This window comes from Uloborus diversus, chromosome 3 (genome assembly GCF_026930045.1).
Source record: "Uloborus diversus isolate 005 chromosome 3, Udiv.v.3.1, whole genome shotgun sequence".
Lineage (NCBI taxonomy): Eukaryota > Metazoa > Arthropoda > Arachnida > Araneae > Uloboridae > Uloborus > Uloborus diversus.
The window spans coordinates 183,211,163-183,355,341 of NC_072733.1; the positions used below are offsets into that span (position 1 = coordinate 183,211,163).

Here is a 144,179-nt window from a genome sequence, read left to right on the forward strand (position 1 = left end):
TTGTGTGTGTAAGTGTGTAGGCTTGTGTGTGTAAGTGTGTAGGCTTGTGTGTGCGTGCGTAGACCTGTGTGTATGCACGTAGGCATGTGTGAGTGTATGTGTGTGATGTGTGTGTGCATGTGTGTGAGCGTGCGTGTGTGTAGGACATGGACGCTTCCGACTAGGAGAAGTGGATTGCTCAGGACTGGAACAGCCGCGCCGCCTGCAGAGGACGGTGGAATGGTGCTGCAGAGGCCCTGGTCCAAGCTGAAAAAGGAACCGGACGCCAAAGACAGTCAAGTGAGAACAATAAGCAATCGTGATTGCTCAAAAAAGATATAGTTAGTCTGTTTGCGTATAATTTTTTTTTCTATTCTAATTTACCGTAGAAAACTACGATTTTTTAGGCATATGCGTTTCAATCAGTTTTAATGCACTTTAGTTATTAAGTTTTCGTGGATACTAAATGTTTCAGCAGTTTAATGGTTTAATGTTACAAAGAAAAACTTCCTTATGTATCTAAAAGGATTTTTCTTAAAGGTTTCATGAAATTCGCTTCCAAGATGGTATCCATAACAATTCTTTTGCTTAGGGGAAGGTTACTGTCAATGGGACCGGTTCCATGACTGAACCTTTAAGATATTTCCCTTCACCAGAGTTTTATTAGGCACGAAATCATTTTAGTGCCTTTATTTTTGTTAAAACAGTCTTATGCAAAGTCGTCAAAGGTCTTGAACTAATACATCGTATTGTTAAACGTCAAAGTAAGACTTCTGCAGTTCCCTTACTAAAGATTGACATTTTCATTTTGTTATAATATGCTTTGAATATCACTGAACAATTAAATCGGAACATTGACTTGAAAAAGTGCATTTTCAAGTACAATTCTCTACATTCGATGTTTCGTCATACATCATCACAGCAGTGACAAGTATGATAATATTCAAAATGACGCAGTTGCTATCATTGAACCACTAGCTGTTTTCATGAGTGAACTGCCTAAGAAAGTGGTTCATTCATGGAATATTACAAATATTTTTAATGTTTCAGCTTAATTATCTTTAATATTTAATCATTTTTTTAAATAAGTGTGATAATGATAAAAAAAATATTTTATAAATAATTTTTGGGAAGTCGCATTAGTTATTATAAGTTTAACTTAAGGACTTTTATAATCGAGTCAATGTTTTTTAAAATGAATTTTAATACAGTTTCAAGTACGTTTGTTATTCGAGGGAAACACCAAAGGAAGCGAAATATAGCCAGTGGATAACTGAGAGCATAGAACGTACTATAGTAGCCTATAGGAACAATGACATGGGGCTTATTGAAGTAAGCCGACAATATGGAATCCCGTAGGCAACTTTAAAGAGACACATGTAAGATAAAAAAAAGACATAAGTAAAATTTGCTGTTGATAGGAAGCAACTTATTAGAAGTTTGAGAGATGTACCCCCCCCCTCCTTCTTCCGAAACAGAGAAAGAATTGTCGAATAATATTTTTAAACGGAAAGAGGTGCCTTTTGGAATCGCTTTCAAAGATATGCGGGAATTGGCCATTCAATTGTCTGAGAGAAATAATATGTCCCACAGACTTAACAGATGACACCCTGAATTAAGTCTATGACACCCAAAGCATACTGAAATAGCTCGTACTTCTTGTTTGAGTAAGGAAATGGGAATAAGTTCTTTGCAGTTTTAGTGATCCTTGTCGTCCAATGCAATCTTGATGGATCAAAATTTTTGAGCACGGATAAAACAGAAGTGTCAACACTGTTCAAAAGAGGTCCCGAAAAATTTTAGCTAAGAAGAGTAAGTCACATGTTGGAAAATATCAAGTGGTGAACTAAGTGTGGGGAAAAGAGCTGTGGTGTGTGTGTGTGCTGGTTTTTTTTAAATATATATTTCTCCTGTACTAAAAACTATTTTAAAATCTAATTTTCTATTTTTTGAATAACTTTCTATTATTCGACGTGTTTATTTATCTCCCATAATATATATTTTTTTTTTGTAATTTACGGTTTCATTTTCTAATTTGAGAATGTGGTCCATCGATCGAAACTCAATGGTCTACCCAAAGCAACTGGTTCCCATCAATTGACCCCATGCTAAGACATTTATTTTCAATTTTTATTCTTTATCGAATAGTTAACATAAAAGTGTATGTTCTTATTAAAGGAAAAATATACCGAGTAACTATTCCTGTATTCAATATAAAGTTTGAGTCTGAGCTACTTTGTAAAAAACGTCAAAACTGTTTTGTGGTCCATTGACGGCAAGCTTTCCCTATTACATTTCTCTTTGATGAACGATTGTTCGTAGCATAATGACTGGTATATGGAATGTAAATACTAATGTTAATTATTGTACTAATGTTAATTGTGAGTACTAACACTAATGAAGCAAATTAAGTAACAATACTAAGATTAATTATTTTAGATAAGGCCCTACGTAAACATTTTGAAGTAATTCACAATTAGAAAATTTCATTCCAAATAACTAATTACGGATATGAATATATATATATATAAAACAGAATTGACATAATTTATCAAAACCCACATTAAATTCCAATTATTTACAATACAGCTGCATATGCTTTGATTTCTAGAGAATATAAAATAATAAATATGATTAGTAGTCTCTTTTAGATATTATTCCTCATCTTCGTACTGTTTACTTTTTCGGATTTGAACGTGGGGTAATTTGAATTATTGGTTAAGTCGAACTAATGCAAAAATCCTCAAGTTCCTTTGCGCCATTTGATAAAATTGGGTGTGTTCTATTTTTAACTTTGTTTAATACGAAACCTGAGCAGAGGAAGGCTGCTAATACTGACAAAGCATGACTGAAGTGGAGAAATAACTCAAAATATTGTTTAAGATGTCCCCGAAAAATGATTTTTTTAGTAACTTGAAACATGAAAACTTCAATACTCCAAAACGTTCATTTTCTGAAGCCTCAAAATGCATAAAAGTCTAAGAAGGTTCTTTGAATCACAATGTAGCAAAAAACTGTTATAACCCAATTACTCACATGATTCAGTTTTGAAATTATTGCTGCAATGATGTTAGTGCAAATCACTTGGTTACGCAGATAGAGGTGATTTATCTCTTTATTTTTAAATTTTTATTGGCGTTTGTAAATAAATAAACAAATAAACAATTTGTTAGTAGTAATAAAGCATATATCAAAGTTAAGTTCTTTTATTTCGTTCTTTCCTTTAATTGAATGCTATTCAGTTTTATTGCTTTTTACTTTTTCTATTATAACAACGCATTTTTTTTTTCAAATCGAGTATTGGAAATATTAAACTGTTCTGCGTTCCCCTTCGGTGTCAAATTATTAATCGTTGATTATATTTAGACTCGTTTAAGACTACTATTTTTTTCTGTTACGTGCCAAAAAAGAAAGAGTTACGTTATTTATAAGTGAAAGAGTAATTTAATGCAATACGTGAAGTTAGATTTATCTTCTAGAAAAAACGCTGTTTCTCTATAAATTTTATATTGACTGTAGAAATATTTCGAAAGTCTTATTTTACGAAATTAAATGAAACCAATTCATGAACCATATTAACAGAATGACTTTTGAGTCATTCCGTTATAGCTTCTCACGCAATTAGCAATTAAAAAAAAAAAAAGATAAAATATTTTTAAATCGTCAACCGTAATAAAAATTCACCCAGTGAGATACGTTAGAAAATTTATTCCAAACACCATAAGGCTATCATAAGTAGTTTCCTATTTATTGCGTTTTCCATAAATAAGTTGATTTTAAATTTAAAGTGGGTGGGAAATTTCTTTGAGAGGAAATGAAAAATTTATGAGCATGTCTTTTTGTACCGTAGTACTTTCAAGCACATTTAAAGAGCTTTTGAAAGCATTAATATTTTTATGACTAAAAAGTTTCAAGCTTGTACAGCTCTTTAAAAAATCACATGACCTTAATTAAGAGTCTAAGATATATCATGATTAATTTAATAATTCGACGTTTTGAAACATTAAGTATTTTTACGGAGTTACTTCGAGAAGATCAACTTGTTTTAATTAGAAAATTTTCTTGTAAGCATGTACTGACATCGTTTTCACATTTTTTTTTTTGATGTTTCCATTTTTTCTCTTAAAGTAACGTACGTACTGCATACTTTTGGTGCATCTACCTAATTAGTAGCTAAAATTTTGAAACATTTTCATTTTTTTCCAGAAAATTTAGTTAGAATAGCTGATACCTTCGTTCATATTTTCCCTTTATTGAATAAATTAGCGACACCATGCATTTTTAGTTAAGCACATAATTTTTTAAGCACATATTACTAATTGAAATAAAAGTAACGCAAAATAAAACGTTTTCTTCATTTTGAAATTCTTCTAATTTTTTTCCCTTCAATGAAATTTGAAAATACGCCATTCCTACTTTTTATACATTAAAAAAATGTGTCTAATGTTAAATTTCAAGTTGTATATTACATCAAATTGGTGAATAAAAAGGATAGCGCTTATTTCTGCAATAATTTCGTGCTTGTCTGAATTAAACTGATTTGAATTACGGTTTATTAACCATATTGAATATTAACTTGATTTTAATTTGTAGCCCTTGTACTATTCTAAAAAGGTCATACTTGTAACAAAGTAGGCAGTGATAGATCTATAGGAGTATTTGAGGTATTAGAAATTATCTTAAAAACTATTTGAGAACTTAAATACTTTTCTTAGACGTGCAGAATTGCAATGCATATACTGTACACATACCGCGACGAAAATTGAAGTTAAATTCCTTCCAAATGGAGATGCTATTCTTGAAATTATCAGCATTTCGCATACATTTAGAACATAACGAATTTTCTTAATGTGATTTGTAGAGGTCCGATAGGACTTGAACGTAGCTGTAAATTGCAACATTCACCTCTAGTTCGTTCATGTTGAAGGCGGTGAAATCAATTAATGGCTTTTTGAAATTTACATGCTATAATTAACTTAAATATGTGAACGAAATCGATGTAAGCAACGTGATGCTTTATGGAAATGACGCAATCGTGTTTTTTATGGTTTAAAATTTATAGTTAAATGCTTAAATCTTTTAAAATAGTATACAAGACGTGAGGATCTTCGAATTATTATCACAAGGTCTCCTAGTGGTATTTCGATTACTTTTAAATGTTACGAAGTTCATACTTGTGTCAAACCACGTTCTTTAATAGGTAGATTTGATAAGAGGCTAGTTGAGACACTGTTTGCGATTTTGCTGACATTCTTATGTTGATTTTGTCTGATGATTTTAGAAAGCACGTATTTTTTTTTTCTCCAAAAACGTTTTTGCGAACGACAAAAGTTCCTAAAGTTGGAGCTGGCTTAGTATAAATTTCTAAATGAGATTCTTTACACTTCGACAAAGAAACTCCGTCCCCTTCTCGCTTGTGCAGAATCTTGCTAAATTATACACCTTAGATCATTAGCACAGAGATACGGCAAGTGGGTGTGGTTGTTGACGCAGGAATCTTTGCGGGGGGAAATGAGAGAAGACCACGTGACTCTGTCCTTCCACGGGAGCACTTTTCCATGTGTGTGCTAAATCTCGTAGGGATTTGAATAGTTGTCGACCTTATGCCTTAAATGTTTTGGCACTTAATTTTTTTCTGTCACCCGCAAGCGCATAGTTTACTGATTCATGGATAAGTGTTTCTTCTTCAATTTCTACAGTAAGTTGTTGAGTTACGCCGATTTAAAAATGATTCTAAAAGTTGTGGTCTTGTAGAATAGAGACAGAGGAAGAAAACGCTAAAATCCAAAGGTCTGAACCACGTGGTACAAGGCGGCGAAATTATTTGATCTTTTCCCCGGGTAATAAAACTTGTCGCCTTTACTCCTGCTTCAGCGCATACAATAGTAACTGAATGCGATAGCTTGTCTATCTCTCAGCCTACCAACAGGAGTAACAACCCCGTCTACTGAACGCTTTGTACGCCAGCAACTATTTTTCGTCTGTGAAGGCTCACTCGCCGTATACCGCCTTCGGCAGTTTACTTTGGATGATTTGCCCTTTCCTCGCCGTCCGCATCCTTGGCGATATCTCAAATGTTAATTGTAGATTTAAACGGAACTAGGGGCTATCGCCTCCTGCTCGCTTAAGCTCGCCAACCCCCGGAACTGCTTACGCAGTTCCTTCGGATCGCTTCGCGATCCGAGCTCGCTACTCTCGCTCACCGGTCACCAAAATATTAGTCTAGCTGTATTTGCATTAAAAAATATGTTGCATTTTTTTAAAAAAATATGAATCCCGTAACACTTATGATTTTCATACTTTTAAAGGGGACAATTACTTTGACATGTAACTTGTGCATTAGATTATTATCAAGCATAAGTTTGTAATTCCATTATCTTGTGAGAGAAGTATGAAAGGGAACATTTTTGAAAAGGGAACATTCATACATCCGGTGGAACATACCACCGGATGCCTGGAAGGAGGTAAGTCGCTTTGAATCGATGCTAGCGACGTTGTCGGTGCCGACGTGGCCGCTGATTACGCGATCCTCGCGTTCGTTTGTGTTCCTGGGGCGCCCTGATCCTCCGCGACGGTAGACTCTCCCTTCCGTGATCCACTGTTGCCAACACCGAGCACTTACCATATCACTCCTACCGAGGTGGCGGCCGATACTCCTGTTTGACCAACCTGCTTCTCTGAGGCCTATTATACGGTCCCTATCAAACTCCGTCATCTGTTCGTACTAGACATGAGTCGGGCTCGGCATGCCCGAGCCCGAAAATTTGTAACCGAGCCCGAGTAATATTGTCTCGGACCAAAATCCGAGCCCGCCCGAGCCCGAAGGAAACTTTCTTGTATCGAAAACTGAGCCTTCTACAGTCTGACATGATCTCTCTGTTAATGAAAAATGTTACGTCAAATGTTCTTCATTAACAGAAGTTTCTAAATTTTCTTAAAATTCTCCACTTCAAATGCATTACTGTATGACATATTGCAATAGTAATCGCAAAAAAAAAAAAAAAAAAAAAAAAAAAAAAAAAAAAACACTATAAGTAAGTTTTAATGTATTCATTTATTTATTTTTGGGAGGGGGTGGGGGTAGATTTGACATTTATTGAACTGATTTAAATGTTCCTTTCATTTTCTTACAGTAGGAAAATGTTTATTTGCTTTGAATTTGTATGGAGATTGGCAATTGAATATCTGTGCTTGAACCCGAGCTCGCCCGAGCCCGAAACCTATTTTCGGTTCTAGAGCCCGAGCCCGTGTCATCTCTAGTTCGTACTGCCGCCGGTTACGTCTTAGAGGCATCTTACCGAAACAACAGATTCGATTGAATAGCCCTACGGCACAAGTACTCATGCTTTGAAAGTCTCCCACCTGCGCAGCTCACATGCTCATAGCGCGCTTAGCCTTGTTTCATTGGCACTGAAATTTTAATCATTTGCATATCGGCTACCGAACTGCATTTGTGCCGAGTTTCATGATTGTGGCTCTAATTTTTTTAGGTGCATATATTGTTTTTGCGACAGAGTATATTTTCTTCCTCCAAAACACATTATTAGCATATCAAAGGAGCAGCTGAGCTGGGAATAATTTCGAGATATGAAGTAAATACGTACACCATATTGCGAAATTAAATATTTACACATTTATTTTGTATAAACTAAATGCCATTTTTTTTCTTTTTATATTTGTCTACAGAACCTCCCTCCAGGTGTTAACTATATTTTCCTAGAACGCCAGAGCATAAAGGCGCTCAAAAGACATTTGCACGACGGCGCCGATCAGGCTTGGCGCTGCCCTGCCGCTACGTAACCTATAACAACCTATTAGTTGGAACGATTTTGTATCTCTGTATTTATCGGAAGCGTTTATTTTCGAAACCAATGATAAAAATACGATGGATTTTGCTGCCGTGAGAAGGTCAAGAGCAGTAACTGAATTTACTTTTCTTTTTTTTTCTTTTTTCCCATTATTGTCATCTATTGCACTGTATCAATATTATACAAGCTTCCTCATTTGGTTTCCGCTAAAAATAAAGCACAAAAAGCGTCTAGTTCGAATATTTCTCAATTGTTAGTATGTGGAAGTCAAAACGCGTTTCTTAAAATATCTCAAAACTTCATTTCCGCAGTTACTGCGCTTTACCTTCCATTGTCAGTATGTGCTAATTATGTATGGAAATAGACAATAAAAACTCTCAAAATCGAACAGAAGAAAAACATTGAATTTGCGAATTACACGATCGCAAATAAACCTTCCCAAATCAGTTTTACCAAATGCAGTAAATTGAATAACGTACATTTTTACCGAAAAACATGTCCATAATCGGTAAGTTTAAGAAAATTACAATTGATCTAATGTAAATCGCAACTATAACTTAAGTGATACAGCTTATGAAACTACAATATTCCGTCAAAAGTGCCAGTTAAGTAGCAAACTACCGCCCATTTAACTGCAACTAGCGCTATGAAGATTTAATGATGGTTGCAATCCTTCTCACGTGGTTGTGGAGATAATAGTGCTGACAGCTGCTTGTGAACTGATCCTCGGATCAACGCACACCCATATTCCCCTCAATTAGAGAATTCGCTTTTGGAAGGCGGACTCAAGGCTAAAATTACAGTTGGCTTTCATAAAATTGCCTCTCAGCTATGTCGCTGCGCTATTTCTCGTCAAATTATAGGAGTTTATTAAAACTAATTAATGTCCGTAGAAAGTATATTGTTGGATTAGTTTCTCTTTGACCAAAAAGATTGAATTTGGTAGCTGTTTAAATTGCGTTGTAACTGCTTATAATGAATTGGGTATGTAATTTGTTTTAGACTGTTCGTCAGTTTTATAGGGAAAAAAAATCACAGTTGAGATATTATTTTTGAAGTGATACATTCAATAAAGCATTTCGGTAGATTTTGTGTGCAGAAGTGTGTAGGTGAATTTTTTTTCCCCACATAACTCTGACTGTGTGCTTCAGTTTGTTTGGAATTTGAAATGAGTAAAATGTTTGCCAATTTTTTAAAAACATCACTGAAATTTGCTTAAAGTATAATAATAGTTGTAGTAGTGTATGTTATAGTTATATAGCGATAGGAGGTATTAGAAGTAAGTATTTATGTAACCATAATCCGACCAAATTTGAGAAATCTTAGGAGCAAAGAATTTTTTTCGTGATTGTTTTTTAAAATTAAAAACAACAACAACAAACAGAAAACAAATTACATAAATTAAAAATATATATACTTCTTGGAAATAGTCTACAGTACATTTATTTTGAACTAAAAAAGTAATTTTAAACTTCAAAGAAATGTTTAGATTGCTTTGAAGATTATTAGATATACTGCAGTTTAATTTAGAAATGCACCATTATCCTTTTTTGTAAATCAACAATGGTCTGGACTGGCTAAAACTGGAAGCTAAAAGATTAAATTCTTCAGTTCTAAGCTACATTTAAAAATACTATTACATTAAACTATTTTTTTTTTAAATAAAAAACATGTTTTCCTGGTGCCAAGAAGTATTTTTGAGAATGCCACCAAGGGCACATTTTTCAACTACTCATCACTGAAAATAGAAAATACCCCTTTCTTTTTACTAATTTTACTAAAATCACCAGAAAATAGCATTTGGTTCAATGCAAACTGCGGCAAATCAGGAAATTTTCCAAAAAATTTCTATGTGCACTTTGTTCCACCAAAGGCACCTTTTCCATACTATCCATCATTGAAATTAGTAAAAGCACGTTTTTACTAATTTTAATGATGGATTTTCGGCGCACCCTATTGTATATGATACTTAGACCAAAAAAAAAAAAAAGCATTCGCGCAAGCTGTAAAGGGAAAAAAAACGGTATTTAATAAGACATAAACTAGAAAAATAAAGGAACCACCATGCTTTTGTTCATGCAGTTTATTTATCCAGTGAAGTACAAAATTTCCATACTACTCAATTTGACACAGGCAAGTTTCACAAGTGTACAACAGATGAGAAGCTGTTCTTACAAATGATTAAATAAATTAATGATGATCTTTGAAATGCCATTATAATTGCGAAAATTCCAAAACTATACCACTTTTTCCATAAACGAAAATTAAGGCACGATACATTGTTTCACAGTTATAAAATATATAAAACCTGAATGCTAAGAATATATTGGACTAGAACTTTTTTTAAGTTGTGGTGATGAACACTATTCATATTACTGAAGTTGAAAATATTTTTAAACATGTAGCCAAAAGTTTAGTGCCTTATGCTTCAAAATTAGGGAACACGAAACATAAATAGATGCAATAATAAAAAATAGTAACAAGGAATTACTTGCAATGGGCATCAATATATGTGGTTTGAGACAAAGGATGATTATGTTACTCAACCAGATGCTAAAATTAATCATCTTCAGAAGAAGTAAAAAGTATATTTGTTTCACTGATTCTTTGGACTACGTAAGCAAACATAAAAATGAGCGTATGTGTGTGACGTTTATTATGCTACGTATGTTGATTACGTAAAATGATTATGCATCAGTAACAAAATGACGAAATGGTTACGCATTTTTATTCATTTGTGAAGAAAATAAATCATTTCTATAAATAGAAATTTTTTTTTTGTATCATTATTTAACATTTTAAGGCGTTTTTCTTTTTTCTTGGGAAGGGAGGGGGTGGAAGAGGGAGAGGGATTTTTTTCAGAACAAATTGTTTAAATGTCTCACTTTAACTTTCTGAAATATTGTTTTTATTATCCTGACATTCGAACTTTTGAATGGGATAAACAACATACAAGACTGATCTTTGAAAAATAGATGCTTGTCTCCGAATATGCGCTTAGTATTAATTTTTTTTTCCGAAAGATATTATATCATTGAATTTATGAACCTGTGGTATACATAATACTTTTTTGTCTCCAAAGACTAATATGATTTTAAATATCCATTTATTAAATTTAGAGCACGAAGATTTAAATTTAGACTCGTCGAAAAAAAGAAAATGTTTCATTTTTTTCTTTTGCTTATGCTGAAGTAATGAATATATTATACTGATTTATAAATCATTCATAGTATTTAAAAGATTGCCTCATTAACCATAGATATTTTAGAATATTTTCTAATTATAAGAAATTTAAAAATGTCAAGCGTATAGAGCTGTTAATACGTTCCTTACAGAATTCTTTATTATTTGATAAAAGATGATCATACTTACTATTGGAGAAGTAAAATTTAAGCTAATGGAATCCAAATTTATACATTTATTCGAAACGGCAAACAGCTTGAGCATATTTGGTGTTTTTATTTCGGTAAACATATTAATTGAGATATTTCACGGTGACTTAAACAAAGTCGTGTCTAATATTTTTTCCAACATCGAGGAATGTGGGGCAAAGTGAAAAACAAACCATTCTTCTAACGAAATATTTTCTATTTGATTATTAAAAATATTTTTCATCAACTGAATGAATAAATAAGCAAAGGAATCAATAAATGAATAAATAAAAAAATAAAATAAACGACTAAAAAGTAAATAAATTAGTGATGTATCAGAAAAAAAGGATGACAATTGGGAATAAATAAGTGAAGGAATTTAAATGAATTACTTAATAAATGAATATGTAATTGATAACACAAATAAATGAATAAGTACATGAAATGAATTATTTTACTATGCCCTAATCCTATTGCCCGCACAATTGTATTGAACACTTTAAATTAAAACATGCGTAATACTAACTTAATAAGTACTGCACTGGACATCCGTAGAACTCGATGAAATTTTAAGAAGTTTCTTCCAAAGACTTCATTATTTTGTACACTTTTTTTTAAAATTAATCATACCATATTTCAGTGTGGGTAGCAAATTTTGAAAATGAATTATATAATGAAAAATATCTCTTGAACTTTTAAAAATTGTACTGTTTGATTTGAAGCAAATATGTGTTTAAGAACACAGTTAAAATATTGAGAAATAGGTGACGCTGCAAACTGTTAAAATATTTAGCATTTCACTTGCTCCGCTATTTCACTTTGCCACATATTCCCCTACAACATTTGACTTAAAATACTAGCTGTTACTTACACAAATAAAAATGTATCATTTAAAAATAAGTATCACTACAAAATTATAACATTTAGTTTTTCCTAAATTACGAAAACAAAAAATAGAAAGTCTTTAAATGTCTGTAAAAATATCACTTTTAGTATTAAGTCTCCTCATGCGATGAGTGTAGGAACACAAAAAGATGGTATCACTGATAAACTTCACTTGATTAGGAATGAGTAATGAATCATGCAATGAAATTGGCTCCGCGCAAACACATCACCAGTTAAGGATTGCTGTTGCATTGATCATTTCAAATCGCCAAATTTGAGTCTTTTTATTACGATCACAAGGGTTCATAAAAATTTCTCTTTTCTTTAAATCACAGTCAAGGCAGGTTCCTGTCAACATATGCACCAGATGTTGGCTTTCCTAAAACATATATACATATAGTTGATTTATGAATTAAAAAACAGCGGAAATTCTTTTGCAACATAAAAATTATATCTCTTATTTTACTTCATTGTGATTAATCTTTCTAAAAATAAATTTCGATATTTTACTGTTTGTGCAATGCTTTGACAAGGTATTTTCCTTATAATTTTAAGAGCATATTTTTGTGTTTGAGTTGGTTCTAGTTTATAAATTAAAAAATTAATCATATCACATTTTTTTCAATCATTCAGAACTTTTTTCTTGGAGCTTTTTTTTGTTTCTTATTAATTTACCATATCATTCATAAAATGCACTTCCTTATGAGTCAAAGCTAATTGCACTATTAAAATGACGGGCATTTTGATAATTTTTAACAGAGCATTTTTAAAGATAAGTTACTTAAATATACAAATATCATTCGACGATTGCGAAATCCTTCTATTGTGTGTACAATCAGCCAAAAATTGAGTAACAGTATGATGCTTATTTGTAATTGGTGAAGTAAATACTTTTCAACTCATAGATTTATCCCATCTTTGCAAAATATGTTACGTAACACATTTGTGCGATTGCCAACAGAGTGGTGTAATGGTTTGCTGTATACTTCTTACGCCGAAAGGCACAGGTTCGAACCTGGCTTCAGTAAGTGTGTTTTGAAAATGCAGAAAATTGACAGCGTCCTTTTCATATGATTATGCGGAATGCAGAAGATTAATATAATATTCATTTGACTTGGAATACTCTCGGCAAAAATTTAATTTCTATATGCAATTGGCCCAGGTGCCTCCATCTAGGTGGGAAACTACGTGTCAAAATTCTTGTGACAACGACATTCGCCGATAGTGGTTCCCCATGAAAGAATGGTTGTCGATCTCTGGGGAGTGCACTAATTCTTCGAACGGCCCCATCAGAAACAACCTTTTGTTTCCTAAACTATTGGTATAAAAATAAACTTAACTATCTGTAAATTAAGACTTATTTTTCTAAGACGCATTTTGGATAATACCACTTTTTTCATGTAGGATAACATATTTATCTCGCATTCATGATGATCTTATGTTGGAGCATTGGTTTAGTTCTGCCGTTAAAAGCGCATTTCCTAAACTGGTGCTCGAAGAAACGCAAATACCAAATCATTTCGAAAAATTATTTGCACGCAACCGCTTAGCTGTGACATAATTAGCTACCTGTAATTGTTTTCATACATAGTTTAGTTATTGTTGTGTTTTTGTTAGATTTTTAGTTGAAACTTTTAGATTTCTTCTGATTAAAATGTTTGCTCTGGAAAAATACTCGATGTTATTAAACCATATTTTAACTCAAAAAAAGATTAAAATGCCCACACATTTTTAAACAAATTATTTTTTTCCATTATTTTTCTTTGTAGATGGTTTCACGTTCTAAGTTATACTATTTTTTATTTCATGGGAGAAAATTAAATTGAAAGGATTGAAATAGGAGAATGTTTAGCGAAGAGTTCTAACTTAAATAAAGACACATTCCCTTTGCATTTTCTCATTATATATAAGTTCGATTTTTCGATATTTTATGATAGCAGATATGGAATGAATCAGACATCGAATCGTAGTAGAAGATTGAATGCTATTTTAGTCTATCTATTCGAGCGCCTTTATCGAAGATCGATTAATGTTTCACCGTTTATTGATTTTTCTCAGTTATTGTAGTAAGAAAGTTTGTCACTAGCGTTTATTTCGGTCTTCGATTCTTTAGTTTAAATAGCTCTGGAAGGTTTCCGATAAAACCGAAATTTAAGAAATATTCTTAAATATGCTTACCATATCGTACTTCCATAATTGATTACCCTGCATGCCATGGCAGTTCCATAAAACAATAGGAACGTGTTTTTCTGAACTTGAAACGTCAAAACATACACTGCGTTTGACAGGACGGATATCTTTATGCCAAGATAAAACAAATTGCTAAAAAGAAAAGTAAACATTCATATTAAAAACTAGTGATCTTTCAGTCGAGATATTTGATCATGATCAAAAAAAAAAAAAAAAAGAATATATTATGACATTTGGAAGTAATAGGTAACCCTAAAAGATATGATAAAAATATATTGAGCATACATTTTTATTGGAGTTTACAATAGAACAGGGGTGTCCGGCTAGGGAAAGAGGGTGAATTCATGGCGCAAACTGCAGTATTGAAATTCTTTGGGAGTGTTTATGAAGATTTTTTCAGATTTTTTTCAATGGGCTCTCTCTACAAGGGTCTGCGTGATATTTTAGGAACGGGTAAACCATTGCTCTTGAGAAGGGTGAGCAACCCTGCTGCATACTGAGAAAAATGAAGTTTTCAAAAACGAGTACATTCATGCTTTCAAATTTTCTTGAAACCTTTTGTTTCACATATGAGTACCCATGTTTTCAAAAGTGTGCTGAATTATTTCATGCTCAAAAATGAATACATAATACTAAGTTTGGAATCATTACATATTAAAAAATGAGCAAATACCTCAAAAATGAGCACACATGTTGATTTGAGTATTTGCTGAGTGTTTGAATGTTTCAAATTTGAATACCACGTAGTCGGGGCCATTTTGACTCGTGATATGTTCAAATTTGAGTAGCTACTTTTTCGTCATTTTTGAAATTGTTGTTTTTAGAATACAGAGCATGGTTTTTTCGAACAACAATCAATCAAAACGTCAGTTAACCGAAACTGGATTTTTAAAACACTGTTATGTAAAAAATATTTCTTTCTCCTTAATTATTACTCTGTTTTAATGGCCATTTTAAAACTAGGATTGTCATTCACTAGGATAGTTCTAAAATAGTCATTTTTTTTTGTCATTTAAGGGGTCTAAGGACCTTTAAACTTCAAGATTTTCGATTTTCTGGAAAAAATATATGTTATGCACAGTTTAATTCTGAACAATTTGATACCTTATTTGTTACTATACGCCAAAAACTTTTCGAGTTATTGTAAAAATGCGTAAACTTTCCCCATAGAGATTTATGTTAACAGTAGCTGTTTAAGCCTCTTTTTCTCAGGTGCCGGTTTCTTGGGTTTTCTCGTTTTGCGCGCATGATATCTCAGAAAGTTTCTTATATATGTCCGTAAAGCTTTTAATGTATGTTTATCTGGTTTATATTTATGACCTGAACCTAAATTTATTTATTTTTTTCAAATTATTTATTTATTTTTTTGAAATTTGGTAAATTAATATCGAAAATTTACAAACTTTTGGGTAAAAAAATATTTATTTTTAAATATTAACTTTAATTTTTTAGTTGAAATTCAGGTTCAGATCGTTAAGATGCATCAGACAAATATGCATGAAAAGTTTTACGGAAATTTATAAGAAACTTTCTGCAATATCATGCGCGCAAAACGAGAAAACCGAAGAAATCGGCACCTGAGAAAAAGAGGCTTAAACAGCTGCTGTTAACATAAATCTCTACGGGGAAAGTTTACGCATTTTTACAATAACTCGAAAAGTTTTTGGTGTATGGTAATAAATAAGGTATCAAATTGTTCAGAATAAAATTATGCATAACATATATTTTTTCAAGAAAATCGAAAATTCTGAAGATTAAAGGTCGTTAGACCCCTTAAAATGTTTGTAATCAGGAAACATACCATAAATGAAACTATCATCACTATTTTTGTTTCATATTTCGTTTATGACCTATGATGCATGTGTTTATTCAAAAAAAAAAAAAAAAAAAACAGCTGACCCGATGACTCCCAATCCCGAATTCTTTTACATCATCGATTTTGTTTCATCAGTTTAAAGTGATGGTAAAATGGATGTTGGAATATGTTTTTACTTAGTCTTGTACAAAATTAAGTAACGTATTTTGTATAAATAATGCTGCCAGTAAATATTGCCAGCTGGATATGGACATATATATGTTCCGTAGCGGATAGTAGTGCAGAACTCCAACATGTGATTTATTTGGTGATTGTAAAAGAGTGCAAATGGTGGATTAACAACTTTTGTGACTGTGATAAGTTTCATAGTTAAATATTTTTAAACAAACATTTTTTTAAAATGTACTGGTGATAAGTTGGCACCTTTTAACGTACTTAAATCCATCGATATTCAAATCCTAGAAGCAATTTTCTCATATCCTTTCCCGAAAAGGAACACATTTTAAAAAGAGCAAATGAATTCATTTTGTTTAATTAATCAAAACTCGATGTGTTTTAATGTACAAATGCCTAAACAATGGCCACTCATGATGAATTGAGGCAGTGTAATCCATTGCTTTAAAAATTCTTTAGCAATAATTAGTAAATTTTACTGAATAAAAATTTAAATGATGTTGATCTGGTTATTCGGAGAAGTTTATATTCGAAGAAGAACATAAAATTTCTAGAACTGCTTCTAAGAGCAATTTATAATTATTTGTTTTCTTTAAAAAAAATAATTACACACTCTAAGTAGATTAAGGACTATTCCTTAAAATTAAGAACAGTCTTTAAATGTTAATATTTAATTCTTCTAATTGCTGACATTAGCTTACGGCAAAATCACGAGAACATCTTTTCTGACAGTAATACATGTAACGTGATTCTCATTCTATACATAATGTACATTTGGTTAGTATGTTTGAATTTGAAGGTTTTGATCCACTTCTAAAGTTTGTAACTACCTTTGTACTATAAGGGCCATTCAAATGAAATCAGGTCACTAGTGTGAAGTAACGGCAACGATTTTATTAACTCAAAAATAGTCGCCAAAACTGTTCTCACAATTATCCTATTGGGACACAAGGCGGTCAATTCCATCTGTGAAGAAACTAGTAGGTTGCTATCGGATCCAGGACTGAACCCATTCACACAACTTCGTCGCCAATTGTGATATCCGCGATATCCAGTGTGTCGTCTGCCAATAGCTCGTTTTAGAAGTCCAAAAATATAAAAGGTCTGCACGGTGGATGTTCCAGCTCCTGCGTTTCCCACCGAAACTACTGCAATGTCATCTTCACCGCATTGGCCGTATGTGGACGCCTTTGGACAACATGCCTGGCAGTTTCGATTTAATAGCTCGTCTTAAGGCTCTGTAAAGTGACTTGATAACGCTGGGCATTGATGGTGGTTTCCCGTTTCAGGAACTCGACAAGCAGTGGACCCAGGGAGTGGGCCTCCTCCCCCTAAGTGGGTCCTTGTGTCAAAAAAGAACATGTTTCGTAGTGGACGATAACTTGTGTGATCACTTTCTCTTCAGGGTTAAACCCCGCTGTCACTGTGCAATATGAAACGTTGCGCATGCGTCAGTCTCTCTACCATTAGATGGTGTCTCCATACATGCAGTTACGTGGCATCGTCTAACGTCTAATGTGAAGTTAGACGCACCTGATCTGGTTTCATTTGAATGAACCATATATAACTAAATTTTACTAGAATATTCTTCATGAGAGTATTTTTTAATAAATTCGAGAAGACCACAGAGAAGATTACTACGATAAATTTTAAATGTCTATGATATATTGTGAAAACAGACTGTCATTTTAATTTTACATTTCTGTTTTACGATAAGTAACCTAAACATCTTAAAACAACATTTTATACTCGTAAGGTACAACTGTCAACTATTCAATAAAATATTTTGTATTTTTCTTTTCAGCTCTTGTTAGGAAATTGACTCTTTTAAAAGGGAATAAATTAAGGCTGTAAAAACGACAATCGAAACCTTAAATTTAACCAAACTGTATTTTGGGAAAATATTGGCACTGAGTATTTGTTTATAACGACTTTCAAAGTGTAGGAAAAGTGATGGAAATAGCATGTTGCATTGCGTTACGGTTCAAGGCCGTATCTACCAATACACATGATTTATCAGCTGAGATGGGACTCTAAAGACGATTCGGTTTTTCCAACCAAACCAGGAGTCAAGGAAGTCCTGTTTCAGCACCTCCGCAGGTTTTGATTTGGAATGGGAATCGCCTTCACTCACGAGTCCAACGCCTTACCGATCAGATCGTTACGGTCCATTTTACTTCGTAACATGTTTACATCACATGGTCAAACTTTTCGCCAACGGCATGGAAATACCTTTGACGCACAGAGAATATAGAGCAGTATGTGCTGTCATATATATCATATATCTGATGTATATAGTTCCGTTTTATGTAAATTCCATGCAACTTGACTTTTATTGTGCATCATCTTAATATTATATACAAAGCCAAAAATTTCACGGTACTTGTGAAAGATATTAATCGCGTAAGATATGTTTACAAACTTTCAATTTCACATGACTTTTAGTTTAAACGATGCCTCTTTTGATAAATGTGGAACTTATCCGTCGAAATTTAAGTAAAATTTACCCTTTTAAAATATTTTTATTTTGCTTGACATGTTATAAATAGTTAATAACTATTTGAATGCAAATTCATTTTACTTTTGTTTTCCAGTTTGAGAAGCTTAAGAATCATTCTTCAAAAAGTGTAACTTTTCCGTCACACACCTTTTACAGTAAAAACTTTAAGGGACAATTCATTTAACAATGCTTTCTAATTTCATCGAGATCATATCTATTTAAACCTGCCAATAAGTTTTTAATTATAATTTTATTTTAATAGATGGTTCACAACATGTGAGTTATCACCTCCGTGGCATATCCCACACCTGGCGTGACTGTTTATGTTGCTTAATAGCTTGTTTAGTTAAAAGGTAAGCAACTATTAAATAATTATTTTTTTCACAAGTGTCTCAAATACGAAATGTTTAAGTATTATTAATTTTTTAATATTGTGTTTTAGTTCGTTTTAGTAGGATAAGGAATTGTGTCACACAATAAATTCTCACCTCCGTTACCTAAACACAAAATGCCGTTTCTCATTAACAGATGGCAATAATGACATCACATTTTATTTTCCAAAATACAAGGGAAATCCATTGTTTATTTTCAGCCATAAAGAAGTAGTGAGAGTTTTGTTAAAAAGCAAGAATTTATATAGATTTTGATTTAAAAACAAAGTGTGGTTATTGTGAATTCTTACCTCCGTGAACTTGAATTTCAATGATGTTAATTAATGTAAAAAAATAAGTGAACATGTTTTCATATGCTTAACACGTGCAGATTGTAGCAACAAAGAAAAAAAAATCCCTTTAAAAATGTATCCATTAGGCCTATATTACTGGAAAATTCCACACCTCCATGACAGACCCTATCAATGTCATTATTTCTGGGGTGAAAATAAATGATGGAGGGGAAGTACATCAATTTTAGGCATTCTACCAAAATTGTAAATTACCAGTATAATCTCAAATTTACTAATTTGGAAATATATTAATATTATACTATTTTTAACACACATTTTAACTAAACAGAGAACTAAAAATTAAGCCTTACTTAAGAGAGCTTAATATTAAATTCACACTAATCATTAAACTATCCAATTGTTTGCACAATTGACAAAATTACTACTTTGATATTAAACTGACCTCGATTTTCAAACAATAAATGTTTTTTTATCCGTGAACAAGGCATTTTTTTTTTAATTTATGAGTTAAGTAATTGGAATTGAGTTGAGGCATTGTTTATGGTTACTTTTAGTAGGTCATACTTTCATTTAAGAATGAATAGTAAAGAAATCACAATTTTCGAATTTGAAAAATATTTTATTCAAAGGTTACTTTCTGGAGAATGACCCTTAACAGCACTCATTTGCTACACAACAAGTCAATTTAAATCATGTCTATTTCTATAACCCCTTCACAAAAAATGTTTCTAACTATATTAAATCAACGTAAACTATATATAATGCTAAATACCACATATCTGTTGAAAATGTATTTCAAACTATGCATTTGAAAAAATACACATATATATTCAGATAAGAATGTTTTCATCTTTCCAAAGAATGAATATTTCCTATTCACATGAGATCACAAGAAAATAAAAGAAGCATTTTACGCATTCGATCGACAGTCACGCAATTTTTACGCATGCAATCGCATAGTTGTCTAGCTTATTCTTTTGGGAGCTCTATCATTTGGTTATATTTTGTTATATAACTTTGCCAATCTTATTACATACATTTCTAGTTTAGTTAAAGAAACAACTATTTATGTTCTCGTATTTGAAAAGTATTCACATTTTCCCTTTGCTTTCAGTGTATTTCAAATTGCAACATTTTATTTTAAGTCGATCCCTTAATGACCTCAACTAAATTTTATGTTACAATGCAAAAGTAGTTTTCTGAGATACTTTTTTGTTAACATTTTTTTTTGTTTTATCTTTGTTATTTTTGGTAATTTATTCATTTTGAATGCAAAGGAAGTACAGTTATGTGTTATACCGTTTTTCCATTGCGCTTCTGTTTTATACCTGCTATTGTCGAAAAAATGGTCCTTTTTTCGCATATAGACTAAAAAATGAAGTAATGAACAAAAGACAAAAACAAAAAGTTTTTCTCGCATACTTGTTTTGTCAAAATACATTAATCTTCTTTTATAAAGAAGTATTTTAAAGGAAGATAATTACAACTTGTTTTAATGCTTTTGTTCATAATTAGTTATTTTTCATCTAGTTCCTCTTTTACACATTACGTGGGATAATAATGCCAGAGTAGAGTCATTACTAGATGCTTTATTTATTTATTTATTTATTTTTTTGATTTTAGGAGAGCAGTGAGAAAAGAAATAACTAAAAACTTACGGTTCCCCAATTGAAATTCAGTTGAAGTGTCTAGTCCGGATGAATAAAGAAATTTAATACTTACCCTCTTGAGAAACTTGTCCACGTTCAATGCATACACTTCTTAAACAATTAAAACAATTAAAATTGCTCTCGCCACTTACAAATGGGCACCATAACTCGTCAAGTTGCTTAATTTGCTGTGAGGATCACATTCAGAGAGAAATTCATTGAAAAGTTTAACCGTAGTTGATTGCTACCTGGAGATAAGTTTACAGAACATTATGCAATCTACCAGACATCCCAGTAATCACATCCAGACACTGCAGTTTCGTTCTTATTAGAACTCCTCAGTCTGGAATAGTGAATAACCGAGCTGGAGGCAGATGTCATTTCACTGAAGCTGAGAGTGCCAAAAAACTGGTCGATAAAGTAGGTCACAACTCCAGGCTGAGAAGTTCTAATAGAAACGAAACTGCAGTCTCTGGGTGTGATAACCGGGCTGTCCGGTATATTGCATAATGTTCTGCCTTAACTCTGGTTTAAAGGCGGTAACTTATTGCTAAATTAACGAAACATTGTAAATAGGAATAGAAGAGTTGTCAATTCGACTCACTTCTTATTCTATTAAATTAAAAAAAAAAATATTTGATAATGGTATATCTTTTTCTGAATCGTAGCGAAATGGAAACTGTACACATATTAATATTTATGTTACAAAATCAGGGGGAGTTAACGAAAAAAAAGTAAGAAATCTGTTAGATGTGTTTATAAGTTACAGTCAAATATCTCGATAGCGGAACTTCATTTTTTTAAATATGTATAAAGTGAGTTTATTTTCTTTGACACTCAAATTAACAAGTTTGATCGTGAGTTTGGTTAGCATTAAAACTAAGGAGATTTATAGCACAATTAAATGTTACTTTATTCTGTTAGTAAGCTTTTAATGCATTATTTGTTTTTAAGCGCAAGCAGGAAACTTTTGCAAATACATTTGAGGCAGTGAGAAGCAAAGGGATGTAAGTGGACAGTTTAAAGTTTTGAGTAAAACGCGTTTAAAGGTAACATCCTAGGTAGGCTTTCATCGAAATTGTTTTCTAAATCATGCTGTATAGCAACTACCAGGGCTACTAGTACCATCTCTTGCCCCAAGACAAAGGAGAGGTTCACCTACCATGTGTACCGTTTATCTCCAAATTTTTAATTTTGCCACTTACATCGCTTTGCTTCTCACTGCCTGATTTGGTCTTTTGTTTGTAAAAATTGAATTCCGAGGGTAAAAAAAAAATAGTGCCGTAAACGCTTTTCGTTTCATATCGAGAATGTGTTTAGTTTCAAAAACTGTTTTAAACATATAATACCCATTACTAATAAAAATAATACCTGTTCTCCTCCTTGATTTGGATTGTCTTTAATGCAAGTATCTAAACCAAATCTCTCATTTTGTCTTCGAAACTTGGTATCTATGCATAAATCTCCAGCACCACTGCGAAGCTGTAAAAAAATGTTGAAGATATATAAAAGAACTTAGTTAAATAAAAATAAAATGGGATTTTTTAAAGAATTGTGCTATAGTCGAAGATGTACTAAAGTACGGTACCTCTGAATGTAAAATAAGAGGAACACTTTAGTACTAAAATCCCTACGTATACCTTTTCAAGTTCGATGCGACCTACTTCGCAAATGAAATAAAAACGTGACATTATTACTTCGACAAGTAATTCTTTGAACTCAACCAGAGGTGCACACCTACTGGGGGGGGGGGGTCGTGGCGCTGACTGTGTCATTGAAATATTTAGGGGAAGTTCTTTGAAGGGGTATTATTCCTTTGGGGGGGGGGCTCTTGCTGGGGAGGGGGTCTCAATATTTAGGGGGATGCCCTTGATGGGGGTAGGCACTCCTGAGCTCAACACCTAAATGCTATCTTGTAATAATAATACTAGCTGCTTGCCAGGCGTTGCACGGTCGACCTCGAAAATGAAAATTGTGTCAAGTAATGAATGTTCAACAATCAGGCTTAAATAAGAGCAAGAAATAGTGTAAAACATTCCAGTCGACGTGTAACAAACAGCAATTTTGTGACACAAAATTAAATTTAGACCTCTTTGGCTTTAACTAAAAGTCTAAAAATTCTATCATTGTTATTAAAATACGTAAACATTTCGTCTTACGGATTTTCTGGTGAAATCTCCCCGGGGGATGGAAAGCATACCCCCATCCTATGTGAGCTCCCAAACCACCCTGGGCAGGTAAAGGACAGTAACTGCAAATTTTTCTTTTTTTTTTGCATTTTTGTCATCTATTTTACGTTAGCTTTATGGTATAAGCTTGCTAATCTGGATTCCTCTTTAAAAAAAGCACGAAAAAACGTCTAATTCCCACATTTCCCTATTGTTAGTATTGAATCCAACACACATTTCTTCAAATATTTCGGAAAATAATTTCTGCAGATACTGCCGTTTACCTGCTCACGGCAGTAAACATCAATGAACCTCTCTGCCGAATTTGGAAAACATCCGACGTAAACCATGTATTGGGAACATACACACACGTACCCCGACATACAGCCATTTTTCTGTATACAGATAGGAAGTTATAATGGTAGGATCTAAGCACATCATTTCCAACCATCATTCGGTAAATATAGAAGCAGAAATGGCGAATGCTTACGAGCTACAGCGCCTGAAAATGGATTTCGACCTTGCATCGCATTCATTAAGTGAAAATTCTGTCTAGCATTAAGAAAACGACGGTCTATTCAAGATATTTGAGACGGAAGAAACTTCCCCGTCAACTAGACCGAAAGTCATCATAAGCTGGTATTGGTCTCAGCATATTCGCTTCCGGGAGCTTGTCTTCTGCCTTGTCATTTCCTAACTAATCTCTACAATTTCCCGGTTGAGATTGCAGCGACATAAAAGTTTCTTAGCGTATTTCTCTTATGGCCAGAGTGAATGGGAATTCCGAGGAAAAGGGGTCGATTTGTGTTTATTCAGACTGGGGCACTAGTGTGAATTTGGAACTTGGAATGACTTCCTAGACGCAAAGTTTAATAAAGTCTTACAGAAGGTAAAACTGAGCTTCATTTCAAAATTTTATTCAATTTATTGAAGAAAACTTGCGTTTGACAGTATATTAAGAAGCAGTGTATTTTAATAGAAGCTAGGGCTCGGATAATAAAAATGAGGTTTTAGGGATAAATTTTATTGTTCTTGAAAAGGGCAATATTTTTAGGAAACGGAAATATACGAAAATAACTATTAGAACAGTTATTTAGCAGCACTTTAGAATGAAGTACTTAAACATAGGTCATTTCCCTTTTTTTATTTATATTTTTTTATTTACATTTATTTATTTTATTTTTGTAAATAAGTTGCTAGCGAAATGAAAAAAAAAATAGTATTTCAATTAGAAGTTCCATATTTGAACATTTATGTAATCATTCTGCTAATGAAAAAAATCCAAATTGATGGATACATACAATGCCCACATAATGAATATACATAATTCCTTTTTTTCAGCTATGATATAAAACATATCCTGATCTCCATGTAAGGAAGTTTGTTGACTTTTTAAATATATTTGGAAAGGTAAATTTAGGTTTCTTAACCATTCATAATATAATAAGTTTCATATAATATCTCGGTTGAATGGATTCAGCAAAGTGGTTACACGAAATATAGATTCTGTCAACCACACTTTTGCATAAAGTAGAAGTCAACTAAATGTTTCGAAAGGTTTTTCCGTTTTTTTTCTTTTCTTTTTTCTTTTTCTTTCTTTATGTTTTCGTTTACAGCCTTAATTGAAAAATTTATTTCTCAAAATAGTCGAGCCGAATTTCAAAAGAGACTGGTTCAATGGCATAACATATTTTATAAATATAAAATTTGAAAAATAAAATAGTGTGAGAAATTTAAATATATCATTAAATTACTTTAAACTAAATCCTTTTATTATTCCATTTTTAATAGAACTCATAATCTATTACAACACATTACTATTTCAAGAGGATAATTGATTGAAGTTTCTAAGTTTTACGGTTGAGTTCAAATTCTGGGAACTCATTAAAAACGCATACTCAGAACTAACAAAAGTGAAACTTCTGAGTAGCTCGGATTATTAAAACGAATTGTAATTGCAAAGTATTTGCCACTTATCATCTGAAGTGATTCAAATTAAAAAAATATATATTAAACGTATGCGTATTTCTGAATAAGTATTGCATACCGAACGTATGACTGCAAAACCCCATTAAAGATGTGCAAATTTCATAAACATTTTCCACCCGTTCTGACATTGAAAGAGAATTATCACATCATTAGCTTAATTATGGTGTTAGAAAAATGAATCGGGACTAGTGGTGCCTGCGTTATTTCACCGGTTGCATTTTGCACTGGAACCACTAACTGTGATCTAATTATTCATCATAAAAATGTGGTGGTAATATGATAAATAATTACCCAGAAAATGTGGAAAGAGTTTAGTGTGCCTGAACTCTTTTAAAAGAAATGCGGGTAATAGCTATTAATTTAATTGCTTTGTTTTCACGTGTCGTGGGTTGTGTTTCTGGTAAAAATTACTGCATCTGGAAGAGCACTGAAATGGAAACAAAGCTTAATTAGTTGTTGATGCCGAAAATGAAATTAAGATAAAAGCAAAAAATAACAGAATGGGATGATATTGTGCTGAAAAGTTGGTGTTATCTAAAGTAGAATGATTTTCTCGACGAATGGGGTGTGTAGATCAATGGTGATTTAGAAAACTCAATGATCTTGTTAGTGTATCGTTGTTTTCTGGATTTTGTAATCACCGGTGTTTTTTGAAATCATGACTTACAAGTTTGATATCACATAAGTAAAGCATTAGATTAAAAATAAAATCTACTGATAATAGTAGTTCTATTTAAGATCTACACAGCCATAATTTTAAACTTATTAAAAACATTTTAAACATACAAAAAGATATTATTATTGCTATTATCATTTGCTTTTATGTTCCTTTATTTTTTCTTTCCGTTTTTTTCATCATAAAATACCTGGAGTTTATCAAGCCTTGCACTGTTAAAGAATATTTATTTAAATTTTTGTAGTTAAGATTATGCATCCATGGATACCACGAGAGGTTTTTTGAGGGTCAACCTCCCTTGCGTTTAACACATATGAGCAACGTAATATCAGTTTTTTTTTTATCCATATCAGTAGGTCAAGCGTCTGGTATCAAGTTAAAAGTTGTAAAAAAAAACTTTCTGAGAAAAGATTCAAAGTAAAAACAATGTTATATATATTTTAAATCGGAAGCAGTTTTTTTTCAAAGACTTTAAAAACATTCTGTAAAGTTGATTTATTTTTAAATATTTGCATGGTTCATATAGAAAAGTTTTAATTTTCAGTTTTTCGTAGATTTTTTTAGTCTAATTTGTGTTTATATTTTCTGTATTCTTTCTGACGCATGGAAAACGATGTAACACGCTCTATACATGCTTAAAACGCAGACACAAGCAGTAAGAAAAAAAGCCGATTTAGAAGCATAACTTTTCAAGTGGATAAACGTTAAGACACAGAATTAACTAATTGCGAAATAATATTTAGAATTGATTGGGAGCTTAGCCCACTGAAGAGCTATTAAATTAAGGTCATATATTACATTCAAAAATGTTTATGGAAAGCGAAGTGTGTCATTCTGTTTAATATTTTTCTTTTTAATCCCCGATTGGGCGGATGTAAATAAATAGTTATTTTTTTTAAATATATTTTTTCATTTTTAATGAGTTTTCTGACTTATAGCTCTCCAGGATAATGATATATTTATGTATTTTTCATGAAAGCATATCATTTCTGTCTTCGTTCTTTTACGATTGAAAAAGCTCAGGCATGTCGGAATTTTGGGTTACATACTAACGACCTCTGAAACATTTTTCATGAATATAATATTTTCTTCCAATAGTCAACTTGCTGCTAAAAGTAATTTAGTTACAGTAGCTTGAGCACATTAAGCCCATTAAAGTCTTTAATAAACAGGGTGCTTTTGATATCCTGAGGTGTAGGGGTTAAGCAGTTTCAAGATGGCATCCGTCATTAAGGTTCTTGAATGTTTTGTAAATTTAACTTTCGATTGCACAATTTCCGTAGAGTGGTTACCGGCAAAACCAAATTAACCTTAGCTCCCATCAGGATCCATTTGTATATTAAGTTTTGTGGGAATCCTTGTATTATTTTTTGGTACTGCAGTTTTAGTTAGAGATATAAAATTTCAATTGCACTACCCCATGAAGCAACTGGCGCCAAAAATGGATCATCGGCCGTTCCTACAGTGTCAATTAATATACCGACTTACGTTTTTTTTTTCTGGTATTAATCACTGTGTTTTGTATAAGAGCACCAACGAAAAAGTTTTAACGCAGAAATACACGAACTAACTGGATGAACTTCCATTTTATTTCAAAGAAGCTTTGTTTCCAAACTGCTTTTATCACTGCAAATGTTAATGTTGAATGGAAAGCAATTCTTTTAACGAATAAGTTTCATAGTTTATCTTTTATTTAACGGTGAAATAAAACTAAAGGAAAAAATAACGAGATGAAATTGATTTACGACAAGTAGTTTTCTTTTTAAAGAACAAATATCGTCGAACAAAGATACGAGACCTAAGTAAATCATCCTCTATCTGTTAAAAAGAAAAAAAAAATAGAGAGCATCAAAATCTGGTCATCCGGTGCAAAGTTATTGATGAAGAGAAAAAGGATATACTTTATTAATTGATAAGTCTCCTCTAAATTTTGTAAAAAAGGGAGAAACAAGACCGTTTCTTATCGATTGCTACACAAAGTGAATAATACAACTACAAATATCAGCCGTAGTTCTTACCTCTCCTTTGGCATAGTCCGGTGGCTCGATCGGAGGATACTTTTTTGGTTGATCAAAGGCAACATTTTCCATGAACCACCGAAAAGATTTACACTCTAGTTTTTTTCTCAGGGCCTTTTGTTCCGTCAGATTTCCAACTTCGATGACTCTATAATGAGGTCTTCGCATGTATAGAAACTCTTTGTACTCATCCATCCAAACTTCGGCCACTCTCTTGTAGTTCTGCCAATATGATATCATAGATAACAAAAATAACACTATTTATAATTATAACATCTGTACCTAATTATGTACGTTAGGTTTTGAGATAGTATTTGAGTAAATTGCACGATTTAATATATGGGGCTTCCAGAGTAACTTTCCTGCATATGGTTACATTTCGTCTATACAAGATTGCACGAAACAAATACTGAAGTCGAAATTCACCTCTCTCTTAACATTGTTGTCATCTACAAAATTGCTGCTTTAGAGAAATTTCTTAATTTTATTTCCTGTTGCCACTTTCTTTATGATATAAATGAAGAAGTATTTATTCCCTTCATTTATTTCTCGTCTTTAAAGTTAATCATTTTTTAATATTTTATCTATCATTTTGCTTTATCATTTCCTTGGAATCATTTAAAACGCGGGTGTAGGTAGTGTAGTTTTGACCTGTATTTAAGCCTTTAAGGTTGACATAAAATTTGATCCATATTTTATAATATGACTACACGATAATGCTTCAATTTTATGAAGAATTGATTAAGGTTGTACGTTCAATATTAGACTTATAAATAATAAATAAAACTGACGAGTTTGCTATGTAGAAATACAGCTGTGGAACCTTGACTAAATTTTAATAATGCGATTCAGAAAATACTCATGCGAACATTTAAGAATATTTTATATCCATTTGCACTTATTTGACAGAAGCAAAAATTTTCAAAACGTACAACCCAAATTCAAAATAATAGAATACTTCCCACTTTTTGGGAAAAAGTTTATTCTAACCAAATATAAGTGCAAATTAGGTATTTAAATGAATGTACCACCTTTCTTAGACTTTAAAGTGTGTATTTCATTTCAAATATACACAATTAAAATTAATCTTAGATAGAATAATCCAAAAGTTTATAGTGATGAAGATTTACATTGAGTAAAAAATTAGAATAATTATATTAAAGTGGGGAAAAACACTTTCAAAAGAACAATATCTGGAACAATGTAACTATTTTGTTCAAACAGTTCTGATATTCTATTATTTTGGATTTGAGTTGTATAACCATTATCCTTTTTAGTCCGACAATGCCCTGTTGTAAACTGGGTGAAAACTGCTTTCGTCAGTTGAAGATATTAACTCGCACTCGTTTTATTGATATCTTTGTCAATTATGTTCTAATTTGGTTAAAATTTTCATATATCGCAAAAAAAAAAAAAAAAAAAAAAAAAAGAAACCTCTCACTGATATATAAAAAAAAAGAAACTGCATCAAAACAGATTTGGCTTCATTTAGTATTCTCTCAAAATAATAGGTATAACAATAATAGAAATGTCTATTACTTACTCTGCCAACAAAGTCCCCTAAGCCAGGGTTTGGAAATGGAGCAAATTTTCTGTAAATGTGCCCTACTCGGGAACAAGGCACGTCTAGCATTTGACCTCCACATTGCCATATCTTAAAAGAGAGCTCATATTGTTCACCACCCCAGACATCTAAGCCACTGTCGTAGCCACCAAGCTCCCAAAAGAAACTACGATCTATAGCAAAAAGGCCTCCAGCCATGACAGGACTCCTGAAGATACACAAACACGATCAATCACTTTAATGACTAAAGGCACAGGAATATTAATAGTTTCTCAGACAGAAATTCGTTTACACATGCTTTTATCAATTCGAGTTTACAATCATCATTTATTACCAATTTGACTACAAAAACACATTTTGCTTTTAGAAAGGACGTATGTTTTTAACGGAAAAGTTACATTAAGAATATTAATCTTACATTATTTTTAGAAACGGACAAAATTGAATACAAGAAATAAAAATTTTCTTGAGCTTCTTAGTAAACGATGATTGGAAAGCACAAATTATTCGTTTTTCAGAATTTAAGTAAATAGAAAAGGAAGACAAAAGCTGTAGTATATGTCGGTGAACATTGACACATTTTGAACCTGATAATAGGGTCTATATAAAAGAAATCCCGAACTAAAAATGTGAGTGTTTCAAGACAATACAGGAAATGCAGTGATAGTTTATTATTACGAATGATTATGTTGAATTAACCCTTAAAGGGCAAACAATTTCGAAAAAAAAATTTTCGAATTAAAAAAAATAAACATTGTCAAAACTGAATATTCATACAATTATTTGCAACAACAAAATTTAGCTTATTAGTTAATTTAAAAAGTTTTAACTTGAAGAAGAGTGATAAAGTTATATACAACAGCTGTGCTAAAACAAAGAAATTGTCACCACAGAAACACATGATAGTTCCTTTTTCTAAAAGTTTTGGCAAGAACTAGGACTAGTACTGGCATCACTGGAGATATTTTAAAGACTTTTGTTTCAAGTTATCATACTACAACATGCAAAGTTCACATGGACCCCCTTTTCCCCAAATAACAACAAGTTACAATCATTACAAATTAATAAATACAAAGAGATAAATAAATGCACGCTTACTTAAAAGGATTTGCCGGATGTTTGAGGTCGTCTGGCAACAAAGGCAAACGTTTGTAGTAAAGCTCCCAATCAAAGGCCCCTCGAGCACCCTCATCTTGAGCACGGTAACCCAAAGTTTCATAGTCGATTACGTCTATGAATGGGCAGGTTACTGTCCTCCGATTTAGTGCGATAGGTTCTGAAATGAAATGGAATGCAGTATTATTAGCAACTCATGCATCAGTGTCCCACACTTGCCTAGAAATGTTGGCGTCATTTATCTGCATATCGCACCCTGACAGCAGAAGCAACATAGCTGCAGGATAATTGTAGACGTGTTAGCGCAACTGTTGAGTTTGGCGCAATAGTACTTAAACTCATTTATTCTCTAACACTACAGTATGTGTAAAACATTTGTGATTACTGGTTGGCTTTAGAATTCTGCATTAATAGTGCGAACAACGGATGTTAGAAAGCTTTCCGACCTAATTGTTATAATTTTTTTGTAAAAACCTAATGAATATGTTTCAAGCACGCTTGCATGAGCTGAACTCTAACCTTTTTGAGCATGCTTGTATTTTTTACCATCTGTTAATAGTCACTGGCAAACAAAGTTTGATTGAGTTAGTGTATAGGACTACCGTTGATTTTTTCTTAATTAAAAAAAAATGACGAAATGGCTGGAGCAGCGTACTGTATCAAATTTTGCCAAAAAGTAAAAGACATACAAATCTAAACTATTCAAAAGATAAAGGTGATATTTGGTGACGATTTCTCAGTACATTTATTGCACTTGATTTCGACGTTTTTTTTTTTCTTTTTCTTTTTTTGCAAAAGACTAGACTTCAGTAGTTCAATAAATTCTTTACTCACCTGATATGACCCCCTTGAGATTTCTGGCTGTTACCCATGCTCAAGAGGCAATTGAAGAGCTAGTGCTGCTCCAGTTGCTTTGTCATTTTGCTTGAAATTAAATAATCCGACTACGGCTCTACTTTTTACGTCAAACAAACTATGTTTGCCAGCAACTAAAACTTTTGTCAGCCGACGAGAAAAAAAAAAAAAAAAACCACACACACATGCGCAAAAAGATTTATAGTTTGCTTATGCAAGCGCGCTTGATTCATATCCATCAGATTTTTAGGATCATTTCACGTCAAATCGCCTAATGCCATGTGCCGTCATGTCTCAGATTTTGTCCATTATGTTTTTACGAACAGGATATCTATGAGAAAAGCCCAAATTAATTTTTTTGGATTTTTTGAATAAAAATTACGTTTTGGGAAAATTTTTCAAAAATTCGATTATTGATCATTTTTCAGAATTACCGTTTTGGCATGAATTCAGAAAATCTCTATTTTCTTGATTTTTTAACCAATTAAGCTGAATTTGGTATCAATTTCAAGCTGATATTTTTCGCTTTAGTGTGAACGACAGAAAGTACTCTGCGAACAGTTGGGTGTTGCCACTCTTTATCTGAAGTCAGTTTTTATGTTTTTTCAATTGGAAGATTAAATAAGTTATATCTCCGGAGTACCTACTACGATCTGCGTCAAATTTTTTGTAGCATATTTAAATCATTTTCTTGCTATATAGAAAAAAGCAGAAGGGTGTTTTTTATTGTTTTGAAATAAAAAAATAAAATTTGTTTTGCAAAAAATACAAGTTTTCTATTACTTTAAATCCCTTTTAAGCTTAAAAAAGACCAAAAACTTTTCAGAATAATTAATACTGGGATCTCAAAGGATTTCTATTAATAGTTAATCGCTAAAAAAGTTGTTTACTTTTGAAAAGAATTGTGCAAAAACCTACTTTTCAGACTTCGCAAAAATAAATAAATTAATTTAAAAAAAACCACTTTTGATTGAAAGTACACTAAATATTAAGAAGAATAATTTGAAGAATAGTATAAAAAGTATTTCTAATGGCGTTATTTAGCTTTTTCTTTTCTTTTTTTGAAAATAAAAGAGGGGGGGGGAAATAATTACTATTGAAAAGTTTTCATAACCTACATTTGTTTGGATTACGTAACACCTGACAATGATCTTCCGCTCTTACAATACTCATGCAATATGCATCATTCTTCTTTCGCTTTGAAAGTTAATCGACGCATAGCTTTCGTCGATTATAAAATGTGAAATGTAAGGCATGCTTGTGCGGACGGCATTTTTTAAAAAAAAGTAACTATTTCCTTTGTATCAGAAGATAAAAAAGTCAGAATTTCTATCTCTAAGTTTCAAAGAGGCTTGAAAATATACTTCAATCAGCAAAAATAATCTTCTTCAGGGAAATCTAGAGTTGTGGAGTACTTACTGTAAGTGTGGAAGTTCATTGTCAGGTGTAACGTAATTCAAACAAGATTATGCTAAGAAAAGTTTTCAACAGTATTTTTTTTTCCCATCCTTTAATGTCAAAAAAAAAAAAAAAAAAGCAAAATAATTCCATAAAAATCTTTTTATACTGTTCCTCAAACTACTATTCTTAATATTTAGTACACTTTCAATCAAAAGTGGTTTTTTTTATTTACATATTTATTTTTGCGAATTCTGAAACGGAGGTTTTTGCACAATTCTTTTCAAAAGTAAACAACTTTTTAGCGATTAACTATTGATACAAATCCTTTGAGAGTCCAGTATTAATTGTTCTGAAAAGTTTTTGGTCTTTTTTAAGCTTAAAAGGGAGTTAAAGTAATAGCAAACTTATATTTTCTGCAAAAAAAAAAAAAAAAAAACCTTTTTTTCAAAACAACAAAAAACACCCTTCTACCTTTTTTACATAGCAAGAGAATGATTTAAATATGCTAAAAAAAATTGATTCAGATCGTAGTAGGTATTCCGGAGATATAACTTATTTAATCTCCCAAATAAAAAAACATGAAAAATGACTTTAGATAAAGAGTGGCAACACCCAACTGTTCGTAGAATACTTTCTGTCGTTCACACTGAAAGAGAAAAATATCAGCTTGATATTGATACCAAATTCAGCTTAATTGGTTGAAAAATCAAGAAATTAGAGAGATTTTCTGAATTCATGCCAAAACGGTGACTCCAAAAAATGATCAAAAATCGAATTTTTGAAAAAATTCTCCAAAGCGTAATTTTTATTCAAAAAATCTTTAAAAAAAAATAATTTGAGCTTTTCTCATAGATATCTATTTGTAAAAAATAATGGAAAAAATCGGAGACATGACGGCACTGCCGACTATTTAATTTAGGCGATTTGACGTAGAATAATCCTTTACAAAAAAAAAAAAAAAAAAAAAGCAGATACTTTTCTAGCAGCCCTCGTACTTACATCTCTTCCAAATTATAAAATTGTATTGATATCTTGAGGTAAGTACTGCAAACTAGTAGCCACAAATTTGGGAAAATAGACGTTTTTACATTTGCTGAAAATGCTTTTTCTAAAATGTATTTAAAAAAAAAAAAAAAAAAAAAAAAAAAAAAAACAGTTTCCACTTGAATAAAATTTAGAAATGGTATTTTAAGATTGTAAAGATCAATTATTCAAGTCTTCACATGCTCCAAAAATCGTAGAAGCACAAATTAGCTAAGTTTTCCATAAAATTTCTTTAAATAGTACCTATCCACCCAACTAACACACCTTATTAAACGCTGCAGAATGGGTGTTACCATTCTGACAACCATTTTAAAACATTTATGAAACCTTTAAAAGGAGTTTATTTGTAATAATTGTAGTACTCATCTAACGATGTGTCGCAATTGTAAAAATATTTTTTACGCCACCAATTATCTGTTGTATACACTAACGTTGTACGAAATTTGTAACAAGGTAATTAGTACTTTTTCCCAAATTTCTAAATTGTGTTATTTCTGTAACTGAAGCAGCTTCTACAAATTTTGTAAATTCAATTATAATTTCACGAAACAATGTTAGGGGTGATAAGAAAAAACTTCAAAAACGGGTTTTAAAACAAATATTCCTTAAAATTTTGAACACTGTTTTATTTATATTTAGCATTTATTACGCCTAGCTTTTGTATTTATTTCTGCACCTTTAACTAATCGAACCGTTCATAAGAAAAATATTCAACACGTTTGAAACTGTAAAACAAGAACTATTAAAACATTTTTTTACTTCCTTTTACAAAAAAGGAAGTATTGAATTCGTGAAAAAATTTTCACTCAAAAATCGGCCTTAATTTCCATTTTGCTCGCCCCCGAATGAATATTGTTTTTTTTTTCAACCCAACCACACGTGGATACATGCCTAAGAACGTATAGACACCTGAAGAATCCATTTTAACGATCCCCGAGTTAATTACAACGAGTTTTCTCGTGACGTCCGTGTGTATGTATGTATGTGTGTATGTATCACGCATAACTCAAGAACGGTATGTCCTAGAAAGCTGAAATTTGGTACATAGACTCCAAGTGTGGTCTAGTTGTGCACCTTCTCTTTTAGTTGCGTTCGGATGTTCCAAAGAGGGTCTTTTACACCTTTTTGGGGTAAAATCATTGTTAATTTCAGTCTAAACTCAAGCGGTGCTATAATTTGGCAAACACTTGGCAATATATCGCCAAGCTTTTGGTCGTCAAGTTTTGTCGCCAGCTTAGCGACGAATTTGGCGTTCTTTTTTTTAAAATCTGGTTTCAATTTGGCTATATTTAGAGAATTAACCATTGAATCACATTAAAACTGCGAATATTGCGAAAAGTTATCTGTATAAAACGTTTTCTTTGCTTCGGTTCGCAACAAACTTGAGGTGAAAATATTTAAAGTGTTTCTTTGCGCACTCCGAGGCAATTATCTTTAAATTGGAGTAAAAGGAAGTCATGTGATGCACACATCAGCTCGTTTTGTTTTAAATATATTGATTTGGATTTTTTTTTTGTTACTTGTTCTGTTTCATTTATATTAACTCGTACTTTCTTTGAGTGAAAAATACATAAAAGAAGAAATAAATAAAACTTCCGTAGATCTTTCAAAATTTTCTAAAAAATATTTCGCTAAATGAGAGAGCAAAAAACTACATCGCGTAAGCGTTTCAACGCAGAACCAATGTCTCTGATTAATCAATTAAGCTAGTAAACAGCACATGTAGTCCTATATTTCTTAAGGAAAATAAATAAAATATGTTAATTCAGCGCATCTGAATCACCATAAAAGGATTAATTCAGTAATTGAACTGCATCCGATCGATAGAAAACCGCAATACATCAAAATTAGATGTCGGCATTGAATTTCCTCCTGCTACCCAACAAATGCGAATTCCTTTCGATTCTAAAATGCATGAAAGGAATAAAGAAAACGTTGGAATTCGGTAGACGAAAAGAAGCACTAAACCATTCAACTTCTGTCTGAAATAACCGAACACATGGTATGCAGCTTGGAAAGAAAATCAGAAACCGAATTTACGCGGTGAAAAGGAAGTCTTACGACTTGAAAAGTTTAGCAGCATTTTTTCCGGTAAATTTGTTTCACTTGTACGGCGCTTAGTAAACTGGAGGCTGCAGTCACCATAGCAACGATGAAATACTGGTGACAGATGTTGGGAAATTTTGTTCGCCTTTGAAATGCAGCTTTAAAGAAAATGAATCAAAATCTTCTGGTGTGAAGAAAATCAGCTTCTTGAAATGACCAACTGTCGAAACTGAGACGGCTTTAGAGTAAATCATGTGTTACAAGTGAAAAAGAAAGCATAATGTATCAGATAGCCACATGTCCTTCTGAATGAAAAGAAAGCTTTCTTTATGTGGCACATATGGCGGCAACGTTTTCTTGATTTATTTCGATTGCGCGTTATTTGACAAATAAAACTTCGCTTGATATTTTGTTAGGACATCGAAGAAGCACTTATTATACATATATATATATATATATATATATATATATATATATATATATATATATATATATATATATATATATATATATATACATTTCAGTTGACTTCGTAATTTTTTCTGTACCGTAAGGCAAAACAGCAATAATTAAATCCTGAGAAGGTAAAAGAGAATAATATTTCTAGAAAACGAAATAATATTTCTAGGAACGAAATGGCGTTCCTTAACCAAATATCCTTTGATATATATATATATTTCTTATTTAACATCTATACAAACTCCGCGCATTCAAACTTGAGGCAATGAAAAGTAAAGGGATGCAAGTGGCAAAATTAAGAATTTAGAGATAACCCATACAATTGGTAGTTGATTCTCTCCTCGGTCTTGGGGCAAGAGATAGTACCATTAGCCCTGTTGTGTGCTGTTTAGGATTATAATCCCGCGCCAATCTCAGTCCCACGGGATTTACTTTATTCATCTAAAAGATAATTTTTTACGTCAAATAGAAAAACTGGTGCTTTTTTAGGAAGGACTGCTTTTGTTACATTGATTAGTAATCTCGAACGCCGTACACCAATTGTAGAGTACTACAAAGTCACATATCAATTAACAACTACCGTTTGGTACGTAAAAAGTGTGCGTTAAAAAAATCCAATGCGTCTTAACAAAGCATCGTTCGTATGGGTTGGGAAAAGATTTTTGCGAAAAAAAAAGGCTTGATGAAAACGTGTGATGTGGTTTCATTGTAAATGTTGGCTTTATTGAGATTAAATCATTTTGAATATTTTGGAAAAGAATCCCATAAACTTTACCATTTTCTAATAAAGATTTTTTTTTTCTTATGAGGGTCATGTTAGGGGTTTTTCTCAACAACTTCAAACTTCGAACAAAAACGATGTTTGATTTATGTATTACTCCATCCAATTCGCCTTGTTGCGTCATCAACATTGGTCATTGCATCAGTACATTTGATTCATTACAGAAGGTGGTGAACGTTAATTGGATCGCAGTCTCAGTAAAAGTCTTTAAATAACTATGTTTCTGAATTTTACCTCTCACTTTTAAGAGACAATAAAAAACTTGCGCAGCTTAGTGTACTGCACTGTCATGTAAGTGAGTCACTAAGTGTTTCATCCAAGTTTCTATCAGCTCTTATACAGTCGTGCCGAATATTGAAGATTGATACTCAGCTAATTCATCAACATAATTTTCAAGATACCACCCATATTTATAATATTTGTTTAGGGTGACAAAGATTTCGAAACGCGCTTTCTACAGGTTAGAAAGCATAAATTAAAAATGACAGTTTTTTCGTTCCTTTCTTTTTCGGAAAACAAATGTTGTGCGCTTTTAGTAAGTAAAAGGTTTTGAGCGTATTCCTTAAGTTTACAGAAACGTTCAAACATTGCATTCAGGCTCTTCCATCAGATTTTGCACTATGTAATATAGTTTCTCAATTTCTTCTAAAGCCCAATTTTTGGAGTTTCAATATTTAATGATGGTTTTCGAATTATGTATTTTACGCATTTTCGCAATTGCTGAACGTATGATCACTGAAACCTCAAATCAGAATACCAATTTATTTTCAGAAAAATATACTCTATTTTATTGTTTTCTTGAATGGTAAATCCACCATTATGGTAAATCCATATGAGACACATTTTTTCTCACACTTCTTGAAATATACAGGAAGGTGATTAAAACTTCAGATGACACTCGTACAAATATTCGTTTTATAGACGGCAAAAGTTGGAAAACGTTTGCAGGGAAAAGCTTTGCGGAATGCGGGATTTTGCTCTCGGAATCGGGATTGCGGGATTGGAAACCCTAGCTCTGTTACACAGCATGATTTAGAAAAACTTCTCAATCAAAGTCTGCCTAGGACCTTAACTTTTAACTCGTTTTACTCAAAACTTGAAAATATCAACTTATATCTCTGCTTTTCACTGCTTCAATTTGAAATAGGCCTGAAACACTTTGTCAAGTGTACTATCAAACTAAACATTTAGCACTAGGGGGAAAAATATGATTAAAAAATTTAAAAAGATTTCTCCCAAACATCATAATCCAATGTGTTTTCTGTTTCACTACTTAAATCTTATTATCTTACTTTTATTTTACCTCATATTTTTTTGTCTGCAGTAAATTTCCAAATTGCAATAATTTTCTTTCGTCTCACGAATACACTGCGAAGAACTAGACTTGAGGTTTTGACATTTTTACTCGACTGCGCGTACGCGACGCAAAGGAGGGTAATGTGTTTATTAGTCTATGTATGTACGTATGTTTGTTCCTATGTGGCGTTGTAGAGGGTAAACGCCTTGACCAATTTCGATGATTCTTACGTCAATCGATTTGTCTTAACCTTGGGAGTGTCAATAAACGCATGACAGTAATCAAAATTCACCATATGAACTACCAGCCGCCATATCATCAATTCGGATGCGTGTTGCACGCTGCCTGCATGCGACACAGCGTGCGACGAATGTAGAGAGAGTTTTTGCTGCTTCAATTTTGTTTACTAAGTCTACTAATTCGATTTTAATCTCTTACATGTTGCATTTGTTTTTTTTTTATCGTGATTCAAGGGACTTAGTTTCACAACGTGTACTTTCTTGACGGGCTTTTTACTTTTGTGAGAAAGATAGGACTGACGACGTCATCACGATATATAAAGGCTGTTTATACAGCTGTGGTTGACTTAAGTTCTCGCATTTTTGCTAAAGGTCAAGCATATGCAGTTTTTAACCGAGTTAGGTCCCTAGAGGGACTAATAATCAGTAGTTTAGACCACCGCAAGTTACTTAATAATCCTCACGATATAAACTCTCTCAATAAAATGACAAGATAGCGAAATTTAAAATCTTATAATCACAGTAACTAAGTCAATGAAAATTAACAAAAAAGTGTAAAATAAAAAACTATTTAAAAAAAAACAGACTGCGTAAACATCGAAAAGTCTAAAAGGAAAAAAAATAAGCCCTGTAGTTTAGAATGTTATTAAGTACTACTGAATAACTACACCATTGAAATAGGTTTATAATCGATACGCACACAAGACACGTCATAAATTCAAAAGGATCAACAATCGGGGCCCGTTCAAATTTTACGGGATCCTTGATTGGTCAAAAAAGAATGGGCCCCGACTGTTGATCCTTCTATTCTGCTTTTGAATTTATCTTTTGTTTTGCGTGTGTATCGATTATAAACTATTAAAATGGTGTAGTTATTCAGTAGTACGTAATAACATTCTAAACTTTTGGATTTATATATTTTTTTTCTTTTTAGTCTTTTTGGTTTTTACGCAGTCGGGTGTTTTTGGTTTTATTTAATAATTATTTTTTATTTTTATTGCGGTTTTCTTCTTGTGCCGTATAACTTAGATGATTCCCTATATTTAAAGTTGAAAGGGTACTTGATTCCTTATATTTACGGTTGAAAGCGTAGTTATGTCTCAAAATATTACGTACTTGAGATTTTTTATACGTATACAAACTTCTCTAACGCAATTGTTAAAGGAATCACAACATCGAAAAACATAGCGAAAATTTAAGGATTTGACGCTGATATCCGATTTGGTGGAAAACGATTTAGAAAATACGATAAGTCCATGAAAACCGATGCAAGGGAAACTAAGAGAGTAGGGCTGACTGAGTCCAGCTAATACAAAGGCTTTAATTTTAGAGTAAGTGTGTGCTCAGAACTGAGAATGTTATGAAGAAGCAATCTACTCATATTTATTCGACATACGTGCGCAAAATTTCCTGTCTTTTCTTGTTTGAGAGCTATTCTTTTTTTTTTTTTTTTTTTTTGTCGTGTTGTACTTTTTGCATGAAAAACATTACGTTTAGAAAAGTGATGAAATCATTATTTGCTAGGTAAAAAATAATGCAGTAATGAAAGGAAATTTTATTTTCGTACGTAGCATAAATAGGAAAAGTTAGAAAAATCGAAATGCAAATTGCGTATAAAATACACCCGGTTTTCCTTATTTTAAAAAGTCATTTAATTTAAGACATAATGATTTCAATGGCTCTATCAAACTAGCTATCGGTCGGTTTGAAACCTTTAATTTTAATGGTGCTATAATGATAATTTTATGTCCTTTCGAAAGCCACATTTTTTTTTTCGGGATGAAAGAAACACATATAGTCCGGGAGCCAGGTCAATTTTTTCTGGATTGATTTGGTCAATCATTTCCTCTCGAACGGTGAAAGGCATCAGGGAATGGTATCAAAACGCCTAGCAAAAATCAGCTGTGTGTCCATGGGTGAGATGGGCGGCGGTAGCCTCCCAATCATGTAAAAAAAAAAAAAGGAAGTCAATTACACATTTCATACCGGCTGAAACTTTGTCAAATTATAGTTAAGACAATAGTATCTCGAAGGAAAATACAAAGTCAGCTGACGTAACGCGGTGGGTTATGAGTCAGCTGGTAGGTCAAACATGTAAAAAAAAAAAAATCAATGATTTCCTCTCAGCTAAGAATTTGCCTGATGACAGCTTATATGCAACTATGAATAAATACACAAGTCAGCTGGCTGTACCCCGGTGGAGAAATGTTCAGCAGGTACATAGTTATGACGCAGGAGTTAAGCCGGAGCATCTATCGCCTACTAGAATGCACCAGCTGACGAGTTTTCCCTCGACTTACTGCCAGCTGACTTTATTTATTAGTTAGAGTATATTAACAATCAGCTGCAAATTTTCATTTGGGAGGAAGTGACATATGCTATATTATTATCGTTATTTCTAAAGATTGAAGTAACACACGCTAGCATAGAATACAATAGTGGTATCTAACCGACTGCCTGCGGGTCACATTCATCCTGTGAATGGATTTGGTCCGGTCACAGGGAAGCATACAAACCAAATGACCGGCCTTTTCATGGGTGTACGGAGTGGAGTAGGGGTACCACTGATTAGACCAGGGGGTCCCAACCTGTTAGGCTATGCGCCACCCTCTGAATACTGATGTGAATTCACAACCCCCCCCCCCGTAAACTTCCATAATCGGAATTAGAAACTAACGCTGATTATTAAACGAACATGTGGATAAGTTTGTGCACAGAAATTAATATTACAGCTGATAGTCGTTTCTGAGACGTTCGGGAAGGGGCTGGTGGCTATTCCCGGAAATCGTTTGGAATTCGTTCAGAAATTTCTTGAAATTGAAGTTCCAGAAATGTAATTTTGAACTATCTTTCGTGACTTTAGGGAGGAAAGTGAGATTTGGACACTCTCCTCAAAGGACGGACGGCTGCTCCTCACCACGCTAAGCTCGGTAGTGGTTTTTGAGATTTTCTGGGCTTAGTTTTCATTTAAATTGTTTAAAAGAAAAAATATATTGTCAAATTTATATATAATAAAAAAGCTTTTTTTTTTCCAGCTTGTGAGCTTTCCGCTGGCTGGTTTAAATCTACTCGCGGGCCGGATTTGGTCCGCGGGTCGTAGATTGGAGACCCCTGACCTATACACATGTAGGAGCAGATCTATAATAGTATCAATGCGGGTAGAATGATGCGATAGCTGAGTTTGTAAGCTTTGCTAATATTCCGAAATAATTTTAGGTTAGCTATGTTGCTGCATTTGATAATAATTCAATGATTCAGTGTTGTGTGTATGTCCATAACTAGCTGATGTTGGTAATTTTGTCGTAAAGTTGTTGATATTACTTAATTCGTCGTTAATGTTTGAAATAAATTATTACTTTACTAATATAAAATGTTCATGTTGCTGTTATGTCTTATATGTTTCAGTAATAATGTTTTAAATAATTACCTATGAGTCCCAAATCATCACTTTAATGGCGTTTTTTCTTTCATTTGTTTTTATTTATCTGAAATTACATATGTGAAGTCGAAGTGTTTACCCGCTTTCTAGTTCATTTTATACATTTTTTTAAACTTTCTTTTCTTTGGTAAGAAAAAAAAAATTGCTTCCTTTAGGGTGGTCATTTTGCCCGACACCCCCATAAATATTATTAACAAAATAGCTGTTTCGCTGGAGACAACATTTATTATCAATCTAAAATTCTATAAACAAAGCTACACCTCCCAGACAAAAATTATTAGCTTTAAAACGGTGATTCAAACCTGGATAATATGTTTGCTCAAAAAACCATATCTTTGAAAATGAACCAACTTGTCTCAATTAATATTCATTAAAGCGAAATAAACTTGCAATGAACAATTTTTACATGCACATATTTTATGTATAAATATTCCTCCTAATTAATTTCCCCTTTTAGTGTAGAGAAACAAACGAAAATAATAAACATCTAAGCAAGTAACTAAGACTAATTTCCAGTTTTATGTGTTACTTCTTCCCTCAGGATATAATAATATGGCTCCACACAGAAAAATATCGAACTCCCTCTTGAATTTTTGAGAAACTTTCTGTTTCAAGCAGAACTTTCTCGCTTGCACTCTAATTAAAATCATTTATATGCAAATGTAATTATCTTAACTTTTATATTGCTAGACTTCTCTCTTATAATATAATAACAATTAGACCAGCGTTTTAGACTTCAAAAGAGTTAGTTTTCTGCCACTCTGAGTACAGCTCGAAGTACTTTTTGTTTAAATTCATTATTTCTCTTAGATATTTAACATTAAATATGCATTTTTTATGCATAAAATAATATATGCTTATAAGAAATAAAACATAAAAGTATTATTTTTTTTCTTTACTTTTGATTACTTTCACTAGTTACTAGCAAGTCATAAAATATTTCACTAAGGAAAATATTTATTAGGAACATTAATTTAAAAAATAATTGAATCAGCAGATATTTTAAGGGAAAAAATGATATGCATTTTTTAAGATGTGAAAACGATTCAAAATCTGTTAGGGGAAAAATCTGCTTATTGCCTTCTTTTCATTTATTACCAAAAGTTATAATAAATTCTATGAAATATATATATATATATATATATATATATATATATATATATATATATATATATATATATATATATATATATATATATATATATAAATAAATGGAACAGTTAATTTTATGAATTTATTTGAAAATACCACTGTCAACAGAGCGATGTAAAGTTAAAGTTCTCTTACAGAAAAATACGAATCATGCTTAATGACAAGTGAAACCTCAAAACTTAAACTCTCATGTTTTAATTTGGCAAAGTGCGCAATTTGATCTTCTAAAATTCTATGAAAACCGAATTAAACGTCCCTTTTATCCAATTCCCAATGAAATAGGATTAGGCAGAGCTTGAAAGCGGTTTTTTCGTCAGGATTGGAAAATAGCGACGTAGATCAGCAGTGGACGGAATTTAAGAAATAACTGACAAAAACTGTTGGGGATTATGTTCTACATAGGAGAAAAGGTGTTTTACTAATATTTTGCGCATGTGGTTCTCCAGGGAGATTAAAGAAGCTCTAAATTATAAGCAAGCGGCTTTTCGTCAATTTACGGAAACTGGGCATAGTGCAGATAGGCTCTAGTATTGTAAGGCAAGACGAAATTTTAAGTATTTGTTACGGATTTTTTGGAAAAGGGAATGAGACCAAAGGCTAGCAAATAACATTGATGGGAATCCTAAAAGATTTTTTGTTTACTCTAATTCTGGGAAAGCTCGAAATAGTCAAATTCATTGGTTGATGAGCATGGTAATTTTATCCAAAACGAGAGGGATATTGCAAATGTTCTTAATAACTGTTTTTCCAGTGTGTTTAACGATAACTGTATCTCAATAGTTGACACTTGCAAGACACAAGCTATTATGCAGCTTGAGAATTTTGTGTTTTCCAGGGAGGAGGTTCTATTTCATTTGAAAAAAAATTAAAGCAACTTAAAGCTCCGGGACCAGATAATATTTATCCAAAAATTATAATGAAATGAGCAGAGGAATTAGTGGATGTTATTTTAAATATTTTCAGTGCTTCTTATAACTCAGGGACAGTGCCTGAGGACTGGAAACTGGCTAACATAACGCCGCTCTTCAAGAAAGGGACTAAAGGTAATGCTGGAAATTATAGACATGTAAGTGACTTCAGTGGTTTATAAAATTTTCGAAACTTTGATCAAAATTAATATTATGAATTTCTTACAGACTAATAGTCTGTTGACTAGTTTGCAGTATGGGTTCAGGAAAGATAAATCGTGTGTTACTAATTTATTGCATTTCCACGACAAGGTTACCTTGGCTTTAGATAACAGAAAGTGTGTAGATGTTGTTTATATTGATTTTCAAAAAGCTTTTGATAAGGTATCGCATGTTGCTCTTCTCAGCAAATTAGTTGATATAGGAATACGAAGAAAAGCTTTACTTTGGTTTAGAAATTGGCTGACTGGAAGAAAACAGAGTAGTTGTGAGGGGAAATCATTCTAAATGGAGTGATGTTTTAACCGGTGTTCCTCAGGGTTCAATTTTAGGGCCTCTTTTTTTATTATTTTTATGAATGACTTCAATGAGAATATTTCTGGAAGCATGAACTGTTTTGATGATGATGTAAAAGTTATGGGGATTGTAGAAAATGAAGAACAGGTAAAACAGCTTCAAGAGGATTTAGATTATATTACTAAGTGGGCGGATAAAATGGGTATGGCTGTTAATGTAGGGAAATGTAAAGTGCTATGCATACGTCATGGAAATAAGCGTATGAGTTATCGTTTACAGGGTTCAATCATTAGTTAGGTAGAAAATGTTATTGATCTGTGTATCTTAATAAATCAGGATTTCAAGTTTAGTCAACAGTGCAGCATTGCAATTAACAAAGCCAACAGAATGCTTGGGTTTATCAACAGATCTATTTCAAACAAATCTAAGAAAGTTCTTCTCTCTTTGTATAGGAGTTTAGTAAGACCCCATTTGGAGTATGTTGTGCGGTTTTGTTCGCCTTAGCTGAGGAAAGATATTTGTGTCTTCGAAAGGGTTCAAAGAAGGGTAACTAGACTAGTAAGGGAACTTTCAGATTTGATTATGATACCAGACTTAATAGGCTTAATATGTATAGCCTGGAACAAAGAAAGATCAGAGGGGACATGATCCAGTTGTTTAAATTTATCAAAATGAATGATGTTAATGGATTAAATTTTTGCACCGAAAGCAGGACAAGGGGTCACTGTTTTAAGCTATTCAAACCTCAGGCTGACTTGGGAATAATAGCTGGGGAGCTAACCGATGGAAAACTGCAAATTATGATAAGAAGATACCACTTGGTAGGAATGTTGTTTATGACTATAAAATAAAATTAAGACCCAGAGGCACTTTTAAAAACCTTTTAAATCCAAGATGGCGGCGTTTTTCAAAATGGCTACCCATATTCGAGTTTTTTTAATATATATCGTACAAAAGAGGTTTTGTATCGAATTATAGGTTTTTCAGGTCACAGATTTCATTTTTCATGTTGAAAATAAGCTAAATCTTCATTTTGTTTCTATTTTTAAAAGAAAATTTTATTACTTACAAAATAGATTACGTGCATTTCAAAGTACCAATATAAAAATAGGAAAAATATTAAATGCAAATATGTACCAAAATATTAGTACTATGTCGTTAGTCAAACACTGCTTCATTCTTCGCATTAATTTTTGCATAGTAGTGTGCAGGACAGACCAGCACTTTTGCAGCTACACTTGTTTTTGCAGGTTTTGCAGGTGCACTTAATATACTCAGTGCACGAATCAGAAATTTCTAATAACTCTGACCATTTCAGCTGCCATTCAACCCTATTCACTTGGAGATGGTGCCGTATAATATGCTTGTGAGCTTGTCCCAAAATGTGTTCAGCCTGGAAAGCACTACGCAATACTTTGTTGGTGGCAAACTTTCAAGTGGACGATTTTTTGTCATATTCAACTCTTCCCTTGCCTCATTTACAATTACGCTATTACTAGTGGAACAGTACAGTAGTACTACTACGTACTTTTCAGGTTGCGAAATAAATAAAAACGCCACAGTTGCTTCTTTCCATGCCTTCCAAGTTGATTTTTTGAACTTCCCAGTAAAGCTAGGAATGCTGTCACAAAATCTATGAAGGCATGAAATCCAGGTAAAGCTTTTCTTTTCCTTTTCTTTTCCAATAGCTTCATATATGGCATGAACTGTAATGCATTTGCTGTTGTTGCCTGTTACAAAAGCAATCCAATGTTTATCCAGACTTAATGTTGACAAGGAAAAAAAAGTAAGATATTGCAAAAACTCACACATCTGCATCAACAATGCACACGAAAATATTTCTGAAATGGTTTTCTACCACGTCATGAAGATGCACTATCATTCTTGAGCTTGTTTCTTCTGGGCCAGGGAAAGTAACAACAATGGGGGAAGTTTTTGCAGTACTATTTCCTTTAATGTCTTCATCGAAAGTCGTTAGAACCTGTACATTTGTTATGGTACTTACAGCTAACGTACCTAACAGCAGTGGTGACGGTTGAGGCTTATAAGTGGAGTAGGGGGGGGGGAGCAAAAAAAAAAAAAAAAAGAAAAAAACACTGAAAACCATGGGATTTTCAGCGGCAGCAAAAGATGAAAAAAAATGTTCATAAAAAGGAATTGACATCACTGTGCACGATAATCCTGCTACCGATTACGATAAGGTTCTGGTCATTTTCCAAAAATGGATTTCCAAGTTCTTTCAAAGTGCTATAAAGAGCTCCAACCTTAGTAAAATATTTAATTTGAAATGAGTGGTACTGCTCAAGATCGAATAGACTATTTTCTTCATGTTTTAGCTTAATATCACACTTAAACTCTTCTATTATTAATCGGCTTATTTGTGGTCTAGAAACCATCCAACGTCTAAGTGCTGATGGATCCTGTGTCAATCCTATTGCACCGCTATCTCCTTTTACTATTGCATTATTTTGTTGGTGTGCTTGGTCAATACTGATTGTTGAGAACAATCTATTAGATTTTCTTATCTTAAACTCCCGAAATGAATGATCGGTGTAGCTTCGATGGTAGTTCAATCTCTGCATCATAAATATTTTTTTAGATGGATTGAAAACGGACGTGCGTAATTTTAAAATACAAACCTCTAAAACATTTGTTGATTACTATGAAAACATATTTAAACTTTACGTTTGCAAAGATATTGAGACTTTCCAATGCCAGAGAATTGATTTTATTTGGGGCATATATGTTAAACCAACGATTAAAGGTCAAACTAGAGAGAAGTGGGGAGCAGGAATAAGAAGACAAGTGCTTTCACACGGTACTTTACCTAAAAATTGGCCAGGATTTTTAAGAAATTCAAATAACAGAGAAGGGTTCTTTGCTGTGTTAGGTACGTTTAGCTGTAAGTACTATAAAAATGTGCAGGTTCTAACGACTATAGGTGACGACATTACAGGAAATAGTACTGCAAAAACTTCCCTCATTGATGTTACTTGCCCTGGCCCAGAGGAAACAGGCTCAAGAATGATACGGCATCTTCAAAACATAGTAGAAAACGGTTACCGGAAGATTGTCATGTGCATTGTTAATACAGATGTCTTCGTCTTAGCAATATCTTACTTTTTTCCTTGTCAACATTAAGTCTAGATAAACTTTGGATTGCTTTTGGAACAGGAATCAACACCAAATACATTACAGTGCTTGCCATACATGAAGCTATTGGAAAAGAAAAGGAAAAGAAAGGCTTTACCAGGATTTCATGCCTTCATAGGTTTTATGAGAGCATTCCTAAATTCACAGGGAAGTCCATAAAATCCACTTGGGAGGCAAGGGTGATATTTAAAGAAGAAACTGTGGCATTTTTTAAATTTATTTCACAACCTCAAAGTTCTATACCGAGCGAAAATTTTGACATTTTTGAAAGGTAAATTGTAGTACTACTGTACTTTTCCACTAGTAATAGCGATACTGTAAATGATGCAAGGAAAAAATGGTTTATGACAAAAAAAAAAAAAAAAAAACAGGCCACTTGAAAGTTTGCCAGCAACAAGTATTGCGTAGCGCTTTCAAGGCTGGACACATTTGGGGCCAAGATCACAAATATATCATATGTGCACCATCTCCAAGTGAATGTGAATAAGGTTGGATGGCAGCCTAAATGGTCTGAGTTACCGGATATTTCTGATTCATGCACTGAGCTTAAAAAGTGAACCTGCAAAATCGGCAAGAACAAGTGTAGCTGCAGAAGTGTTGGTCTGTCCTGCACACTATTATACAAAAATTAATGCGAAGAATGAAGTACTGTTTGACTAACGACGTAGTACTAATACTTTTGTACATATTTGCATTCAATATTTTTCCTATTTTTATTTTGGTATTTTGAAAAGCACGTAATCTCTTAATAAAGTAATAAAATTAATAATAAAATTATATTTAAAAAAAAGCACCAAAATGAACATTAGCTTATTTTCAACGTACAAAATGAAATCTGTGACCTGAAAAACCTATAATTCTACATAAAAACCTCTTTTGTACGACATATATTAAAAAAACTCTAATATGGGTAGCCATTTTGAAAAACGCCGCCATCTTGGTTTTAAACGGTTTTTGAAAGTGCCTTTGGGTCTTAATTTCATTTTATATTCATAAACAACATTCCTACCAAGTGGCATCTTCTTATCATGATTTGCAGTTTTCCATTGATTTTTGTCGTTTAGCTCACCGGCTATAAGGAAAAACTACTATTTTAGTAGGGTTGTGTGGGCACTTGGAGCAGCTGTGGAAGAGGTGGTAACGAACAAGGGGGTGGATAGCATTAAGAGGGCCATCGATCCTCATTGGGGACTAATAAATGGACTAGTACCAGCCCAGCTGGGCCAAGAGCCTGTTGCTGGTCGTCACATTTTTATTTGCTAATGGGCTGCTGATGGGAAAATAAATCTATCTATCTATCTATCTATATATCTATCTATATATCTATATATCTATATATCTATATATCTATCTATCTATCTATCTATCTATCTATCTATCTATATATCTATCTATCTATCTATCTATCTATATATCTATATACCTATATATCTATCTATATATCTATCTATATATCTATATATATATATCTATCTATAAAACTATCTATCTACATATCTATATATCTATCTATCTATCTATCTATCTATCTATCTATATATCTATCTATATATCTATATATCTATATATCTATCTATATATCTATCTATCTATCTATCTATCTATCTATCTATATATATATATATATATATATATATATATATATATATATATATATATATATATATATATATATATATATATATATATATATATATATATATATATATATATATCAGCATTTGCTCTATGTCTTGTAAAGTGTTGTACGCTCGAGAATGCCCAATTTGTGTCATTCTGAGACGAATTCAGATTTACTACTTACCTTAAGGTAGTTTTACAATATCTACCACTAGGGAAAACTATTCGTTTGTTTCAGTTGAAGCTTTGTTCCCAGATGGTTTTTGTCCCATAAACAAAACATAAATAAAAGTATGCTTTTTAGGCATTTCTCAAATGATTTAAGCATGGGCCAAAGAAATTTAAGCCACATAACTTTTCGAAAATGATTTTGAAATATATGGAGCATTTTAGGGTTAAAATACTGTTGTTTTAGATAATTTTTGGACAGATATAACACTGTTGCTACTTGATTTACAGTTTGATTGCTTCAGTTTTCGTAATATATGTATTGGTTTCAAAATGTTTTAGCTCAAAATATTTACATTTGATTTCAAAAGAAGAGTCTGTCATATCTTCGCAATATTATTTTTTTACCCACTAAAAGTTATAACAACTTTAAACTTTCAATTCTATGACTATAATTTTCATTACAAGATTTGGTTATACCTTGAACGAGAGTGTTTAAAATGTATATTAATTTCTGAAATATAACAGTCAAAATTTCAAATATACTTAGTGACAACTCCAAAAAGGAAAGTTTGTCAAGTTTTTGTCTTCAAAAATAAAGCATTACGGAGCATATATCAATTAGGGTATCACTTTTACAGTTTCAAGATTTTACTTTTCACCTCAAATCATTTGTAATGCTTGAAATCAATGGATCTTATCTTTTTGTGAAATTTTGTTTTTCTGCAGATAAGTTTCTGACATTTTCCTTACTACTTCCGTCTAGACAGTTTGGCTTCCATCCAGTAAAGAAAGCTGCTTTGTGTACAGTAGCTGCTAAGTAGATTTTGTACAAAAGGAAAAAAAAAACGGTATTTAATCATTTTAAATATATGATGCAAAATACCCCGAATAATTAATGAACTACGAGGGAGTATTTTTACTAAGAAGTTTAAAACGAGGACGAGGATTCCCGCTGAATTATGTAGAAGAATGAAGAAATGATTAATTTAATTGCTAAAACAATGTCATTAATTTTAAGTTGTTTTACATATTTTGATCGCCTTTTCATTGTTATATATTTTTTTTTATGAATTCAGATCAAAATAATGAAAATGATAAATTTGACAATTTTCTCGCATATTTTTCCTTTATATTTTTCATTTATCTGGTGCTTTAAATGTTTGAATTTCAGCCCAATAACTCCAAAAATGATTTTACGCTTACATTTCTTTCTAAAGTGTCTTAGTCAGATTTTCTGCCATATGCGGAAGCAAACACTTCTAGGTGCTGTCTGTCACCAGCGCCTTGATAATCTTTTAAATGTGATTGCATTTTCACTGTGCTGTTTATTTGGCGTCTCTTTTCATTGATTTATATGTAGATAATAAGAAGTATCATGGGATACTAATACAGAGTGACTTTCCAGCAATTTGAAATACAAGTTAATTCGTTTGCCAAGTGACAAACTCAAAGTGCTTTGCTAAATCTTCGTATTCGAAATTCGAAAATTCGTATTTCATTATGATTTCTGACAATATACAGGGTGTTTATAAATTCGTGCACCAATAGAGAAAATTTATTTAGACAAACTATTTAATTTTTATGCGTAGTTCATTTTTCATTTAAATTTTTGTATCATTAAGTTGCTCCTTTTCTATTGATACAATCTAAATTAAACTAAAATATAAAATGACATAAATCGAGAGAGAGAGAATGATGGAGGATGTACAGATGACGAGGCTCAGTGAAGTACTTTCAATACTGAAGTTTCTCTTCAATAAATTGCAGCTGCTTTTCAGCAATGTTATAAAATACTTCCAAGTCTATCAATATTGCTCTGCAGTCCGTTTGGTCATCTGCTCTAATATACACTCAGTAACAACTTAAAAAAAAAAAAAAAAAAAAAAACGTGACTAGAAGGAGTTGTCACAATGAAAAGAAATTGTACATACAACAGGACATCACTGGTAAAAGAAAGTGATTGCAAATTTGAAGCAAATTGACTTTATTACTGCAAAAACTCTCAAATGGATGGTGCATCCTGTTGAGCCACTTCTAGCGTAAATGTAAGAAGCAACACGAGCAAGTATTCAGGCATAAGTCTCGTACGATCTCCTACGTTGACTCGAACCACAGTTACTATAAATGTGCTTCTAATTCAATTTTACTCGAAGAAGCAAAAAATTATTTCCTCTAAGATAGTGCGTCATGGCAAATTTTCGATGTAATGTTCGTGATATCGCCCCTACTACAGAAAAGACACCGCGGAGATATAATCCTGTGAATCTTCATTTCTATACTACATTAGTCTATGTATAAGAAAAAGTAAAAAAAAAAAAAAAAAAACAAGTTTAAATCAAGGTAACTGTCAAAATAAGACAACAACATGAAGGCACATGTATAAAACACAAAAAAAGCAAAGACCCGGAAGTAGAGTTCAGTGGTCAACTTCCTAAAAAGTATATATTTTATTGTGTCTTTCGGAATTTTGCTTCTTTTTGAGTGTACCTAGTTATTCTGAATTCATCATTAGTATTTAGGGATAGATAGAGAACATGATAAGAAGACAACTGTACAGTGAAAAAGCATGTGGTCATGTACACTGTTATAACCAGGGGTTCCAGACGAGTGACTATAATCCCCCTAATATGAAAGCATAGTGCCCAAGGGTGCAATGCTGGTCTGGAAATAGAGCAGGGGTGCCAATACAGCAAACAATCGCAGACAGGGGTGCAAAAACGGCAAGCGATCGCAGAATGACTTGCTGGCGCATTTGCTACCGGCATACATTCAACATTCAACCACTTCAATATGGCGGACGAATGATAGGTTGTATCTATGCGTGGCTTCTATGTCTTTCGCATTGAATGAAGTACACTATTGGATTAAATCTCAACTTTTCTAGGATTAATCTAAAAAATAACAAGTAAGTACAGCTTTTTATCACTTTGCAACTTTTAGGGCTTTCAAATATAGTTAAAGTACGTTTACTGCTTTTCAGTTACCGTTACTGTCGTTAAGTTTCAGTTTACCGTTACTGTCGTGAAATTACCATTATTCAAAACGCTACTAAATATATCTATCATTATTTTCTTGAGTACTCGATAAGCAAAATTTAATCACCAAAATAATAACCGCAATAAGGTTATAGATAATCAAGCAGTGAGAACCTAAATAAAAATGATTCTTGTGCTTCGTAGATAACAAAAGAGCAGCAAGCGAAAAAAATAAAAAAGAAATCTCTCTCCTCTCCCGGTCTAACTTTTTTTTATTTATTTTTTATTTTTTTACTTTTTCATTCAAGTGTTTGAATTATTTAATGTTAGCGGTTAATATTTCTATAGCGTTAAGGATTTTTCTAAGGATTTTTTAGCATTCAGTCTTTTAAACTGTCAAAAAACTTCATGTGCATTTTATTTTATTGTTACTCTTCATTGAAATTTTGAACGTTTGTGAAACGATTTTGTTTTTCCGTAACTTTAATATCTCAGAATATTTTTGGCTCTTCATGTAAATAATACATAAGTACTTCTACACTTTACTTTCGGTACGGATCATGTAGTAGTAAATGTATTATTTCTGACAAATGATTATTAACTTTGATTATTGAAATAATTGCTCGTCTTTAAATTTAAATGTATTTGTGACAACTCTTTGATACCAAATAAAGTTTGTAGATATTTATTGTTTTATTCATTTTTAATATTACTTTGTAAAAAAAAAAACACTCATCAGTACGCAGAATTTTTTCACTAGTTTTTAACGTCCCCAGAGTTATTATTATTATTGTTATTATTATATATTTTATTTATTTTTAAGAAAAGGATAAAAATTTAACAGGTCCGCAATGTTTTTTATTTGGTTTTATCGGCTTGTGGGTCAAAAGAGGTTGAGAAACACTGAGTTAGAGCACGGTCAGATGAATTAAAGCAATGAGCACTTCTTAACTATGTTGAAAACTCTGAAATGTGATCAAATGCTGTAATAACAAGTTTTAATCATTTCCAGTACTGAATTCAATGTGAAAAATGTTCAAAACGTAGATTATCATAAATCAAAACTATTGAAAAAAAAAAAAAACCCTACACAACTATATTCAAAAAAGCACAAAATACGAGGGGGGGGGGGAAGGATCTACAATAGAAATCAGTAAAGGTGCCATTTCTCTCTCCGTAGAGTCCTTCTTTTCACCCCCGATGCCTATTTTTTAAAAGGTGCGTATTTTTCACCCTAGTTAGACGGTGAAAAACACACTACTTTAGTATCAAATATTGATGATAAACTCAGAATCATTCGTTAGTTTTTTTTTTCTAATGTGTATGAATTAAATGACAAACAATGATACAGTTTGGTGTAATGTAAACTTGAAACTAAAACTTTTTTATTCTGCTGTTTATCCTTTCGCTTAATACTTTGTGTTATAAGTTAGGAAGGACTACAATTATTCTCCAATTAAAAGCACTTAAAAACAAGTTTCATTGTTATTTTAAAGCATGTATTTTCATGTGCTTACAGAAACATTCTAAATATAATAGCAAAAAATAATTCTTACCTAGCAGTGGCGGTAACCAGTCCACATTGGCTTCAGTGTGCGAATCTAAGAAGACAAGGATTTCCCCCACTGCGGCTTTGGCACCTAAGAGTCTAGCACGAATCAGACCTTCTCTTTTGTTCGCTCGAACAACACGAACATTGGAAAAATGCTGCCTCACATATTGATCAAGTGGATTTTTTAATTGAGCTGAAAAGAAAAAAAAAACACTTAATTGAATTCTAAATGTACCATAATTTTTACATTTCTCCCGGTTTTTCTTGCTGTCAATTCAGCGTGAAGTTTGAATTTTAAATTTTTAAAATCACTAACTGAATGTACGGACCTCAGTTATAAAATACCCTTTTCTACAAAATTAGTTAAATGTAGTAAATGTTCCCTACTAAATAATGAAAAAAATTAGCTTGTCGACTGTTCTTTTCAATTTTGATGCACACCATTTCAGCTTTACAACCCACTTTCTTAGAGAATAAAAAGCATCCGACAGCAATATAACAATCAAAAGATATAACAATCCGACACATAAAAGCATGCATTTTTTTGAACAGTCGAACCAGCTTTGCTTAAAAGAACATTACAATTAACGCAATATAGTATTTTCCAATTCTCAAACCATGCAGAATATTGTAGGGATTGTTTTAAACTGTGAAAATAGTTCTTGATTTTATTTAGTTATTTATTTTACATCTAAATGCATTTTTGAGCAGTATACACTGTTATGATTTTTAGCACTTAAAATGATTAACATTTTCAGTTTAAAAAAATAACATTCAAATGTAATATTTTTGAAATTTTAATTGACTTGTGTCAGTTCTAAACAATGTTGTCTTTTTACAATTTAGCATACAATATTTCCCAATGTAAAAAAATCCTAGTTTTTCAATGCGCGAAATGCTAAACTTTTCAGATTTTTTTCTGTCAAATACGATAAGAAAAAGTGCAGTAGATGATTGTGTTTTAGAGTAGTTTAATCACTTTGAATAAATTGTGTAATCGTAGAAAATGGCGACTGCTCGGATTTTAAGAGGATGTTTCCTTGTTTTGTTTGGTCTATGTTTAATTTTCCATACAATGAGCTTCACCTTCAGAAGAGAGCTAAAGAGGGTGAATGATGCAAATCTGAAATATCAACAGATCATTACCTTGAAGGGGGGTGGGGATAATCAACCAGCTGGAAGGAATCTCTTCGGAGAAACGCAACGTTTAAAATGGAGGGTCTTGAACATTTAATTGCATATTTTCTACGGCGATTATTTCGAGAGTTTGCTTGGTATTTTTAAAGCGTGCTCTCTCCATTTACTCTGTTATGCTTTACTATAATGTATCGAGACGACGATCCTTACTGGTGTTTGGCGAGTAAAGATCTTGTTTTAAAGAAAAAATGAAATAATATTGATTGTTTGGAAGGAAATAGTTCTAGACAATTAGAGTTCTTAAAACAGTTTGAAGTATCCACAATCTCAAGTTTCGAAATTGAAAAAAATAAAATAAATAAAAATAAGTCTGGTACGACCGGAAATACAACAAAAACGGAAACGTGATGTAAGTGGCTCTAAAAATTATCATTCTTAGTGGTTTGTTGAAATAGCTCCTGTAATGTTCATGACAATAGATTTTTTTTCATTTAATACGTTTTTAAGCATTTTTGAACAGTTCTAAATTGTTCAACATTCAAGCAAATTTCAAAGCGTTTTTCCTAAAAACTATAATAACGTCAGAAATAAAAATTTTCACTTAAAAGTTCGCGAAAAAATGCGGAGGTTTGAAACGTATGTGTTATTGCATTAAACAGCGAAACGTTGTGCGTATAAAGTAAAAAAAAATAAATAAATAAAAAAAAGGCAATCTTTACAGCTTTTGAAAAAAAAAAAAAAAGGATTGATTTGTAATAGGTGAAACAACCAGAGCCAGTTTTCTAAATTGCTCTATTTGTAGAGTTTATTGTCTTGGAAACTAATAGCTCCTCTTTCTGTCAATTTCGCTAACTAATCGTATTAGTGTAGAGATTCTAGGCAGCAAATGTTTTTATTATTCAGTAATTGCATTTAAAAATAAGATCAATTTGACAGGAACAAGATCTGAATGGGTTCTTAAAGATTGATTCGTAATATGCTTTTATTATTAATTTTGAAGCACATGACTTTCATGTGTTTTCATTCTTAATATGTGCCTTTACGGTATTGATTCGCCATTTAATGCTTTTTTTTTGTCACCGTAAAGGTAGAGTCATTTTCAAAGTGCATTTAATGCAAATGTTAATAACTCGTGGACACCTCTTTGTGTTATGCACAATTAGAATTACAAAAGCTGTCTAAAGTGTTGGTCGCATGTAGAACTCATTTAATTCCTTTAATGTATAAATTACACGATTTATATTTCCATCAGAAACTGACTAGCAGATGTGTGGGAACGGTTAGTTACCGTGAGTGTAGGTTAAATAAAAAAAAAAAAAAAAGCCTTGCAATTTCATTTTCACCGCTTTTATAATTCGCATTAACTGAAGTAGCACAGATAAGGCTAAGAGTAGTAAGTTTCTTACGGAATTCTTTTACACATTTAAATTTGTTTGAAATACATTAACTACATGCAAAGCTACCAACTTTTGAAAATCTAAGTTGGCAAAAATAAGAAATAACATTGTAAAATTGCAAATTGCTACATTCACGTGTTTTGAGGTTACAAGAAACCCCTTTTTCAATGCAAAATAAGTGTGCTTACGGATGAAAAAATTCGTAACTCAAGACTTTTATTCGTAGAAACTACGATTTTTCGCAGCAGTTGGCAGTAGTGACTACATGCAACCTTCAATGTACTTAATGTTGGAGAGAGCAACACCAAAACTAGCGCACTGGTTGATATCGTTGCGAAGAGCTACTGAATATTACAGCAGAAAGCCATTCTACAACCCAGAAGAAATATAGCAGCTCGAAACCAAAACAAACGAGCTGAAGTGTGCCTCATATGACTTCCTTTTACTCCGATTTAATGTCATTTTCCCGTTATTGGTAATTTTAATGCGATTCAATAGTTTACTCTCTGAATATCATGAACAGTGCCCAAATTGAAACCAGATTTAAAAAATAAAAATCGCCAAATTTGTCGCCAAGTTGGCGACAAATTTGGCGATCAAAAGACTGCCGATATATCGCCGTGTCCGCAAAATTGCAACACCACTTGAGTTTACATCGAAATTAACAATAATTTCCCCCCAAAAAGGGGCAAAAGACCCCCTTAGAAACACCCGAATGCAACCTAAAAGGGAGGTGCACAACCATATCCCACTAGGAGTCTACGTACCAAATTTCAACTTTCTAGGCCATACCGTTCTTGAGTTATGTGACATACATACGCACATCTGCATATACGCACATACATACGTACATACAGACATCACGAGAAAACTCGTTGTAACTAATTCGGGAATCGTCAAAATGGATATTTCGTGTGTCTATACGTTCTTAGGCTCTTATCCACGTGTGGTCGAGTCGAAAAAAAAAAAAAAAAAAAAAACCTCAACATTCATTCAGGGGTGAGAAAATGGAAATTAAGGTCGATTTTTGAGTGAAAAATTTTTCGCGAATACAATGCTTCCTTTTTTGTAAAAGGAAGTAAAAATCACCAAATACTCCAAACTTTCCACGTCGTTAAACGTATAACAGAAAAATCGAGTTCCAATTGTTTTTTCAGGGTAGTCTTAAAACCAGAGCTTATTCAAATCGCTAAGATCTTAAGTTTTCAAATCGAAAATTATGATCTATGTATTTTCGCTTGCTAAAATGTGATTTTAATGATAATGTATCTTAATTCGTCCCAACTTGAATTTTAACAATGCAAATGAAGGATCTCTTCAGAAAGATTTAAGTTCCTAATCAGTTTGGAAAAAGGTAAAATAAATGATTATTCTAATCCTTCGAATGAGTCGCGTAGTTAATTATGCTTGAAAGCAACGAGAAATTAAACGGCGGAAACAAAATACATTTTAACACTTCTTAAACTTTTGTTGGAAAATAAAAATAAGCTGCTTATTAACTCTTGTTGAATTACTAAATCGTTAGCTTTTATAAATTGCATTTTGAATTGTCTTATTATTATTATTTTTTCCATAAATTTATATTTCAGTAGAATTTGAATAGTCGTAAGCATAGTTTTATTCTTCCAGGCTAGGGGAAAACTTTTAACAAAATGTTTATCACTAACAGTAAAATAGTTATTGGCGATGAAATAAACCTATTTTAAAAAATCAGTTGGACTGTGTTATACGAAGATGGGTCAACCCCACAAAGCAGTAGGGGAGACTTGATTTCCACTTTACTTTTTTAATTTTTTTCTTTGATGCAAATGATCAGTTTTTTTTAATTGCGTAAAGAATCGGAATTGTTAACTCTATCTGAAAGTATTTTTTTTTTCCGGTAAATGTAAACAGATGGTTTTGGTAAAATATTTTTTTTTCAATATTTTTATAAAGGGTCGCATGTATCCCTCACATCAAGGGATACTTGATCCCTTCATGGGGGATATTTGATCCAATTGGGAAAATACGTAGACTTTTCATTATATCAGCCATTTACCAATGGATATTAATTTTCTACATAGTGTATCTAAAAAATAAAAAAAATTCTAATTTTTCTTTCTTAGATGATAATAATATGAACAGAAAAATAACGTTGTTTTAAATTTAACTAGGAAATTCGTAGAAAAATGTACACAACTTTAATGATTTTAGATGCTTTTGATCAGTTACTTATTCAGCAATACAGTCGTCAACAATATATTTTATAAATAAATATAATAATTCTTTTAAAAACAGCTTATTGAAGGTAAAATTACAACAACTACGATGGTAACTATAAAAATCAACTTACTTGCTTCTTGTCTTGCAATATTAAAATTAAAAATTTTTCAATTGATTTAATTCTTAAAAGAAGAAAAATGTAAGTATCTGTATACTTATGAAAAAGAAAAGAAAGCCTAGCATATGTTTTTAAAACCTGAAAAGTAAAATGCAAACATTACAGTTGCTGTAGTTCTTAAAGCTCCGCCTAAGCTAACTGGATCTGGCATTTTAACACATTTATTCTCATCTACTACACTTTTTTCAATTTTTCAAGAAAAACAGGTTGATCAAGCATTTTACTTTCCGTTTAAAAAAATAAAAATTTAAACTTTGGAAATCCAACTTTGCGTTCTATTTTATTGACATAATGGGCAACTCCCTTTTTTGTTGTAAATCTAACTATAGCAACATAATTTTTTTAATAAATACTAGCTGCGTGCCCGGCGTTGCACGGGCTACTTAAAAAATAAAAGAGATGTCCAATTGATGTTTTTGTATTACTCTGACATCAGTTTCTAAAGCGCTAAGGAGTAAATAAATACGCGTAATGCAAGGTTTGCCAAACACCAGTAGAGCATATTTTTGGAAAAAATCTCTTTAACGTTAATCATAGTTATCAATGATACAAGATATGTGTATTTTCAATTAGCACAAAAGGTGAAAATATATGCGTTATCAACTTTAATTTGTGCGCATGTTAAAATGAATTGCATCTGATAGACTATATCTGAAATATTTATGTACAATTACAATCAGCTTTTTACATAAAATGACACACACTTTTTGGTTGATTACGTGAAACTAAAGTACCAAGACTAAATAAATACTAATAAGCATTAATTTAATACCAAGTCATCAGATTCCAAATTAGCTTTAGTTAAAATCTTTAAAAACAATCTTTTTTGTTCAACTCTGTTTCCGTTAAAAATTCCAAACAATCTTAATTTAACATGTTCTTTTAACGATACAAACTGTATTTCAAAAATAGAAACAGGAAGGAAAAAGGGAGTTATTACAATTCGAAAACTCACCCACGTGACGGGAAAAAGTCCAACAAAATAAACATAATTAGTCGCACATCCTAAGTGTATCAAAATATGAGGCAGGTGAATGATAAACTTATACTACAATCAATAAACATAGCTAAAGAAACAACTTTCATATGCTGAAAAGAGTTAAGAACGTTGAATGTAAAAAATAAAAAAGACAGACGATAAAATAAAGGCTATGTCCGAATAGGGCAACCAAATTTAAACTAATTTAAAATGAAATTCTAGATGGAAACGTTGTTTTAAGATTTGGACAGCAGCCAAAAAAATCTCTCTTAAAACAATTATTAGAATTTTACTTGCTCACGCATATGCAAAATGGCAACAGGAAAGAAATAAAAATTCCTGAATAACGTTATGTTAATTAACGTTTTAATTAATATATCAGCTAATTAAAGTCGCACAATTACGGGATTGGTGCTATTGTTTTCTTTGGAAAATTTCGAATTGATCGGTATCTCGTTTGACTCTCGATTCGCAGCGGTTCTCGAGAAGATCGATCTTCAGACAGACAGACAGACAGACGGACGCGAACAGATTTTAATATTATAGAGGATTTAAACAAGGGTAATCAGTTGCAACTTCTTTAAGCTCATTTGACTGATCAGAACATAATTCATGAGTACAGTTAGTTTATGTTTATCCCTTTGAGCTGCTTTTTATTAAACAAACGCCCTGAGTTTGGTTACAAGTGCGAACTGATATTTTAATTATTTAACAGATTTACTGCAGTGGTTGTTTGTATCTATCACGTACACTATGATAAATTTTATTATGTTAATATGGTTTTGAATGCTACAAATTAAAGTCAACTAAGTAAATTACAGTTCTACAGTTTTTATTCTGTTTATATTGTTATGGGGATACTTGATCCCTTGGATCATGTATAACTGAAACCAAAGGATCAAGTATCTCTAATATGATAATTTTACGAACATACTTGTTCTAGTACTAACAATCAAAGGCAATTTGCTAAAAATATGTTTTAATTATTAAGGACTGTATACTGTACATTAAAATTACACTTCGCTACTTTTTTTTTTTAAACTGTAGGGTAGAGTGGCATAAAGCGGGTAAGCCATCGTATGCCCCCGCATGGTGTGTAAGCGGTGATTCATACTACGTTATTCTGACACCATCCACCTACAAACTACGATGGACATTCAGTTTTTTAAATTATTAATTTAAGGTTATCATTATTAAAATAAAAAACGTGCTTTTGGGCAAAAGGGGATGAGTCTGGCAAAGTGGATATAGGATTTAATCATGTATTTATTTATAATTTCTTGTCACATGTGCTGACTTAGATTTTCAATTTCAATAACATAAGTATAACTTTAAAAAGTTATTTTTTGTAATGGCAATTAATTAGTCAATTAATTTAGTCAGTTATTTCTTTATTTTTTATAAAGAAATGTGCTGACTTTAAATTGGATAAGTACAACTTTTTTATATATATTTTTTTATAATGGCAGGTAGCTAGTCAATTATTTCAATTATTTATAACTTCATATTTGATTAGCAAATGTACCAAATCGCAATTAGTTAAGCTTACCGGCTTTGGGCCAAAGCGGGTTTTTCAAGTGTTTGTAATGTTTGATATTAAATAAATATTGGGTTTAAAATAAAACCTAAAATAACTTTTTATTTTGAAGTTCAGGAACCCTGCTAGGAATTAAAACCGAATTTGTTGCGATAAAAATCCCAAAACTACAATTTTCGACCGTTCTTCGTTAACTTACCTGCTTTGAGCCACCCTCCTTTACATAACAGATTACGTAAACTTCAGAATGCTTTCCTTAAAAAAAGTTTCCCTTGACACATTCAGACAATCATTTCTTGCGTAAAAATAAAATGGCTGAAAAAGACAAAGTGGTGCCAGGTTTTTATATACAAGTATAACTTAAATGTTGTTGTCAGTTTTCAAAGCTCTACTTAATGATTTTGGTACATTTTGGGCTAAGGGATCATATATCCCTAGTCTCTCCTGTTTTTGAGTAAATTGAGTTCAAAGTTGACCATCAATGTTCAGTTTCTTGAAGGGGGGTGACATTTTGTTCTGTAAATGACATAGTATTACAACATTTGACCTAAATCTTTTTACATCTTATAGTATGTCCGTTTATCTGCCAACCTGTGCCAAAACTCTTTTTTTTTTTTTTTTTTTTTGACTTTTTGTTGATTATCTCATTTTTGAATAACACCGTCCAATTCATAGAACCTATTTTTTAAAACTAATCAATCGGAACTTTGTTATTATTCATTTCTAACTTTTATCATGTGAAAATTACAATGCACTAGTAGAAAATGTAATTTTCTTCCTTGATTTACAAAATTGACTCTTCGATGAGCCCGCTAGAATTCGTTGCCACCTTAATAATGTCTGAACGCCGAGAGATGTAGTCATAAAATTGCATTCAATGTACATTAACCCTTCAAGCGGCCGTGACGTAAAATTCCTTCACCCAGCGATGTATTGAAGAGCGGCCGTGTCGAAAAATTTGGCCTTGAATATCCCGAAAAATTTGCCCTTCGAGAACGGCTGCGGCGTAAAATTCTATGGAAGAATATTCATGGCGAAATTTTTCGACACGGCCGCTCTTCGATACATCGCTGGGTGAAGGAATTTTACGTCACGGCCGCTTAAAGGGTTAAAGTTGTAATGTGCTTTGCATTAAAGCAGATTGCAGCGCCATCCGGTGGAAAAACTCAGAATTAGCATTCTTATCTCAGAAATGATACTAAAGACGGGAAAAAGTCAATTGCAAACTAATTAAGCGCCATGAAAGGGCAATTGAAAAGAAATCTTTCTTAAAGTAATGTAAATATACTTACAATAATGTTAAATACTTTTAAATGCATTCCAACTGGAATGTCTTATGGTGCTTGCATAAAATTTTTCTCCTCTTTCACCTGACGTGATGCTTTTGTTTTCGTTAAGTTTACATCAAACAACGAGTGTCTTCAAGTCTACAAAAAATTCCACCAACACTGCAGGACTTTGAGACCGTATTACCGATGTTTTTGCCAGCGTGTCTTTTGCCATGACGTAAAATAAGCAGCGAGAAGTGCAGGCCTGTGCCCAGAACCAGATCTGTATTTATGCTGAAATATAGCATTTTAATACATAGATGAGCCTCATTTCTGGCATGTGCAGCTTTGTTCAAATCAATGAAACGATTGTGTGTCTTGCGCTATTTATTGTCATCCTTTTTGTACGCAAGATATTTTTCGAAATAATTCAATGCTGCCGAACAGCTTTGTAATTGATATATTACGTATCTCGTACTGCTTCTTGAGATACGAACGCTAACTGAAAATTTTGCCACTAAATGATGCTGTAAGCAACTTCATTGAGTAGCACATGGTTACTTTACTATACCTAAACCCCACGTTTATGAATGTAGCATTTGATAGTAATTATGAAGAGAGCAGCTAGAGATTGCTTACTCCGGAAGATATGTCTTGAGAATTCTACACTTTTATTGAAAACCGTTGTCGCAGCAACCCAGCAAAGTCGGTTATTAAGAAGATTGCAGTACCATTGAAGTATGTTTGAATCATTGCCTCTTTCTGAGAGCTTCGAAAACAGATTTTCCTTGCACAAAAAGGCCATACGCTGACTTAATGTCAACAAAGACGGCTGATACAATTTGAAGTTTGTCAAAAGCATCTTTAAAAGTTTGGTTCAGTGATGCCACGTGTGGGTGGAGTGGCGGATCTAAATCTTTTAAAACCAGCTTGTTCTTCTTCAAGGACTTTATTTGTTACTAGATACCAAATTAGTCTTCTGCAAATGATGACTTTCAGGGTTTTACACAAAACGCTAGTAAGCAAAATTGGTCCATAGTTTCGTACGAGGATTGGATTTTTTTTATGGATTGGAAAAATAAAGTTTTACACCTGTGCCGGAAGAGTGCCGGAGGTTCAGATTTTTGCTTTCTTCTGCAAAGTGCAAAAGTGTTCTTAAAAGAAATAATAGAATATCTCGGTCTATAAAACGCACCGGTGAATCAGGTTGACTCACCTTTATCCAATTAGAATTTAGAAAAAAATGATTTCGATTAAATTGAATTATTACCCTTTTCAAGATATTACTTTGTAAGCCGAAAACGGCATTATCATGTTCAAAAAATTGCAAATATATCAGCGTTTATTCTTCATTTCTGATATCTCATCACAATCAATGCTACTAAAATCATGTAGGGCATTCACTTTCTACTAGCTCAAAGCTGTGACAACATCGATGTTTGAAAGAAGCGTAACCGTTTTCGAAGCCTGATGCCTGAAAAATATTCAATTGCATTTTTACTGTCGACAAGCTTTCCCCGTGCCCGTTGAAATACTCGTACACGAGGTTGGACCTCCCCCCCCCCGAAAAAAAAAACAGATTTTTGTTCTTAAATATTTATTTTTCAATTTATTGACAAAATTTCTTTAGTCTCCTTCAAAGTATTCGCCTTTAGACGCAATACACTTGTCAATTTTTTTTTCCACTGTTCGAATCACATTCAGTGCCCTGTGCGAAGTCATTTTGAAAGCCTCTACATCATCAAAACACTTCCCTTTCAGAATTTTTTTCATCCTCGGCTACAGGAAAAGATCCCAAGGGGCTAGGTCTGGAGAATAAGGGGGTCGAGGAACGACTGGCCAACCCTGAGAGGCCAAGTAGCAGTTAATAGTGAAGGCTGAATGTGCGGGAGCGTTATCATGTTGAAGGAACCATTCACCTGATCACCCACACAAGTTCCAACTCATTTCTGTTTCTCCTGAAATTTCAATCGTAAAACGATTATTCTCTTTGATTTTTTGGCGATTTTTTCAACGTTTTTATCATTTCGAGACGTTGAAGGGCGCCCAGAACGAGCATGATCTTCAACAATCATCTAACCACGTTTAAGTCGCCCAAACCAATCGAAAACTTTAGTACGGCTCATAGCATCGTTCTTGAAAGCTTGTTGAAGCATTAGGCAAGCTATTCCGTCGGCGACTCTTCAAGCAGGAAGCAAAATTTCAAGCGAATTCTTTGTTCTTTCAAATCTGCCATAGTTATTTGGCAGGCGGAAAGCAACGACACTTGAGAAAACCACCACTATGATGAGACGTTATCAGCTACACCGATGCCACTTGCACAGCTTTTTTATGAAGATCTCTACTTAAGCCATCTAGTTGGAGAAAACTTCACTACATCTGGGATCGGTAGCGTGCCATTAGTCCGTTTTTTTTTGGTTCCCCCTTCGTATATTGTCTTATGGACCCATTTTTGGGCAAAAGGATGTTTCGTATGCGTTGGGAAATGAGATTAATAATGAAATAAAAATCCAATCATCTGAAGATTACCACAAAAGTACGAGTAGAAAGAGCCTTTTTGTCATCAACGTTTTTGGAAAAAAGTGTTAGTGTTGCCTTTTCGTTTAGATATTTCTCTCTTTGTCCTGCTAAGACTAATTAAGTCGATATGTTGGGTCAACAAGTTTGGAAGTTCTGCATTAAAAAAATACATAATCAATTCACTGTTTGAAAACATGTTCAATGTCTTAGGAAATAATGAGCAATAATTATCCCGAAGTGACGTAAATTAAAATTTTATGTTTGTAAGTTTTTTTTTATTTCCGCAATTAAAATTGAAAACATAATGAACGACATCTTTTGAAAATGTAGTTAAAACAAAACATGCAATATTTTCCGGTGAATTATAGTTAAAAGAAGCAGTGTAAACGTTAGCTTAAAATCTAATTCGTCTGCTCATTAAGCATTCTCTTTTATCGAGATTTAAATCTATTTAAAACAAGAATATATCTAAAGTAGAAAAAAGTGTTTACTTTAACTTAAAATTTTTCAATAATCTTGTGTTTTCTTTTTCATTGATTGCTTCTTAGAAAAAATATAATAATTAGTGTAACTACATAAATGCACATTAAACTAAATGCTGAAATGAAAATAACGGGACGTCGTTAATAATGTTTCAAAAAAATATCTTTCACATTAAAAAATAGTAGAAACAGTTTTTAATTACTAAAAGAAGCTTAGAGTCGACTGAAGTATTTATAGCTAAAGAAATGTAGGGGAGACCGGGGCAAGATGACTATGCTAACAATTTTCGTGGTTTATTCATTTATTTTTAAGGATAGTAAAATTAATTTTACATGAGCTGTTAGAGTAGTCCTTTGTAGCATTAAATATATTGCCATTTAATTCTTCAAATAAAAATAACGAAGGATATTGTTATTTTTTCATAACCTTAACAAATCGTCATCTTGCCCCAGTACTGGGGCAAGATGACTTTGACCTAGAGGCAAGATGACAACGTTGAGAAAGATTGAATATATTTTATGTTTTGAATATGTTACCTAGTTTTACGAATGATAACTGTGTTTTTACATCTTACTAAGTATCAAATTAAGCGTAGTGCGTTGTAGCGTAATGTTCAAGTGTTATGTTGTGCAGCTAACAATAGACACAAATAAAAATATCATTTTCATGATTGGAACATTCCTCATGTCACCACTCTTGGCTTTTGCAGATCTGGATCCATTCTTCTGTTGGAGGGTCTCAAGATTCCACTTTCCAAGCAAGGAATCTTAGAACACTATTCTTTGAATTTGATGCAACTGCATTGCTTGGCATGAATACGGGCCCACAGTAATAGACTTGGGCCTACAGGAACTTGGTCTGAGTTTTTTTTTTTTTTTTTACTCCCTTCTTAGCTTCACGAGCTTTTTTCCCTGTTTTTTTAAAAAAATTCTTTTTTTTTCTTCCCTTTGCTCCTTGTTTTGACATTTCTTTGATGGGTGTGCTTGTAAAAATGTTTGAAAATCAGTTTTTGTTTTTCGCATTGTGTTGCTTTAGGAAATGCATTGAAATCAAAAACACTAACATGCTTCTTTGGTGTATCGGAATCAGCATTTGCCATAACTTCTGCTTCGTCTGGAGGGTTTATATGTTGGTTTTTTTACTCCCAAGGTCAGAGAATTAGCACTATTATTCTCAGTTTCAGAGCCAACAACGTCATAGTCCGCTAAAAAACAAGGAGAAAATTATGAGACTCGATACCTCATTCTTTAAACTCTTTATTGGCATTTCCAACTGTAGCTGCTTTGAAGTAAGCGGTGCTCAAAAGCTCACCGATACTTTTTTTCTGTGTTAGTTTGTCCTCGATGAATGACCATAAAGTTGTTACATGCTTGGCTATAGTAGGTTTTTAATGGGCAGAAAAATGACGCATCAGGAGCTAGAGACGATGCGATGTGTGAAATGGCAACCCAACCACGATAATGTTTTTCCACTGCAATATAAGATAGCCTGCAAAGCTATGTGAGATTTATGATTGTCAATAATCAGCAGGAGATTCTTTGCTTGGTTTAATTCATTCAACTAGTCATTTGGTCAACTAGTTTATAAATAGCCCCTGTTCACCCGCTTTCGAACGATACCTACCTTGATTCAATGCGTCCTTTAGCCCCAGAGGAGAAGCTCAAGGTCGCGTGGACAAACAGACAGCGTTTACAGGAATTTAATAAAGTGAACAACAGTTAGTTTAATAAATTCCGAAACACGGGTAATAGGCAAGCTCGTCATCTTGCCCCGCGTTGCTGCTCGTCATCTTTCCCCAGACTGCCTGTTTGAACGGATTCTTCTCCATTGCCATAACAAAAGGCGATTAATTGACATTTATTCATGGTAATAGGTAGTATTTAAACTAAGTTATTCATAAATACTCAGGAGACACGATATAACTTATACGTATATGCAGCGGAGCTTATTTACACATGCATAAAAGTTATATCGTAGCAACGGTAAACAATGAGAGCTTCAGAACTAACACAAATATGGCGATTTCAGCGCCTCTATACTATTTCTGAACGAATAGCGAATAGGAGAGCCAGTAGCATGCAGTTGATGCAGTTACCTAGTTTAAAACGGAAAAATTAAGGCATTCGTCATCTTGCCCGGCTCGTCATCTTGCCCCGGTCTCCCCTATCTCTTCTTTTCGTAGCAATCACATGAGAATAGTTAAAATTAGAAATTGTTAATGATAGTTAAGTTCAATAAAATCCCATTTAGTTTGATGTGTAAATAAACACCTAATGAAGGTAATGCATAAAAACTTGTTAATATTCGTTTATTGATTGAAGAAAAAGATCATGTTAAATTAGCACCTTAAGAGCAAAGGAGTGTAAAAAGTAAATAAAAATAAAATTTAAACTAATTTTTTAAATTCATAAACTTAATATGGTTTTTATAATAAGAGCAAATGGATGCAAATAGATAAAAGAAAAAAAAAAGAAAAGAGGCTTTGGTGCATAAAAAATAACAAAGTTTGCGCTCTCACAAGCATGTTACCGCTTTTATATGCTTTAATGTTTTATAGCTCAAGAAATATAATTAGTACAAAAACGTATTTTTGTTGGTTGCTCAAACCTAAATTTACATTAATAGTTGGAATTATTTTGAAACTCTCAGTGTGAACATAAGTTCAATGTGCATGCTTTGCATATTAAAGCTGGATCAGATATGTGTTTACATAGATAAGATTTTTTTTTACTAAATGAGAGGAATGGTTATACCTCGGAATAAAATGAAGCATCCTACAAGATTTTTGTAAGTCATAGTGTAAAAAGATTTATAGCGTTAAGTGTACACAAATAACATTCACGCTAGCAAATGAAAGGTTTATGCACTTAGAGTGAGATACATATTTTAGTTTAAATTAATAGTTATAGTTAGTTTTCTTGTGAAGAAAAAAAGAAACAATGGTACAAAAAACGTAAAAAAAAAAAAAAAAAAAAACGGAACCGTGTTTACAAACATGATTCTACACTTACCTGATCTAATTTTTTTTTAACGAATACATATTGAACCTAGGATCATTTTTAGTACAACAATGTACTTTTCGCAAATTATAAAGTTTAAATTTGTATTAATAGTTTGATTTTTCTTTGCAACTCTTTAAATGAGAAAATGGTTCCATATGTATGTTTTGCTTATAGAAGCTGGATCATACAAGTATTTATATAGATAAAAGATATTCGTACTAAATCAGATGATCAGTTTTACCTGCATATGAAGCGAAGCATTTTACAAAATTTTTGCAATTAATCGTCTAAAAAGATTTATAGCATAGAGTTTAGAACAAAATATTCACACCAGCAAATGAAAGATTTATGCACTTAGAGTAAGATACATATTTCAGTGTTATTGTGAATATTTTTCACTTTTACGATGAAGAAAATATGTTGTCAATACCTACTTCTTTTAGTAATAAGATTGCATGTTTATTGTTAATAAACCACTAAATTTCAAAGAGCATTCAAAAGACAAAACAAATATACGATATTCAGAGGAAATCTCAGTAAAAATCAGAAAAATTGTCAGTTAAAAAGATAAAGTGGAACTTACGGAAACTTAACAAAACTCAGCATATACGTGATGAACCAATGAAATGAAAATCATATAAATAAGTATTTTATCAAAAGCTTTTTCTTTGAAATAATATTCGGCTTTTTTTTTAAATTATAATAAATCAATTCTGTACATCAAATGCTTCATAAATTCGTATGGAAAGAAACTAAAATAAATAAACAAATGAATTACGTATAAATAACCTGCAATATTCTTTAAGTCCAAAACTAAAAATAAGAGCCTAGCTCAATGCCCATGAAAGTGCTGTGTAGAAATACGTGAAAACGATAAATGCTGAGCATCATACGTATCTTATATATTTTTAGTGTAGAAGTAATCCGATATTAATCTGCCTTCTTTGTCGGTAGTAAGAAATATCTGCTTTATGTACTACTGTAGGGAGAATGAATCGTAAAAAAATCAGGAATTATGACACCTACCTTTAGTGCTGTAATCATCCACAAGAATTATCTCTCGAATAAGTTCGATCGGTGACCGACTGACCACGCTGGTCACTGTTCTAAGCAAAGTGGTCCAATGTTCATTATGGAAAGGAATCACTACGCTAACCTTTGGTAACCTCGATAAATATTCCTTAGCTTTACAGCTGAAAGAAAAAGAAAACTTACGTCATCACTCCAGTATTTCCATTACTTTATTTTGTGTTATGAAATTGAATTGCAAATACGAATTGAAATCAGGAGGTAACTTCGGGAAGAAAAGTTTTCGTTTCTGTACATAACTTTTTTTTAAATTCTTAAAATTTATGAAATTTTTTAAATTAAATTAAAAACGGGCATTTATTAGTTTAACTACGCATACTTTGTTTTACCGCAATATTCATAATGTATCAAAATCACTTAGCGTCAAATCACTAGATTACTTTGTTATACATCAAGGTGTTTTTGTAAGCATAACTAAATAAATAATTCCACACTGTAAGAAAAAAATTAAAAAAATGTGTAGGGTTACCAGTATTAATGGGTGTAACGTTACACAATTTCTGAAGTGTGTAGTATCATTGTTTTAGAAACTGAAATTGTTAGAGGAACTTGCACTATGGTTTTTGTAGAGTTCAAAGCGCATGCGTAATTACTATCATCGGCGCAGAGCTGGTAAAATCTTATTAGCGAAACCTATGTGGCTGAGCGGTAAAAACGCTGGCTCTGCGACTGTGAGAATCGCGTTGTGAGTTTGGACACCGGGTATTATTTCCTCTCTTAGTGCAAAAAAAAAAAAAAAATATCTTGTCTGTATATTAAAATAAATACATAATTGGTTTATGTACGTTGTCAAAAAACATAAACTTGATAAATATTGAATAATGGAATGATTAAAAGCAAAAGCAGTAAAGAAAACGAAAAACTAGGGTTTTCTAGCATTATTTTTTATATACCGGTATAAGAAAAATTCAAGCATTGTAACCCACTAACTCATTTTTATACTTTCAATTCAAAATTGTATTGAAAGAAATTATTACTTGATCATTTAATATATATGGATAATTTAAACTATCGAATAGTTAGTTTTAAGTATATGTCTACTTACAATTAAAAATTTGCACCCGTTTAAGAAAGTCGGATAAAAACTTAGTTTTGCTAATGCCTTAGCAAAAAAAGCTTAGTTTTGCTACCTTTTAAGCAATTTCTCCGTAAACGTACAAAAAAAACTCTGGTGTTACATTACGCAGAAATTAGGGAAACGTTACGCTATGGTTACATAACCATGGTGTAACTTTTCACAAGCAATGTATAACTTTACAACAGTTGTATAAGTTAAGATACTCCAGGGCAGTGGAGGCAGCTAAGCTGTCAAAGGTTTTATGAAGATTTTTGTAGAAATCTTTGTTTTTTAATAGAAATTTATACAAACATTTTCAAAGTGCACTTATGTGCTTAAAAAAAATATTTTTAACTGTGTTGTTACATCAATGTTCTTGATCATTTCTTGAATAGGGAACATACTTTCACTACAGAACGTCAACTGACCAGAAAAAATGTTAATGACTATGAAGTTGTTTTCTCTCGTGTACGTATGATTTTACTTATATAGTTTACATACAAAACAAATGATTGTTATTTAGAAATAAGCGATGAAAAAATACATAGCTTGTAGAATTGCATTCACAAAATGAAAAACTGCACTTAAAATCGGCATGAGTCATTTATACTTATAAAATAAACATTAATGTTTTTTAAGACGCAGAATTACGCTTTAAAATTTTATAGTGTCCACAATATTTCAAAAAAATCCCTTAAACGAATATAATTCACTCTATTTCAAACATATGTAAAGAAAGATAACTACTCAACTACAAAATTAAATTCTGTAAAATGTTTTAAACGAAGTATGTATGATTGAAATGTTTTAAGTATATGATTTATGTGTTAGTTAAAACACAATAAAGTTTACATAAAAATGCCTGGCTTTTTTTTTATTTTCCTGTGCTTGTTAACTAAAAATAAAGCATTTAGTGTGTTTTTTAGTTCTTTAGTGAAAAAAAGATTTGAAATTTAGCATATGTGTGAGCTTGTAACAATTTTACTTTTCAAATTTTAAAATCTACAGTAAAAGTTGCAATGTACTGTATTTTGGTTTTCGATGTGTAATAAAGGTAGTACAACAATGTTATCAGATTGAACAAGGAAGTACAACTATAACTGATTTTTGTCTATTTATGACATTAATACTAAATGTCATTATAATTCAAAACATTAGATCTATACCTTTTTGACAATAGTCGTTCTGATGCAATGCTTATTTGCAACGATGTTCTTTCACGCAATAGTTGCGGCAATGTTTGCAAAATGGTTCAAATTTTTGAAGTTTAAGTATAAGATTCTAGTGTTTTGAGACAAATTATTAATGAATGTGGACTTATTCCTAGCTATTTTAATTTATTCCCAATGGGAAAAAAGTCGGTGTCTTAGAGAAGGATTTTCGGTCTCGGGACAATATGAAATGACACTTTTATGCTCGTCCATGCAATCACAATGCATTATGCACTCTTCAGCATGCGAATATTATAAAACAACTGACCCATGCAAAGCATCCATACTTGACAGCGATAATTCAAAAATCCGATTATTTTAATGGTCCTTTTTTCGAAAAACAGTCACACTTCTTTTTTGATTTTAATGCTACAGTACTACTGTGGTTCAGAATCTTGCGGTGAGTTTATATTACAATTCTCGGAAATTAGGATTAAGATCAACTCGAGGAAAAAAAATTCAAAAAACGACAAAACCCACGGTGGAATCGAACCCATGACGTTCTCTAGCAGGAGGCTCTAATCGCTTGAGCCACACAGTCGCATTCGTTTGGGTCTATACGTTAAAGAAAAAGTAGTAGTAAAAAAGCAGAATAAACCAATTTCTTCCAAAAAAAAAAAAAAAAAAAGAAAACACCACAGTATGAGTTTTCAGTTTGTGTTTTGCCAAAAGCGGTGAAACAATCTTTAAAATGATGCCTTACATATGAGGCAGAGAGAAGCAAAGAGATGTAAGTGGCAAAGATAAAAATTCGGAGATAACCGGTACATGTGTAGGTGAACCTCTCCTCTGTCTTGGGGCAAGCGACAATACTTGTAGCCCTGGTAGGTTCTGTTTTTCAGCATGATTTAGGAAACCTACCTTTTCAATGAAGCCTACCTGTTACCTTATCTTTAAACGCGTTTTTTCTCAAAACTTGAAAATGTCCACTTACATCCCTTTGGTTCTCAGTCTCTCATATGAAGTTTGATGAATTGTTGAGGAATTTATGTTGTTGTCACAGAAAATCGCTTTGAAAAATGGAAAATATGATACATTAAATCGTTCGAATATATTTCGGTAAATTAAAATATGATTTATATATACGTTTACCTAAAAAGTTAATCGAATTTAATCGTAGTAATTATTCATATTCAATTTTAGGTAGAAATAATGTTTTGATTTTTAAAACATTGATATAGGTATAACTCATGGTGGCGGAAAACTATCTCTTTAGATTAGGTTTGTTGAGGTTTATTAAGCCTTATATTGGGTTTGTTCAGATCTAAGTCTAGTAAAGCAATGGTTGCGGGAACATGGTAGAAGAGTGAATGGAATTTCACGTCAGCGGAAATATGTGTGGAACATAGGAAATTACAAGACGTGAATCTCTATACCATTACAAGTTTGTTGGACATATTCCAGAAGATAAATAGGCATGCGTCGGATTCAGAATTGTTTTTAAAGATGGAAACTTTGCATATTTAAAAAAATAATAATTAAATTTTCAATAGTATTATATAAGTAAAAAAAAAAAATATTTGTAATAATGTTCATTTATGCGTAAATTTGTTTTGCAGTTCTGTGTTGTGTTATGGACTGCAATATTTTTGATTAGTTATGTCGTACGGTTGAGTGCGAAACATATGGGGAAAATGTGTTACTTAAATTATGTTATTATTAATGTCACTTATCAAATTTATAAAAATAATCTGTGTTCGGGAGAAAAAAAATCAAAGGAAAAAAGCTGTTTAAAGCTTTTTTTTTTTAATATAGAAGTATATTATTCAAAATATTAATCTCAAATCATTTACCATCATGCAATGTATTGTGATTGGCACATTGTAAATTGAACGCTAAAAAAATCTATTAATCAAGTTTTGTTCATGTTGTATTTACTTTTAATTTGCATTAGTTTTCTTTTGATGCACAGCTCATTATATCTAGTTTAAAGTATTAATTGCTATAAATTAAACAAATGGCAATGTTTTATATAATTTTTTTTTTATATTTATTCAGAGCATTAAAGCTTTCATCTAAAATAAATGTTACAGATAAGTATAAAATTATACTTTGCTTTTTATGGTAACATATTGGACGTATGTAGTGAGCTTTAAAGAGATGATGCATTTTACAAATAGATGTTCAAATAATACTTTATTTATGACTCATTTTCTCTTAAAACGACAGCTATTCTTAATTTAAGCAAATTAATTCATTAAAAATCTCTTGAAAGTGTGATGAAAAAAATATTTTATATGAAAGTCTTGATGTTTCTCAAAGAAAAGTAAATTAACGAAGCATTAAAAATTAAGTTGTACAAAAACATCTTTTTGTTATGTTCACATATATTATTTTTTGAAAAAAAATATTTTTTATATCTTCTTTTGTCTGAATAAATAGTGATAAACAAATTTTTTTTTATTTATTATTTATTTTATTTTGCTTAAAATTATGTAAAATACCTGTGTCATTGGGTTTGCACTACGTTTTATGAACGGTAAGTCTTCAGATAAGAACTGGAGATTTGAAAACATCGTAATAAATCGTGTTTCATGTTAAGCAATAATATCCATTGATCTTTAAGCTTTGTGGTCACCGCATTTTCCTAAATTTAATTACAAAATGTTTTATTTTGCACCAAATTTAGAAGGGCTGAAGAAATATACTGTAAAAATTTTTTAAGTGGAGTAGGATAAAAAATAATCTTCTGAATGTATTTTTTGCGAAAAATGGAGTAATTTCATTCATTGCAATGGATAAGTACGAGTAGGGTAACGGCACCAGTAACAGACATGCTTAAGACATCGCTCTGAGGTTAACTAAATTTTCTGAGCCTTTTAATGTATTTAGAATTTTCAAACTATTTTTCTCTTATGCAACTACATCTCATCGTTTGGTTGCTTCTGGATCCTCTGAACTAGTCAACTCTATTTTTATTTGCTCAATTTCGAAAAAAGGTCCGGCCCCAGTAACAGACACCGAAAAATCTGATGATATCTAGTAACAGATTGGATGAGGAAAGGAGGAGAAAAGGACAAAATTCAGTTTTTCTCTTCAAAATGTGCAAAAATTCTTATGTGCAAAACGCTTATTAAATTCACATGAACACGAAACACCAACTGACCTCGTGGTATCTGTTCATAACCTTCCACCGCTGCCTTGTAAATACCAACTAGCTCATAACATTCACTCTGATAATCACTAGATGGTTGCACCGTATTCATGAGCCAAAGCAACATCAGTTTTACCCACCTAAAATTATTATTATTTAAATCTAAACTTATGGCTGTCTGTTACTAGACCCTTGCCTGTTACTGGTGCCGTTACCCTATGTGCTCTATAAAAGTAAATATAGCGGAAAATTGCAAGAGTATTTTTTTTTTTTTTTTGCACCAGACAAATTATTTCTCATAGTTCTAGAAAGAATCAGTGTGACATGGTGTCTGAAAGTTTCTCATTCTGAAAGAACTAGACATTTTTATTTTTTTAGTCGCTCGGAGATTTGTTGGGCCCCGTTGAGAAGTGTATACTACAGTGAAATCCTGTTATAACAAATGTCAAGACACCGTAAATTTTGTTCGTTCTAACGGGAATGTTGTTGCAATGGAAGTGAAGCAATGTAATGGAAATTGAATCGAGAAATTTATTTCGTTTAAATTGGTAATTCGTTATGTAGATATCGTTGTAACGGGATTTCAATGCATTTAGTATTTTATTGCATGGAATGGAAATTTTGAATAATGTCTTTTTTGTAACCAACTGTTCATGACCTCTAAATGTGGCAGTGAGGATAATTCTGATAACTCTTACTGATGTATACAGGGTGTTTCGTTTTAACCTGCAAAGACCACTATTTTAGCAACCGTTAGTCCTAGATGCTTACTTCCAATTACAAAAATGTTCAAAATCAGATGCGGAGTTAAGATATTGAAAGTGTGAAGCAAAAACAAAAATGGGTCAAAAAATGTAACTAACCCAAGGTCTCCTAACTTACATTTAGAGAAATAATCTCCATTGAAAATTATTACTGACACAAAAAAACTTGACATTTGTGCGACCAAAACTCAAGGAGATATTCCATTTTAAAGTTTTAAAGGACCATACAGGAGATAAGATTGGAACTTATCGCCCTTTCAGAAGAATGACAGGTTGTCAAAGTAAAAAAAAAAAAAGTATTTTTAATTTTCATTGCTATTCAAAAATAAATGCAAATGTTATGCCGTGATACACAAAAACACACTGCAAAACCTCGAACAGTTTGAAAAAACCACACTCTATACACACATATAATTTTAAACACTTGTTAACCGCTATATTCCCCCCCCCCCCAAAAAAAAATTGTTATTGACTGCTGGTGTAACACGATGTAAGTCACAAAACGCTGCGTCTTTTATCTCATAGAATAATAGTCGTACTAATTTCAAGCTTTTTGTGTTGGAATTGTTTCTCAATGGAGATTATTTCCCTTAATATAGGTTAAGGGACTTGGGGCCCATATAAAAAGTTAAATTTCGTATTTTTTGACTCATTTTTATTTTCATTTCAAACTTTCAATATATTAACTCTGCATCTGATTTTGAACATTTTTGCAATTGGAAGTATGCATCTATGACTAACGGTTGCGAAAATAGAGGTCTTTGTAGGTTAAAACGTAACACCCTGTACACTTTTTACTAAAAATGTATGACCTTTTCCGAGTTGTGCTAATCGATTTAAAAAACAAGAAGTTAACTTTTATTTATGCTGCATATACAGTCGAGCCCGCTTAATGGAATATCGGATAATAGAATATCCCGCTTAATGTAATAAAATTCCCATGTACTACACCGTTGATGTGTGTTATTTTTATCCCGGATAATGGAATATCCCGCTTATTAGAATAAATTTTCCTGGCAAATTGCCTATTTCATTAAGCGGGCTCGACTGTATATTGAAAAAGGTAAACCCAAATAAGAACAAACAAGGAACCAAATAATATAGCTTTTAAATCGTATGAGCGAAGAGAAATTTTGATTGATAGTTTGCATTGCTCTGCATTTCACTCCTAAGTGCACTATCAAAACTTTCAAGCAAAGGTGGAACGCAATTGAAAGTTCATTTGTTCCGACTAAAATTTAGTGACAAGAGCAAACTTCTAAGGGAAACATTAAGAAACAATGTTACTGTGACTCAAAATCCTTTACTTTCTTGAAATACAGAAAAATAAATCTTACACGGTAAAGTCTTTTTTTTTTTTTTTTGGTTTTTTGAATGCGCAAAATCTTCATTTAAAATTTCTTCTTCTCCAATTATACTCGTATTTATAACAAAAATGTTTGTCGATTTTAAACTTCAAAAGTGTGCAGTAGTTTTTAACCAAAGAATTAATTATTTACTGTCCGTTAATACTCTAGACATATTTTAAATGAAATTAGGGGAGATTTTAAAAGAAATAACTCTGATTGTTTAAGATGTATATAAATAATGATTTCAATAAATGTATTGCAATTACAAAAACTGCTAATTAGTAACATTTTTTATTACTTAGTCTGAAAAAACAAAGTTTTTTGAGTAACTAATTGATTTTTTCTTAGTTTTAACGTTGTGGAATTATATCTTTTTGTTTTCAGCACGCAAACATGTTTTAGAGAAATTCTTAATTACTTTAAAATATTATTAATTTTTCATTCGTTGCATGTAATGAGTGAATGAGCTTACGTTGCAACAAATTAATCTATGTTTAAATGTCAATGACTAGATCTAAACTTAAACGCCGAGAGATGCTTTCTGTGCATATTTTCCGTATCTACTAATTGCCACTGAGAAATTCAATAACCATTTGCTGAATGTGTTCGTTCATTCACTCAGTATCACGGTTTTAATTAATCAGACTCAACCCATTGAGTGGATGTAGCCTAATCGTAATATCCAAGGTTACTTCCAGTTTAATTCGAAGGTATTACTGTTAGGCGGTTTTGAAGTATCCTCAAGCCTGGTTGTGATCCTACGATTTTTATCAGTGCTAATCTAGAACTTTTATTAATTCTTCATTTAATACTTGAGTAGGTAAACTTATTAAATTCATTTCGGGGAAATGTTATCTTTTTAGAGTAAAATGACAGTATTGGCGGTGTGATCTTGCTTTGCATACTATTCTCTTGCTTCATGTTGATTACATAAAAAGGTTTACATTCTTAAACTATCAATTTTAATCGATCTCAAATTTCGTGGAATAAGTTTACTTAGCATGCAATTACTGTGCTCGAAACAGGCCGTATAAACGTAGCATTAATTCGCGTTCTTTATCAATTTCAACATCTGGGAGAGCTCGCAGTATGTTCTTACTTACCGTCAAGGCCCGACTAACTAAAAGTGAGGCCTTAGGCCCACAATAATTTGAAGGCCTCATGAAGACTTTATAGCAGGATACGGTGTTTACGGATTTGGTCCCCGTCAGAATTCATTTTTGGGGCCTCTTTGGTCTATCCCAGAATTACGTAAATCATTAACTATCTTCATTTATAAATCCCTTCAGGGCCACTCATAGTTGTGACATGGTAAATTTTCTAATAGCAGTATGAATAAAAATTATCCTTTAAGTAAGTTTTTTTGCGATTCATAAGTTATTTTTATTTTTTTTTATTAATATGCATAATTCTTTAGGAAATTTGAGGCCCTTTAGGAAGATGGGGCCCCAAGCCCAGGCCTAGTTGGCCTGTGCTATAATCAGGCCCTGCTTACCGTAGAATTGTGTCATGACACCAGATAGAAAAATAGTCTTATAGAATCAGGCAAAAGATTGTAATTTGCATTTAAATTTTAAAATTATCAATGCTAGTGCCTGCAGTATAAGGAAATAGTGATGAGTTGAAAATCGTCTTTTGTTTGATGAAAGAATATCATATTTTGAAAAGAACAATACATTTAATGATTGTTTAATTCAGAAAAAAAAACGTCATATAAATCAGCAATTTGCGAATTTTTCTCTTTTTTTACATTATCTATTTCATAACAATCGTTGCAATCATTGTGTTTTACATTTGTGCTTTTCTCATAGAACTACCCACAATCAGAAAGTATTAGCAGGTATAAAGCTCAAAATGCACATTACTTGTCTATTGATTTTGTTTTAAAAGTAAAACTACACTATAAACACTATTCAAAAAAGTTGGAAATTAATAGACATATAATGTACCACATTTCTGCCAGTAACATATTAGTAACTTATATACAGTTGAGCACGCTTATTAAAATATCGGTTAGAAGAATATCCCGATTAATGTAATTAAGTTTCAATGCACAAAACGTTAAAAACTCGTTATTTTGATCCTGGATATGGAATGCCCCTCTTATTAGAATACTTTTTCGTGGCAAATTAACTATTCCATTAAGCGGACTCGACTGTATATATATATATATATATATATATATATATATATATATATATATATATATATAGATATAGATATATATATATATATATATATATATATATATATATATATATAGATATAGATATATATATATATATATATATATATATAATTTCACCAAGATTCCTTGTCCTGTAACTAATGTTAGTAAAAAAATCTACACTTTAAGAGAAAAAACGTTTCTTACGTGGTTAAAAAGAAATAAAGATCTGTAAAAATCTAACTGCGTGTGTGTGTGTGTGTGAGTTGTGGATAAGTTATAGTGAAATTTAAGGATGCATAATTACATTACAGATAAACCACATATTTTAAAACTTATTTGCGATAAGGATATAAAGGTGCTTATACTGTGTACTTGTTTATTTGGATTAACATATGTTGAAAGGAATACGACGGAAACACCCATTTCTGGAAATTCAAACAGAAGGCTGACAAATAATGAATTTTTATGTATGCTGTTAATCCATCAATTTGAGAAAAAACATTCAAAGAAATTGAAAATACATCGTGTTATACTTTTATTTAGAAACTGAAATTATGTTTATTTTTTTTATTTATTTATTTTTTTTTTACATTTTTTGTAGTGATTTCACAAAAAAGTAATGTGCGGAAAAAATAATTGTTCCGCAGCATTAGTTTAAATGTCGCGTGAAGGTTTATTTGTTTATTTATTTTCATTTGGTACAGTGTAAAAAAACCAATAATATACCATTTATGTTTATTCAGTCAATTCAATTTAAAAAGAATGCATACACTAAAGTATGTTCATTTTTCTTTCAGGACGAATATTTCCCAGCAAGTAGTGAATTAAATGAAATATTGATGTAACAGCTCCTCTAAATCTTATTTCACACTGTTTTAGTTACAAAAACTTACATAATGCCGAACAATAGATATTAATTACTAAAATAAGAAAAAAAGCTAAAAGTTACTTTCTTCAAAAATAAATTAGAAAGGAAATTTAATTTCAAAACACATCTTTACAAAAAGGGGGACACTGATTCTTCACTTAACAACAAGAACAACAAAAACTTGTTAAAAATTCTTTCAATGTAGATTTTTACCAAAATAACATCATCCTAATTAGTTTTGACTCCTTATTTAGCTCCTAACAATGCAATTTAAAATGATGCTTCAGGTCGATATACTCTTACTCAGGTCGCGTACTCTAAGGTAAATAATCAACTTACCTTTGCTTTTACCTCTCATATAATGCGGAGACCTATACTCTCTCTCTATACATACATACATATATATATATATATATATATATATATATATATATATATATATATATAATTTTTTTTTTTGTTGTTGAACATAATTGTTGATAATAGACAAATTTCCCACGCTATTATGTTAGTATACTTACCAGTTAATGATTTCCTTTTATCTTCAAGAATAAATTTTGTACGTAACATAAATTGAAAAGAACGTATTTTGTATCACATAACGAAAAGAAATACAATACCTTTCTGAAAAAAGCCCATAACAGCCTGTCAGGAACTTTGAGTGGAAAATTGCTAACGATGATTCGGTTTTCACGATTACAATGTAAGTTTTAAGCGATGATATCATATTTAGCTTTTCTAAACAATCTGGCTTCTCATTTCAATTTAAAAAATATTTATTATTTTGTATACAAATCGGAGAGTACAAGTATTGAGTCTGTGGTTTTGCTTCTAGAGACGGGAAAAATTCTGCAAAACCTTTCGCTTCAAGTTAATCTCAGTTCAAAAAGTTTTTTTTTGGAATTGAAACAGGAAAGTACTAATTTCTTTTGGCCCTCTTCACAGCAAGAACGAGCATATTCGGGCCGGCCTGTAGAGCTTAACAATGATATATCCTGACCCAGCCACCAAGAGAATTAAGTGATTAATTGGAGAGTAATTTGTTCTTACGACCAAACTTTGGCACCTTCCACAGAATTAAAGACCTTTATAGGAACGAAGCAAGTATTTTTACAGACTTTATTACATAATTACAGGGGTATATTTTTAGCATGGTTCTTTTATTTTAAAAATTCCATATTATATTCCTTTTTAGCATGAAAATTCTTTAATTTGATTCCACAAATGTTTTTCTTTTTTAATTTTAATGTTCTCATAATAGCTCATGATGACGCAAAAAAAAAAAAAAAAAAAAAAAAAAACGCATTTGTCACAACAGAGGGTGTAACTAGTTAAGGGTTTTACTCGTGTTTTGCAAATACATTTCTTCATATTTTTCTGACTTTTAAACAAAACAAGACTTTTTAACACAATGTGATAGTAGGACTAAGAAAGAACCAACACAGAAAAAAATAGATGGCATGACTCTGAAACAAGGAAGAAACATGATTAAAGCTTCTATTCTTAATGTTCAAGATAAGTCAGTGAAAGTAACCCTAAAAAATAACTTTTTGCAAGGCAGAAATCTTTTATAACTCATTCTAAAATACCACATAAAACTAGAAGAGTTCTGATGTCCCAATCAATTGTTATTTGATATTTCATCTTGAAAATGCTGTGAAATTATTGCATTGATCTGAAGAACAAGAAAAAACCCCCGAGAGAAAACTCCTTAACTTAATAAGGAAGCACTAGAAAAGAGGTGCTTGAACCGTGGAAAGTACTACGGATAAAAAACCAACATGGTGCTTTGAAGTCGCAAAGTTGCAAATGCAACTGAAAACAAAAAGTGCGGATAGTGTCTCACTTTCATCTTCATGTAGTGAACTGGATATGGAGAGCAGTGAAAATTTCCAGTCACCTTTACAGTTCTCAACTTCAAAAGCTCATATCAATAAGCTAACTGCTGCAAACAATGATCTTGACTTTTGTTTGGTTTCAAGTTTCATAAGACAGATACGGACTATCAGACAAGGTTGGAGCAGACATTGCTTCAGCAGTTCTAAAGAACAGTTAAAACTCAACCATTTCGGAAATTATTAATCAAAATGTGCGTCAACAGAAAGGCAACAGAGCACAAAATTGTGCTCTGGCAAAAGAAAAAACCTTAAAATAGAAGCCTTGTATTTCGACAGAAGGAAGTATAGAGCTTTAATTCTATTAGAAAAGAATGGCTAGATGCATAGAACAAGTATTGCTGAAGCTTACCTATCACTAACTATGGAACCTTAGTAGAGGTTTTTGGCTTATGTTGAACCAGTCTGTAGAAAAGCTGAATGTACAATAGAACGAGAAATTATCGATTTATCCATTGAATAGTAAACATCAATGAAATTCTCAAAGGCAGTCAAGTGCAGTGGAGTTAGCATGAACGTTCGTAGTTATGGTGGTGTCATAAACGTGTGATTGAAAAAATCCACAACAATTATAGATATATATATATATATATATATATACATATATATATATATATATATATATATATATATATATATATATATATATATATATATATATATATATATATATATATATATATATATATATATATATATTTAAAGAATAAAAATTCCCTTGTTCGATTTAAACCTAATTCGGTTGATTTTGACAAGAATACTTCGCTGAAGAATAATGCTGATTAAATACTTTAATTTTCATGATTGTAACTTTCATTTGTTTATAAAATTTTTTGTCTTAAATAAATGATACTCTGACGATTTCTATTTACTTTGTATGTTTTTGGAGACTTGTTTTTCAATTTCCTTACCAATAGAGAATACTTTGTGTAAACATGAGTTTCCAAATTCAATCCGAAGGCAGAAAATGTTATTCAAATCTAATAAAATTCTAAATGTAACCTTAAAACATCATTTGGTATCTTTTTCATTTTGCGACCGATACATATCAGTATTTTTTTTTCACCATTGGATAGTGACCCACCCTAATGTATGCCCTAATGATACATATTTTCATATACTCAGGAGGGCAATCTAAAATGTTTAAATATTTACTATGATTTTAGTGCCACCTATCTGGTAATAGATTATGTATTTAGTAACACATATAGTATGTCTATACTAATCAGTAAAAAGTTATGTCTGAAGATTAAATCATATGATAATACAAGCAATTTTCAAAAATTAATACTTATATTGTAATATTTTGTTTTAAGTCAAAAATAGTTTTCGGTATTATAAAATTATAAAGTTTTTGCGGTCAAAATTTAAAATATTAATTGAGATCTTTTAATGTTCGGTACAGTCTTTATTAATTTAACATTTAGGTTATGTTTATTTTAAATGTTTTAGAGTAGTTGTCAAGTGCATGTGGGGCAAATTGGATTCGGCAAAACGAAATATTAGTTTTGTTTACATATTCAATCATTAATTTAATCTCTTACGTATTCATTTATTAGTTAATTCATTTAAATTCCTTCATTTGATAATGCACTTTTTTTATTCATCTATCCTTTTTCTTACTTATTCACTCATTTATATTTCCCATAATAATTAATTGATCAAGTTATTTATTCGTTTATTGTACAGTTATTCATTCATTTTCTCATTTATTTAATCAAAAATAATCTGAAGTACTCAGAAAATATTTCAAAAGAAAAAAAATAGATATTTTATACTTTGCCCCACGGGAAAGAGGGAATTTTCCAGTTTTTTTTATTGAGTTATTATTTTTTTTAATTTGAATGCAAGTTTTATAAAAAAAATACATTTTTGTCTCTTTATGTCTCAATTTTCAAAGCCAGTTTCCAATTTGTTCATTTTGAAAAAGGTAAGTTATTTTAACTATTTCACTTCGCCCCACATTCCCCTAGTTTAACAAATCAAATATATATTTATATTAATAAACATAACATAAAATTTTCCTCTTTTAAGCAACTTTTAGGGGTGTTTTCTTATTTAAATAGACCGTTTGGGGTTCAGAAATATTTTCGTGAAGTTATTTTATTTTCTCTTCTTCTAGATTTTATCAATTTATATTGAAAAAGATTTTTCAAGTGTGTTGGAACCAGAAAGAAACTATTATTGGAATACGCTCTAAAAAAGAGGGGCAGATTAAAATAAAAAGAAATAAAGAATACGATTGTGAGATGCATGAATTTAATCCGCCAGATGAATAAGAGCAAAATCAAATCGGAATTAAAATGCGCTACTACATACGTCTATATATATATATATATATATATATATATATAGGAGCGACGGTGTTTCTTTGTTTGTTTGTTTGTACTCGATGGCCAGAAGCCCCCATAGCACCTGCAACTCTGAAACTTGGCACAAAAATTGAACGCACCCCGGGGGGACGTGCACCTCGAGCTTGAAGTTCTTAATTTCTAATTAATTTTTTCTTAATTCAATGTTTTATGTGAATTTTAGCCCTTTTTTGTGTTCAATTCATCACAGATCTCAACCATTTGCGCCAGGAAAATATTTTTTGTACCATAGTGCAGAGAATTTAATTTCAAATATAACGACCAAAAAATTTTGAAGATTGACCGATGTTTGAATTTTTTATGATTTTTTCAAAAAACCTTTATTTTGCGGGTTTATTTTTTTTTTTGCGGATTTAACTTTTTTCTAAACCCATTCCCCAAAAAGTATTAAATATTTCTTTCTGAAAACTTAGTATGTAGTAGTCAAAACATGTCTCCTTCTCCAGATTTTTTTTTTTTTCAAAAATACGCAATGGCTTTTTTCAAAAAAAATTTTTATGAAATTTTGAAAAAACCTTTATTTTTTGCTTTTTCTTGGGTTTAATTCTTTCTAAACCCATCCTACAAAATGTATGGGAATTTTTTTTCTGAAAATTTAGTATGTAGTAGACAAGACATTTCACCTTTTTCAGATTTTTTTTTTCAAAAATATGCAACAGCTTTTTTTTTTTTAAACTTCTTTTAAATTCAAAGTGACATATTTTTCCTGGTAGGGGGGAAAATGTTTCTTCAATCTGTGACGTCATGAAAGGGCTACGGTTGCGGTTGAATAGTAGAACCGGTGGTTTCTTGATTTGGTTTTTGCGCCATTGTAGTATTTGTTTATATGCGAATGTTAATTGATTTTCTTTTTAATTTAAAAGTCTCTTGGCGAATTAGGCGATAAACAATGGAATTGCGGATTATTTATTTATTTAGCAAAAGATTTTAGATTGCAAAGGATTGCATTTTCGTTTTTAAATGGTGTTCACGCATCTTAGTAGAAAAAACTGGTTATTTGACATCAGACGGGAGGGGGGGGGGGGGAGTTTAATCTAGAGGGTTTTTTTCCTTTTCTCAAACTATAGCTTTTAAATAGTTGAATTTTTCATACGGGGTACGGGATTTCCTTTTTGTCCTAGATGTACCTTGTTTTTAAATTTTGTTGTTTTTCTGCTGGGGAGTTGAATTGCTTTTCATACGGGATACGAGATTTGCTTTTTGCCCTAGATGTACCGTGCTTTTTAATCGCAATTGCTTACCGGCCAGAGCTCGTTTCGCTTGGGTGAGTTACTGTAGCGCGATCCCTTTCCCCGGACGTTTCATTGTATCTATTTTACGTTACATATTTGCGTACTTAATTTCATTGAAACATTGAGGTGTTTCTTTTTGTTTGTTTTTTTGTTTTTTTTTTTTTTTTTTTTGCAAAATCTGCTTTTTGCAAACTGCGGGGAACCAGGAGAGAGCTTTTTTTTACGCTATTTAATTTAACGAATAAAGCGCAGTTTTTTTGAATGATCTTTGTTTGCAATTTTGGCTTAAAAAGGTGAATGACACAAAACGCAACTGGAAATAGGTATAGAAAATACGAAAAAGATAGATATAGATTAATTAATACCGCTGCTAAATTTATTTAAACAGGCGAACTTGGCATAAAAACAGGGGGCACGGGCATCGCCGTGCGGGTACTGATAGCTAAATATAATTATTTAATCCATTGTAAGGTTTAAATAGTAAATCTTGCCCAGAATATGCATGGCTAGTTTTTTAAATACTCGGTCATATTAACGTTAACATTTGAATATTCAAAAAAAGAAAAAAAAGGGAAGCTTAAAAAGGCGTTTATATTCAGAAAGAAAATATTCGAAATAAACTTCCTCTGCCCCTGCGAAATTGACTTGCTTCTATAATTTTTCTCGAATTATTTAGGAAAAACTGAAAAAATTATGTATTTGTTCATAGCTAAAAAGAAAAATCTTTAAAATCTCGCAATTTTGTATCATTTTCAGAGAAAACTTTAATTTTCAAAGTGAGCAAATGCTATACTGGAAGCAAAAAATGTTTTCCTTTCCGTAGTGGATTTATAAAGAATAACCATCTCTTTCACAGTTAATTCTTCAAAAAAGCCGTATTTACTCTAAAACAAAACAGTAAATCATCTCATACTGAAGTTTTCTAAGATATTCCACCTATTATTTTCAAAACAAATGTTATTTTGCTCACGGCATATACCTTAAAAACAATAACCCAATTACGTGAGAATGATTTACCGTAACGTTGTTGTTATCCCTCTAGCTTACAGTTCCTTTTATTTTTTGCCACTCGGGGCTTCCGTAGCTGATCATCAGTCATGACTTCCAAGAAAAGTTGCATTTTTGGTCCTTCTATCTATCAGCTACTAAAAGGCAACGTCTCAAATCTTAAGGCAGCTAATTATATTATGTGATGACATGCTGCCTAAATCACGCCAGCTCATTATTTTTAAAGTCATGTGAACTAGAAAGCTGAAGTAACGTTTTTAAGCGATTGGAAAAGATGGCTGAAAAGATTTTAAATAAAGCTTCAGCCGTCAAGTCTCCAGAACAAGGGATGAAATTTTTCATTAAGAGTTCCTATCCATTAGCATACTTCATTAATATTAATTTTGTGCGGTTTCATTATCAGGTTTATTGCATGTTTTTGGAACTTTGAATATTTAAAGTGTAAAACTCACATTTATTGAAATTAAGCTGATAAGAATTATGTGAGAGATAACCAACAGAAAAAAAAAACATGAACATGAATTAAGAAAGGTGTATTGTTCTTTCATTTAAAAAATGTCACAGCTTGCTTGCTTGGTTTGTCCGTCTATTTAATTAATATATGAAAGAATATAAAACTAATTTTAAACTTACTTAGCTTGGGTATGGGATGTAAATTGGGGGGGGGGGGGCAGATTAACAAAAGCAATACCGCTGTTTATTTCGAAATTTCTCAAAGAGTTTTAGAAATTATTACGCGGCGAACGTTTTTAAATGTTTAGAGAAACAAATTGCAAGGAATAAAGTGCGGATGTATTTATTTCCTCATTTTTTGGGCCGAAATGAGGGGTCTGTAAAATATTTGATAAAATTAAATTTTTAAGTGTAAGTTTTTTTTTTTCTTTTATTAAATGTTGCTTTAACTGAGTTTTTCATAACATCATTTTAAATTAAAAAAGAATGTCATGTTCGAAAAGCCTACAGTTTAAGTAAAATTAAGAAAAAAAAATCAAAATGGAAAACATCTAAAAGCTTTAAATTTTATTTCAGTTTAAAAATTGATAATATCAAGTCATTCTATAAAAATTTATGCTTTCATAAATTTATTTCGTCAGATCAATTTATACTATTTCAAATTAACAAAAAAGTCAATAAATTAACTATTTAAAAGTTGTACCTAAATACCTAGTATTATGTTTTATGATTAAAAAATATTTTCTAAACCTAACAATGAAGCTCGATTAAACTTCTTAACAGGGTACATATACATGTAATACATGGTGCATATAAATCTACACTTACTTTGGATGTCTAATGTCTGGCAATGTTCTGTTTAGAGATATGAAATCGCTGACAAGAGCGTTGAAGCCGTTTTCTTTGTATAGCTCTTCTTTCGTCTTGTCCAGCCCTGATGGCAAAACGAATGGCGCACCTTGCTCCCCAGGACCATGGGGAATAATTACGCTGATTGGCTCATACCAAGATTTTCTAAGTGGTTCCTAAGAGAGAGAAAAAAATTTAAATTATTTTTTTTCTGACAAAAGGTTTCGGAATAACGGTTCCTTGCAGTTTTTAAGTACATTTTAAATAATCTTTTCAGTTTCTTCAATTCATACTTAATATCGTACGAAAAAGAAGACTTCGGAAAACCGTGACAGTTCATACGGTAGTGCATAAAGTAACTTTTTAAATGTACACTATATGAATAAAAGTACTGGGACACTTTCAAAAATTCACATTTTTTTGGGATTTCTCGAGAAATAAGACCAATTGCTCTAATTTTTTCACATAAAAGGTATACTCCAGCCGCCATTTTCCAATTAAAATTAAGTCTACTATTCATTTAGGGGACAAACAACAAATTGAGTCAACAAAAAAAAAGGGGGAACTGATGTGATATACCCCACCCTTGGCGACGTTTTCCTGTTGGCGCCAAGAAAGCGTCGCCAAGAAAACGATGTATGTCGTCATATGTCATACATCGTTCTTAGCGATGCTTTTTTAGCGCCAACAGGAAAAAATCAGATAAAAAAACATGATCAAAGCACTTCAGAACACAATATATATAAAAAAAAAACATAAAACCACAACAAAAAACATCACAAATATACGCCTCAAAAATACCAGAAACTAGAAAGTTTTTGTACACAAAGAAAAATTACAAGTAGGTTTTTAAAATGCTTGAATTAACTAATTACCATCACAGCTCACCAATGAAATATGTACCAATAGAAATAAAAGCTAATTTCCAACATGCATTTCATCGAACAAAAACTTTTCTCATACTCTGCTAAAAAAGAGCAAAACGATTCAAATTGCGATGTTTAAAGCGGAAAACATCCCCAAAATCAATAACTATTTCATCCAAAAAAGCGCTTAGTTACTCAAATTTCGATGTATGAAAAGTAGAAATGTCTCAACAGAACATCCTAAACATAAACAATACAAAAATACCATACATTTATTTGCTATACAGACATGCTTTCAAAATACCTATTATATTTTACATAAATTAACACCTTTATACTTTTATAAAATGTTAGAGTCAACTTATTTTCAGAAATACAGTACCAATAGGAGGCACGTTAATAGAATGTCTAAATAATTCGTGGCATCGATAAGAATTAACTTTTAGATTAAAATAATCTTACTATTTTCGTAAAAATAATTTACATACGGTAAACATAGAGTTAAAATCTACAAGAGCTTCTCAAGGATTTGTAAAAACAAAGAATTTCTGAAGTGAGAGTTTTTTTTTTTTAATTCTAAAATAAATAACTTACCTTTTTATGGTATAAATCCTCACACTCAGTCTAAAACAATACATCATATGACAATTCCACGTTACAGATACACACCACGTTGGAATTAACTTTTAATTAACGCTCAAGTTTGAAGAAACTGGCATTTTCTAATGTTTTTACTTCAAAAACACAACTACTGAATTTAAACTAACACAAAATAAGCTTTCCTGTAAGGAATATTGCACGAAACAACACGTATCTCTCTTGCATGAAACCGAGTAAACAAGCCAAGTAAACAAGTTTGAACAGATCTAAGATTGTCTTCGGGTTACCAAACACAGGTTAGTTTCGCCAGGTATGCCATGCTTAAAAAATTATCGTCTCATTGGCGAGAAAAATATTTCAATTTTGTGCAAAAAATCGGATGTCGCCAAATGGGGGGGGGGGATATCACATCTGGTACCAAAAAAGAAAGGTTTTTGATCATTTTTCATTGTAAACAGCAGCTATAAATTTCAGAAATAAATTAAAAACCTATCTGGAATTTATTTTCATACTTTCGTGAAAGTGTTTCTTATACCAACGGATATACAAGCATTTCTTTCAAAAATGCAAATTTGTTTTGAAGGTTTTCGGCTTATATCACGCAGAGTTTTCCGTCAAACGTTACTAAACTTTCAGAATATTTGGCAGCATATTAGAGAAACATAATAATAAAATTTGAAGTTAAAATATCGAAAATTTAATGAGATATTAAAGTTTAAAGCAATTAATTTTTCACAGCTCATGCGCGAAAGATAGCAATTTATAACCTTCATAATCGAAAGCCCAAAAATATATCTTACATTTCATTAAAAAAAATTCCACCTTGATATCTTTAAAATTTGAAAAGTTATCAGCGATCTAATGAGTCGAATTTTATAATTCTTGGCTAGACGACGAATCGTGAGGGATCGTTTGCAAATAATCCGTTCTAATTATGAATCACTCTGCAACGGTAGCAGGAAAGTGTTATCAGTTTGAGAACGACCCCCTTACCATTCGTCGCATATCCAACAATTATAGAAATTCGGCTCATTAGATTGCTGATAACTTTTTTAATTTTGGAGATATTGAGGTGGAAATTTTTTTATGAGTTGTAGGATATATCTGAACTTTGAATTATAAACGTTATAAATTGCTATCTTTCGCGCATGCGCAGGGAAAAATTGTTTTAAAACGTTCATATTTCATTAAATTTTCAATTTTTTAACTTCAAATTTTAATATTACGCTTCTCTAATATGCTATCAAATATTCTGAAAGTTTAGTAACGTTTGACGAAAAACTTGTTTTTTGGAAAATGACAGATAGTGTATACTTTTTATGTGAAAAAATTGCAGAGCAATTGGTCTTTTTATTTCTCGAGTAATCCGTAAAAATGTGAATTTTTTAAAGTGTCCCAATATTTTTGGTCATATAGTGTATATAGGGCGCATTGTGATGATTTTAAATCTTATAGAAATGCTGGGTCAGAAATGGGTTACTGAAGCGATGGTATAAGAGAAGCATTATAAAGATAAGAGACCGTAAGAGAAATATATTTTCCATAATATATGTAAAAAAAAATTTTGAAAAAAAAAAAAAAAAAATAGAACAGACTTCAAAATTGCTCTAAAAAGTGAAAAATAATTTTATTCTTTAAACACCATCGATAATACTTTTAAACATAATTTTTGAAGTTGGCGCAAAAACGATCGATAAAATCATTCACAGCCATAACTTAACTACAAGTATAAATTTAACCAGGTCCAGTTTTTTCACTACCACATGCATTACGCATTGATGACAGCATATTTGAGTAACGATATAAATGTTTCGTTCCTAACTTTGGATGATTTTTTGATAAAAATATGAACGAAGCATGGTTACAATGGATTTTACTTTTTGTTTTTGCGCCAACATCAAAAATTATGTTTAAAAGTATTATCGATGGTGTTTAAAGAATAAAATTATTTTTCACTTTTTAGAGCAATTTTAAAGTCGGTTCTATTTTTTTTTCTCAAAATTTTTTATTTCATTCTTTTTAGTGTAAATGTAGATATTTCAGTAAAAGTAAGAAGTTACCTAGTAAGAAGTTCGGCTCTATATCACTGTATTGCTTTAGAAAAGCCTTAATTATCATTACAATTACTATTAATGTTACTGTTATATGGCACCAAACTTTTATAACAATGAGTTTCATATTGTCGCGTAGATGAAGATAGCGAAGACAATGTGAAAGCCAAATGAAGCGAATACTCGTTAGTCTCAAATCGAGATCTTTATTCAGAACCACGAATGAACGTTACATCTCCTTATATACAATTTGGGAAAGTGCTGGAACTTTCCAGACTTGGAAAGATACAGAAATTAATAGAACATTCGAGAAAATACGGGAAACAATAGAAACGAAATTTTAGTAAAATTCACTTTGTCCTAGTCGGGATTTGAACCCGGGTCACTCGTGTGGGAAGCAAGAATTCTACCACTGAGCCACCGTTGTCCACGGATGAAAACTGCGAACTTCGCTATAATATCATTTTAATCATTTAATAGCGAAGTTGCATAAAATTTACTGTTTTTTTTGCCCATAACTTTTGTTCTAAAGAACAAATATGGTCAAACAAAGTAATTATTGGACCTAAGTTGAGCCATCCCCTATCCATTAAAAGAAGAATCATCAAAATCGGTTCACTAGGTGAGACTCTATGAGTGGACAAACAAACGAACAAAAAAAAACATACATACGGTATGAACTGATAACCGCCTCCTTTTTGAAGTCGGTTAAAAAAGAAAAAGTTACATATCAGTCAGAGTAAGTGTTGGACGTTTTTTCTACTGGCTACAATGCACACTCCACATCTTCGGCGATTGAAACTCCGAACAGTCTGGAATATTCTCGGCATATCTCAAATTTTTCGGGTCAGGAAAGAATTTCTGACCCCCATTGCAATATTTCGAGTCATCACGATATATACAGTCAGACCTCCATATATCGAAGTAGCAAATTGCCGGGAAAAAATTCGATATATAGAAATTTCGATATATAGAAACAATCTAATTTTATCAGAAAAATCTCCTAAGACATTAAAATTAAAGCTAATTTTCGTGCATGAAACCCAATTTCTAATTTATACTAGCATTGGATTAAACGAAAGTTAATAATTGAAAAATTAACAGAAATTACATTTTTGTGCCTTCATACATCTTCATTCTTGGCAGTTTAACTTGATCCGCAACAATAGGGGGATTTTCGTTTTGACAATGTAATCCGAGAGAAAAGTAAAAAATCAATCTACTTAAATTGAATGATTTTTACTGAAGCTAAAAAGACTAGGAATGATAATCAACAGACAAAAAATATAACTTGAAACTGATTTTACAGTGCTAGTGGTTACAACTAAAATTTGAAATAAACTCGAGGGAATTTAAGAACTCCAGAACGGAACAACGACTTATCTACACACCCCTCAAACCCAAATTTCTTATGAGTTTCTTAGCAACCTTTAGTAAACATAATTTTCTCCCGTAACCTTCATTTTTCATGAGACAAACAGTCCGAAGTGGAAAAAAAAATTTACGAATGTCTCGAAAATTTTTTCGATATATAGAGATTTTTTCGATATATGGAAACAATTTTTCTACGTAATGAACATTGAAATTTGCTGGGATTTCGATATATAGAAAATTTCGATATAAGGAAGTTCGATATATGGAGGCTCGACTATATATATATATATATATATATATATATATATATCTTAATTTTCAGTTCATAAGTATTTCACATGAAAAGTAAACATCTTTTCACGTGGGTGAGTAACTTTTTCACATTGATTAGTAATGCCTTTTTCATTTCAACTTGCTCTAAGAAAGTCTGAAATATAGAATTTCCTTTTTGAGCTTTTGCTTGTTTCATATTCACCTTTGTCGTGTCTCAAAAACGTGATGCATCTAAAAGAAGAAAAACAAATATTTTCTCATATTTACTGTTTCTAAAATTGCTTCCTAATACTTCTAGTTTTCTTGTAGTTCACTTGCTCAGAAAAATGCAGAAATTATTTTGCTTCCAAAATGGAAGAGAAATAACTATTCTCTTGTTCCTTCTGCCATTTCACGCTCTGCTTCACCTTACCTTTTTCTCCTAAAATTACTTTCGCTCGTACATTTATTGTTTTTATGATAGAGTATTTTCATCTTCAGTTTCGCTAATAAGTTCTGTTGAAAAAGACAGAGCACGTAAGCAAGGAAAGAGGACTTTTAACACACTTTGAAATCGTATCATTTATTACACAGTAAAGTATCGGTTTTATGGTTAAGGCAGCAGGTTTGAAAAAAATGTAACTTATATCAGCTTTTTGACGATATTAGTAGGTTATATAGCTAAGCAAATCCTAAAATTATGTTCGAGATGCAAAAGAAATTGGGTATGTATCCGAAAGATAATGAAATCAACATTGCTTCCAAAGTAATGGTAATGCCAATTTGCTTACATGCAAGTGTATAAATAATGCATGTAAATAAAAAAAAACATCCTTACAGTGGTTTCCACCCTTTTGCTGCTTTTGAAAAGATAAGCATCAACAGGTATGATAAGAAGACAGACTTGAGTCTGTAGTCTTTTAAAAGGTAGGCGAACACCCTAATTTTCGAAAAAAAATTGATTTTGAGAAATTTAGAGAGCCCCAGTGTTCTTCTTTCTAAAACCGATTTTTTTTCTAATCGGTGAATTATTGAAAAATCTAGAAGAAATTTACTAAACTCAATTGCACTGCTTATAACTGAAATTTACTTTTTCTTTTTTAAATTTCTCATAACCACGTTTTCAAGTTTTTATTTACGCCAACAGCTCTATCGAAACAAGTACTCTAAAGATTTGAAACTTTGCAAACATGGTAATTAAACACATTACTGTGATATAAACCTCAAAAAGTTAATGTGCAAGCAATATGTAGTTTTTAAGTAATGATCAATTAAACTTAGACGGCAAAAAGCAAGTTTTTCGGGGAAATTTTTCAAACATTTAGCCATAAAACCTGTTTTTCGTTAATTATTTCTAAATTGGACGGTCTTTGGTATCTCACGAAGAGATAGACAGAAAAAGTTTTAAAAATAATGAAAAAAGTGAATGCACTGGAAGTGTGAAGGTAATGTTAGTTTATTGCTAAAAATATGGCTTTTTTATTGAAAAAAAAAACCTATCGAATTTTTTTTCAACAAATAAGTAGTCAAAATGTGTTATTTGTGTCATATTAAATAATTGTCTAAAGTTTTAGAGAGCTGCATTGAATGTTGAAGAAAAAAATATTTAGGGTGTTCGCCTAAACGCATTGCGGATTAGTTGCCTAGGTCTTTGTGAGAAATTTTTATTGTTTTAATTGAAAAGCCCCTCCCCCCCCCCCAGAAAAAAAGAGCTAAAAGAATTCAAACTTAGCGGTTGAGTCAACGTCTTGAGGTATGAACGAGGTAATGAGCATAACAGGGTTATTAAATTTCAAAGTATTCCTAGGTTTTCACGAATAAGTGGCTGGTATGATTGTCCAAGATTAGTTAACTAGAATCTGCTTTATTTGACTTAGTGTTTTTACAAAAGTGCTGAAGTCAAATGTAAAATCTATCTAGTTTTCCATCTTATGTTAAAACAACTATAAACTGTCTCCCCAATTTGAAATAAATGTTTATAAATGCTTAAAGTGGGGGGGGGGAGGCATTCTCAATCTTGGAGATAGAAACTTAGGAGGATACCAAATTGCTGTTTAAATGGACGTCATTAACTGTTTTTTTTTAAATGTATGCTGTAGATAAATTTATTAATTCAATTATAAAATCATAGAACCGAACATAAAAATCTTAGCTCTAGTAACATTTAAGTATCTTGAAAATTGCTATTGAGAAGAATAACACCGCAAGGATTGCGCAGAATTATCCTCAAAGACAAATATTTTTCTATGCTACCATGCTTCTTAAAACGTGTTTATACGGGCACATTTGCTGTAAATACGCAAAACCAATCGCACAACGTCAATAACTACCAGCAATAAAATAAATAAATGTTAAAATTTGTTTAGTTGCATTTTATGTTAACTATGAAGATTGTTTTGAAAAACAACTGGAGAAATTATTATCACATGTCCAAACAAAAGAAACAAGCATAACTTAGTATTTTTCTTCACAGTCAGCTTCCAAGTTCCCCTGCAAATGACCCCCACGTACGCACAACCGGGTGTTTTATGTGAACACGGGAACGCAAGAACTCAGAAGTAAAACTCATGCGCCATTTTCCCCTATATGCTTTCTTAAGCAGCATTTTTATTAGTGTACAATCCTGAAAATGAGTAGTTATTGGTTCGGAATCCTAAATTCTAATGTTGTGTTCTGTATATTCTTCTTTTTTTTCTTCTGAGTATCGAAGTCTAAAAAAATGCTGTGATAAGCTTCAATTTCTGATGAATAAATGAATGAATTGTTAATGAATTGTTGCTTTGAAAGAAAAGTTTTGTTTAATCTAAATCAGAGCATAGTTATGTTTATTCCCAAAGAACAACTATTGATAAATTAAGGCAATTTGTTTGTTTTTTTTTTCTTCTTAGATGACTTTTAATCTCAAATTTGTTACGTAATTTGCAAAGCATCTGGCAAAAGCATGAATGATTAGCTATCAAATAAACAATCAAAAAGCATCTAATGTGTAACGTAATTTACATAGTATCCAGAACATGGCAAAAGTGCGAAACATCAGCTATATTCTTTATGCATTATGATAGATTTCATATCTAAGAAGTAGACTCTTGCGCAAGAAACTCTGAATGAGCAACAAATATAGCTCACAGCAACAAATATAGCGCGTTTTTGTTAAGCATTAAAAGCCGTTAATTAAAGATAAATTATCTGCGCAATACTGCCGTGTGCAGGCAAAGGGCAGTAACTGCGAATTTTTCATTTCTTTTCATTTTTGTCATCTAGTGTAATTTATCTTTATTGTACAAGCTCGCTTATTTGGTTTCCGCTGAAACAAATGCGCGAAAAAAACATCTTAATCCTACATTTCATTATTGTTAGTATTGAATCCACCCCACATTTTTTCAAATGTCTTGAAAACACATTTCTGCAGATACTGCTGTTTACCTGCACACGGTAGGATACTCCACAAGATGTACAGCAAAAATAATGGGAACAATAGGTTTATACATTTTCTACACTGGTTTTATTTATAAAAAATGAATAAGCAAAATTAAGTATTTTTCAAGATTGGATCATTTACTGTTACGTAATTTAATCTATGTTGAAAGTAACCACTTTACTGAAACTTCTAGATATGAGCTGCTCCTATTATTCAGCTTAAAGTCGCTTTAGTTATTGCGGTACATAATGCAACAAACTCGTTTAGTATAATGAGCTATGGAAATGTTTTAATGCAATCAAATCGTAAATTCCTGGCTATTGGCGAACGTCCACTCTAAATAACAGGACCGATTGCATAATCCCGGAAGCAATATCAGAACATATCCTTAACTCTGAAAATTGGTATTCTGTAATTTAGAAAATGTTCTCAGCTCTGTAAAGGCAATTTTCGGTATTTATTTCATTGCAATAAAAACACCAATTACTCAAAATGTATAGTTACAAAATGTGCATAAATGTATTTGCAAAAAGCTTAAACTTCTGTATTCTGCCGTGGACTATGTGTGTTGGATTCAATGCTAACCATAGGGAAATGTTGATTGAATATTATGTCATTTTTAGCACTTTCTAAGAACCCGAACTGAAACTTACATTGATTACACACTCTCTTTCTCTCTCTCTATCTCTCTCTCTCACGCATACAAAGACATAGGAGTCATTTTCAGAGAAACTGTCTTTTTCTTTTTCTCGTTATAGCTTTAGAATGTTAAAATGTTTTATGGGGGGATACATATTTTCATGGATTCAAAAACTTGAAATAATAGAACTTATCTAGATAATAAAAGTAAACTTCCTATATTTTAATTTTTTTATAAATTTTTCGTAAGACAAATGTACCAAAAGGCATACCGGAAAGTACCTATTTTGCTAACAAACTACAGTTGCGCTAAGAAAACAAACAATAAAGTCGCATTTATTTTGTTTTTTATTTCAGAATATTGAAATGAAGAAAAATATGTAATAGAAAAATTAATGTAATTTTTCTATTTAAAATAATTTTCCGCAAATGTTTAAAGTTTGTTCCCAGTGAGTTGCATCATTCCGTCATAATATTAATAATCCCTCAGAGTTACAATGAATAATAAAAATAATACTAATACAGGTTATAGTAGTTTACATATGTCAACGGAAATGAGCATTGGAATAAAATTTTGTCTTCAAGTTGTTGAAAATTTACCTCTAAAATAAATTTGAATATATCAAATCAGGTAACGTTTTTTTTTTTTTTACATTTGTCGCTTCTTTACTTTGAGTTAAAAGTTAAATAAAATAAATTAATTCAAGAGAACTGAATAATTATAAGTTACGCCCTTGTTTAAACACATTTGTATTTGGTTTTTAACTCAGAAATCGATAAGCTTGCCGACTAAAACCAAATTTTACAAAATTTGTTACACTCTCAGTAACGTAAAAATTAATGATTTTGAAGCATCAACTAGCCCCCCCCCCTTCATTTTCAAACATATATCTTCCATTTGTTTTTTCATTCTACTCTTCCGAATTGTGTTCTTAATTCTTGCTTTCATAATTGTTCTGAGGAGGAATTACTGATTGTTTTCTACATTTAGTACCATCTTTAAGCTTAAGTCCATAAACAACCGTTTCAGCCAATTTCCTCCCCTGTTTATAGATTTCATTGCTATTGGCATAGCTACTTTCATACTATTATTGTAAGTTTAAGATTTAACCTAGCTGTAATTTTTAAAATAAAATATGCTTCCTTCTGATAATTTTCGCATGTGCGTCATTCCCTATTTTTGTTATCCAACGAAATTAATTTCTTTTAATTTGAATATTCCGGATCCTTTATAGGACATATCGCACCCCAACAAAAAAGTGGGAAGTGATACATAAAAAAAAAAAAAAGAAATCAGCATTGGAAAAAAAATCAAGATTTTAATCAATAGTAGTTTTAGATGATTTAGTATTAAATATTACGATTCGCTGTAAACCGTTATGATGTGATGTTTCTTTTCTGGTTACTTTTTCTCGTCTAAATTTGTTAGTGCATGCCCAAAGTTCAAAGATTTTTCTTCTACATTATGAAATTTCAATGATTTACTACTCTTGATTATAACGCTTTTACGTCACCGCGCATCAGTTATGTAAGCTAACTTTGGGTTTGCTTTGTGGCATGAAATAACTTTAAATTTAGATTCGTAATTAATAGTTAGTATGTTTTTCAAAAATTTTTAGTCGTGTCACTTTCCTTGCCAGAGTGCGATATTTTTTCTTTATAAATCAGTTTCATACTTTTGCCCAATCAACACAGTTGAATTTTTTCCAACTTTATTAGCTCAAAATGAGATCATACGTTTTTTAAGAATAACTATGAATATATATGATGGCATATTATAGTACCTTTTCGAATTGAATGTAAAGTGTGCTCAACATATCACTCACCTGCGGCAATAGTGCCACATCATAAAAGAACATTGTTAAAGAAAATCATCATATTACGTAGATTTTTTTTATTACGTATAACCGATGTACACCCAAATCTGTTTTTGTGCGGTCTTTTTTTTTTTTTTTTTGTGCGTTATATGAAAATTGTTTATAAAACGAGTGCGAGGTAGTATCTTCAAGTGACGAGAGGGGCATCCCGATGGGAAGTCACTGTGACCTCCCACAAGTTTCCATGTTCAGGAATTTTTTCGGGAGTGGGCAAAATTATCATCACTTGGTTGATTTTGATTTCGTTTAAATATAACATTTTGGGTTATTTTCCACTTGAGACTTTTTTTTTATGCGGTTTCTATCCACCGTATAAAAAAATATTTTTAACTGTGTTGCGAAAACAACTTTTTATAACTCTTAAAGCCGTGTATACAAGATCCTTTTTTGTATCTGGATAGCATTTTTTACCTGCCGGCTTAGATTTATTTGAAAGTGCTAATAATTTAGACTACGTAATTTAGCTTTATTTGAGCATTCCTTTCTAAAAAATGTATTTGCATTTTTGTTTTCACACGAAGTTTGATTGATACGACCAGAAAATACTATAAAAACTTAGACAGCGAAAATGATTAAAACGGCATACATCGTCCCTTGCGAATGTAACTATACGCCTGTTCCTTCAGTAAAAGCCTATCTAATTAGCTACGTCTAGCTAAGCTATTTATGTATTTTGTTAGTAATGAATAAACTTCATACAAAGAATTTCTCTGAAATTAAATTTTGGGAATGTAATTGTTAAATAGTCTACAAATTGCGATTGATAACTTATAAAAGCTAGATAGATTTACATTCGAGAACACGGTAAAGGTCTATCAGTCAACAAATACTGTTCGTTTCCGAAAGCAAAAACTAGCACTTAGGATAAATTCAATTTCAAAAAGGGGCGATAGGTTGAGGATGGGCACTTCCCGCTCTCACTTGCTATCTCTGTCTTTTTCGGCGCTGCTTTGGATCAACGGTTGAGCACGTTATTTTGCATCTTTAACTTCCGGGTTTCTCTCCCTATTTTGTCAAAATCAGAGCAGATCTGACGCATGCGCAAATCGGCGGGAGGTCTTTGCTAAGAAGGACAGACATTACTTAAGTACTAACTGCGTGCCCGGCGTTGCTCGGGCTACTTAAAAAATGAAAGAGATGTCCAATTGATGTTTTTGTATTACTCTGACATCAGTTTCTAAAGCGCTAAGGAGTAAATAAATACGCGTAATGCAAGGTTTGCAAAACACCAGTAGAGCACATTTTTGGCAAAAACCTCTTTAACGTTAATCATAGTTATCAATGATACCAAGTTATGAGTATTTTCAGTTAGCACAAAAGATGAAAATATATGCATTATCAACTATAATCTGTGCTCGCGTTAAAATGAATTACATCTGATAGACTATATCTGAACTATTTATGTACAATTACAATCAGCTTTTTACATAGAATGACACATACTTTTTGGTTGATTACGTGAAACTAAAGCACCAAGACTAAATAACTACCAATACGCATTAATTTAATACCAAGTCATCAGATTCCAATTTAGCTTTAGTTAAAATCCTTAAAAAACAATCTTTTTTGTTCAACTCTGTTTCACAAAGAAATTCAAACAATCTTTATTTAACATGTTCTTTTAACGATATAAACAGTATTTTAAAAATAGAAACATGAAGGAAAAAGGGAGTTATTACAATTCGAAAACTCACCCATGTGACGGGAAAAAGTCCAACAATATTAACATAATTAGTCGCACATCTTAAGTGTACCAAAATATGAGGCCGGTGAATGATAAACTTATACTACAACCAATAAACATAGCTAAAGAAACAACTTTCATATGCTGAAAAGAGTTAAGAACGTTGAATGTAAAAAATAAAAAACGGACAGACGATAAAATAAAGGCTATGTCCGAATAGGGCAACCAATTTTAAACTAATTTAAAATGAAATTCTAGATGGAAACGTTGTTTTAAGATTTGGACAGCAGCCAAAAAAATCTCTCTTAAAACAATTTTTAGAATTTTACTTGCTCACGCATATGCAAAATGGCAACAGGAAAGAAATAAAAATTCCTGAATAACATTATGTTAATTAACGTTTTAATTAATATATCCGCTAATTAAAGTCGCAAAATTACGGGATTGGTCCTATTGTTTTCTTTGGAAAATTTCGAATTGATCGGTATCTCGTTTGACTCTCGATTCGCAGCGGTTCTCGAGAAGATCGATCTTCAGACAGACAGACAGACGGACGCGAACAGATTTTAATATTATAGTGGATGTTCATAAAATCGTCTGCTGATGTTTGCAGTTCTAGAATGAGAATACAAAAAAAAAAAAAAAAAAAGACAAACGAAATGAAAATTTAACCCTTATCACCACCATTGGTACTGGTGCATGAAATACAAGGTTTACTTTGTGTATCTACTTTTTTTCATAAAATTTTCCTATAATTTAAGTCTTACTAGAAGTACGTAAAAAATGAACTGAAGGAAATGAAAACAATTTAAAATTACTTTTCTTTTCAAATGATTACAATAGCGTTCGTGTTTTCTAAAGTTTAATATTTTAAAATCGTTATAAAATGAATGAATACCTTTGGAATGTTTTGAAATTCAAGAGAAGTGAGTTAAGCTTATTTCCGATGATATACATATGGTGTTATGGGGTCTGTCAGGCATCATTAGAAATGTACAACGCACATTCTCAGATTGAATTTTAAAGTAATATTTTCCGATTTAAAACGTTGAATGCATTTCCCTCTCAGTTTTAATGGAATAGTTTGCTCTGTAAAGAATAACAAAATAATGCAATATTAAAGCTCTATTTCAAAGTTTAAAAAAAAAAACTATTTTTCGATAATGGGGTAATCCACGAAAGTATTTCAGCTACCGATGTTAAGTTTTGAAAAAATGAATTTTATAACACGCGATTTTTTGTTCAGTGATTTTTTTTTTCATTTCGCAAGTAATTGCAGATAGGATTAATAATGTTCTTTGTTAGACAAATACTAGTGATACTACCGAAAATCAGTATTTTATAACGCCCATTGCAATTAAATTTGATGCTGCGGCGCATATAAATTTGCTGTTACGTGATTATATTGATAAGGGCAAAAAAAAAAAACTGTTACGGTTCACTTGAGTATTCCACTGTATAACTTGTGCCTTTTCTTTTATTGACATGCTGAATTTAAAATTCATGACATCAATCGTAAAATATTATTGTTATGATACACGAGATCAAAAAATAATTTAATATTTTACTATTTCATATTTCTTTATGAAATTAAGGTATTGACAACCAACCCATTTTACATTGGAAAATATTCGTAAGTAGTTTTGATATTTTATATCGGTTTCGTTTTGATTGGACTTTTATTTTTTGATATTTTTTTTATCAAAAATACTTAAAAAAATCTTGGTTTTTAAATAAAAATATTAGTTTAATAAATCTTAAAAATTGAAGCATTTAACTGTAATTGAAAACGGAAGTCCAATTACGTTAAAAAAAATCTTTAAAAAGATTGATTAAAATTACCAGCTATCTAAAACAGGATGAAAAAGTATGCTATTAAAACTTTTCCCCTTTCTTAAAGTTTTGAAGAATATATTATAGTGACGAAAATCGGAATGAAGTCTAGCGAAAGAAAAAAAAATAAATCTTTTTCGTATTCTTAATGACCTGTAGCTAATCAAATTATTTTTCCATTTAATGTTAAAAGAGCATTTCGTGTGTCTGGAAAAAAAAACTACATTCAAAAGTTTTTCTTCGGTTTTTTAAAGATCTTAGAATAGGTTCTAGCTCTAGAAATGACTCATTAGTTCTTGTTGGTACTTTCTCCAGACATTCTAATTGTTTCTCCGAAAGAAGTGCACTGAGGGGTGAAACAAAGAAATGATGAAAAAATGTCGTGCGCTGCGAGGGTTTATTTCTTTTTCTTTCTTTCTTTCTTTTTCTTCTTTTTTTGTTCATTTCATTTCTGCCGAGCTTATTAATTTAAAGCAACTCAATGTTAAATTTAAAACTCATTTTCTAAGCTCAAAACCATCCGTTTTATGACTGAAACGCAAGTGTTTAAAATTAGTTTTGGGGGCTTAAGAGTTATCTTGCTTTTGCATACTTTTGAACTTTATAAATTACAATATGCTCCGATTTTTCAAAAAAAAAAAAAAAAAAAAAAAAATACAAAACAAGTCAAGTTCCCACCATTCAAAAATTTACATGAATTAGTACATTTTGTAAATAACTTCGTCATAACTACGTATCTGCTATCAATTGCATATTTTTTGAATAATGAAACAATAAATATTAATACTAAAGTAACAAAATAAAATATGCATTTAAAAACTGCTCATACCCTTTTTTATTACAGATTTTACACAAAAAAGTTCAATTCAAACCAATGTTTTGACTTTTAAACAAGTGTTCTTTTTTAAGGAAATGGTTGTAATGGGCATATACATTTTGAACAGATTTATCAGGAAATTAACTCTTTCCCTCCAAATTTAATGGTTGCTTATAGGCAACCTTTTTGGATCGTTTTGCTTATTGTTAAGTGTTTTAGTGTTTTATATTTTTTAAGGGATTTTTTTTTGCTTCTGTCCTTGTATTTTTCCCTTTTTTTTATGATAGAAATTTGTTTTTAAGGCTAAAATATTGCTTTAACATAATTTTGAAACTTCGAAATTAAAAGTATGGACATTTTTAAAGAAAACAAATATTTTGTCCTTCGTTTAAATATTCAAATTTAAAATATTTTGTCATCTATACAAATATGACATTGATTGCTTATTCTAGAATTGGAATGAAATATTAAATATCAACAGTGCAATAAAAAAAAGAATTAGAAGATTTCTCTAATTACAAACTGCTGACCATAAGAAATAGTCACGCTTAAAACAAATTTGAACCTCAACCGGTGTCTCGAATTCTAAAAAAGTAGCTTTCTGTGATGACAAGATGTTAATGTGCAAACATAATTCGAATTTACTTTTTACTCATTAAGTCCCAAATTTCGGTATATGTGCTTTTAAAAAAGTTCTTATCAGACACTCTAGTTTTTCTTTTTAAAGCACAAAATGTTCTTTTTAAAACACAAATTGTACTTTTTACCACCGGCATGCTTACCTTACAGCTTGGTTTTAATTTGAATTGTAAAACGTTATTATATTTAGTATGTAGATAGGAGGAGAAGGGTGGGGGGAGAGATTGATAAAACTTTACTGCTAAATTGGTAAAATATTTCAACTTAGCTGTTGTTACAATGTAAAAGCAATAGAGAAGACCGGGGCACGTTTACGCGATTTTTTTTCAGTGAATTTTCTAATTTTTATGTTTTAACTTAGAAAATTTTAGACACTGCGGTTTGATGAAGCAGTTGATGGAGTCAGAATTCGTGTATTTAGTTGTTGCTTAGCTTTTGTTTTTAATTGTTAAAAAAATATTTAAAAAAAATATTTTTGAGTAAAAGTCGGTTGCGTAAACTTGCCCCGAGCAAGTGGCACGTTTACGCATATTTATTTCGATACCTATCGTGGTTCTGTTTGAACATCTTGTCTTACCATCGCTAAAATAAAGCAAATTTATAACAGGCTGAATAGTGAATAAAGTTTAAGATGAAGGGGCCTGAAGATAGCACTATATGATTGTAAGCTATAAGATACGAAAGTGTAACTTAATAAAAACTAAGTGGTAATTTTCAACACTAAATAGCCGGAAAATACTAAAAATGTGTTAGACAGTTTGGAGAGAAAATAGTGTCAAGGCACGTTTAAGTATGACACAGTAAGAACGATCGTAAAGGTTCTCTCTAACGTTAAACGCGTAAACTTGCCCCGTCGCCAAGTTTGGATTTATTTTGAACGTGCAAAAAAAAAACAATAAATTTCAGTTGATACAAATACAGTTTTCAAAAGAGGATAAAGTTCTACTATTTTTTATGTATTTGTTGTTTTTTAACTAAGTATTATTTGTTCACAATAAGCTTCAAAACGTTCAACACAAAATTTACTCAACTTGGTAAAAAACAGATTATTCTTTCTGCATGCTAGACCAAAGCTCGAACAATGCTCAAAAACTTATGAGAATATTTTCTAGGTAGTAGCATCAATCTGTTATGACTGTTGGCTCTCCATTTGTGATTCGTTTTGAAAAAAAGGCACTGCGTAAACGTGCCCCAATCTACCCTTCGAGCAAAGGTACAGTAACATTTCTGAAACCTTTACTTTCTAAATTATTTTTATTGGCAAACATAACAAATGATTATTTATGTATCAATCGCACAGTATAATTTAAACTTAATAAGAAATTGATTATTAATAAAAATTGAAGATATATGCTTTAGAGTCAAGTTTAATTACGTGAAAATGAAGTTAGAAAATGTAATTGTACAAATATCTCTAATAACTTGCAAATTTCATGATCAACATGTAGCTAAAACGTAAGTAGCCACTAAGTGTAACAAATCCCTAACTATTTTATTCTGAAAGTTTTAACACTCTATTTAAAATGTTTCATAGTTTTCTTTCCTTTTATTAAACTCATTTTTTGTAATAATATGTAAATTGCAATGCATAAAAGTGATGGAAATTAATTCTTATTCCCTTATAAATTCTTGAAATTATTCGCAAAAGCTTAAAGAAAAATGTACACACGAAAGTTTTGTAATTACAACGTGTTGAAAAGATTTACAATAATGACAGATTTATATTTATTTCTATTATACTTCACTATGGCAAATGAAAACTCTTAACAGTAAGTAACTGAGCCACATTCAGAAGAATTTTATTTTACAATAACAAGTTAACAGACATTACTTGGAATGCATATCATGAAAATATTCATTGGACATGCTCTTTTTAAATACATGAAATATTATGCAGCATCTGCGATTATCTAAGTCATCCCTCGTATAACAATGGAGTCACCTATTAAATCAGCCTCTTCATTTCAAATGTGCATGTTAGTGCCACTGAGATATCAGGCTGAATGCGGAATATGCTAATCATCAAACTAGCCTCAGAAACCCAATGCTGTTGATCACCTATCCTTTGCAATTATGGGTGTAGCTGGAAATCCATGGAAACTCAGGATTTCTAAATCAATACACATCACTTAATCATGCAAGGCTACTGCACATGATTGCTGTACATTATGGAGCAAATCAGATTGGTATAAAGATAAAATATTTACTTTTCCGCACTAGTAATGGTTGATCACTGAGCACAGGCGTAATTAAATGTGTGGGCTCGTGTAGCTGTAGAAAACTGTCAACAGCCTTAACAAGTTTTACAGCTTGGAAAATAGTATGTGTTGCACTTTGTTAAGGGCTATTAACTAATTTTAAATGATAAAATAAAATCCATATAAAATTAATTTGAATTTTGACAAATTGAATTCAAATTATGTTTTTCGCAATCACGAGTGTGTGTATGTAGGCGTTTGTGTTTGTGTGTGGGGGGTATGTGTGTTTGTGTGTAGGGGGTATGTGTATGTGTGTGAAGGCATGTGTGTCTGTGTGCTGGCTTAAGTGTGTGGGTAGTTGGGTGTATAAATGTGTGTGCGTGGGGGCGGGGTATGTGTATGTGTGTGTAGGCATATGTGTTTGTGTCTGTGTGCAGGCATGAATATGTGGGTAGTTGTGTGTGTGTGTCTGTATGTATGCGTGTGTGTGTAGGTGCATGTGTGTATGTGTTTGTGTGTACATGTGTGTGCGTGCGTGTCTATGTGTGTGTGTGTGTGTAGTTGTGCATGTATGCGCGTGTGTGTAGGACATGGATGCAACCTGCAGACGGTTTTCGCAAGAGGAGCAGCATCGTGAGGACCCGGTCGACGGTGATGGTGCGGAGAGGGTGGCGGTGGGAAAATAAAATGATAGGACATCAAAACAGTCAAGTGAGAACAATAAGCAATCGTGATTGCTCAATAAAAAAGGGCAAAATAAATACATAAAAAAGAGTAAGTTGTGTAAAATAGGAGAAAAGCAATATGATTTAAGTTAATGATACAGCTGTCGCTGCCTCTATACCCACATACAACGAACGTATCAAATTAGATCACTCTAAAGTTTATGGTACTAGTATCTCGCTTGTTTGTGCTTTAATCGGCAACAAATTTGACACATTCATCTCATGAAAAATAATAAAAAACTTTGTTCGAAAACTTAAGCTTCAATTATGTTTTCAGCAGTTATAACTACGAATGGCGATTTGGCCTCAGTAAGAACACGTTTCTCCAAGTTCAACTGTCCAAGAAAAACGCCAAAATTGTATTAAAAAACTATGAAAAATTGAAAAATTCTTCATTACCAATTTGTAAACATATTAAGCCATTTGATAAATTCAAAAACATTACCAACAATTCCATCTTTATTTCAATAGAAAGACTAAAGATCAGTCATCACATTCGGGTCACTGATAGGTCGTTTTTTTCTGGGTTTTATTTGGTCACTCCTCTGCGCAGTTTGTGCACATATTTCCTGCATATGTAGCTCATAATTATATCCTCTACCCGATCCTTAGGAGTCCGAATAAGGATTCCAGAGTTTTAATAAGGTCAAGCATTGCCTTATTGTGCAACAAACTAATTTTCTAGGGTAATCAAATCACATGTAAAAAATTACGGCACTCAGCGACATAATTTCTTTTTTGAATTTTTCAACTACATAAATTAGACTTTCTAGAACAGCAATTAAAAACTTTTTTATGTTATTTAACTACAGTCAAACCTAAAGAAACAAAAAATACTGTAAAGTGAAACAGGAAATTTCGACAAGGCACTTCTGTTATTTTTCCCTTCAGCATTACAGTCGATTTCCTTGTTTTAGCCTGTTTAATACTCAGCTTTCTTTGAATGAGAGGCAATTACTTTATCTTTCTCTTCGACGCAAACAATCAAGTTTTCCTGGGTTTTGCTTATTCATGGTGAGATTTTATTTGAATGTTATGAGAAATTTTTATTTTTTCTTTGACACACACACGGTCCAGTTTACTCCCATTCACATCACACCTTTCTTTAATTGACGGGACAATTATTGTTTTTTCTTCGACATATACAGTCGAGTTTTCCTGGGTTGTGCCAATTCACATTGCAGCTTTCTACAACTGGACTCTGTAATGATATTTTTAACGATTAAAGAAACCCAATAAATTACCTTTCCGTCAATTAAAGAAAGTTGTGTTGTGAATAGTCAAAAACATGAAACTTGACAGTGTGCTTATTAAAGGTTTGATTTTTTATTAGTCTTATTCTCTGTTTACTTTTTTAAATATATGTACTGAAATGTAAAGCTTTATGAAACATGTTTCAGTTTTGCGTATAAAAAGAGTAATATTCTGTTTTCGTAAAAAAAAAAGAAAGTAGTTACGATTTATGTTAAAATATGTAAATTTGATCACATGAAAAATACGTTTGTTTGACTCATTGTGAGTATTATATACATGTGCTTCCCGATTTTAACAAATCAACAATTAAAATGAATTAATCAGGGGTTCTCTTCAATTCAAGAGCAACAGCACATCCCTGAAATACCCCGAAGACCCCAAGAATGAGAGCAATCCAGAATATTAATGATGTACCGAGGACCATAATCTGAGCCCTACATTTCCAAGAAGCCATCATTAAACAGACATTCGTCACTAAGTCATAACATTTACGACTGTTGTAGCCTGACCGACGGTAACGGACCTCTTCATTTTGTAATAGGTAGGATCAGCAAAAAAGCGCAAGCAGTCAAGTTGTTATTGCTGATGAAGGTTGATGCATGCAACTTTACGAGTTGGTTTATGAGTTAATGAGAAGCAATGCGATGTCGGTGGCAAAATTAAAAATTTTCGAGATAACCAGTACAAATAGAAAAGTAGCTTTTCCTTTGTCTTGGGACAAGAAATAGTACTAGTATCCTTGGTAGGTTCTGTTATACATTATGATTTAGAAAAGAAATTCAACGAAAGCCTACCTAGGACCGCGTCAAAACTTGAAAATATCCAGTTACATCCCTCTGCTTCACACTGCTTCATATGGTTCTATCACTATTTGTCATGATGAAGACGAAAAGGTGATGAAAATAAAGCACATAAGGGTGGAAATAACTTAAATCCAAAATTGTCTATCTATGAACATACATTTTTCCCTTTTTCAAAAAATTTTCAAATCACTTTTACTGTGCAAAAGAAAAAAAAAAAAACTACGGTTTCGCCATAGTTTACATGAACAAAGCAGTTTTCCCTATAAACATGTTACGTTATCTTTAGACATATACAGGTATAGGACAAAACAATAGGAATACCTGTGAAAAAAAAAATGTTTTATTTAAAAGGGGTTGGGCCACCCTTTGCCTGAGTAACAGTTTTTTTTGTTATGGGACTGACAAATAAAAGTCTTGAATATAGTTCACTGAAATTCGCTCCCATTTCTCGTGCAAGACGAGTTTAGATAGAGTACATAGAGGAGGAAACCGCTCACGTACTTTGTTCTCTAAAAAACTATACAAAAGCTCAATGACGTTCAGATCAGGGGACTGGGGACTCCACTTTACATGTTCCACTTCATCGTGAAGCTCATGTAACCATGTTTGATCTTAGTGTTGCGCTTGAATAGGGGCGTTGTCATCTGGGAACACTAGACGTTCTCCCGGAAAGATAGTCCGGAGATTAAAGTGGATAGATTAAAGTGAAGATGATCGGTGAAAAATCTTCGATAATGTTCACCCGTGATTCCTTCCTTCAGGATAACAAGAGTCCCTAATATACGGGAAGATATTACTCATCACACCATCACCGAATCCCCACCAACGCTTCACGGTAGGAACCAAGCAGTCAATTTGATATGCTTCTGCCAGTGTTTGCAAGACGAACAAACGTTTGTTGGTCTGGAATAAAGTAAATGATGACTCGTAAGGCGATATGATTTGTTTCCAGTTCAGTTGTGTCCAGTTTAGGTTATATCTGCACCACTGCTGTCTCTTCATAGCACTTTGCACCGAAATAAACACTTTTGGAATAGCTACTCTGCTATGAATGTGCGCAGCATGCAATTCCCGTTGAATAGTTTTCAATGATACCGGGCTCTGAAAGTGAGTATTTATTTCGGACGTTATCTGCGGCAATGTAGACTTGCGTTTTCGGGAGAAAATTCTCTTCAACTCTCGTCTATCACGATATTTCAATTTCAACTTTCGCCCACTGTTGCATTTTCCGGAGACACCTCACCCAGATTCGTATAAGCTGTCATAACCCTTCATACAGTGGTACTTGAAACACTCCCAAGACTGACTGTTCCGGACACTGACACTCCAGCAAAACTAGCTCTAATTATCATGCCTTTTTTCACATCGAAGTGATCGAACATAATCAAGCTTTGATAAACGCAGAATTTTTCCATGAAACCCTCACAATGCCAAGTGCTTGTGATTGATACCTTCCCTACCACCGCCACTAGATGGCAAACTGTTACAACATGTGGCTGCCGTTTGTTGGACGATCGAAGAAAGAGTCAATTTTAACTGGGTGTTCCTATTATTTTGTCCTATACCTGTATGTATTATATGTGTTGTATTTGAAATTATATTTTCTATTCAAGCTTGCATTATTCACTTTTTGAGCATTCTTACGAGCTAAGTATTTTACTGTAGGAAAAACGTCCTACTGTATCTATTGAAAATGTTAGTCATTCAGGGTATCTTTGAGTCAGTCCGTATATTTTTGTGGCACATCTACTTTTTTTTTTTTTTTCTGAGCTACATAAACTAAGAAATTTGAAGTTGCATGAATGCATTCTTCTGATCAGGTCACGAAATAAGATTTCGGCATTTTATGATTTTACATTATACTATACATTCAAACCTGTTTTTGTGCGGTTTTTTTTTTTTTTTTTTTTTTTTTTGTGCGATTTGTTTTTGTGCGGTGTATGAAAATTTCATTCAAATTGGGACTCAGTTGAAGAAGTTGTTTATAAAACTAGCGCGAGCGTAGTATCTTCAAGTGCCGAGAGCGATTTTGAACCAGTTTATCACTGGAAAGTTCGCGTGCTGTCAGACTACGAAGGTCAAAGAATAACGGTTATACGCTTTGAAAAGTTTTGCATACGTAAAACAAGAACATATGGGAATAAAATTATGAAAATGTTCTCATGTATATTTTCAAAATCAGATTTATAAAAGGTGTGACGATGATCTAAACAGCTGCCGTGTTTTGAATTCGTAGAAAAAAGCAGTTCATCAGATATTTCTCAAGTTTTGATTTTATTTTCTATGCGAGACTTTTTTATGCGGTCCCTATCCCCCGCATAAAATAATTAAAAAGAAACTGTGTTGCAAAAAGTACTTTTTATAGCTATTCATTAAGATTTTGAGCGATTTTTTAATGCGATTTTTTTTAATTCGGTCTCTACTCACCGCACAAAAATAGTTTGAGTGTATTACAGTGGTCGCCGGGTTATTTGAATCACGTTTGTTCTCAACAGTTTTGATTCGATAAAGCGGCTGATTCCATAAAGCGGGTAATCAAATAAAACTCTATTTTGTTCTGTTTTTGAGAATTTGATTCATTAAAGCGGTTGATTTGAAAAATCACTGAATTATACCATTGTTTCAATTAAATGGGCGTCCACTGTATAAGAAATACTAACTAGTATTAAGTTATGCGAACTGGCTACAAGATACCTTAACTGACTGTAAGTGAAACATTAGGTAAATAGATCTGCTTAAAGTGAAATGTCTAAAGCAATTTATCCGTTTAACTTTACTGTAGACTACAAAAGATCGGTCCTTACCTTTGTCTGTTGAGAGCCACCTATTCCAGACAATCGTGTCAGCAAATTTTCACCTCGATCGTGCTCTACTGCCACCATTAATGACGTCTGAAGTTCTAAAGATGTCACAGCAACTTTCAGCAGAAATCCACCACAAAATACTGCGGCGCAAATGGTGAGTACCAACTTAAAGAGTCTCTTTCTGTTACGACGCACCATTACATTTGACAATGGCTGAAAGATAACGGAAATCTGTTTTCCAAGCTGTCACTTTCATTAGTGGATACGAGGGATGAAATGTCTCTGCACGACAACTCTTGATAGAAGGGAATAGTATTGCTTTGTCATTTGATTTTTAACGAGCATTTCATTCCGAATTTGAATAGATGGAGAGTTAATGCTAGACATTCACGATATTTTGGTAAACATTGTCCCCGAATGATTTTGCCAGAAGCTTGGTTTAAAGTTAATTCATGTTTCTGATTTCGTTTTCTTAGATGTTTTTCAACTTCTCTGATTTCGTTATTCTAATCTGATGATCCTGTAAGAAAAATAAGTTTATTTTAGTGGTTAGAAAAATTCTACAGTAAATTCAATATTTTTTTAGCAAATAGAATATGCTTAGTAAATATAATGTTTTTAATGAATACAATATTAGGACTGATATTTTGCAAAGAACAATATTCATATGCATATTCAAATGGAATCGATTCAAAAATATATGCAATACAATCTACTAAATTTGAATATTGACTATAATAATATGTGATAAAAAATGATATTTTATTTGATAATCTATTTTTATCTGTTAATAAAGTAAAGACTTGAAAGTTTTGAACCAACTATTTTAAAAATTGGAAGACATGCGTTAAAATTAAGTTAATTTTATCATTGTTCACTTTCATTAAATATTTTCATTTCTTCAAATGTTAAAAAATATTATATTTATGTCTAATCCTTTTAAGTGTTCCTTAACTATTAACGTGAGAAAATAAATTTTTCTCATATTTACCATTTTATATTGTTAATGTATTTCATTTGTTAATAAATTTATTTTTGGCTAGCAGCAATTAAACTAGAAGGTATAAATATAATTGCATTAGAGAGCACAATCGGTTTACCGTTAATATATTTCCCCTTTACTCGTAATTAAAATTAAGTTTTACATCTATCGTAAATGGATAGCTAATAGTCTCTAAAATTAATAGGAAAATTACAGTTTTGCATTTGATTTCTAACTTCAAAAGTTGCATTTAGTTTCCTTTAATTTGTAGCATTAGTATAGCTAAGGTATAGTTGATATTTTTTGCTTTAGTATTTCTAAGGCAGTATGATAAAAGCGACTAATTTATTCAATTTTCATAATCCCCAAAATAAATGAAGACTTTAAAGTATATTACTGCAGGTTATGTAAAGAAAACTTGATTGTGTACGAAAAAAATTAAAATGATTTGATTTCAATTTAACTGAAACACTTGAGTTTTGAAGAAGTATATCATATTTCACCTTAATTTTACGATAATTGTGTAAGAGTTAGAACTGTTAGCCTTTGGGGAAATGCTTTAAAAGAAAAGCAATTTTTTCTTCGTTCAAACCTATGTAATTGATAAAAAAAGACTAGATTGAGTACTTTTCTTTTGAAATGTTTGTACAAAATAGTTTCAAAGGATACATTAAGTAAGCGGCGAGTAACAAATCCAATATAAAATCAAACTTTCGTTTTTCAGTATAAGGAGTTAATGCTTGCCATTGACATAAAAATACTGCTGTGTGCAGGTAAACGGCAGCTTGTGCAGAAATGAGTTTTCGAGACATTTGAAGGAACTCGTTTTGGATTCAATACTAACGATCGAGAAATGTTGGAATTAGATGCCTTTTTCGCGCCTTTTTCTTTCAGCGGAAACAAAATAAGCGAGCTAGTACGATAAAGATAACGTTCACTAGGATGACAAAAATGCAAAAAATGAAAAATGCAGTGATTGCAATTTACATACACACGGCAGAATAGTTTACACCACAACAGTAGTTGTACAACAGAAGAGTAGTAATACTCAAATAATTTAATAATATTTTTCGAAAAATAAAGAAATTGTTCGTACATGTCCCCATATTCAATATAAAGGGTGTGTCACAATTCTCTCTGGTGTTTGGAAGGTTTGTAGAAATAAACATATTACCAATACAGCAACAATGTGGACTTTCCTTGAGAAAGAAACTCTACAAGTTTTTTTACACAAATGTTCTATATGTGAATCTTACTTGATGCGGCAGACATTAAGTCTGAAATCTAATTTTTGTTTCACTCGTTGTAGCATATCACGATTAATGGTCTTTCATATTCGAACAAGATGAGGCACTCTTCCCCCCCCCCCCCCCTTACTACCTGACAGACGATATTTTATGAGGTTGAATCAAAGATCGTATGTTTGTGTCCATGGTGTGACGTGATTTTCAAAATGTATGTCAAAAGATCACTACCACATTTCCTGCCATTAACCGTGATTCGCTACAGCGGGTGAAGAAAAAAATTAGCATTAGATTTGATATCTGCTATGTCATGAAAGGTTCACATTACGTATTCGATAAACAAAGCTTGTACAGTGTATTTCTCCAGTAAAGTCAACGTTGCTGTTGTACAGGTAATATTTTTATTTTAATAAACCTTGCAAACCTTGAAGGGAAGTGGATAATAAACGTTTAAAATTTCTAATTATGCGCAAAAACAACCTACACACCACAAACACAAAAACAAAAATCTTCCGCTATTTTTCAGTAATTGGATCAATTAGAGTTTCTTTCTTTAATTTTTGCTTCTGCGCACGTAGGATACAAACATGTGTGTTCCACGGGGGGGAAAAACTTGAAAGTTGTAAAGTAGAAGTTATTTTCTTTTCAAAAACATATTATAAATTTGAATCACAGCAAAATGTGTTTTCGCTGCGACGCACCGTAATTCTAGAATATATGTTTTTATTATCTGCATAGGCTATAAACAAGTGCCAAAGTATTCCATCTGTATCAGAAGCACATTAATGCTCAAATTTTTATATTACCTCAAGATGCAATATGACCCCGAAACGACTCCCTGTTGTGCCATTCTATCGGTTTTTCGCTAGCTTGGTGGAGTTTTGTGCTGTTAGAGAAAGTGAGATTTCGTTTTTATGTTCAGATAGGATTTTTGAAAGTTAGGGCTATGCTTGCACTAAATATGGAAAAGTAATTACTTGTCGGGAGTATGATTAGTCGTCGTGTCTTCAGAAAAGTTTTTTTTTTTTTTTTTTTGGCAAGAAGCTGCAGCAGAGTGGTTTAGAGGATAAGATAGTAAAAGTAGAAATATTAATATTAAAATTGCTTTTTCTACATGGACTCTTATAAACTACCAAACATAAAAATAACCTTTACTAAGTCAAACGTAAACTAATGGAGAGTTGCAATGTGTGCAAATACTTTGAGTATGAACTTTAATACTTATTATTGGAACTTTTAAAATTTGTTAAATCAATTAACTTGAATTCAATAAAACCCACATCCCTATAAAACGCAAAGCAAACAAAATATTTCCTTTACAGTTTCAAAATGCAGTATTTAGAAGCATTTATTGAGCAATCACGAATTGCTTATTGTTTTCACTTGACCTTTGAATGATGTTCCTAAGATTTTATTCCCCCCCCCCGCCTCCCTCCCTCTGCAGCACCACCGTCGACCGGCCCCTCCCGATGCTGCCCCTCTAGCGAGCAAAGTGTCCAGGTTTCATCCATATCCTACACACACGCATACACACACACCAACACACACACACACACACACATATACACAGTCACTCATGCCTGCACACAGACACAAACACACACGCCTACATAAACACACACATTCGTGATTGCGAAAAACATAATTTTAATTTAAGATGACAAAATTTTTTTTTAAACCTTTTACCCAAGAGGAAACCATACAATAGTGTAATAATGAAACAATTTTTTAAACAAGCAGCAATTGTAAGAGCATAGCAAGACATGTTAATGGACGCATATTTTTTCCCAGTCGCAATTTTGCCCCCATTATCAACTGCACCCATTTCGTTCACTCAAATGTATTTTAACTTTAATGCTTGTGTGATGACATTTGTATCATTATAAAGATGAAAAAAAATGGGGGAAACAAATATACATAATAACATAAACAAGCAAATCAGCAAGGTTTCGAATACAACAAGTAAAAATATACATTTTCCCGCTCCAATTACTCGTATGTTAACGTATAAAATGCTGAGTATGAAAAAGGATAAGTATAATTAACATGAATGTGATGTGCGCAAACAACGTAATACACACATTTTTATGTATTTTTTCAACCACTAATGCTCAAAAAATCAAGTTCTTTTCATATCGAAAGCATTAAAAAAATATAACTTTTTGTACAGCATAATGTATCGCTACTAATGCACTATTTAATTAATAAAATCTGTTTTGGGAAATACTCTGACAGTTTTTAAGCATTTTGATACGCAGTACATGATTGTTCAACGATAATGAAAAACTGTAATTTGGAATCAAATTGGCAAATAGTAGAGACGTGACGTGAATTATCTATGTGTTGTCTCCAACTGAGAGTCAACCGCCCCAGTAGACAAAATTACGGTCATTGGATCTTGCTCTCTGAGATCAATACCATCAAACCTCTTGGAGTCGTCTTTTTCGAACCTATGTTTTGTGCGTATTTCTTTTATCTTTGATCAATATTTCCCCTCTTTCTAACAAGAGCAATTACAGTTAGGACTTCGTTTTTTTTGAGAAGTTTCAACTATTAAAAAAAGGGTTCAATCTAGACAGAATTTGAAACAAAGTAATCAAACTGGAGGATTTTTGTCGATATACATTTAGTAGTGATGTCTAACTGTATTGATTGCACTATAGCAAAAATGTTATATTGAGAACTGAATAATTGTGGCTATTTTTTTTTTGTTTGTTATAACCTCTCTTGAACATTTCAGATTCAAATAAAAATTTATTAAAATTTCAGGCACTAGAGAGCAAGAAAATATGAGCGTAATACCCCAAAAAGTAAAATTATGTTTTACATCTAAAATGTACACATGGTTTTTAATTAAAATGTTAACTAAAATAGAAATTCCTTCTATCAGTTGCATGTGTTAAAAATAATAAGCTTTTTAAGTTTTTATTGTATGAGTTGTTTCAATTTTAGTTTTTTGTTTCATGATTACTGCAGTCATGTAAGCTAAATTATTATACAATATGTTTTCAAGTTATTTAAATACTAATTAGTATAACATAAAATCGCTCATTTCTCTCGAAATAACTAATTTCAGTAAAGAAAAAAAAGCAAATAGTTCTGACAATTAAGCTTTTTTAAAAATTATTTACAGCACATGTAATTTTGTACGGCATTAAATTAAACGGCCCTATTCTTGATATTTCTTATGTAAAGTAACCTCCTAAATCAAAGTAAGACCATCTCCCCCCCCCTCCTCATCTACAACTTTTTGGAGATTGTTCCCCATCCCCTTCCTATCTTTCTCAGTATTTGACAATTTCATTGCGATTATTTTGATTTGGAAGGGAAATGAGTAGTATTTCCGCCATGAAATTTCTTTTGAAGGTTTGACGTGAAAATTTCATAATCATTTATAGCAAGGAGAGTTTTTAAATATATCATCGACAACGATCTTGTTTCTGTTTTTTTTTTTTTTTTTTTGAAACAATTTTTTCATTTATTTTTCAGTGTAAAACCAACGTATCCTTCTCGCTCGTAAATGCCCCATATCTGAAAATAAGTATATTCATGTTGTAAAAAAAAACCAAAAAAAAAAAAATTAAATTAATTTTAATTCTGACATTTTGAATTCAAATTATGTATTTCGCAATCACGAGTTGCGATAGGACCCTATTTATTGGAGTTATTGTTTCTAGAAACGGTTCCTGTCCCCCAAGCTTGCCCACCTCCTGGGTGGTTACGTGTCATAGTTGTGTGTGCGTAGGCGCGCGTGCATGCATGTGTAGGCTTGTGTGTGTGCATAGACCTCTGTGTATGCACGTAGGCGCATGTGCACAGGACATGGACGCCTCCAACCAGGAAAAGCGGATAGCTCACGACCGGGGGACAGCCGCCGTGCCGCCTGCAGAAGCCGGTGGGGCTGCAGGGCCGCAGATCCAAGCTGAAAAAGGAACTGTAACGTCAAGAACGGTGAAATGAGAACAATAAGCAATCGTGATTGCTCAAAAAAAACCTTGCAATTGTTACACATTGCCTAACGAGTTGCTTTACAAATATTCAGTAGGGTGTAGCGAAAAAAAAGTTTTTTGAAATTCAAAATGTGAAGTGCTAGAAAATTGCTCCTTCCGACACACATATACCACAAAAAATTCTAATTAAAAAAGTATTGAAGTATGCCGCACGAGGCCTAAACCTTAATTTTCTGTTTAAAAATTCCCGATTATCTACACATTTTTTTAACTAACGAAAATTTAAAAAATATTTCAGGTTGACTGATTTAACATAATTGATTAGAAAAAACTTTGGCTCTTATGCAATAGTTAGGTCTCCCGCATAATACCCAAAAATAAGGTTTAAAAAAAATTAGTTAATTTTCTATTATAAACGAATTAAATACACTGTGAGGCAAGAAAAGAGTGTTTCCAACACTATTTGTACTGGTTCTTATGTAAAATGACCTTTTGAATCCAAATATTACCACCGTTTTTCCTCTTCACTCACCACTGTTTGGAAATGGCAACCCCCTATTTGTTTTACAGTTTTTGACAATTTCATTGGCATCATTTGGAGGGGAACAACAGAGTATTTTACTAACTGCTAACATTCTTCTGGTGAGCTAGAGAGGTGAAACATTCAAGAGCAGAAACATTTGAAACGAGTTGGGGCACTTCAATGGGGGTTTCCCCCCTCAAAATGAATATTTAAGAAGCCATCAAAACGATATCCTTTTCTGGTTTATTTTTCGCAATATTCTTCACTAAGTTTTTGGTGTAAAACCAGAGTATCGCTATTAATCGCATGAGCTCCAAATTAAAAAATTTATTCACGCAGTAAAAAATTGAAAAAAAAAAAACTTGGAAGCATTAACAATTGCATACGAATCGCACTACAGGTATTCAGTAACTAAACAGTTTCGGAAAGAAACTTGCATTCACAGATGTAATTAACATTGAAAATGAAATTAAATGAGTTTATAATACAGTTAAAAGCAAATTAACTAAGTATTGGTTAATTACCTGTCTAAACTGTGCATAACACTTTTTCGATGAGATAGCCTTACCTCGCAAAACTCTTCTGTTATGCAAAGAAGAATGGCTCTTCTCTCTTCTCTAGTCATTAAAAAAAAGTTTTACATGCTAAATGCAATATTGCAAACTCCATCTGAGTATATTCATTTAAATAAAATATAAATGGTATAATCCACGATAATTTGGTTTCAATTTCCGGACAAAATAGCATCGAACCATATTGACTGAAAAACTAAACAACAGATGTAATATTTATGCAAGTTCCTTTCTCATTCCTTCACATACCTTAATTACGAAACGCTATCTGCTTTTGTGAAAAATGTGGCTTGGAATTATGCGGACGTGATGTAATAATGGTTGCTCAACATCTGTGTCTCAATATCGATGAGTTTCGGATAATGCTGTATAGATTTTTTACTATTTTCTTTAAAGGATCCTTCATGCAGTCATCAATCTGATATGAATCAGAGTAGCAGTCCATCTCTTCCAGTATACTTATCTATTGAACTTTCTCGTAATGCTTTCCAACCTGTCAAAAGAGAACTCGGCTCCATCAACAATGCATGAAGAGTTATACTGCAGCACATTTTTACCAATATATTATTTATGGCTACCAATTTATCATTTCGTCTGATTTTGGAAAAGTATCTACGTTCGCATACCGTAAACATAAAATATTAAGAAATTTTATAAGTTAGTAATTTTTCGTGAATTTCGTAAGTCATTCTAAAGATAATTATATACATTTGTGCATGAAAAATAAAATAAGAAATAAATCGTTTAATAATACAAAACGCAGATTACTTCAGACACGTATTTCGGGGTTACAATGATTCCGTTTTTCAATGCAAAATAAGTGTGCAGCCTGGGGGGAATGAGATTATGGCAAGTTGTGTTTTCTTTGCAAAAGATTTAAATTTATTCTTTAAATTCAAACACAGGTATATGACCTACATGTATAGTGTACAGGGCGAGGACATAGCTTACGTTTTTAAAATAACTTCATTACCTCAAAAATTACTTTCTGTGCTTTTTCTCATTTTAAATGAAAAAGCTTGACAGTTAAGAATGAATTTATTTGTTGTTTACTTTTCAAACTTGTTTTAAAGAACGAACTTGGTCCTCTGCTTTGTTTAGCAAATTTTGAATGTTTATTGTTTCACATGCACAGCCCGATTGGATTCCATAGATTTGATTTTTTTTCTCCCTTCAGGGCGAAGTTCGCTGCTTCAATTAGTTCTGGACACAGCAAGTTTTCAGTTTTTTCTTCTTAAGCTTGGTTTTTAAGTACGAAATTAGTGTGATGCTTTGTGTAGCAAATTTTGAATGTTTATTGTTTCGCATGCTTAAAAACAGCCCGATCGGATTCCATAGATTTGCTTTCCTGACCTCTGAAGATGGACTTCCACAAAGGGAGTACTACCTTTCTCTCAGCTCGAAGTTCGCTGCTTCAATTAGTTCTGAACACATTAATAATACGATCAGTCACACGAGTAATACGCAAATACACTGCAATTAAATAATTAATTACAAAAAACTGCAGGGGAAATTAAATGTTTCTAAATCTGTGACATTTTCTATTCTACGGCTAATGTTAAATTGAGGGGTCATTGAGCATCCACTTAAAATTTGAGTAAGAAGCTAAAACTTTTACAGATTAATACCATTAGTAAGTCTAACAAAATAGGGGTTGTCCTGGACTCCAGCTTTTTTTTTTAACCACCCTAATGCACTCGTACTTGAACATGCTCTGGATGTCTATTGAATTTGTATTTAAGACAAACATTTGGTTAAATAGGCGTTTTACTCCCGACTATGTACTATTTGGTCCGTGCAGAGCATTTCCGCTCCACAGCATGAATTCAAAAACTCGGGTTTTTAAGTATACTTTTTCGAATAACGGCCAAAACTTGATGTGTTAAATTTCCTCTGATAGCTGCGAGAAAATGCCTTACAATGATGATTTACATAGAAAGTTTGGCGTAGTATTAAGGCAACAAAATTAATTCAATTTTAAAAAAGTTAATACTGTGGTTTACGATGATAAAAAAATGTTTTGTTTTCTGGTTTTAACAACGGAACTTTTGCTCTAAATCTTGCAATGCGTTTAGCTTATACATGAATGAACTTTAGCTCCCACGTCTGCTAAAGAAAGTAAGAGACTAAATCAACATTTCTTGGCTCATGAGGATTTCAACTCACTCCCTTCGTATTTAAGCACGACAATCAAACCAACTGAACTAAAGGACCTCTGCCTTCAGATGATATAGATTAATACATTGTCTAATGTAAAACAAGATAAAATGGATTTTTTTAGACAAAACAACACAAACGTGAACTTTCTATTTTTTTCAAAAGCGATGAATAATATTTTCATAACGAAGCGTTAGTAATGATATTTGATAAGAAAAGGGATTTATGGCGTTCCCACCAAAAAACATGCTTGAGTAATATAGATATAAGATTATAACAAATAAGGCTTTCACATCAATTTCACCAAAGCTAATATGGTAATTACTTGTGAACTTCTACGCTGTCTAAGTGCGCGTGTACCAAGGAATGTTAATAAGATTTTATGTATTTCTTTGCATTCTTTGAGGAGTTAGGTTCGAAACTTGCGAAACATAATTGAGAAAAACCAAGTTTCAAATTGGAAAATGTATAAAACTTGATTCTTTTGAAGAAATACCAAGGTACAAAGTTCCCACGCACCTGTAAAATCAGATATATTTTCATTTATTCATACTAATCAAGTCGAAAAAAATCATTTAATTGTCAAACACTTGAATTAAATTGTTCATACAATTCAATATTTTTTTTCTCTTCAAAATATAGCTGTGCAATAAAAACAAACAACTCTCTAATGAGTTGAATTAGTTGAACAAACATTAAAACGAAAAAGATATACTTCAAGCATATCTCTTTTTAATTTACGTTTCCTTTATCTTCAATTTATTCCTTGACTTAATTTAAATAAAACTGTGGCGAACATTTGCATGTATGAAAGGAATTGCTTTAAAAGGTGAAAAATACAGGAAGTACGAAAAAGCAAAGTAATGAAAGTGCAATTTGAGCATATAACGTTTTGAAATCTGGTTGATTTTTCAGCTCGAAGCGACAAATAGAGAGCCGTAACTAATCTTACGTGTTCTGATTAAAAATGTTTTCTTGTTTAGCTTAGTTTAATAAACATATGCGAATAAAAATTAAAAAAAAAGTTAATCAGTTAAGTGTTTTGTACGATAGTTGGTTACGGCTAATTAAAATCATTTTGATGAACATACGTTTGTACAGTGGCTCCCAAAAGTGTTCGTACGCCTACGACTTTCAATGAAATAGGCCCTTATCCATTGGTTAGAATTAATATTTCGGAATAGATATTTTATTATAAGATCTATGATCTATTTTTAACAAAACTACATGAAAATTTTTAATAAAACATTAAAACTTAATTTTTTAAAAATCGAAAACCAAAAAGTGCCGGAAATTTTATCTCACAAAAGTCTCCGTACACTTTGAAAAAAATGTCAAAAAATTAGTAAATAATCTAACTTTTTACTAAGTAATTATTTAGTAGGATATCATGCAGTAACAAAAACAGTTTTTAAACGTCTGAGAATAGATTTCATTGTTTTTTCTTTCTTTTTTTGTGCAATTTCTGAGTAAATGTTCAGCCGCACTACGAGTCTTACTGTTTCTTGTTCGCTTTTTGTTTCAATGGTGTATTTTCGTAATCTAGCCACCAGACATCACCAAATATGTTCCATTAAGTTTCAATCTGGCGATTGAGGACATATTTCTAAGTTTAAGGACAATTTTTGAGGCACCAAACCCAAACGTGTACTTCTTATCGTTATTTTGATAAAAAACAAAGTTGTTTCCGATTGCCAAATTTTGGGCTACTAGTTTAAAATTGTTTTTTGAAATATTTAAGTGAACAGCATGATTCATTATTTCATCAAAAAATTCCAAATTTCCAAGCCCTGATGCTGTTATGCACCCTCACACAAGAACACCTTCACCGTCCTCATTAACTGATCCAGCTAAGTTCTTAAGATTAAATTCCTCACTTTTTCTTCTATTGACAATTATACAACAATTTAACCCAAAAAATTGAATTTATTTTCATCTATAAGTAAGACGTCGTTCCAAAACGTTTTGAGCTTATTTATCATTGATTTTACGACGGAAAGCGTAAGTTGACTGTTTTTTGCACGAACAAGAAAAATTCTGCTGTATGAGATCCCCTTTAATCCAGTTAATCAGAGAACTTGACGAGCAATTTTAGGTGAAATTGAAACGTAAAATGTTTCATTCAATTCTGCAGAAACTTTTTCAGCTCTCAAATGTGTATTTTTCATAATTTTTTTAGCTGTAAACCTCCGATCACGCTTTCTTAACTTTGCCAGTTGACCTTTTCTCACCTTGTTTTCGATCCGATTCTTGTCCTTAAAGCATTTTAGCAAGCACTTCACTATAGAATGGTATAAATTAACTAATTTGGAGACATTTCAAACCAATTTATGGCTACTGTGAGGGAAAAAAATCTAATTTCGAATCGTGTTTGTTGTTTTCTACGCATACCAGCCATTTAAAAATAATAAGCAGAATATTAGGGAATAAATAAGCGAAAAAATTAAAGGCAAATGACTTAACAGTGTCATTACAATGCAAAAATAATAAAAAAAACCACATATGACAATTTTTAATCATGAATTTATTCAAAAATATTTCAGTGTACGATGACTTTTGAGGCGTAATTTTTCTCTGTCTCATCGTTTTTTTCCAAATTTCAAAAATAAAATTTGGCAATATTTAAAAAAAAAAAACTACTGGGTTTTATTCAGAATGGCATAAGAATGGTGTGGAAAAAAAATTGGACTTTATATTCGAATTCAGTTTTGCGTTATTTTGGTTTTACTACAAAATTTCAAGGTGTACGAACACTTTTGGGAGCCACTGTATGTCCGTTTATCTGTGATTTAATCTTCTATGAATAAAGCACATTTTTAAGTTTTTCCATGAAAACACATTACATTAGACTGCTGTTCGGTAAATGCTGAAACTTATAGAAATCCGCGTAGCAATGAGAGTATTTTACATGCTCACTTAAATGAATCAGTTTTTGCGCTATTTTGTTTGCGAAAGTAGATTTACGATACGAAAAGAATTTGCTTGCTCTCTTAAATGAATTAGTTTTTCCGCCTTTTTTTTTTTTTTTTTTTGCGAAAAGTAATTTTACGAAACGAAAATAAAGTTTGCAAAAAAAAAATAAATTATATTTGTACAAATACGACATACTTTCATGTATGACCATAAAATATCGCGTAAACACAAACTATTACTTTCAGTTAGTTTGTCTATACATAATGTAAAGTGTTTAATGAAAACAAGTTCTATATTAGTTATTTAAGAATTCCTTATTATTCAAAGTTTAAATGTCAATAACCTGAAACATTGTCTTATGATTTTAATGTGCAAAAATATCTGCAGCTAAAGTTTTGCATAAAGCACTTTTTAAATTGCAAAAAGAAGTTCCCGAATTTATGCAAAGATCCAGCTCATTTCCTTGCCTTCATAGGTCCCTTTTGGTGTATACTATCACCGCTCGCAGCGACTGTTTTATATTTTCCAGTCAAATAAGGTTCATATGAAGCAGTGAGAAGCTAAGGGATGTATGTGGACATTTTCAAGTTTCAGATAAAACGCGCTTAAAGTTGTGGAGCTCGGCAGGCTTTCATTGTTTTTTTTTCTTCTAAATCATGCATCAGCGGCACCGACCAGGGTGGTCATTCCAAGCTCGTCAGCTTGCGAGATCGAGATTCTCGCAAACGTGATCAGTTGTGATGTAGAAATGTCGCAAAGTAGCATTCTAATCTACTCGAACTTAGCTTGTGGCTAGTTTCGAGTAGATTAGAATACTACTTTGCGACATTTCTACGTCACAACCGATCACGTGAGCGAGAATCTCGATCTCGCAAGCTGACGAGCTTGGAATGACCGCATAGGGCTACTGCTACCATCTCTGACCCCTAAACAGAGGAGAGGTTCTCCTACCACTTGTACTGGTTATCTCCAAATTTCTATTTTTGGCACTTACATCCCTTTGCTTCTTACTGTCCCATATGTGTGTTGATTTTGTGTTTACATTTTGATATTTGTTATTCTGTTTATTTAGACTAATCATGTCTTTAAATAGTAGTAATAATGAAAAGCCCGTTAGTAATAAAAGAAAATGCAATGAAGAAAACTAAGTAGAGCACTATCGAGCTATCAATTAATATTACTCAAATTACTGGAATTATTGCTAGCATATTTCATCGAAACATATAATTCCTTACTTGTTGCTGATTGGTCTTTTAGTTCTATCCATAAAGTAAAACAAGTAATATTTATTCTGCGAAGTTTCGTTTAGAGCAAATAAATATTTACCATATTAGAGAATTGAGGTAGTGTAAGTGCCAAAAAAAAAAAAATTAGATAGTCAGTATAAAACAATGGGAGAACTTCTCCTCTGTTTTAGGGCAAGAGATTGTACTAGAAGGTCTGGTAGGTAGCTATAACATGCTATACAGTATGATTTTAAAAAAAATCAATGAAGGCCTATCTAGGATCTGAACTTTAAATTCGTTTTATTCGAAACTTTAAAAAGTCCACTAATATCCATTAGCTTTTCAATGCCTAAATTGCATTTTTTCCCTTTGCAATAACATCTACGAAATTAATTTCCTTATGTTTAAGGTTAAATGCACCATTTGCTTGAGTCATAAACTACTAAAAAAGAAGTAATTAAAATGACATTCTTTTTCCTTCGTTGTATCCCAGTTAAAGTTTAACGTTAAAGGAAAGAAGAATTTTTAAGGCACAAAATTCTTCTTCACATTCCTGGAGTCTTGGGGCATACTTCTCAGTTATAAAACTTAGATCTAAAGGCACCTGAAAGTAGAAAAAAAAAATATATTTAAGTTCTTTAAGTTCTTCCTCACAGACGACCTTTTGTGCTTCCAATATAGGCTTCCTTTACTATTGTGATACGGGGAAAAAAAGAAAACAATATAGTTTCAAGAAAGAAAGGAGAAATAGGATCAACTTTGTCCTTTCTTACTAGAAAAGATCAAAGATAGCTAAAATGCTTAAAAAATGTTGCTTTAGAAGATTTCTTAAGGATTTCTTTCGCGGGAACTGTTGCGGGATTTACGATACATTTTTCGTGTAGAGAATACGAGATATGTATATTTTGTTGTAGTGGGTATTTTTGTAAACTTGAGTGTTTGTTTTTGGTTTTAAAACAAAAACATATTTTTAAAAGGGAAAGCAAGTAATAACCGTCTTTTTCGTAGTTTTTATTTGTAAAATACAAATTATACAAGTTAGTTTTCTTTTTTCAATTAAGTTTTTATAATGATTTTTTTTTAATGAACTTAATATTGTATAAAATTTTGAAAGATAAAATGTTGTCCATAGGTACGACGGGATACAGTTGACACGGGGTAAAGTTACACAGAGGCATTAATTTTTGAAAGCATGTAAGGGGCTCCGGGACACAAAAATCGCCAAGTTTTGCAATTTTTTTAAAAATCATTTTAAAACCTTTTCCGTTTTTTTCTGCTTAAAAAGACGTTAGAATCTTCTTTCTATCTTAATTAGAACGAAATATATAATTGTTTTTGTTGCGTGCATTTAACTAGTATCACATTTAACTGAAAAAAATTGAACGTGTTTTTCTCAATAATGCGTTTTTTTCCCGATTTCTTGCATTCAAACTCTTATAAGTCAAGAATCGATAAAGATAAAAGTAATGAAATTTGGAGCATATATTTTTCAAACAATTTACTTTAATTTTTATTCGGCGAATTTGAAAAAAAATGTTTACTGCAAAAAATATATTAAAAAAAAATTACTTTCGAATTTTTCTTCAAATACTGTTTATTTTTATTGAATTAATATATTTAAAACCGCCGAATAAAAATTAAAGCTTTGATATTTGTGCATAATTTTTTAATACAAATTGCAAATTGACAAAGAATATTTTGAATTATAGCGATTCAAAACAATTCCATTAAAAAATTAAATTTAAATATATGTTTTAAATATTTGTGTTATAATTTTGCTTATTAAATAGATAGTGAATCTGTGCAAAAAGTTTCAAACTCTAAACTATTTAATAAAAAAATTTCAAAATGTGTCTTGGACCCCCTAAACCAAAAAGTGCGTCTTTTGAAGAAACAACTAAGTTACGTTAATTCGATCTACTCACGCACGACAATTTGTCCCTCTTAGTTCCTTTTACAGAGTAAAGGAAGTATTGTATTCGCGAAAAAAAATTATGCCTTACTTTCCATTTTGCTCGCCCCCAAATGAATATTCAGCTATTTTTTTTTTCAACCGGACCACACGTGGATAATATCCGTTTTGACTATCCTCGAGTAATTAACGAGTTTTCTCGTGACGTCCGTATGTACGTATGTATGTGCGTATGTATCTCGCATAACTCAAGAAAGGTATGTCTTAGAAAGTTGAAATTTGGTACGTAGACTCCTAGTGGGATCTAGTTGTGCACCTTATTTTTTGGTTGCATTAAGATGTTCCAAAAGTGGTCTTTTACTTCTTTTTGATGAGAAAGCATTGTTAATTTCAATGCAAACTCAAGTGGTGTTATAACTTGACAAACATTTGGCGCTATATTGCCAAGCTTTTGATCGACAAATTTGGCAGTTTTTTAAAAAATATCTGGTTTCTATTTGGTCATTATTGGTGATCTTTAGAGAGTTAACTGAACTTTAGAGAGTTAATAACGTTAAAATTGCCAATATTGAGAAAATTAATCTGTATAAAACATTTTTTTTTTTTGCTTCAGTTCGCAACAAACTTGGGGAGGGGGAATATTTAAAGTGTTTCTTTGCTTACTCAAAGTCCAAGCTACTATTATCATTAAATGTGTGTATCAGTCACGTGATGCACACAACAGCTCGTTTGTTTGAAATTTGTTCATAAAAAATGTGTTTTGTGAACATAATTAAATGTGACTGGTTTTTATCAACTTTTTTCTATAAGGCGTTTAAGTGGTTATAACATGTAAATCAGTATACTGTGGGGCTTCCTGAATAGAAGATAAAATTAAAAAAAAAATCTAATTTGAATTCTGAAACTTTGAATTCAAATTATGTTTTTCGCAATCACGAGTTGCGACAAGACCCTACTCATTAGAGTTATTGTTTCTAGAAATGGCTCCCCCCCCAAGCATATGTCTCTCCTCCTGGGTGGTTATGTGTGTATAGTTGTGTGTGCGCAGGCTTAAGTGTGTACGTAGGCCTGTGTATGTGTGTAAAGGCGCTCACGCGTTGGCGAGTGTGTATGAGCATGCGTGTGAAGGATATGGACGCCACCACCCAGCAGAAGTGGATTCCGGGGGACAGTGCTCAGGAACAGAGCAGCCGTGCCGCCGCCGCGCCGGTGGGCGGTGGTGCTGCTGGTCCAAGCTGAAAAATAATCCCAACGTCAAGGACTGTCAATGAGAACAATAAGCAATCGTGATTGCTCAATACTAGAAGTTACAAATATTCGAAGCTGTTTTTGCTCCGTTTTAGGGTTAACATAATGTCATTGTTTGAGTTAAGTTGATACATCGCACGTGGGTCAGGTTGCTGCGGTTTAATAATTTAGCTCAGAAGATTAGGTTTTTCCCCAGAAATGCCTAGAAATTATCAGGATTTATACATTGGAAATAAATTATTCTTAAAATGTAGCATTTAAAAGAGAGCACGTCAAACCAGATAAGGCCAAAATATACTTACTGAAAGCTACCGGTAAAAAAGAGAAAAAAACATCGAAATAAGAAATAACGATACCTTCGATTTAAAAAAAAGAAAAAAAAACAAGCACAAAAGACAGCCTTCAATCTTACTGCTTATGCCTGCTTCAAACTTATTACGATTATTTTAAAAATGTACAGGAATTCGACCATGAATTCGGCATTAGTCAATAAAATGAACATGTCTGGTACTTGGCTTAGCTCAAATACAGTGGCGGACAAAACGATGCTTCGCTTGCAAAAACTCGCGTTTTAAAGAATTGCTCAAGAAATAAGGGAACATTTTTTTTTGTCAAGTAAAAAAAATATTTCAGCTAACACGTTTCAATACAAATTAAATCTCCCTTGCATTTTGGAGACCAATAATAAATTGGAGAAATCAAAAACTTTAAAGCGCGGGCAGGAGCACACAGAATCATTTAACGAGACTATAACTAGTTAAGAAGAATGATTTAAAGTACAGAAATACGACATGCATTATATATTAACTAAATTTCTTTGTAACGGATAATAATGTAAACACTCAAAGTTTCGTTCGCAACAAAAGTAAATTATATGAATTCATATCAGTTTTAAGGAAGGATATTTCAGTTAGTGAAGCTATAAGTTAAGAGCATTTGTCTGCTCATTAAAACTGACTATACCGTTACAAAGATAGGTGAAGTTAGTGTGCTATCTTTTTTGCCTTAGCCTCGACTTGGGGCGGTTACTTACAGCTTATAATGCTATTAAAAATATTCAATAATTGATCTTAAAGCGGCCATAAGAAAGGTTATATATATATATGTTACGAAATATTAGTAGATTACTTCGCCTATTGCTATTATGTTAGCCCTTAATGTTTCTTTACCAGGAAACAATTTGTCAATGTGATGCCTTCCAACTCTCTTAAGAAAAAAACCGTAAAATAAATATTTAAGTACATTATGAACCAGTTTAATTTATCGTTATCACATAACGACAACTACACATTTGATATAATTTTCCCAAAATTTACACTCAAATCCCCCCCCCTAAAATTTTGGAAATGCGAATTGCTTACTTTAATTCAACTATATTTTATTCATTCATTGAAGAAATGCTTCAACTGCTATAAATAAACTGAAAACAAACGGTAACAAAGAAACTTCATGTTAGCCCGAGATTCACTCCTTATCATTCAGCTAAATTATATCTGTAGATATAGACGGAAATTCAAGTAACATAAAAGTACCAAACCGTATGTTTACTTTGTAGGTAACCACTAACAAAATACTAACATTGATCTCACTATCCGCAAAGTTGACTTTCTTCTCCTTGTGTATAGTCTTGGTTTAATAAAGTAATGTAAGGAAAACTTTTCCCAGACGAAACAACTTAGAAAGTTTTCCCTCGGGTGACAAGAAACGAAGCACACTATCGAAACATACATTTTCTAGAATAAATAGCCAGCATTCAAAGACAAACATTCGGTTTAGAATTGCCTTCATTCTTCGCCTCGTTCGAATAGCATTACTAAAAAAAACTATAGAAATTCACTTTCTAGTTAAGAGAAGTGGAGTTCTCTGATAACTATACATTTTAGTAGTGTTTTACAATTTGGAATTTATACTAAATTATGAAAAATCAAATAAATAAAATTTGTTCTGTATATGAGTGATTGACGTGCGACTTTTGTACAAAATTATACAGATTTCAAGTTGAAGTAATTTGAAGCAGTGAGAAAAGGGGATGCAAAGTGGACTTTTTTATGTTTCAAGTGAAACGCATTTCGAGTTCCGGTCCTACGTAGGCTTGCATTGAAAAGTTTTTCTAAATCATTCTGTATAGCATCATCTACCAGGGCTACTAGTTCTAATTCTTGCACCAAAACAGACGAGGAGTTCACTTACCATTTGTCCTGGTTATCTCCAAATTTTAAATATTGGCACTTACATCCCTTTACTTCTCACTGCCCCATTTGTGAATATGTGTAGAGCGACTGAGTAAATCATTACTTTCGTATTGTTTTATTATTAACTAGCGGTACCCGCACGGTTTTGCCCGCAGTAGAAAATTTAAAGGTCATTTGGTTCGCCTGTATATTTACAAATAATGGATGATGAACTTCTCGCCAATTTGCTATGTTCATTTGCTTGCCCACGTTATGGTAATTTGCTCAACCACGTTATGATAATTTACTCGTCCACGTTATGATACTTTGCTCGATAAAATGTACTTGAAATTGGAATACAAAAAGAACAAAATCGAATTTTCGAAAAATCGCTTCGAGGTGCTTACCCCTATGTTACGAACTAATTTTGTGCCAAATTTCATAAAAATCGGCCGAACGATCTAGGCGCTATGTGCGTAACAGAGATCCAGAGACACAGACTTTCAGCTTTATTATTAGAAAAGATTTCTTCCGTTTTCCAATTGAAACTTTTAAGTGAGTTCATACAAACATACAGATGAACAATGAAGGTACAAGTAAAAGACAGAGAGAGAGAAGGAAAGATTGCTATATTTTAAATACAACTTGTCTTGAAACCTTAAGTGTTTGACGAATTTTTTGTTGCTTAAAAAGTAAATGGCAGAATTGATGGTTTTAAAGGATATGATTTAGGGTAGACTCAATGATAAATGTAAGTAACACTTTTTCAAGTGAATAAATTTTAACTTGAAAAGAACAATTATTTTTTAAAATCGGCTTCGAAAATTAATACTTAAATCTGTATATGAATAAAATTAAACTATGAAACTGTGTGTGTGTGTGTCTGAGGTAAACTCAGAAACTGCCGGATCGGTTTCGCTGAAATGTTCAGTTTGTGTTGGTTGGCGTTAATCATTGATCAGATACCAAGCAATAGATCACTGAATAACAAAGTAGCAAGAATTCAAACAATGAAGGCAAATTTATTTTGATCGTGAGAAATTAAAATTTTTGAAAATGAAATTTATGAAGCAACAAACTGCAGTTATGTGAGCCTTTGTTTGTACACTTTTGATTACTTTTTACAGTATGGATTAACTTTGGAAACTAAAATATGGTAATTAATATTTTAAATGTATGCAGTTTGTGTACTAAATAATATTGTGCACTACATTTTCCTGCAACCTTTTTATTAGTAAACATTGTTCCGAGTGCAATTCTGCTGTAAGCTATTTAGTTATCTTGGAAATATCATTGTATTTTAAATTTTCTTAGTAGCTATGCTGATTACTAATTAGATTCATCCAAAGTCTAAACCATCATCAGCCTGCAGTCTCAAAATGAACACGAATTTAGTGCATATTTATAATTTCTAAAAGCTACTTTTATATTTGTGCAGTAGGTATCTTCGGATGATATTAGTGCGAAGAAATTGTTCTAAAACGCATTCTAGAAACTGTACCTATATGTGTGCCACAAAATGTTCAGTGAAGTGTTCAAGAACGTGTCTTTAACGCGATCCTATAAGTGCTTAAAAAGAATGCTGAACTAAATATATGTTCCGAACTGTGTTTCTAGAAGTGTTTTGGACACTGACCCAAAAAAGTGTTCTAAAAAAGGGGACAAGTGTACGTGTTCAAAAAATGTTTTTAAAAATGTTCTTACAGCGGTTCTGATAAATGTTCCGAAATAAGTGTTCTAAAAAAGGAGACAAGTGTCCGTGTGAAAAAAGTGTTCAAAAAGTGTTTGATTATTTGCAGTGAAGTCTTTATATGTGGTGATTTTCTTATAGTTTTGGTATGTCTTAACTGGGAAACGAGGGATAATATTTTTGTGTCAAAAAGTCTTGATTGCTCTTTTGAATGCTACCCATTTCCTTCTTTTTGTTCTTTTCATTTTTACGCTATTCGTTTTATTATCGTTCTGTTTAAAAAGAAAGTATGGGGAACATAGAAAACTTCAATGACACATTCAAACAGCAATGAAGGTGAGACTTGGCCCTAATTTTCTTTTGAAAATCTATAGCACCTGACAAATGCAACTGGTGAGTTCGTGTTTATAGATTACATCATGTTTCCATTTGCCCCACCAGTGATCTTATATAATGATAAAGTCATATATCGTGTTCAAAAGTAAATACAATTTAATGAAATTTTTAAATTGCGTAAATGGTAGAGTTACTGGCTCCTATTTAGTTATTGGCAGTTTGAACATTGATGGTAAAACACTAGCAAACCTCTGTTCAAAAGATAAGTTTAGGAAAATATGTAGCTGCCGCATGTTTAATAAGTGCTATAACATTTCAACGAGTATGCAATGGGTGATTTAGTCATTTGCGGTTTGTGTTTTTTTGGCACGGAAATATTCCATTTTTTTCAGAACATTAAAAATGTAGATTTTTACTTCCTTTTACAAAAAAGGAAGTGTTGTATTCGCGAAAAAATTTTCACCAAAAAAAAAAAAAAACGATTTAATTACAACGAGTTTTCTCGTGACGTCTGCATGTACGTATGTATGTGCGTATGTGTGTATGTATGTCGCATAACTCAAGAACGGAATGTCCTAGAAAGTTGAAATTTGGTACGTAGACTCCTAGTGGGGTCTAGTTGTGCACCTTCCTTTTTGGTTGCATTCACATGCTCGAAAGGGGGACTTTTGCCCCTTTTTGGGGGGAAATCATTGTTAATTTCGATGTAAACTCAAGTGGTGTTAAAATTTGGCGGACCCTTGGCGATATATCGCCAGTCTTTTGGTCGCCAACTTGGCGACAAATTTGGCGATTTTTTAAAAATTGTCTTAAAATCTGGTTTTAATTTGGCCACTGTTGGTGATATTTAAAGAGTAAACTATTCAATCATATTAAAACTGCCAATAATGAGAAAATGGCATTAAATTGGAGTAAAAGTAAGTCATGTGATGCACACATCAGCTCGTTTCACATGGTGTTTTAGATAGAAAGTAATGTTATTCAATTCTTAAAATGTTGTAAAATATACAGATGGTATGCGGCGGATGGTAATAAGTGGATTTGAGGTTTGATATAATAAAATAACCTAAAATTTTTAATGTATCCAATTACTGTTGCAATATTTTCAAAAATTTATAGTAATTCGCCTTTACAATTTTGACGTTGATTCAATGGACTTTTGCTAATTAATGCCAATATAGCAAAACAGACACTGCATTTGGTAGCACATTTTTGTTGCCAAATTTGTCTCGCACTTTGTGACATATCACCAAGTTGGTGGCGAATTTGGCAATGAGCTTGGAGACCTAAGTTTGGGGATAAACCGCATAGTGATCACCATTGCAATTTATGACATTGCATTGACAGAGCCGTGAGCAACCTAGTTGAATAGGGGACTCGAAATGGGAGGGTTCCAGGTTTCGGAGCCTGACGCCGCCAAATACCTACCGAGCACGTGCTTGTAAAATCCGTGGACCCAAAAGTCCTTGGTTCCTTCCCTAGAAGTTACTCTGGTGCCGAGTACAAGATATTTTTTCTCCCCTTCAGTACCATGACGAAATTGTAGAGGTCTAAATGACAGACTCACCTCCGCGGTTTGCCATTACATTTTAACCTGATAAAACAATTAAATTAATAGATGCGAAGTCTCTACGGTACAAGTCAGTATTGACTGGACGGTATTCAACGTCTTTTTTTTTTTTTTTTTTTCAAAAAGCGTGTCAAGTTCCCCCTTTGGACTTTGGAATGCATCCAAATTTGGAAGTTCATAACTAACCGACCATTAAAAACTTAAATACGAAATTTTATCAGACTGCGGGATACCGTTCTTTAGCGAAGTAGATAGATACATACATACAGACGTCACGAGAAAACTCGTGATGATTAACTAGGAGATGATCTAACTTAATATTTTGGCTTTCCGTACGTTCGTTGATTCCTTTACCACGTGGATATATGCCGAAATCTAGAAAAGCATTCTAGTTATTTTGTTCATTTTACTTCATTTTTTTAATATAATTGAACGCTCTCATGGCCGATAACTGTAGTAAGTTGGTGGTCAATTACAGTGCATTGGACATTTGTATTTTTCGATGACTTTATTCAGAATACATATACAAAAGGTGTTTAAAAGCAATATGAGTTTATAAATGCATTAACATACTATCATAAAACATAAGTTTTATTTATGATAAACTGTTCTTCATCAGTTATTCTTTTTCATGCAGTTGAAAAAAGAATTGTATCGATAGCTTCGAAAAGCTGTCTGTTGAGTTTTAAAATGTTTTTAAATGCTTTAATTTTTACTTTAATTCACGAGCTTATATTTTAATCATATGTTGGAACAAAATTTTCGAATATTTTTTACATACAGAGGCTCCCAAAAATGTTCGTACACTTTGAAATTTTTTAGCAAAACCAAAATAACTCAAAACTGAATTCGAATATGAAGTCCAATATTTTTTCACATCATTCCTATGACATTCTAAATGCAACCCATTGGTGTTTTCAAAATATTGACGAATCTTCTTTTTGAAATGGGTCAGAAAATGAAGAGACAGAGAAATAACACGCCACAAAAGTCATCGTACACTCAAATATTTTCGAATAAATTCATGATTTAAATTATCATATGCCGTTTTATTAATATTTTTGCATTGTGTTAACCCTTATAAGTCATTTGGCTTTCATATTTTGCTTATTTATTCCTTAATATATTGCTTATTACTGTAAAATGGCTGGTATTCGTAAAAAACCAAAAACGCCATTCAAAATTTGAATTTTTTTCCCCACAGTAGTGGTAAATTGGTTTGAAATGTCTCTAAATTAGTTAATTTATTTGTTTGTATAGTAAAGTGCTTGATAAAATGCTTTAAAGAAAGGAATCGGACCGAAAACAAGGTGAGAAAAGGTCAACCGGCAAAGTTGACAAAACGTGATCGGAGATTTAAAGTTAAAAAATTTATGAAAAATACACATTTGAGTGCTGTAAAAGTTTCTGCAGAGTTAAATGAAACATTTTACATTTAATTTTCACCTAAAATTGTTCGCCAAGTTCTTTGATTAGCTGGATTAAATAGGACCTCTTCCCGCAGAAATTTTCTTGGTCGTGCGAAAAACAGAAAGCTTACGCTTTTCGTCCCAAAATCAATGATAAATAAGCTAAAAACGTTTTATAATCATGTCTTACTTATAGATAAAAAGTAATTCAACATTTTTGGTTAAATTGTTGTATAACTGTAAGTAGAAGAAAAAATTAGGAACTTAATCTTAAAAACTTAGTTGGATCAGTTAATTAGGACGGTGGAGGTGTTCTAGTGTGAGGGTGCATATCAGCATCAGGACTTGATAGTTTATAATTTTTTGATGAAATAATGAATCATGCTGTTCCTTTAAATATTTTAAAAACCAATTTCGAACTCTTAGCCAAAAGTTTGGTTATTGGAAACAACTTTGTTTTTTATCAAGGTAACGATAAGAAGCTCACAGTTTTCAACGTTTGCGTCTAGTGCCTCAAAAATTGTCTTAAAGTTAAGAAAATACCCCCTCAATCTTCAGATTTTAACTTAATGTAACGTATCTAGAGATATCTGGAGGCTAGATTACGAAAATAGGGCTTTGAAATGAAAATAGAGCTAGAAACAGTAAGACTCAAAGTGTGATTGAACACTTACTCAGAAATTACACAAAAAAAAGATAGAAAAAGAATGAAATATATTCCCAGGCGTTTAAAAGGTGTTATGAATACTGTATGATATTTTACTAATTAATAACTTAATCAAAAGTTAGATTATTTAATAATATATAGACATTTTATAAAGTGTACGAAGACTTTTGTGAGATAAAATTTCCGGCCCTTTTTGGTTTTTGATTTTTAAAAAATTAAGTTTTAATATTTTTTAAAAACTTTTCAGGTAGTTTAGTTAAAAATAGATCATAGATCTTATAATTAAATACCTATTCCGAAATATGAATTCTAACCAATGGATAGGGGCCTATTTCATTGAAAGTCGTCGGTGTACGAAGACTTTTGGGAGCCACTGTATACAGTATGTGGTTGCTTAAGTGGCCAATGACTATACTGTTTTCCCTTGATCTTCTTGATTCTCTTCAAATACTCCTTTTTGAAATGTTTCAACTGCATTCATTATTACTAATTTTTGTAGATATTACTAATGCGTTAATTTAGCTCGCTCTTTATGACAATGGTTTCAATATTGCATTATTAAAAGTAATTGTAATAAAAACCACATTTCTATTGTTATTATATGACTTGACATGCTGATAAAATTATACATTGCTCAAATAATGACAAAAACGGAAAAATCTTTCGCGTATATAAAACAGATAATGTATTAACGTGCAAATTTTGTCGACTTACACGATGCTGACACAAGTTAGAATATCGTTGAAGAACAGTACTATACACTAGGGTGGACCGGAAAAACTTATTTTTTTTATTGCGAAGTTCTAGCACGGAACAGTTTCAAATAGTCTAACCCAAAAAATAAATAAATAATTAAATAAACAAATAAATAAATAAAAGAAAGGGAAAAAAATCAAAATCGAATAAGACATCTTATGGTACCGCAAGTTTGACAAAATATCAAAATTATCAGTTTTAGGATTCTTTTTCCTCATTTTTTAATTTGGATATTTTCTTAATGTAATATTTAGTTTATCTTTAAATAAAGCCGAAATCATTCTTTTTATTCGGATTAGATCAGTTGATATCTTCTGGTCGAGCATAAGCCCCAAAAGTTTTCAAAATAATGAAAAATAAAAAAATTTGAATCATTTTTGGCATTTGATGAATACATATAGTATTTTAATGTAATATCTGTAGTATGTTTTCAAAGGAACTGATAACGAGGTAAAAAAAAAACCCTCAAAAAAAAAAAAAAATCACTTAGTTTTTTTACTTAGTCAAACTCTAAGAGCCTATGCGCGACCGGCAGATATCATCCGATTTGGATATATTTTTATCTATATAATTTGCAATTTTTCTGTGCTATCACAACTTTGAAATAAAAGAAATGAGTTTTTAGGTCCCCGCTTTTTTTTCTATGTTAGTGGCCTTTACGTGTGGTGTTAACATGTATATATTGATATGTGCATTTATTTATTAACTTTTGGCAGAAAAAGGTTTTACTGTAGATAATTATACCGGACAAAGGTAAATGTACTTTCGTAGACTTTGTTAAAAGTTGTATGTTTCTAAGCCATTACAAAAAAGGACAATTACGGTTTTTTTTTCTAGCTTCATTGATAAACACTGATCGAGTCGATATATGACTATGTCATGTGTTGTAACACTTATCAGTTTCTATGAATGAAAAATGATGCCGGTATTGACATCTTCCAAAACAGGATTTATATATGAGGAATCATTGGCGCAAGATATAGAAGGGGACTAAAATGTACTTTTTGAAAATTTGTTGTAAAACTATCATTCTGATTCAGATTATCTTACGAATACACATTTTATCATACAATTTCCGAGAAAAATCAAAGTTTTTCTCTTCAAGAAAACGTCACACGTTTACATAAATTCGCGTTTCTTTGAAACAGAAGTGATGTTTTTAATAACTAGAGAATTTCTTTCACGTTTACTGTTTTCGATCTTTTGGGAAGACGAGGACTAGTAATCGCTTTTCCGCTATATATACCAAAGTTGTGAATTTCTTATGAATTATCTATTGAACTGTCACCAATTTGGTTGACGAAACTATAGCTTGACCACGGAGAGATGGCGGAAGAACTATAAGCGGAAACATCATTTGTAATAGGTAAAATCAGAGAAAACGCGCGAATAGTAAGAGGCATCTTCTCGCTGATCTGATCTATTACAAAATATTAACAAGTAATCTAGTACAAATGATACAAATGTTTCCGCTTACAGTTCATCTGTTATCTCTCAGTGGTCAAGCTATGATATGTTTGTACACTATTTAACTGGATCGGTGAGTTTTCGCTTCCCAGCAATATGGAATCATGTATTCAAACATGTTTACTATGATACCATAACATCATGTCTTTCTCATAAACTTTTGACAAATTGCTTTTATAAACAATAGAAATACCTTCTTTCTTCGTTAGTACGACACATTTGTTTAAAGGAATAAAATATATAATAATGTTATAATGTTCATCGTGCAAAATCTATTAAAACTGCTACTTTTTCGTTGTAAATAAAGTTGATATACATAATGCATATTTTATTGCATATTAAAAGCGCGCACTCTTAGTGCTTAGCACTACTGATTTATGTATTCAAATCTGTCTAATTTCCTATCGTGACATCAGACCCTTTAGAGTCATCAACACGCATCAGTGAACTGTTCAGGTGTTATCAGGATAATTGGTTTACTCCCCCACGAGTATCGACTTAGTTCGATTTCCTGTGAGACTAATTTCCAGTAGGGGTTTTACAATCTATAAATCTTTTGTTGTTTTCCCAATAATTACCTCCACTGCATTTGATTTCTTTTAGCGAGTTTGGCTGTCCCAAAATGTAAATTGATTTTTGTTGTAAATTCATTTGATTTTTTACATTCAAACCAATTGCACTTGTATCCTTTTATAAATAACGGCAGTTTTCCAGTGCAGTACACGTTCAGCTAATGAACATTTACGGAGTAACAACGTGTGTTTGCGTGAGTTCCAAGCTCATGTAAATAATACCTGACTTCCAGTTTACTGTGAAAATATGCTTTGTTCGTAATAAAAGATATTGTAGAAACGCATCGGTATTTTATGTAAACATTTATTTATACATAAAACAAAAGCAAAGTGTTTTCTTTTTTTTTAAACATACATCAGTAATTTCGCTCAGAAAATCTTTTAATACTGCGGTTGCTTTTCAAAAGGCTAAAATGAGTGTAGCATTAAAATTTGACCAAATAAATTTACATTTAAAGTTGAACAATTTCTAATTTCGTAGGTCAACTATACTAAAAGGTTTTTTTTTAACTGAAAAATATATTACAATTGAAGCTAATGAATGGAAATATACAGTAGTTTTTAGTTGCATATGCTGTTTAAAATATATTAATTTATATTCAAGATTTAATTTCTTTTAATGATTTAATGATTATTTTGATGCGTCAGATTTTATTTTAAAATGCATTTAGTATTTACGTAAAAAGGTTGACTTTTCATTACTAAGAAAATAATAAACAAAAACCACTTTGCACTAATAGTAAGAACAAAACTAAGCGTGTTATTCTTATTTCTCCTTTTTTATAACAATTTTTGCGTCCGTAGCTACTTTAGAGGTTTAGATTTATGTGTTAAAACATTGTGAGAAAATTTAGGTATGATTGAAAACCCTTCACCATTACCTTGGAATCGTGATGTTTAAGAAGAGAGTTATGATGTGTTCGAGAATTTTGCTTTTGAAATACTTATCACGGTAAAATGTTCAGTAAGTGCTTAGATACGAATTGACCCCGTCGTTTTTGTTCAAAACTTTGACACGATTGATGTCATGTTCATGTTGAAATTCGTAACATGAGTACCAAGCAAAATCTGAAATTGTATGAAATTTGTTATAATGTTTCAACATTAAAAATACGTAAAATAATTTTACCTTTTCATAATTGTCCACTAATATTTCATTATCCTTTTCACTGACGCAGAAATATACTCACTTGTTAAAATAGAAACAATTTACAACTTTTTAGACTCAAAAAAATACTTATATTCACTAAACTTCTCCAAAGCAACCCGCGGCTGCTACGGGCCTGGAGACTATTTGTTTACTAACCTTATTCTGACGGCTACAAGCCGAGAAGTAAAGCTCGTTTGACTATCTCGATCTTTTCAGGGAGGGGCGAGAGAATCGCGTGGGTGACGTCATTTATGGTATAGCGCCCCCTATTTGCAGAACTACACCACCCCTATCTCTTTTCCTATGTGGAATGGATTGATTAAATCGGCAAAAGAAAGGTTCCGTCCGTAAACGGGCGTTTTCTTTGAGAGTGCTATTTCTAAGAGGTTTGTTTGAAGGCAACGACGTATATTTTATTTGAGATTTAAAGTGGGGCAATCGGGTTTGATTTATGAATATTTCAAAGAAATATGTTCGAAAAGTAGCTGTTTTTCTTCGCTGATGACGATTAAAGTTCGAATAGATTGTCCGAAATTCAATCTTATGTAAATTCAATTTTAACAACACTCCATGTCTGGAATAAAAATATCAAAATGATTTTAAAAAACGTTTCGATGAAAAAAAAAAAAAAAACACAATACATGAATACTGATATTTTTCAAATATTTCGAATTTTCAAAATAATAATTATCATTTCGTCTTACCTGTTTTTAAAGTTTCATTGTGTTGAAATATGTAGGATTAAAATTATGTTTTATTATGTTATGTATGTAGATTTTATGTAAAATTATATAGTTCAAATATGTACGTAAGTACTTTAATGAGATATTGTTCAACTTCACATTCAAAAAATTTAACTAACGGCAAATTCATTAAAAACACATTGACCACGTACACGCTTATTTAATTTCTGCCTTACAATGCTTTTCGATAATTTTTCCGATAGAAATAAAACAACCTTTGGTAAAGAAAGACTTGTAGATAATCAAAAGAACACGCTTAGAGCGGCTCAGAACAACCATAATAATTTCCGGTGTTTGTTTACGTTTAGTTCGTGTTCTATTGTATTGCTTTTTATTTTCTCCCCCAGGATGCTAGATGAACTTTACGTATAAAAAAGTTGCTTCAAGTCAATCCTTTTATATCCTTTTATCGGTTTCTTTTCAAGGTTTACTTAGCGCAAATAGTTTAGAATGATTAAAAGGAACCTTTCAGAGATATTGTTTCTATTTTATTCAGTTTTTATTCATTGATTAATTCTTTTTTTTTTACTTGATAAAAGTTTGCTTTTCCGAGAAATGTAACAAAATATTTTGGAATTTAGTTTATGTAATTCTGAATTGTGAGCAAGTTTAGATGTAAGTCAACATGTTGCGATGTAAATTTATATGGAAACAATCAAAGGATAAAGTGTCTTCTGTGAAGTTCATTTGTTCCCAATCCCTAATATTTAGCTTTGTTGTCAGTTAGCTTTGGTGTCAGTTATTGTAAGGTATTTAAAAACGTCTATCTCTGTGGTTTTGTTTGTGTGTTTTGTGCGGAGAACAAACACTTTATTTCTCCATAACTTTGTAAAAATATCGTATTGCAGCAATTGCGTCAATTTTCTTAATTCCGTGTATATTCTTAAAATCGTTCAAAAAAAAAAAAATAAATAAATAAATAAATGAATGTTTTACGTACATTTTCTTAATGCTAGCAAAATGCAATAATTTGAGTTCTTACATTTCAAACTGTCTCAAAGACAGTTTTGATGACAGATTTCGTTTCGAAGAAACTTAATAGGTAGTTATTTAAACAAGGATATTTCTTGTTTGAAACTGAATAAGCTGAAGATTGCGAGTCACTGGTAATACATTGAATCAATAATTGACTTTAAGGAAAATAATGTATGAAAACTAAAATGTTCTTCATACAGATCATTGAAACGCACTTACACAAATTTTTTTGAATATGTTCAGGATCAAACATTGTATTTGAACACTATAATGTATAGCTAAACTTGTGTAAAAACATTTTTCATGAGCTAATCATTGTTTTTACAGGAATGTAATTCGATTTTTTTTGTGTCCTATTTTCAAACGGAAGTAAAATTGTTTACTTAATGAGTGGTTACGATATTTTTCAGTTTAAGAAAACTTCTAGTTATGGGCATAATTGCGTTTTTTTTCTTAATTTTTATTTTTGTTGAAGTCGAATGTTGCAGCTCTAGTTCATGGGAAAAACTCATGGTGTTAGAACTTATAAATTGCAACTTATAAATAATTGCGAAAATGTCTTTAATTTTCAATAATAATTTATAATATGTATGTTTAATAATAATTTTGGAATACACTGATTCAAACAGCTATGTTCACGTTTGCTTAGTGATAGGCATCCTAAAAACCAGCAATGTTCATACTAGCAGAATTCAACTAGTTTCATGAAACACCTAAAATATACTTCAATAATATTACAAAACTTATTTCTTTTACAATGTAATCAAATTTAAAATATATTTATTTACCAATTAAAAAAAAACGCAACTCACAAAGCGCTTTTGAAGGTTCGTCTGCACAACAACAACAAAAGGAAATAAATAACTAAAATAAATAGAACGTTCTACAGTTGCAATTTTTTAAATATCGTTTGCCAAGTTTGGCTGATGTTTCATCATTAATCGTAAATAATAATTTCGAGTAAGAATCTACAAAACATTACTTATAGTCTTTTGTGCCCATAACTAAAATTAACTTTTAATTGACTTATGGGCACTAGGGTGGGCGAATAAACTCTTTTTTTTTTCGAAGTTGTAAGGGACAGAAAAGTGCGAAGTACATAGAGAAAAATGTATAAAAAAATTCATTGGTTGATTTCTACAGGTCGCTCATAGGCACTAAAGTTTAAAAAGAAAGAAAGAAAATTTCGCGATTGCTTTTATAATTTTTTTTTATTTTTTTTTCTACCTTATTATCTGTTTGCCTGAAAAAACACTACGGATATTGCATTTGAATACTATTTATTCATCAAATACAAATAATGCTTAAAAATGAAACTTTTTCATTATTTTGGTAAATTTAGGGCTTATGCGTGACCGAAAGTAATCAACTGGTATAGACCAAATTAAAACATAATGTTTTGAGGCTCTATTTGAAGACGTTACAAACTATTGCTATATGAAATTATCTAATTCAAGAAATAAAAAAAATCCTAAAAATGATAGTTTCCATATTTTGTCAAACTTCCGCGACCGTAAGGTAGAAAACGGTTTTAATAATTTCTCCTTCTTCTACTTATTTTATTATTTTTTTTGCCTATGTAATTCGAAATTTTTCCGAGTTATGGCAACTTCGAAAAAAAAGAGGTATTTCGATCCACCCAAACGAGCACATTATGTTAAAAGGATCTCGAATATCTTAACTCATATCAAAACTAAACCTCAATGATAGAAAAAGAGGCTAAGGAATGAGTCTATACCAATAACACTGCAATTTGATTTTAAAAAAAACAGCAATGTCACACAGATTTTTAAGAAACACAC

At 31.9% G+C, this 144,179-nt stretch overlaps 1 protein-coding gene across 1 annotated transcript; it reads right to left on the reverse strand.

Annotated features, from left to right (window-relative positions):
• Positions 1–12,269: 12,269 nt before the first annotated feature.
• LOC129219083 (putative polypeptide N-acetylgalactosaminyltransferase 10) lies at positions 12,270–112,342 on the reverse strand. The gene is made up of 10 exons (XM_054853401.1): positions 112,145–112,342; positions 88,290–88,486; positions 69,926–70,092; positions 54,201–54,389; positions 30,571–30,748; positions 29,452–29,680; positions 27,909–28,130; positions 22,429–22,539; positions 14,222–14,365; positions 12,270–12,422 (listed from the first exon to the last, which is right to left on the reverse strand). Exons 1-10 carry the CDS (start codon positions 112,340–112,342, stop codon positions 12,270–12,272), a joined length of 1,788 nt encoding a protein of 595 aa, XP_054709376.1.
• Positions 112,343–144,179: the final 31,837 nt, after the last annotated feature.

Bases quoted from the DNA above. Each gene is read 5' to 3' on its own strand.
- LOC129219083 (XM_054853401.1), bottom strand. From the start codon at position 112,342: ATGGTGCGTCGTAACAGAAAGAGACTCTTTAAGTTGGTACTCACCATT. The intron at 22,540-27,908 runs GTAAGAACTACG...ATTTTTTTACAG, and splicing joins CGGACTATGCCAAAGGAGAG to CTTCGCAGTGGTGCTGGAGA. The intron at 14,366-22,428 runs GTATTATTTTTA...TTTTCTTTTTAG, and splicing joins CAAATCAAGGAGGAGAACAG to CAATTTGTTTTATCTTGGCA.